Source organism: Brienomyrus brachyistius, unplaced genomic scaffold (assembly GCF_023856365.1).
Source record: "Brienomyrus brachyistius isolate T26 unplaced genomic scaffold, BBRACH_0.4 scaffold163, whole genome shotgun sequence".
NCBI lineage: Eukaryota > Metazoa > Chordata > Actinopteri > Osteoglossiformes > Mormyridae > Brienomyrus > Brienomyrus brachyistius.
In genome coordinates, this window is record NW_026042438.1 from 154,552 (window position 1) to 298,730 (window position 144,179).

The 144,179-nt window shown below is 48.1% G+C and overlaps 2 protein-coding genes, 1 long non-coding RNA gene and 1 other non-coding gene across 4 annotated transcripts in view; 2 read left to right on the forward strand and 2 right to left on the reverse strand.

Annotated features, from left to right (window-relative positions):
• Positions 1-47,426: 47,426 nt before the first annotated feature.
• Positions 47,427-116,023, reverse strand: LOC125728130 (intersectin-1-like). Its single transcript, XM_049005206.1, is given in 31 exon segments — positions 47,427-47,584; positions 48,144-48,317; positions 48,442-48,525; positions 49,231-49,313; positions 49,449-49,567; positions 49,820-50,032; positions 50,255-50,422; positions 58,940-59,038; positions 59,370-59,553; positions 59,928-60,034; positions 60,261-60,382; positions 64,186-64,377; positions 64,470-64,566; positions 64,764-64,885; positions 66,350-66,491; positions 67,172-67,292; positions 67,398-67,564; positions 67,931-68,055; positions 68,308-68,905; positions 68,907-69,129; positions 69,574-69,713; positions 69,977-70,116; positions 70,912-70,999; positions 71,342-71,482; positions 71,678-71,827; positions 72,493-72,755; positions 73,006-73,097; positions 73,919-74,056; positions 74,818-74,881; positions 80,497-80,517; positions 115,930-116,023. Coding segments are annotated over 31 exon segments (4,629 nt in total).
• LOC125728127 (uncharacterized) lies at positions 76,233-78,446 on the reverse strand. Its single transcript, XR_007388933.1, has 3 exons — positions 78,162-78,446; positions 78,007-78,025; positions 76,233-77,433 (listed from the first exon to the last, which is right to left on the reverse strand). It is a non-coding gene; the product is annotated as an uncharacterized LOC125728127 (long non-coding RNA).
• trnal-uaa (transfer RNA leucine (anticodon UAA)) lies at positions 106,693-106,775 on the forward strand. Its single transcript has one exon. It is a non-coding gene; the product is annotated as a tRNA-Leu (tRNA).
• A 14,364-nt stretch (positions 116,024-130,387) lies between the features above and the next one.
• LOC125728131 (intersectin-2-like) overlaps positions 130,388-144,179 on the forward strand; it is a gene marked incomplete at its 3' end in the record, with an annotated part of 16,360 nt that continues 2,568 nt past the window's right edge. The window contains exons 1-21 of the mRNA XM_049005207.1: positions 130,388-130,391; positions 130,799-130,862; positions 131,624-131,761; positions 132,583-132,674; positions 132,925-133,187; positions 133,857-134,006; positions 134,202-134,342; positions 134,685-134,720; positions 135,590-135,706; positions 135,970-136,109; positions 136,554-136,644; positions 136,775-137,375; positions 137,628-137,752; positions 138,119-138,285; positions 138,391-138,511; positions 139,192-139,326; positions 140,153-140,377; positions 140,505-140,550; positions 140,798-140,919; positions 141,117-141,213; positions 141,306-141,497. Of these exons, the coding sequence (XP_048861164.1) occupies positions 130,388-130,391; positions 130,799-130,862; positions 131,624-131,761; positions 132,583-132,674; positions 132,925-133,187; positions 133,857-134,006; positions 134,202-134,342; positions 134,685-134,720; positions 135,590-135,706; positions 135,970-136,109; positions 136,554-136,644; positions 136,775-137,375; positions 137,628-137,752; positions 138,119-138,285; positions 138,391-138,511; positions 139,192-139,326; positions 140,153-140,377; positions 140,505-140,550; positions 140,798-140,919; positions 141,117-141,213; positions 141,306-141,497 (3,067 nt within the window). The remainder of the gene's footprint in view (positions 130,392-130,798; positions 130,863-131,623; positions 131,762-132,582; positions 132,675-132,924; positions 133,188-133,856; positions 134,007-134,201; positions 134,343-134,684; positions 134,721-135,589; positions 135,707-135,969; positions 136,110-136,553; positions 136,645-136,774; positions 137,376-137,627; positions 137,753-138,118; positions 138,286-138,390; positions 138,512-139,191; positions 139,327-140,152; positions 140,378-140,504; positions 140,551-140,797; positions 140,920-141,116; positions 141,214-141,305; positions 141,498-144,179) is intronic.

Here is a 144,179-nt window from a genome sequence, read left to right on the forward strand (position 1 = left end):
CATCCAACAGTACATTTTTTAGTGTAGGTAAGTAGATGGATCGATAAAATTAAATAATTATTACAAATCACAAATAACTATTACAGTCATGGCCAAAAATATTGGCACTTGTGTCAAAAAACACACCCCTTCTCCTAGAAAATTGTTGCAATTGGATAAATGTTAAAATGTTTTCTCAAAATATAAAAAGAGATAATCTTCTGTTTTGCGTCTCATTACAAGCAAACTTGTTTTTTGTTTTTATGTCACTCTAGTATTTGATATCTAATTTTCAGTCTTCTGGCAATATAATCTGGTGAATGGGGAAAGACTTCCAGCAGGGGCTCCGGTTTCCTCCCACAGTCCAAAAGTGCGCAGGGTAGGTTAATTGGCAAATCTGAGTTGTGAGTGTTTGCGCCCTGCAGAGTGTTGACTCCTGCCCAGGGTTGGTTCCTGCCTACGCCTGTTGTTCCAAGGACAGGCTCCGGTCCCCCCCGCGACCTCAGTTTGGCTTGCTGTCTCCCCGCTTGGTTTTCTTTGGTTTACGTCTTCACTAGCCCCCTTGTTGCTTTGACTTGTGTGTAAGTTATGTATGTGTGATTGTATTGCTGCATAGGGAGTGACTGCTATTTTGTTTTGCAAGTGTGTGTTGGACTCTGTTTATTTGGTTAGGGAGTGAGGTGGAGTGTTTGTCTTTTGGTTTCCTTTTCTTTTGCACTTAGGTGAGATTAGCTGTGGGTCGCACTTGATAGTTGGGGATTTTGTTTGTTATTTTGGCTGTGGTCAGTCCCAAAGTCTTTTGCACTGGGTTATTTGTTCAGTGTCAGTATTATACATGGAAAAAAAATGAAAATACAAAAAATATCCCTTTGTCCACTGGTGTTCCCTTCTTGCCCTCACCCTGTTTGTCCCTTTATCCCATTCCCCTTTCCCGTGAATACTGTTACACTCCAACCCTAGACAGGATATCAAAACAGCATCTTACCTATCGTTTTAAAAGAGATGAGGGATATTAATCATTGACCTTTATCTTTGCTATTTCAGAAATCCGTATCTGCTACCTTGTGACTGGAAGTATACACTGTAAAAAAAAGGCAAAATTTGTCACAGTTTTAAACCATTTTACTACAGTATAATTATTTTTTTCCTCTTATGTTAAATGACAGAAAAGTTTTTATCAAAACTACATTGCATAACTGGCATCGTAGTACTGATTAGCACCGATTCAGGCATCCCGATGAACAAATATGAAATTCATTTAAACTGTGGTACCTTAAATCCGTCAAGTTACCCCGATAAGCCAGTAACCCTGATTCGTAGTACAGGCCACTGATCGGTGTAAACGTATTGTTTAAACGGCGCTGTTGCATTACCAGGGTGAGACGTTGACTTGTTGGTTAGCTATAAAAACAGACGTTAGTGCAACTCCACGTTAATGGTGCGGTCATCATGGCTTATAAATGCTTATTATCGTTCATCATTGTTTGTGTCAGTAACGATAACATAAACACGGGTAGGCACCAGGAGAACATCATTGGCTCTTGCATCGATTACTTTTCCCGTAACACCCTTTAGATTGTTTCCCTGAAGGGCAGCAAACCGACAATTTCGGTGTGATTGAGCTGATCACGTGTGCATGGGGAGGGAATGCGGACCACATGACCTTCCCGGCGAGCTCAGCGCATCCAGCATCGCTTCGCAAATACAATCAAAATGTTTTATCTTTATTCACACTTTCTATCTTTATTCATTATCTCTACGATCTCACTGCTGGACGAATGCCTGGCATTCAGAGCATTCTTTATTAGCCATTTGCCTTTGGATGCAGTTTATTTGCATGCCCCAAAGCTTCCAGGCATCAGTAATTGCTTCCCATGTTACTCCGGTCCTGGGGTCTTCTGTAACTGCCCTTTGGGATTACATATATTCAGCATATGCTTTTGTCCGAAGTGAGGAGAGTTTGGGGTCAGAGCACTTGGGTCTAAGGGACTTGCTCAAGGGCTTAACAATGTTACGATTACTCTGCCATGGGAGTTGAACCAACAACCAAACTGGCAGAGATGGCCAACCTGCTGAGCTCCACACCCGCTGACGATCTCCTTTTCCTGTCTGCTGCAGTCTCCATGGACCTGAGTCCAGAGAAGCACTCTGAACTTGAGGACATCCGGCTGAGGAAAGGAGCCCTTCTGCTGGAGATCCAGAGGCTATCACATTAACAATTACTGGTTGAAAAATGAATTGCTGTTAGTGTCTTAAATCATACTGCTGTAAAAGTAAAATTTACAAGAGAAATCAATATGCTTAGAATATGGGTTAAGATGGAAAATAATCCGTATTATTTGGGTTGTACAACTTTGTACTCCATAATTTTAATATTTTATCACGAAGCCTGAAGAGCAATATGAACTGTATCATGCTTTAAGTAAATTGTCTCATCCTTTATTTGTATTTAACTTCTACAGAACTTTGCAGGCTCATCTAGGATGGAGAATTTCTGCTGCTGAGCGCATTAGAAGAGATTCTCAGAGGGAGATACGAGTCCTAGGTGCCTGACAGAGTTAGGACCGACTCCAATAATTCTGCACTGTCTCCCAGATTAGAGGAAAAAAATGTATTTTACTGAAAATTTCATTTATGAAATTTTACCTTAGACTTGGTCAGCAGCCATGTGGATAAATTTCAGAACTACAGACGGTCTGTGGGTTGGGGGGGACAAGCAGGTTGGCCGGTGGGGGCACGCGGAATGCTCCTGGGGGTGTGGTGGGTGTGCTTATATGATTTACAGGAGCCGAGGCTAACAAAGGCACTAATCTGCACAAACAGCCTCCTGTACGAAGTTTTACATGAAAAGGGGCCATGGGCTTGTTGGCGCCATGTTTCTTAGCAGACTGACTAATACAGCCAACTGGACCGTCTACCTCTTCAAAAACATCAAAATGGGGTCAAAATGGCCCCATCTGTGTTAATTTGCATCATTAATTATGGCATAAATCAATACATTCCAGATGAATTTTAAGGTAATTTCAACAAAAGCCTGTAATATCATTTTCGACCACCATGTGACACCACAAGCCGTTGGAAAACCACTAAGATGTCAATATGAGATTTGGCAGAACTGAAAATATGATGTTAAATGTATCACAGTGCAATAGTTTTAAAAATAAATCAATGACTTTGCATGACAATTTTATGTGTTTTGTCAAATAAAAAACCTGAAGTATCTGAACAATTTTATGTGTTTTGCCAAATAAAAAACCTGAAGTATTTGAACTTGAACTGATACTGAGCAAAATATTACCTCTTACTTATATGAAGGTTCGCATTATCTATGATGTAGAATAAAAGACACAAGTAAACAATCCATTTCTTTGTTTTAAAGAAACAGATTAGCTAAGAAAACCAATTCCCACCCTGTGGAATCAATGTGCATCAGCTGTTTGTGGCCACTGCCCCGTGCACAATCTGCCACTGAAGATCCACCGTGTGCTTCTCAATGGGGGGCTTGTACAGGGACCTCCAACATCCCCGCGGGGAAGATCCAGGCCTCAACAAACCTGACCACCTAGAATCCGAAAATGTGCCCGAAAATGCAGCACTTTAACACAAGCCTGGTACAGACCTTTCTTAGACAAATCTCTAAGAGCCACCTGCTGAAGAGACACGAAAGAGAGCAGCAAACCCACCTCCTCCCGATGACCCTCTACAGCAGGAGGGAAAAATGGGGACTACTGCCTCCTCCCAACTCAAGCACATTCTTAGTTGCCTCTGGTAGCGTGCAGACAATGTCCTCCAAAGCTCTCTGAAGAAGTCTGGGGGAGGGGGAAACATTTCCGCATGTAGGGGGCCAGTGGCATTTAATTATTTACAGAAAATTCCATAGAGCCAATGTAGGAACCTGAGGTCAGTTTAACACAGGTCACTGTCCGTGGTGCTGAAACCTTTACTTGATGGGCTGGTCCCATCAAGCTGTAGACTCTGAGTCAGGCTACACAGGAACAACCACCATACAGCTTCCCGTGCTCACTCATCAGGAGTCCCTTAGCTGGGCTCAGTCGAAGTATCTCAGTGTATGGGGACACTCTCCCTTTCTGTAACAAAGCCTCCTAGCCTGTGATTCCAGATGGGTCAAGGCCTGACACAGCATATTCAACCCCCCCGCCTTTCCCCATTCATTACATATAACTATGGAAAAAAGTTAGAGACCATAGCACCAATTTTTGTTTCACTCAGTTCTCCTTTATGGGTATGGATCTGTGAATAATGTTTTTTTTTTCTTTTGCAAACTGCAGCCTGGTTCTTTCCTGCTTCTCATTAATGAAGGGCTTCTTCCTTGCTTTATGGGACTTCAGCCCTGCTTCTATGAGCCTGTTATGAACTGTCCTAGCAGTGCACCTCACACCTGCACTTAACGTTTCCACCAAGTACAGGTCACTTGAGGTCATGATTCATAAGGCACTGTCGGATAAGTGAACGGGCATCTCAAGCATTGGGAAGTCGTTTCCACCCTTTACCTGGCTGCTTTCTGGCCTTTCTCAGTGTCTCCCGTTTCACCATATAAGTACACTTGCGTACTTAGAACCTGGAAGCAACCTGACGCTCAGCGTACCTTTCTGCCAGCAAAACCAGCTTTAAACAAGCAGATTTTTTTTCCAGTATAGAGTGGTCTCAATTTAGACTTCCCATGTTAGAGCTGACAAAAGCAGCACCCTGACAAACCAGCAGCCTGACCCTGACAAAGCAGCAGCAGCCTGACACTGACAAAGCAGCAGCAGCCTGACACTGACAAAGCAGCAGCCTGACACTGACAAAGCAGCAGCCTGACACTGACAAACCAGCAGCCCCCTGACAAACCAGCAGCAGCCTGACCCTGACAAACCAGCAGCAGCCTGACCCTGACAAAGCAGCAGCAGCCTGACCCTGACAAAGCAGCAGCAGCCTGACACTGACAAAGCAGCAGCCTGACACTGACAAAGCAGCAGCCTGACACTGACAAAGCAGCAGCCTGACAAAGCAGCACCCTGACAAAGCAGCACCCTGACAAAGCAGCACCCTGACAAAGCAGCACCCTGACAAAGCAGCACCCTGACAGACAAGCAGCACCCTGACAGACAAAGCAGCAGCAGCCTGACACTGACAGACAAAGCAGCAGCAGCCTGACACTGACAGACAAAGCAGCAGCAGCCTGACACTGACAGACAAAGCAGCAGCAGCCTGACACTGACAGACAAAGCAGCAGCAGCCTGACACTGACAGACAAAGCAGCAGCAGCCTGACACTGACAGACAAAGCAGCAGCAGCCTGACACTGACAGACAAAGCAGCAGCAGCCTGACACTGACAGACAAAGCAGCAGCAGCCTGACACTGACAGACAAAGCAGCAGCAGCCTGACACTGACAGACAAAGCAGCAGCAGCCTGACACTGACAGACAAAGCAGCAGCAGCCTGACACTGACAGACAAAGCAGCAGCAGCCTGACACTGACAGACAAAGCAGCAGCAGCCTGACACTGACAGACAAAGCAGCAGCAGCCTGACACTGACAGACAAAGCAGCAGCAGCCTGACACTGACAGACAAAGCAGCAGCAGCCTGACACTGACAAAGCAGCAGCAGCCTGACACTGACAAAGCAGCAGCAGCCTGACACTGACAAAGCAGCAGCAGCCTGACACTGACAAACCAGCAGCAGCCTGACACTGACAAACCAGCAGCAGCCTGACAAACCAGCAGCAGCCTGACCCTGACAAACCAGCAGCAGCCTGACCCTGACAAACCAGCAGCAGCCTGACCCTGACAAACCAGCAGCAGCCTGACCCTGACAAACCAGCAGCAGCCTGACCCTGACAAACCAGCAGCAGCCTGACCCTGACAAACCAGCAGCAGCCTGACCCTGACAAACCAGCAGCAGCCTGACCCTGACAAACCAGCAGCAGCCTGACCCTGACAAACCAGCAGCAGCCTGACAAACCAGCAGCAGCCTGACAAACCAGCAGCAGCCTGACAAACCAGCAGCAGCCTGACAAACCAGCAGCAGCCTGACAAACCAGCAGCAGCCTGACAAACCAGCAGCAGCCTGACAAACCAGCAGCAGCCTGACAAACCAGCAGCAGCCTGACAAACCAGCAGCAGCCTGACAAAGCAGCAGCAGCCTGACAAAGCAGCAGCAGCCTGACAAAGCAGCAGCAGCCTGACAAAGCAGCAGCAGCCTGACAAAGCAGCAGCAGCCTGACAAAGCAGCAGCAGCCTGACAAAGCAGCAGCAGCCTGACAAAGCAGCAGCAGCCTGACAAAGCAGCAGCAGCCTGACAAAGCAGCAGCAGCCTGACAAAGCAGCAGCAGCCTGACAAAGCAGCAGCAGCCTGACAAAGCAGCAGCAGCCTGACAAAGCAGCAGCAGCCTGACAAAGCAGCAGCACCCTGACAAAGCAGCAGCCTGACAAAGCAGCAGCCTGACAAAGCAGCAGCCTGACAAAGCAGCAGCCTGACAAAGCAGCAGCCTGACAAAGCAGCAGCCTGACAAAGCAGCAGCCTGACAAAGCAGCAGCCTGACAAAGCAGCAGCCTGACAAAGCAGCAGCCTGACAAAGCAGCAGCCTGACAAAGCAGCAGCCTGACAAAGCAGCAGCAGCCTGACAAAGCAGCAGCAGCCTGACCCTGACAAACCAGCAGCAGCCTGACCCTGACAAACCAGCAGCAGCCTGACCCTGACAAACCAGCAGCAGCCTGACCCTGACAAACCAGCAGCAGCCTGACCCTGACAAACCAGCAGCAGCCTGACACTGACAAAGCAGCAGCAGCCTGACACTGACAAAGCAGCAGCAGCCTGACACTGACAAAGCAGCAGCAGCCTGACACTGACAAAGCAGCAGCAGCCTGACACTGACAAAGCAGCAGCAGCCTGACACTGACAAACCAGCATCAGCCTGACAAACCAGCATCAGCCTGACAAACCAGCATCAGCCTGACACTGACAAACCAGCATCAGCCTGACAAACCAGCAGCAGCCTGACAAACCAGCAGCAGCCTGACAAAGCAGCAGCAGCCTGACAAAGCAGCAGCAGCCTGACAAAGCAGCAGCAGCCTGACAAACCAGCAGCACCCTGACAAACCAGCAGCACCCTGACAAACCAGCAGCACCCTGACAAACCAGCAGCACCCTGACAAACCAGCAGCCTGACACTGACAAACCAGCAGCCTGACAAACCAGCAGCCTGACAAAGCAGCAGCCTGACAAAGCAGCAGCCTGACAAAGCAGCAGCCTGACACTGACAAACCAGCAGCCTGACAAAGCAGCAGCCTGACAAAGCAGCAGCCTGACAAAGCAGCAGCCTGACAAAGCAGCAGCCTGACAAACCAGCAGCAGCCTGACAAACCAGCAGCAGCCTGACAAACCAGCAGCAGCCTGACACTGACAAACCAGCAGCAGCCTGACACTGACAAACCAGCAGCAGCCTGACACTGACAAACCAGCAGCAGCCTGACACTGACAAACCAGCAGCAGCCTGACACTGACAAACCAGCAGCAGCCTGACACTGACAAACCAGCAGCAGCCTGACAAAGAAGCAGCCTGACAAAGAAGCAGCCTGACAAAGAAGCACCCTGACAAAGCAGCAGCAGCCTGACAAAGCAGCAGCAGCCTGACAAAGCAGCAGCAGCCTGACAAAGCAGCAGCAGCCTGACAAAGCAGCAGCAGCCTGACAAAGCAGCAGCAGCCTGACAAAGCAGCAGCAGCCTGACAAAGCAGCAGCAGCCTGACAAAGCAGCAGCAGCCTGACAAAGCAGCAGCAGCCTGACAAAGCAGCAGCAGCCTGACAAAGCAGCAGCAGCCTGACAAAGCAGCAGCAGCCTGACAAACCAGCAGCCTGACCCTGACAAACCAGCAGCCTGACCCTGACAAACCAGCAGCCTGACCCTGACAAACCAGCAGCCTGACCCTGACAAACCAGCAGCCTGACCCTGACAAACCAGCAGCCTGACCCTGACAAACCAGCAGCCTGACCCTGACAAACCAGCAGCCTGACCCTGACAAACCAGCAGCAGCCTGACAAACCAGCAGCAGCCTGACCCTGACAAACCAGCACCCTGACAAACCAGCAGCACCCTGACAAACCAGCAGCAGCCTGACAAACCAGCAGCAGCCTGACACTGACAAAGCAGCAGCCTGACAAACCAGCAGCAGCCTGACACTGACAAAGCAGCACCCTGACACTGACAAAGCAGCAGCACCCTGACAAACCAGCAGCAGCCTGACAAACCAGCAGCAGCCTGACAAACCAGCAGCAGCCTGACAAACCAGCAGCAGCCTGACAAACCAGCAGCAGCCTGACAAACCAGCAGCAGCCTGACAAACCAGCAGCAGCCTGACAAACCAGCAGCAGCCTGACAAACCAGCAGCAGCCTGACAAACCAGCAGCAGCCTGACAAACCAGCAGCCTGACAAACCAGCAGCAGCCTGACAAACCAGCAGCAGCCTGACAAACCAGCAGCAGCCTGACACTGACAAACCAGCAGCAGCCTGACACTGACAAACCAGCAGCAGCCTGACACTGACAAACCAGCAGCAGCCTGACACTGACAAAGCAGCAGCAGCCTGACACTGACAAAGCAGCAGCAGCCTGACACTGACAAAGCAGCAGCAGCCTGACACTGACAAAGCAGCAGCAGCCTGACACTGACAAAGCAGCAGCAGCCTGACACTGACAAAGCAGCAGCAGCCTGACACTGACAAAGCAGCAGCAGCCTGACACTGACAAAGCAGCAGCAGCCTGACACTGACAAAGCAGCAGCAGCCTGACACTGACAAAGCAGCAGCAGCCTGACACTGACAAAGCAGCAGCAGCCTGACACTGACAAAGCAGCAGCAGCCTGACACTGACAAAGCAGCAGCCTGACAAAGCAGCAGCCTGACAAAGCAGCAGCCTGACAAAGCAGCAGCCTGACAAAGCAGCAGCCTGACACTGACAAACCAGCAGCACGACACTGACAAACAAGCAGCACGACACTGACAAACAAGCAGCACCCTGACAAACAAGCAGCAGCCTGACAAACAAGCAGCAGCCTGACAAACAAGCAGCAGCCTGACAAACAAGCAGCAGCCTGACAAACCAGCAGCAGCCTGACAAACCAGCAGCAGCCTGACAAACCAGCAGCAGCCTGACAAACAAGCAGCAGCCTGACAAACCAGCAGCAGCCTGACAAACCAGCAGCAGCCTGACAAACCAGCAGCAGCCTGACACTGACAAACCAGCAGCAGCCTGACACTGACAAACCAGCAGCAGCCTGACAAACCAGCAGCAGCCTGACAAACCAGCAGCAGCCTGACAAACCAGCAGCAGCCTGACAAACCAGCAGCAGCCTGACAAACCAGCAGCAGCCTGACAAACCAGCAGCAGCCTGACAAACCAGCAGCAGCCTGACAAACCAGCAGCAGCCTGACAAACCAGCAGCAGCCTGACAAACCAGCAGCAGCCTGACAAACAAGCAGCACCCTGACAAACAAGCAGCACCCTGACAAACAAGCAGCAGCCTGACAAACCAGCAGCAGCCTGACAAACCAGCAGCAGCCTGACAAACCAGCAGCAGCCTGACAAACCAGCAGCAGCCTGACAAACCAGCAGCAGCCTGACAAACAAGCAGCACCCTGACAAACAAGCAGCACCCTGACAAACAAGCAGCACCCTGACAAAGCAGCAGCCTGACACTGACAAAGCAGCAGCCTGACACTGACAAAGCAGCAGCCTGACACTGACAAAGCAGCAGCCTGACAAAGCAGCAGCCTGACAAAGCAGCAGCCTGACAAAGCAGCACCCTGACAAAGCAGCACCCTGACAAAGCAGCAGCAGCCTGACACTGACAAAGCAGCAGCAGCCTGACACTGACAAAGCAGCAGCAGCCTGACACTGACAAAGCAGCAGCAGCCTGACACTGACAAACCAGCAGCCTGACCCTGACAAAGCAGCAGCAGCCTGACCCTGACAAAGCAGCAGCCTGACCCTGACAAACCAGCACCCTGACACTGACAAACCAGCAGCAGCCTGACCCTGACAAACCAGCAGCAGCCTGACACTGACAAACCAGCAGCAGCCTGACCCTGACAAACCAGCAGCAGCCTGACCCTGACAAACCAGCAGCCTGACCCTGACAAACCAGCAGCCTGACCCTGACAAACCAGCAGCAGCCTGACAAACCAGCAGCAGCCTGACAAACCAGCAGCAGCCTGACCCTGACAAAGCAGCAGCCTGACACTGACAAAGCAGCAGCCTGACACTGACAAAGCAGCAGCCTGACACTGACAAAGCAGCAGCCTGACACTGACAAAGCAGCAGCCTGACACTGACAAAGCAGCAGCCTGACACTGACAAAGCAGCAGCCTGACACTGACAAACCAGCAGCACGACACTGACAAACAAGCAGCACCCTGACACTGACAAAGCAGCAGCAGCCTGACAAAGCAGCAGCAGCCTGACAAAGCAGCAGCAGCCTGACAAAGCAGCAGCAGCCTGACAAAGCAGCAGCAGCCTGACAAAGCAGCAGCAGCCTGACAAAGCAGCAGCAGCCTGACAAAGCAGCACCCTGACAAAGCAGCAGCCTGACAAAGCAGCACCCTGACAAAGCAGCACCCTGACAAAGCAGCAGCACCCTGACAAAGCAGCAGCACCCTGACAAAGCAGCAGCCCCCTGACAAAGCAGCAGCCTGACAAAGCAGCAGCCTGACAAAGCAGCAGCAGCCTGACACTGACAAACCAGCAGCACCCTGACACTGACAAACCAGCAGCACCCTGACAAACCAGCAGCACCCTGACACTGACAAAGCAGCAGCCTGACCCTGACAAAGCAGCAGCCTGACCCTGACAAAGCAGCAGCCTGACACTGACAAACCAGCACCCTGACACTGACAAACCAGCAGCCTGACAAACCAGCAGCCTGACAAACCAGCAGCCTGACAAAGCAGCAGCCTGACAAAGCAGCAGCCTGACAAAGCAGCAGCCTGACAAAGCAGCAGCCTGACACTGACAAAGCAGCAGCCTGACACTGACAAAGCAGCAGCCTGACAAAGCAGCAGCCTGACAAAGCAGCAGCCTGACAAAGCAGCAGCCTGACAAAGCAGCAGCCTGACAAAGCAGCAGCCTGACAAAGCAGCAGCCTGACAAAGCAGCAGCCTGACAAAGCAGCAGCCTGACACTGACAAAGCAGCAGCCTGACACTGACAAACAAGCAGCACCCTGACACTGACAAACAAGCAGCACCCTGACAAACAAGCAGCACCCTGACAAAGCAGCAGCAGCCTGACACTGACAAAGCAGCAGCAGCCTGACACTGACAAACCAGCAGCAGCCTGACACTGACAAACCAGCAGCCTGACAAACCAGCAGCCTGACAAAGCAGCAGCCTGACAAAGCAGCAGCAGCCTGACAAAGCAGCAGCAGCCTGACAAAGCAGCAGCAGCCTGACACTGACAAACCAGCAGCAGCCTGACCCTGACAAACCAGCAGCAGCCTGACCCTGACAAACCAGCAGCCTGACCCTGACAAACCAGCAGCCTGACCCTGACAAACCAGCAGCCTGACCCTGACAAACCAGCAGCCTGACCCTGACAAACCAGCAGCAGCCTGACACTGACAAACCAGCAGCAGCCTGACCCTGACAAACCAGCAGCAGCCTGACACTGACAAACCAGCAGCAGCCTGACAAACCAGCAGCAGCCTGACAAAGCAGCAGCCTGACAAACCAGCAGCAGCCTGACAAAGCAGCAGCACCCTGACAAAGCAGCAGCACCCTGACAAAGCAGCAGCAGCCTGACAAAGCAGCAGCACCCTGACAAAGCAGCAGCACCCTGACAAAGCAGCAGCACCCTGACAAAGCAGCACCACCCTGACAAAGCAGCAGCCTGACCCTGACACAGCAGCAGCCTGACCCTGACACTGACAAAGCAGCAGCCTGACCCTGACACTGACAAAGCAGCAGCCTGACCCTGACACTGACAAAGCAGCAGCCTGACCCTGACAAACCAGCACCAGCCTGACAAACCAGCACCAGCCTGACAAACCAGCACCAGCCTGACAAACCAGCACCAGCCTGACAAACCAGCACCAGCCTGACAAACCAGCAGCAGCCTGACAAACCAGCAGCAGCCTGACACTGACAAACCAGCACCCTGACAAACAAGCAGCACCCTGACAAACCAGCAGCCTGACCCTGACAAACCAGCAGCCTGACCCTGACAAACCAGCAGCCTGACCCTGACAAACCAGCAGCCTGACCCTGACAAACCAGCAGCCTGACCAACCAGCAGCAGCCTGACAAACCAGCAGCAGCCTGACAAACCAGCAGCCTCAGCCTGACAAACCAGCAGCCTCAGCCTGACAAACCAGCAGCCTCAGCCTGACAAAGCAGCAGCCTCAGCCTGACAAAGCAGCAGCCTGACACTGACAAAGCAGCAGCCTGACACTGACAAAGCAGCAGCCTGACAAAGCAGCAGCCTGACAAAGCAGCAGCCTGACAAAGCAGCAGCCTGACAAAGCAGCAGCCTGACAAAGCAGCAGCCTGACAAAGCAGCAGCCTGACAAAGCAGCAGCCTGACAAAGCAGCAGCCTGACAAAGCAGCAGCCTGACAAAGCAGCAGCCTGACACTGACAAACAAGCAGCACCCTGACAAAGCAGCAGCAGCCTGACACTGACAAAGCAGCAGCAGCCTGACACTGACAAACCAGCAGCAGCCTGACACTGACAAACCAGCAGCAGCCTGACCCTGACAAACCAGCAGCAGCCTGACCCTGACAAACCAGCAGCAGCCTGACAAACCAGCAGCAGCCTGACAAACCAGCAGCAGCCTGACAAACCAGCAGCAGCCTGACAAACCAGCAGCAGCCTGACAAACCAGCAGCAGCCTGACAAACCAGCAGCAGCCTGACAAACCAGCAGCAGCCTGACAAACCAGCAGCAGCCTGACAAACCAGCAGCAGCCTGACAAACCAGCAGCAGCCTGACAAACCAGCAGCAGCCTGACAAACCAGCAGCAGCCTGACAAACCAGCAGCAGCCTGACACTGACAAACCAGCAGCAGCCTGACACTGACAAACCAGCAGCAGCCTGACACTGACAAACCAGCAGCAGCCTGACACTGACAAACCAGCAGCAGCCTGACACTGACAAACAAGCAGCACCCTGACACTGACAAACAAGCAGCAGCCTGACACTGACAAACCAGCAGCAGCCTGACACTGACAAACCAGCAGCAGCCTGACACTGACAAACCAGCAGCAGCCTGACACTGACAAACCAGCAGCAGCCTGACACTGACAAACCAGCAGCAGCCTGACACTGACAAACAAGCAGCACCCTGACAAACAAGCAGCACCCTGACAAACAAGCAGCAGCCTGACACTGACAAACCAGCAGCAGCCTGACACTGACAAACCAGCAGCAGCCTGACACTGACAAACCAGCAGCAGCCTGACACTGACAAACCAGCAGCAGCCTGACACTGACAAACCAGCAGCAGCCTGACACTGACAAACCAGCAGCCTGACACTGACAAACCAGCAGCCTGACACTGACAAACCAGCAGCCTGACACTGACAAACAAGCAGCACGACACTGACAAACAAGCAGCACGACACTGACAAACCAGCAGCAGCACGACACTGACAAACCAGCAGCAGCACGACACTGACAAAGCAGCAGCAGCACGACACTGACAAAGCAGCAGCAGCCTGACACTGACAAAGCAGCAGCAGCCTGACAAAGCAGCAGCAGCCTGACAAAGCAGCAGCAGCCTGACAAAGCAGCAGCAGCCTGACAAAGCAGCAGCAGCCTGACAAAGCAGCAGCAGCCTGACAAAGCAGCAGCACCCTGACAAAGCAGCAGCACCCTGACAAAGCAGCAGCACCCTGACAAAGCAGCAGCACCCTGACAAAGCAGCAGCACCCTGACAAAGCAGCAGCACCCTGACAAAGCAGCAGCACCCTGACACTGACAAAGCAGCAGCCTGACCCTGACAAAGCAGCACCCTGACCCTGACAAAGCAGCACCAGCCTGACAAACCAGCACCAGCCTGACAAACCAGCACCAGCCTGACAAACCAGCACCAGCCTGACAAACCAGCACCAGCCTGACAAACCAGCACCAGCCTGACAAACCAGCACCAGCCTGACAAACCAGCACCCGCCTGACAAACCAGCACCCGCCTGACAAACCAGCAGCAGCCTGACACTGACAAACCAGCAGCAGCCTGACACTGACAAACCAGCAGCAGCCTGACACTGACAAACCAGCAGCAGCCTGACACTGACAAACCAGCAGCAGCCTGACACTGACAAACCAGCAGCAGCCTGACACTGACAAACCAGCAGCAGCCTGACACTGACAAACCAGCAGCAGCCTGACACTGACAAACCAGCAGCAGCCTGACACTGACAAACCAGCAGCAGCCTGACACTGACAAACCAGCAGCAGCCTGACACTGACAAACCAGCAGCAGCCTGACACTGACAAACCAGCAGCAGCCTGACACTGACAAACCAGCAGCAGCCTGACACTGACAAACCAGCAGCAGCCTGACACTGACAAACCAGCAGCAGCCTGACACTGACAAACCAGCAGCAGCCTGACACTGACAAACCAGCAGCAGCCTGACACTGACAAACCAGCAGCAGCCTGACACTGACAAACCAGCAGCAGCCTGACACTGACAAACCAGCACCCGCCTGACCCTGACAAACCAGCAGCAGCCTGACAAACCAGCAGCACCCTGACAAACCAGCAGCACCCTGACAAACAAGCAGCACCCTGACAAACAAGCAGCACCCTGACAAACAAGCAGCAGCCTGACAAACCAGCAGCAGCCTGACAAACCAGCAGCAGCCTGACAAACAAGCAGCAGCCTGACAAACCAGCAGCCTGACCCTGACAAACCAGCAGCCTGACAAACCAGCAGCCTGACAAACCAGCAGCCTGACCCTGACAAACCAGCAGCCTGACAAACCAGCAGCAGCCTGACAAAGCAGCAGCAGCCTGACAAAGCAGCAGCAGCCTGACAAAGCAGCAGCCTGACCCTGACAAAGCAGCAGCCTGACCCTGACAAAGCAGCAGCCTGACAAACCAGCAGCAGCCTGACAAACCAGCAGCAGCCTGACAAACCAGCAGCAGCCTGACACTGACAAACCAGCAGCCTGACACAGACAAACCAGCAGCCTGACACAGACAAACCAGCAGCCTGACACAGACAAACCAGCAGCCTGACACTGACAAACCAGCAGCCTGACACTGACAAACAAGCAGCACGACACTGACAAACAAGCAGCACGACACTGACAAACAAGCAGCACGACACTGACAAACAAGCAGCAGCCTGACAAACCAGCAGCAGCCTGACACTGACAAAGCAGCACCACCCTGACACTGACAAAGCAGCACCACCCTGACACTGACAAAGCAGCACCACCCTGACACTGACAAAGCAGCACCACCCTGACACTGACAAAGCAGCACCACCCTGACACTGACAAAGCAGCACCACCCTGACAAAGCAGCAGCAGCCTGACACTGACAAAGCAGCAGCAGCCTGACACTGACAAAGCAGCAGCAGCCTGACAAAGCAGCAGCAGCCTGACAAAGCAGCAGCAGCCTGACAAAGCAGCAGCAGCCTGACAAACCAGCACCAGCCTGACAAACCAGCACCAGCCTGACAAACCAGCACCAGCCTGACAAACCAGCACCAGCCTGACAAACCAGCACCAGCCTGACAAACCAGCACCAGCCTGACAAACCAGCACCAGCCTGACAAACCAGCAGCAGCCTGACCCTGACAAACCAGCAGCAGCCTGACCCTGACAAACCAGCAGCAGCCTGACCCTGACAAACCAGCAGCAGCCTGACCCTGACAAACCAGCAGCAGCCTGACAAACCAGCAGCACCCTGACAAACCAGCAGCACCCTGACAAACCAGCAGCACCCTGACAAACCAGCAGCACCCTGACAAACCAGCAGCACCCTGACAAACCAGCAGCACCCTGACAAACCAGCAGCACCCTGACAAACCAGCAGCACCCTGACAAACCAGCAGCACCCTGACAAACCAGCAGCACCCTGACAAACAAGCAGCAGCCTGACAAACAAGCAGCAGCCTGACAAACCAGCAGCAGCCTGACAAACCAGCAGCAGCCTGACAAACCAGCAGCAGCCTGACAAACCAGCAGCAGCCTGACAAACCAGCAGCAGCCTGACAAACCAGCAGCAGCCTGACAAACCAGCAGCAGCCTGACAAACCAGCAGCAGCCTGACAAACCAGCAGCAGCCTGACAAACCAGCAGCAGCCTGACAAACCAGCAGCACCCTGACAAACCAGCAGCACCCTGACAAACCAGCAGCACCCTGACAAACCAGCAGCACCCTGACAAACAAGCAGCACCCTGACAAACAAGCAGCACCCTGACAAAGCAGCAGCAGCCTGACAAACCAGCAGCAGCCTGACACACCAGCAGCAGCCTGACACACCAGCAGCAGCCTGACACTGACAAACCAGCAGCAGCCTGACACTGACAAACCAGCAGCAGCCTGACACTGACAAACCAGCAGCAGCCTGACAAACCAGCAGCAGCCTGACAAACCAGCAGCAGCCTGACAAACCAGCAGCAGCCTGACAAACCAGCAGCACCCTGACAAACCAGCAGCACCCTGACAAACCAGCAGCACCCTGACAAACCAGCACCCTGACAAAGCAGCACCCTGACAAACCAGCAGCAGCCTGACACTGACAAACCAGCAGCAGCCTGACACTGACAAACCAGCAGCACCCTGACAAAGCAGCAGCCTGACACTGACAAAGCAGCAGCCTGACAAAGCAGCACCCTGACAAAGCAGCAGCACCCTGACAAAGCAGCAGCACCCTGACACTGACAAACCAGCAGCAGCCTGACACTGACAAAGCAGCAGCCTGACCCTGACAAAGCAGCAGCCTGACACTGACAAAGCAGCAGCCTGACCCTGACAAACCAGCACCCTGACAAAGCAGCAGCCTGACCCTGACAAACCAGCACCCTGACAAAGCAGCAGCCTGACACTGACAAAGCAGCAGCCTGACAAAGCAGCAGCCTGACAAACCAGCAGCAGCCTGACAAACCAGCAGCAGCCTGACAAACCAGCAGCACCCTGACAAACCAGCAGCACCCTGACAAACCAGCAGCACCCTGACAAACCAGCAGCACCCTGACAAACAAGCAGCAGCCTGACAAACAAGCAGCAGCCTGACAAACCAGCAGCAGCCTGACAAACCAGCAGCAGCCTGACAAACCAGCAGCAGCCTGACAAACCAGCAGCAGCCTGACAAACCAGCAGCAGCCTGACAAACCAGCAGCAGCCTGACAAACCAGCAGCAGCCTGACAAACCAGCAGCCTGACCCTGACAAACCAGCAGCCTGACAAACCAGCAGCCTGACCCTGACAAACCAGCAGCCTGACAAAGCAGCAGCCTGACAAAGCAGCAGCCTGACAAAGCAGCAGCCTGACAAAGCAGCAGCCTGACAAAGCAGCAGCCTGACCCTGACAAAGCAGCAGCCTGACAAAGCAGCAGCCTGACAAAGCAGCAGCCTGACAAAGCAGCAGCCTGACAAAGCAGCAGCCTGACAAAGCAGCAGCCTGACAAACCAGCAGCCTGACAAACCAGCAGCCTGACAAACCAGCAGCCTGACAAACCAGCAGCCTGACAAACCAGCAGCCTGACACTGACAAACCAGCAGCCTGACAAACCAGCACCCTGACAAACCAGCACCCTGACAAACCAGCAGCAGCCTGACACTGACAAAGCAGCAGCCTGACACTGACAAAGCAGCAGCCTGACACTGACAAAGCAGCAGCCTGACACTGACAAAGCAGCACCAGCCTGACACTGACAAAGCAGCACCAGCCTGACACTGACAAAGCAGCACCAGCCTGACACTGACAAAGCAGCACCAGCCTGACACTGACAAAGCAGCACCAGCCTGACACTGACAAAGCAGCACCAGCCTGACACTGACAAAGCAGCAGCACCCTGACACTGACAAAGCAGCAGCACCCTGACACTGACAAAGCAGCAGCACCCTGACAAAGCAGCAGCACCCTGACAAAGCAGCAGCACCCTGACAAAGCAGCAGCACCCTGACAAAGCAGCAGCACCCTGACAAAGCAGCAGCACCCTGACAAAGCAGCAGCACCCTGACAAACCAGCAGCACCCTGACAAACCAGCAGCACCCTGACAAACCAGCAGCACCCTGACAAACCAGCAGCACCCTGACAAACCAGCAGCACCCTGACAAACCAGCAGCACCCTGACAAACCAGCAGCACCCTGACAAACAAGCAGCACCCTGACAAACAAGCAGCACCCTGACAAACAAGCAGCACCCTGACAAACAAGCAGCACCCTGACAAACAAGCAGCAGCCTGACAAACCAGCAGCAGCCTGACAAACCAGCAGCCGCCTGACAAACCAGCAGCAGCCTGACACTGACAAACCAGCAGCAGCCTGACACTGACAAACCAGCAGCAGCCTGACAAACCAGCAGCAGCCTGACAAACCAGCAGCAGCCTGACAAACCAGCAGCAGCCTGACAAACCAGCAGCAGCCTGACAAACCAGCAGCAGCCTGACAAACCAGCAGCACCCTGACAAACAAGCAGCAGCCTGACAAACCAGCAGCAGCCTGACACTGACAAACCAGCAGCAGCCTGACACTGACAAACCAGCAGCAGCCTGACACTGACAAACCAGCAGCAGCCTGACACTGACAAACCAGCAGCCTGACAAACCAGCAGCACCCTGACAAACCAGCAGCACCCTGACAAACCAGCAGCACCCTGACAAACCAGCAGCACCCTGACAAACAAGCAGCACCCTGACAAACAAGCAGCAGCCTGACAAACCAGCAGCAGCCTGACACTGACAAACCAGCAGCAGCCTGACACTGACAAACCAGCAGCAGCCTGACACTGACAAACCAGCAGCAGCCTGACAAACCAGCAGCAGCCTGACAAACCAGCAGCAGCCTGACAAACCAGCAGCACCCTGACAAAGCAGCAGCACCCTGACAAACCAGCAGCAGCACCCTGACAAACCAGCAGCAGCACCCTGACAAACCAGCAGCAGCACCCTGACAAAGCAGCAGCAGCACCCTGACAAAGCAGCAGCACCCTGACAAACCAGCAGCAGCACCCTGACAAACCAGCAGCAGCACCCTGACAAAGCAGCAGCACCCTGACAAAGCAGCAGCACCCTGACAAAGCAGCAGCACCCTGACAAACCAGCAGCAGCCTGACAAACCAGCAGCAGCCTGACAAACCAGCAGCAGCCTGACACTGACAAACCAGCAGCAGCCTGACACTGACAAACCAGCAGCAGCCTGACACTGACAAACCAGCAGCAGCCTGACACTGACAAACCAGCAGCAGCCTGACACTGACAAACCAGCAGCAGCCTGACACTGACAAAGCAGCAGCCTGACACTGACAAACCAGCAGCCTGACAAACCAGCAGCCTGACACTGACAAACAAGCAGCACCCTGACACTGACAAACAAGCAGCACCCTGACAAACCAGCAGCACCCTGACAAACCAGCAGCAGCCTGAGAAACCAGCAGCAGCCTGACAAACCAGCAGCCTGACAAAGCAGCAGCACCCTGACAAACCAGCAGCACCCTGACAAAGCAGCAGCACCCTGACAAAGCAGCAGCAGCCTGACAAACCAGCAGCAGCCTGACAAACCAGCAGCCTGACACTGACAAACCAGCAGCAGCCTGACACTGACAAACCAGCAGCAGCCTGACCCTGACAAACCAGCAGCAGCCTGACCCTGACAAACCAGCAGCAGCCTGACCCTGACAAACCAGCAGCAGCCTGACCCTGACAAACCAGCAGCAGCCTGACCCTGACAAACCAGCAGCAGCCTGACAAACCAGCAGCAGCCTGACAAACCAGCAGCAGCCTGACAAACCAGCAGCAGCCTGACAAACCAGCAGCAGCCTGACAAACCAGCAGCAGCCTGACACTGACAAACCAGCAGCAGCCTGACAAACCAGCAGCAGCCTGACAAACCAGCAGCAGCCTGACAAACCAGCAGCAGCCTGACAAACCAGCAGCAGCCTGACAAAGCAGCAGCAGCCTGACAAAGCAGCAGCCTGACAAAGCAGCAGCCTGACAAAGCAGCAGCCTGACAAAGCAGCAGCCTGACAAAGCAGCAGCCTGACAAAGCAGCAGCCTGACAAACCAGCAGCCTGACAAAGCAGCAGCAGCCTGACAAACCAGCAGCAGCCTGACAAACCAGCAGCAGCCTGACAAACCAGCAGCAGCCTGACAAACCAGCAGCAGCCTGACACTGACAAAGCAGCAGCCTGACACTGACAAAGCAGCAGCCTGACACTGACAAAGCAGCAGCCTGACACTGACAAAGCAGCAGCCTGACACTGACAAAGCAGCAGCCTGACACTGACAAAGCAGCAGCACCCTGACACTGACAAAGCAGCAGCACCCTGACACTGACAAAGCAGCAGCACCCTGACACTGACAAAGCAGCAGCACCCTGACCCTGACAAACCAGCAGCCTGACCCTGACAAACCAGCAGCCTGACCCTGACAAACCAGCAGCCTGACCCTGACAAAGCAGCAGCCTGACCCTGACAAAGCAGCAGCCTGACCCTGACAAAGCACCACCCTGACAAACCAGCAGCACCACCCTGACAAACCAGCAGCACCACCCTGACAAACCAGCAGCACCACCCTGACAAACCAGCAGCAGCACCCTGACAAAGCAGCAGCAGCCTGACAAAGCAGCAGCAGCCTGACAAAGCAGCAGCAGCCTGACAAAGCAGCAGCAGCCTGACAAAGCAGCAGCAGCCTGACAAAGCAGCAGCAGCCTGACAAAGCAGCAGCAGCCTGACACTGACAAACCAGCAGCAGCCTGACCCTGACAAACCAGCAGCAGCCTGACCCTGACAAACCAGCAGCAGCCTGACCCTGACAAACCAGCAGCAGCCTGACAAACCAGCAGCAGCCTGACAAACCAGCAGCAGCCTGACACTGACAAACCAGCAGCAGCCTGACACTGACAAACCAGCAGCAGCCTGACAAACCAGCAGCAGCCTGACAAACCAGCAGCAGCCTGACAAAGCAGCAGCAGCCTGACAAAGCAGCAGCAGCCTGACAAAGCAGCAGCCTGACAAAGCAGCAGCCTGACCAAGCAGCAGCCTGACCCTGACAAAGCAGCAGCCTGACCCTGACAAAGCAGCAGCCTGACCCTGACAAAGCAGCAGCCTGACCCTGACAAAGCAGCAGCCTGACCCTGACAAAGCAGCAGCCTGACCCTGACAAAGCAGCAGCAGCCTGACAAAGCAGCAGCAGCCTGACAAAGCAGCAGCAGCCTGACAAAGCAGCAGCAGCCTGACAAAGCAGCAGCAGCCTGACAAAGCAGCACCAGCCTGACAAAGCAGCACCAGCCTGACAAAGCAGCACCAGCCTGACAAAGCAGCACCAGCCTGACAAAGCAGCACCCTGACAAAGCAGCACCCTGACAAAGCAGCACCCTGACAAAGCAGCACCCTGACAAAGCAGCAGCCTGACAAAGCAGCAGCCTGACCCTGACAAAGCAGCAGCACCCTGACAAAGCAGCAGCACCCTGACAAAGCAGCAGCACCCTGACAAAGCAGCAGCACCCTGACAAAGCAGCAGCACCCTGACACTGACAAAGCAGCAGCACCCTGACACTGACAAAGCAGCAGCACCCTGACACTGACAAAGCAGCAGCACCCTGACACTGACAAAGCAGCAGCACCTTGACACTGACAAAGCAGCAGCACCCTGACACTGACAAACCAGCAGCAGCCTGACCCTGACAAACCAGCAGCAGCCTGACCCTGACAAACCAGCACCAGCCTGACACTGACAAAGCAGCACCAGCCTGCCACTGACAAAGCAGCACCAGCCTGCCACTGACAAAGCAGCACCAGCCTGACACTGACAAAGCAGCACCAGCCTGACCCTGACAAAGCAGCAGCACCCTGACAAACCAGCAGCAGCCTGACAAAGCAGCAGCCTGACCCTGACAAAGCAGCAGCAGCCTGACAAACCAGCAGCAGCCTGACAAACCAGCAGCAGCCTGACACTGACAAACCAGCCTGACACTGACAAAGCAGCAGCCTGACACTGACAAAGCAGCAGCCTGACACTGACAAAGCAGCAGCCTGACACTGACAAAGCAGCAGCCTGACACTGACAAAGCAGCAGCCTGACACTGACAAAGCAGCAGCCTGACACTGACAAAGCAGCAGCCTGACACTGACAAAGCAGCAGCCTGACACTGACAAAGCAGCAGCCTGACACTGACAAAGCAGCAGCCTGACACTGACAAAGCAGCAGCCTGACACTGACAAACCAGCAGCACCCTGACAAACCAGCAGCACCCTGACAAACCAGCAGCACCCTGACAAACAAGCAGCACCCTGACAAACAAGCAGCACCCTGACAAACAAGCAGCACCCTGACAAACAAGCAGCAGCCTGACAAACCAGCAGCAGCCTGACAAACCAGCAGCAGCCTGACAAACCAGCAGCAGCCTGACAAACCAGCAGCAGCCTGACAAACCAGCAGCAGCCTGACAAACCAGCAGCACCCTGACAAACCAGCAGCACCCTGACAAACCAGCAGCACCCTGACAAACCAGCAGCACCCTGACAAACCAGCAGCACCCTGACAAACAAGCAGCACCCTGACAAACAAGCAGCACCCTGACAAACCAGCAGCAGCCTGACACTGACAAAGCAGCAGCAGCCTGACACTGACAAAGCAGCAGCCTGACCCTGACAAAGCAGCAGCCTGACCCTGACAAAGCAGCACCCTGACAAAGCAGCACCCTGACAAACCAGCAGCAGCCTGACACTGACAAAGCAGCAGCCTGACACTGACAAAGCAGCAGCCTGACCCTGACAAACCAGCAGCCTGACAAAGCAGCAGCCTGACCCTGACAAAGCAGCAGCCTGACAAAGCAGCAGCCTGACAAACCAGCAGCCTGACAAACCAGCAGCCTGACAAACCAGCAGCCTGACAAACCAGCAGCCTGACAAAGCAGCAGCAGCCTGACAAAGCAGCAGCACCCTGACAAAGCAGCAGCAGCCTGACAAACAAGCAGCAGCCTGACAAACAAGCAGCAGCCTGACAAACAAGCAGCAGCCTGACAAACAAGCAGCAGCCTGACAAACCAGCAGCAGCCTGACAAACCAGCAGCAGCCTGACAAACCAGCAGCAGCCTGACAAACCAGCAGCAGCCTGACAAACCAGCAGCCTGACCCTGACAAACCAGCAGCCTGACCCTGACAAACCAGCAGCCTGACCCTGACAAACCAGCAGCAGCCTGACCCTGACAAACCAGCAGCAGCCTGACCCTGACAAACCAGCAGCAGCCTGACCCTGACAAACCAGCAGCAGCCTGACCCTGACAAACCAGCAGCAGCCTGACCCTGACAAACCAGCAGCAGCCTGACCCTGACAAACCAGCAGCAGCCTGACCCTGACAAACCAGCAGCAGCCTGACCCTGACAAACCAGCAGCAGCCTGACCCTGACAAACCAGCAGCAGCCTGACCCTGACAAAGCAGCAGCACCCTGACAAACCAGCAGCAGCCTGACAAACCAGCAGCAGCCTGACAAACCAGCAGCAGCCTGACAAACCAGCAGCAGCCTGACAAACCAGCAGCAGCCTGACAAACCAGCAGCAGCCTGACAAACCAGCAGCAGCCTGACAAACAAGCAGCAGCCTGACAAACAAGCAGCAGCCTGACAAACCAGCAGCAGCCTGACAAACAAGCAGCAGCCTGACAAAGCAGCAGCCTGACAAAGCAGCAGCCTGACAAAGCAGCAGCCTGACAAAGCAGCAGCCTGACAAAGCAGCAGCCTGACAAAGCAGCAGCCTGACAAAGCAGCAGCCTGACAAAGCAGCACCCTGACAAAGCAGCACCCTGACAAAGCAGCAGCAGCCTGACACTGACAAACCAGCAGCAGCCTGACACTGACAAACCAGCAGCAGCCTGACACTGACAAACCAGCAGCAGCCTGACCCTGACAAACCAGCACCCTGACAAAGCAGCAGCCTGACCAAGCAGCAGCCTGACCAAGCAGCACCCTGACAAACCAGCAGCACCCTGACAAACCAGCAGCACCCTGACAAACCAGCAGCAGCCTGACAAAGCAGCAGCCTGACAAAGCAGCAGCCTGACAAAGCAGCAGCCTGACAAAGCAGCACCCTGACAAAGCAGCACCCTGACAAAGCAGCACCAGCCTGACACTGACAAAGCAGCACCAGCCTGACACTGACAAAGCAGCACCAGCCTGACACTGACAAAGCAGCAGCAGCCTGACAAACCAGCAGCAGCCTGACAAACCAGCAGCACCCTGACAAACCAGCAGCACCCTGACAAACCAGCAGCACCCTGACAAACCAGCAGCACCCTGACAAACCAGCAGCACCCTGACAAACCAGCAGCACCCTGACAAACCAGCAGCACCCTGACAAACAAGCAGCACCCTGACAAACAAGCAGCAGCCTGACAAACCAGCAGCAGCCTGACAAACCAGCAGCAGCCTGACAAACCAGCAGCAGCCTGACAAACCAGCAGCAGCCTGACAAACCAGCAGCAGCCTGACAAACCAGCAGCAGCCTGACAAACCAGCAGCAGCCTGACAAACCAGCAGCAGCCTGACAAACCAGCAGCAGCCTGACAAACCAGCAGCAGCCTGACACTGACAAACCAGCAGCCGCCTGACACTGACAAACCAGCAGCAGCCTGACACTGACAAACCAGCAGCAGCCTGACACTGACAAACCAGCAGCAGCCTGACAAACCAGCAGCAGCCTGACAAACCAGCAGCAGCCTGACAAACCAGCAGCACCCTGACAAACCAGCAGCACCCTGACAAACCAGCAGCACCCTGACAAACCAGCAGCACCCTGACAAACCAGCAGCACCCTGACAAACCAGCAGCACCCTGACAAACCAGCAGCACCCTGACAAACAAGCAGCACCCTGACAAACAAGCAGCACCCTGACAAACAAGCAGCACCCTGACAAACAAGCAGCACCCTGACAAACAAGCAGCACCCTGACAAACAAGCAGCAGCCTGACAAACAAGCAGCACCCTGACAAACAAGCAGCACCCTGACAAACAAGCAGCACCCTGACAAACAAGCAGCACCCTGACAAACAAGCAGCAGCCTGACAAACAAGCAGCAGCCTGACAAACAAGCAGCAGCCTGACAAACCAGCAGCAGCCTGACAAACCAGCAGCAGCCTGACAAACCAGCAGCAGCCTGACAAACCAGCAGCAGCCTGACAAACCAGCAGCACCCTGACAAACCAGCAGCACCCTGACAAACCAGCAGCACCCTGACAAACCAGCAGCACCCTGACAAACAAGCAGCACCCTGACAAACAAGCAGCACCCTGACACACCAGCAGCAGCCTGACACTGACAAACCAGCAGCAGCCTGACAAACCAGCAGCAGCCTGACAAACCAGCAGCAACCTGACAAACCAGCAGCAGCCTGACAAACCAGCAGCAGCCTGACACTGACAAAGCACCCTGACAAAGCAGCACCCTGACAAAGCAGCAGCAGCCTGACACTGACAAACCAGCAGCAGCCTGACACTGACAAAGCAGCAGCAGCCTGACACTGACAAAGCAGCAGCAGCCTGACACTGACAAACCAGCAGCACCCTGACAAACCAGCACCCTGACAAAGCAGCACCCTGACAAACCAGCACCCTGACAAAGCAGCAGCCTGACAAAGCAGCACCCTGACAAAGCAGCAGCCTGACCCTGACAAAGCAGCAGCCTGACACTGACAAAGCAGCAGCCTGACAAAGCAGCAGCAGCCTGACAAAGCAGCAGCAGCCTGACAAAGCAGCAGCAGCCTGACAAAGCAGCAGCAGCCTGACAAAGCAGCAGCAGCCTGACAAAGCAGCAGCAGCCTGACAAAGCAGCAGCAGCCTGACAAAGCAGCAGCAGCCTGACACTGACAAAGCAGCAGCAGCCTGACACTGACAAAGCAGCAGCAGCCTGACACTGACAAAGCAGCAGCAGCCTGACACTGACAAAGCAGCAGCAGCCTGACACTGACAAAGCAGCAGCCTGACACTGACAAAGCAGCAGCCTGACACTGACAAACCAGCAGCAGCCTGACACTGACAAACCAGCAGCAGCCTGACACTGACAAACCAGCAGCAGCCTGACACTGACAAACCAGCAGCAGCCTGACACTGACAAACCAGCAGCAGCCTGACACTGACAAACCAGCAGCAGCCTGACACTGACAAACCAGCAGCAGCCTGACACTGACAAACCAGCAGCAGCCTGACACTGACAAACCAGCAGCAGCCTGACACTGACAAACCAGCAGCAGCCTGACACTGACAAACCAGCAGCAGCCTGACACTGACAAACCAGCAGCAGCCTGACACTGACAAACCAGCAGCAGCCTGACACTGACAAACCAGCAGCAGCCTGACACTGACAAACCAGCAGCAGCCTGACACTGACAAACCAGCAGCAGCCTGACACTGACAAACCAGCAGCAGCCTGACACTGACAAACCAGCAGCAGCCTGACACTGACAAACCAGCAGCAGCCTGACACTGACAAACCAGCAGCAGCCTGACACTGACAAACCAGCAGCAGCCTGACACTGACAAACCAGCAGCAGCCTGACACTGACAAACCAGCAGCAGCCTGACACTGACAAACCAGCAGCAGCCTGACACTGACAAACCAGCAGCAGCCTGACACTGACAAACCAGCAGCAGCCTGACACTGACAAACCAGCAGCAGCCTGACACTGACAAACCAGCAGCAGCCTGACACTGACAAACCAGCAGCAGCCTGACACTGACAAACCAGCAGCAGCCTGACACTGACAAACCAGCAGCAGCCTGACACTGACAAACCAGCAGCAGCCTGACACTGACAAACCAGCAGCAGCCTGACACTGACAAACCAGCAGCAGCCTGACACTGACAAACCAGCAGCAGCCTGACACTGACAAAGCAGCAGCAGCCTGACACTGACAAAGCAGCAGCAGCCTGACACTGACAAAGCAGCAGCAGCCTGACACTGACAAAGCAGCAGCAGCCTGACACTGACAAAGCAGCAGCAGCCTGACACTGACAAAGCAGCAGCAGCCTGACACTGACAAAGCAGCAGCAGCCTGACACTGACAAAGCAGCAGCAGCCTGACACTGACAAAGCAGCAGCAGCCTGACACTGACAAAGCAGCAGCAGCCTGACACTGACAAAGCAGCAGCAGCCTGACACTGACAAAGCAGCAGCAGCCTGACACTGACAAAGCAGCAGCAGCCTGACACTGACAAAGCAGCAGCAGCCTGACACTGACAAAGCAGCAGCAGCCTGACACTGACAAAGCAGCAGCCTGACACTGACAAAGCAGCAGCCTGACACTGACAAAGCAGCAGCCTGACAAAGCAGCAGCAGCCTGACAAAGCAGCAGCAGCCTGACAAAGCAGCAGCAGCCTGACAAAGCACCAGCAGCCTGACAAACCAGCAGCCTGACAAACCAGCAGCCTGACAAACCAGCAGCCTGACAAACCAGCAGCCTGACAAAGCAGCAGCCTGACAAAGCAGCAGCCTGACACTGACAAAGCAGCAGCCTGACACTGACAAAGCAGCAGCCTGACACTGACAAAGCAGCAGCCTGACACTGACAAAGCAGCAGCCTGACAAAGCAGCAGCCTGACAAAGCAGCAGCCTGACAAAGCAGCAGCCTGACAAACAAGCAGCAGCCTGACAAACAAGCAGCAGCCTGACACTGACAAACAAGCAGCAGCCTGACACTGACAAACAAGCAGCAGCCTGACACTGACAAACAAGCAGCACCCTGACACTGACAAACAAGCAGCACCCTGACACTGACAAACAAGCAGCACCCTGACAAAGCAGCAGCAGCCTGACACTGACAAAGCAGCAGCAGCCTGACACTGACAAAGCAGCAGCAGCCTGACCCTGACAAAGCAGCACCAGCCTGACCCTGACAAAGCAGCACCAGCCTGACACTGACAAAGCAGCACCAGCCTGACACTGACAAAGCAGCACCAGCCTGACACTGACAAAGCAGCACCAGCCTGACACTGACAAAGCAGCACCAGCCTGACACTGACAAAGCAGCACCAGCCTGACACTGACAAAGCAGCACCAGCCTGACACTGACAAAGCAGCAGCAGCCTGACAAACCAGCAGCAGCCTGACAAACCAGCAGCAGCCTGACACACCAGCAGCAGCCTGACACACCAGCAGCAGCCTGACACACCAGCAGCAGCCTGACACTGACAAACCAGCAGCAGCCTGACAAACCAGCAGCAGCCTGACAAACCAGCAGCAGCCTGACAAACCAGCAGCAGCCTGACAAACCAGCAGCAGCCTGACAAACCAGCAGCAGCCTGACAAACCAGCAGCAGCCTGACAAACCAGCAGCAGCCTGACAAACCAGCAGCAGCCTGACAAACCAGCAGCAGCCTGACAAACCAGCAGCAGCCTGACAAACCAGCAGCAGCCTGACAAACCAGCAGCAGCCTGACACTGACAAACCAGCAGCAGCCTGACACTGACAAACCAGCAGCAGCCTGACACTGACAAACCAGCAGCAGCCTGACACTGACAAAGCAGCAGCAGCCTGACACTGACAAAGCAGCAGCCTGACAAAGCAGCAGCCTGACCCTGACAAAGCAGCAGCCTGACCCTGACAAAGCAGCAGCCTGACCCTGACAAAGCAGCAGCCTGACCCTGACAAAGCAGCAGCCTGACCCTGACAAAGCAGCAGCCTGACCCTGACAAAGCAGCAGCCTGACCCTGACAAAGCAGCAGCCTGACCCTGACAAAGCAGCAGCCTGACCCTGACAAAGCAGCAGCCAGACCCTGACAAAGCAGCAGCCTGACCCTGACAAAGCAGCAGCCTGACCCTGACAAAGCAGCAGCAGCCTGACACTGACAAACCAGCAGCCTGACACTGACAAACCAGCAGCCTGACCCTGACAAACCAGCAGCCTGACCCTGACAAACCAGCAGCCTGACCCTGACAAACCAGCAGCCTGACCCTGACAAACCAGCAGCAGCCTGACCCTGACAAACCAGCAGCAGCCTGACCCTGACAAACCAGCAGCAGCCTGACCCTGACAAACCAGCAGCAGCCTGACCCTGACAAACCAGCAGCAGCCTGACCCTGACAAACCAGCAGCAGCCTGACCCTGACAAACCAGCAGCAGCCTGACCCTGACAAACCAGCAGCAGCCTGACACTGACAAACCAGCAGCAGCCTGACACTGACAAACCAGCAGCAGCCTGACCCTGACAAACCAGCAGCAGCCTGACCCTGACAAACCAGCAGCAGCCTGACCCTGACAAACCAGCAGCAGCCTGACCCTGACAAACCAGCAGCAGCCTGACCCTGACAAACCAGCAGCAGCCTGACAAACCAGCAGCAGCCTGACAAACCAGCAGCACCCTGACAAACCAGCAGCACCCTGACAAACCAGCAGCACCCTGACAAACCAGCAGCAGCCTGACACTGACAGACAAACCAGCAGCAGCCTGACACTGACAGACAAACCAGCAGCAGCCTGACACTGACAGACAAACCAGCAGCAGCCTGACAAAGCAGCAGCAGCCTGACAAAGCAGCAGCACCCTGACAAACCAGCAGCCTGACAAAGCACCAGCAGCCTGACAAAGCAGCAGCCTGACACTGACAAAGCAGCAGCCTGACACTGACAAAGCAGCAGCCTGACACTGACAAAGCAGCAGCCTGACACTGACAAAGCAGCAGCACGACACTGACAAAGCAGCAGCACGACACTGACAAAGCAGCAGCACGACACTGACAAAGCAGCAGCACGACACTGACAAAGCAGCAGCACGACACTGACAAAGCAGCAGCACGACACTGACAAAGCAGCAGCACCCTGACAAAGCAGCAGCACCCTGACAAAGCAGCAGCACCCTGACAAAGCAGCAGCACCCTGACAAAGCAGCAGCACCCTGACAAAGCAGCAGCACCCTGACAAAGCAGCAGCACCCTGACAAAGCAGCAGCACCCTGACAAAGCAGCAGCAGCCTGACAAACCAGCAGCAGCCTGACAAACCAGCAGCAGCCTGACAAACCAGCAGCAGCCTGACAAACCAGCAGCAGCCTGACAAACCAGCAGCAGCCTGACAAACCAGCAGCAGCCTGACAAACCAGCAGCAGCCTGACAAAGCAGCAGCCTGACAAAGCAGCAGCCTGACAAAGCAGCAGCCTGACAAAGCAGCAGCCTGACAAAGCAGCAGCCTGACAAAGCAGCAGCAGCCTGACACTGACAAACAAGCAGCAGCCTGACACTGACAAACAAGCAGCACCCTGACAAACCAGCACCAGCCTGACAAAGCAGCAGCCTGACAAAGCAGCAGCCTGACAAAGCAGCAGCCTGACAAAGCAGCAGCCTGACAAAGCAGCAGCCTGACAAACAAGCAGCACGACACTGACAAACAAGCAGCACCCTGACACTGACAAACAAGCAGCACCCTGACACTGACAAACAAGCAGCACCCTGACACTGACAAACAAGCAGCACCCTGACAAAGACAAACAAGCAGCACCCTGACAAAGACAAACAAGCAGCACCCTGACAAAGCAGCAGCAGCCTGACACTGACAAAGCAGCAGCAGCCTGACACTGACAAAGCAGCAGCAGCCTGACACTGACAAAGCAGCAGCAGCCTGACACTGACAAACAAGCAGCACCCTGACACTGACAAACAAGCAGCACCCTGACACTGACAAACAAGCAGCACCCTGACAAACAAGCAGCACCCTGACAAAGCAGCCTGACCCTGACAAACCAGCAGCAGCCTGACCCTGACAAACCAGCAGCAGCCTGACCCTGACAAACCAGCAGCAGCCTGACCCTGACAAAGCAGCAGCAGCCTGACCCTGACAAAGCAGCAGCAGCCTGACCCTGACAAAGCAGCAGCAGCCTGACAAAGCAGCAGCAGCCTGACAAAGCAGCAGCAGCCTGACAAAGCAGCAGCAGCCTGACAAAGCAGCAGCAGCCTGACAAAGCAGCAGCAGCCTGACAAAGCAGCAGCAGCCTGACAAAGCAGCAGCAGCCTGACAAAGCAGCAGCAGCCTGACAAAGCAGCAGCAGCCTGACAAAGCAGCAGCAGCCTGACAAAGCAGCAGCAGCCTGACAAAGCAGCAGCAGCCTGACAAAGCAGCAGCAGCCTGACAAAGCAGCAGCAGCCTGACAAAGCAGCAGCAGCCTGACACTGACAAAGCAGCAGCAGCCTGACACTGACAAAGCAGCAGCAGCCTGACACTGACAAAGCAGCAGCAGCCTGACACTGACAAAGCAGCAGCAGCCTGACACTGACAAAGCAGCAGCAGCCTGACACTGACAAAGCAGCAGCAGCCTGACACTGACAAAGCAGCAGCAGCCTGACACTGACAAAGCAGCAGCAGCCTGACACTGACAAAGCAGCAGCAGCCTGACACTGACAAAGCAGCAGCAGCCTGACCCTGACAAAGCAGCAGCAGCCTGACCCTGACAAAGCAGCAGCAGCCTGACAAAGCAGCAGCAGCCTGACAAAGCAGCAGCAGCCTGACAAAGCAGCAGCAGCCTGACAAACCAGCAGCAGCCTGACACTGACAAACCAGCAGCAGCCTGACACTGACAAACCAGCAGCAGCCTGACACTGACAAACCAGCAGCAGCCTGACCCTGACAAACCAGCAGCAGCCTGACCCTGACAAACCAGCAGCAGCCTGACAAACCAGCAGCAGCCTGACAAAGCAGCAGCAGCCTGACAAAGCAGCAGCCTGACAAAGCAGCAGCAGCCTGACAAAGCAGCAGCAGCCTGACAAAGCAGCAGCACGACACTGACAAAGCAGCAGCACGACACTGACAAAGCAGCAGCACGACACTGACAAAGCAGCAGCACGACACTGACAAAGCAGCAGCACGACACTGACAAAGCAGCAGCACGACACTGACAAAGCAGCAGCACGACACTGACAAAGCAGCAGCACCCTGACAAAGCAGCAGCACCCTGACAAAGCAGCAGCACCCTGACAAAGCAGCAGCACCCTGACACTGACAAAGCAGCAGCACCCTGACACTGACAAAGCAGCAGCACCCTGACACTGACAAAGCAGCAGCACCCTGACACTGACAAAGCAGCAGCAGCCTGACACTGACAAACCAGCAGCAGCCTGACACTGACAAACCAGCAGCAGCCTGACACTGACAAACCAGCAGCACCCTGACAAACCAGCAGCACCCTGACAAACCAGCAGCAGCACCCTGACAAACCAGCAGCAGCACCCTGACAAACCAGCAGCAGCACCCTGACAAACCAGCAGCAGCACCCTGACAAACCAGCAGCAGCACCCTGACAAACCAGCAGCAGCACCCTGACAAACCAGCAGCAGCACCCTGACAAACCAGCAGCAGCACCCTGACAAACCAGCAGCAGCACCCTGACAAAGCAGCACCCTGACACTGACAAACAAGCAGCACCCTGACACTGACAAACAAGCAGCACCCTGACACTGACAAACAAGCAGCACCCTGACACTGACAAACAAGCAGCACCCTGACACTGACAAACAAGCAGCACCCTGACACTGACAAACAAGCAGCACCCTGACACTGACAAACCAGCACCCTGACACTGACAAACCAGCACCCTGACACTGACAAACCAGCAGCAGCCTGACAAACCAGCAGCAGCCTGACAAACCAGCAGCAGCCTGACAAACCAGCAGCAGCCTGACAAACCAGCAGCAGCCTGACAAACCAGCAGCAGCCTGACAAACCAGCAGCAGCCTGACAAAGCAGCAGCAGCCTGACAAAGCAGCAGCAGCCTGACAAAGCAGCAGCAGCCTGACAAACCAGCAGCAGCCTGACAAACCAGCAGCAGCCTGACAAACCAGCAGCAGCCTGACAAACCAGCAGCAGCCTGACAAACCAGCAGCAGCCTGACAAACCAGCAGCAGCCTGACAAACCAGCAGCAGCCTGACAAACCAGCAGCAGCCTGACAAACCAGCAGCAGCCTGACAAACCAGCAGCAGCCTGACAAACCAGCAGCAGCCTGACAAACCAGCAGCAGCCTGACAAACCAGCAGCAGCCTGACAAACCAGCAGCAGCCTGACAAACCAGCAGCAGCCTGACAAACCAGCAGCAGCCTGACAAACCAGCAGCCTGACAAAGCAGCAGCCTGACAAAGCAGCAGCACGACCCTGACAAAGCAGCAGCACGACCCTGACAAAGCAGCAGCACGACCCTGACAAAGCAGCAGCACGACCCTGACAAACCAGCAGCCTGACAAACCAGCAGCCTGACAAAGCAGCAGCCTGACAAAGCAGCAGCCTGACAAACCAGCAGCCTGACAAAGCAGCAGCCTGACAAAGCAGCAGCCTGACAAAGCAGCAGCCTGACAAAGCAGCAGCCTGACAAAGCAGCAGCCTGACAAAGCAGCAGCCTGACAAAGCAGCAGCCTGACAAAGCAGCACCCTGACAAAGCAGCAGCCTGACAAAGCAGCAGCCTGACAAAGCAGCAGCCTGACAAAGCAGCAGCAGCCTGACAAAGCAGCAGCAGCCTGACAAAGCAGCATCAGCCTGACAAACCAGCATCAGCCTGACAAACCAGCAGCAGCCTGACAAACCAGCAGCAGCCTGACAAACCAGCAGCAGCCTGACAAACCAGCAGCAGCCTGACAAACCAGCATCAGCCTGACAAACCAGCATCAGCCTGACAAACCAGCAGCAGCCTGACAAACCAGCAGCAGCCTGACAAACCAGCAGCAGCCTGACAAACCAGCAGCAGCCTGACACTGACAAACAAGCAGCAGCCTGACACTGACAAACCAGCAGCAGCCTGACACTGACAAACCAGCAGCAGCCTGACACTGACAAACCAGCAGCAGCCTGACACTGACAAACCAGCAGCAGCCTGACACTGACAAACCAGCAGCAGCCTGACACTGACAAACCAGCAGCAGCCTGACACTGACAAACCAGCAGCAGCCTGACAAAGCAGCAGCAGCCTGACAAAGCAGCAGCAGCCTGACCCTGACAAAGCAGCAGCAGCCTGACACTGACAAACCAGCAGCAGCCTGACACTGACAAACCAGCAGCAGCCTGACACTGACAAACCAGCAGCAGCCTGACCCTGACAAACCAGCAGCAGCCTGACCCTGACAAACCAGCAGCAGCCTGACCCTGACAAACCAGCAGCAGCCTGACAAACCAGCAGCCTGACAAACCAGCAGCCTGACAAACCAGCAGCAGCCTGACAAACCAGCAGCCTGACAAACCAGCAGCAGCCTGACACTGACAAACCAGCAGCAGCCTGACACTGACAAACCAGCAGCAGCCTGACACTGACAAACCAGCAGCAGCCTGACACTGACAAACCAGCAGCAGCCTGACACTGACAAACCAGCAGCAGCCTGACCCTGACAAAGCAGCAGCAGCCTGACAAAGCAGCAGCACCCTGACAAAGCAGCAGCACCCTGACAAACCAGCAGCACCCTGACAAACCAGCAGCACCCTGACAAACCAGCAGCACCCTGACAAACCAGCAGCACCCTGACAAACCAGCAGCACCCTGACAAACAAGCAGCACCCTGACAAACAAGCAGCACCCTGACAAACAAGCAGCACCCTGACAAACAAGCAGCAGCCTGACAAACCAGCAGCAGCCTGACACTGACAAACCAGCAGCAGCCTGACACTGACAAACCAGCAGCAGCCTGACACTGACAAAGCAGCAGCAGCCTGACACTGACAAAGCAGCAGCAGCCTGACACTGACAAAGCAGCAGCAGCCTGACACTGACAAAGCAGCAGCAGCCTGACACTGACAAAGCAGCAGCAGCCTGACACTGACAAAGCAGCAGCAGCCTGACACTGACAAAGCAGCAGCACGACACTGACAAACAAGCAGCACCCTGACAAACAAGCAGCACCCTGACAAACAAGCAGCACCCTGACAAACAAGCAGCAGCCTGACAAACCAGCAGCAGCCTGACAAACCAGCAGCAGCCTGACAAACAAGCAGCAGCCTGACAAACCAGCAGCAGCCTGACAAACCAGCAGCAGCCTGACAAACCAGCAGCAGCCTGACACTGACAAACCAGCAGCAGCCTGACACTGACAAACCAGCAGCAGCCTGACACTGACAAACCAGCAGCAGCCTGACACTGACAAACCAGCAGCAGCCTGACAAACCAGCAGCAGCCTGACAAACCAGCAGCAGCCTGACAAACCAGCAGCAGCCTGACAAACCAGCAGCAGCCTGACAAACCAGCAGCAGCCTGACAAACCAGCAGCAGCCTGACAAACCAGCAGCAGCCTGACAAACCAGCAGCAGCCTGACAAACCAGCAGCAGCCTGACAAACCAGCAGCAGCCTGACAAACCAGCAGCACCCTGACAAACCAGCAGCACCCTGACAAACAAGCAGCACCCTGACAAACAAGCAGCACCCTGACAAACAAGCAGCACCCTGACAAACAAGCAGCACCCTGACAAACAAGCAGCAGCCTGACAAACCAGCAGCAGCCTGACAAACCAGCAGCAGCCTGACAAACCAGCAGCAGCCTGACAAACCAGCAGCAGCCTGACAAACCAGCAGCAGCCTGACAAACCAGCAGCAGCCTGACAAACAAGCAGCACCCTGACAAACAAGCAGCACCCTGACAAACAAGCAGCACCCTGACAAACAAGCAGCACCCTGACAAAGCAGCAGCCTGACACTGACAAAGCAGCAGCCTGACACTGACAAAGCAGCAGCCTGACACTGACAAAGCAGCAGCCTGACAAAGCAGCAGCCTGACAAAGCAGCAGCCTGACAAAGCAGCACCCTGACAAAGCAGCAGCAGCCTGACACTGACAAAGCAGCAGCAGCCTGACACTGACAAAGCAGCAGCAGCCTGACACTGACAAAGCAGCAGCAGCCTGACAAACCAGCAGCACCCTGACACTGACAAAGCAGCAGCCTGACCCTGACAAAGCAGCAGCCTGACCCTGACAAACCAGCACCCTGACACTGACAAACCAGCAGCCTGACACTGACAAACCAGCAGCCTGACACTGACAAACCAGCAGCCTGACAAACAAGCAGCACCCTGACACTGACAAAGCAGCAGCAGCCTGACAAAGCAGCAGCAGCCTGACAAAGCAGCAGCAGCCTGACAAAGCAGCAGCAGCCTGACAAAGCAGCACCCTGACAAAGCAGCAGCCTGACAAAGCAGCACCCTGACAAAGCAGCAGCACCCTGACAAAGCAGCAGCACCCTGACAAAGCAGCAGCACCCTGACAAAGCAGCAGCCCCCTGACAAAGCAGCAGCCCCCTGACAAAGCAGCAGCCTGACAAAGCAGCAGCCTGACAAAGCAGCAGCAGCCTGACACTGACAAACCAGCAGCACCCTGACAAACCAGCAGCACCCTGACACTGACAAAGCAGCAGCCTGACCCTGACAAAGCAGCAGCCTGACACTGACAAACCAGCACCCTGACACTGACAAACCAGCAGCCTGACAAAGCAGCAGCCTGACAAAGCAGCAGCCTGACAAAGCAGCAGCCTGACACTGACAAAGCAGCAGCCTGACACTGACAAAGCAGCAGCCTGACACTGACAAAGCAGCAGCCTGACACTGACAAAGCAGCAGCCTGACAAAGCAGCAGCCTGACAAAGCAGCAGCCTGACAAAGCAGCAGCCTGACAAAGCAGCAGCCTGACAAAGCAGCAGCCTGACAAAGCAGCAGCCTGACAAAGCAGCAGCCTGACAAAGCAGCAGCAGCCTGACAAAGCAGCAGCAGCCTGACAAAGCAGCAGCAGCCTGACACTGACAAACCAGCAGCAGCCTGACACTGACAAACCAGCAGCAGCCTGACCCTGACAAACCAGCAGCCTGACCCTGACAAACCAGCAGCCTGACCCTGACAAACCAGCAGCCTGACCCTGACAAACCAGCAGCAGCCTGACCCTGACAAACCAGCAGCAGCCTGACCCTGACAAACCAGCAGCAGCCTGACCCTGACAAACCAGCAGCAGCCTGACACTGACAAACCAGCAGCAGCCTGACAAACCAGCAGCAGCCTGACAAACCAGCAGCAGCCTGACAAACCAGCAGCAGCCTGACAAACCAGCAGCAGCCTGACAAAGCAGCAGCACCCTGACAAAGCAGCAGCACCCTGACAAAGCAGCAGCCTGACCCTGACACTGACAAAGCAGCAGCCTGACCCTGACACTGACAAAGCAGCAGCCTGACCCTGACACTGACAAAGCAGCAGCCTGACCCTGACACTGACAAAGCAGCAGCCTGACCCTGACACTGACAAAGCAGCAGCCTGACCCTGACACTGACAAAGCAGCAGCCTGACCCTGACACTGACAAAGCAGCAGCCTGACCCTGACACTGACAAAGCAGCAGCCTGACCCTGACAAACCAGCACCAGCCTGACAAACCAGCAGCAGCCTGACAAACCAGCAGCAGCCTGACAAACCAGCAGCAGCCTGACAAACCAGCACCCGCCTGACAAACCAGCACCCGCCTGACAAACCAGCACCCGCCTGACAAACCAGCAGCAGCCTGACAAACCAGCAGCAGCCTGACAAACCAGCAGCAGCCTGACACTGACAAACCAGCAGCAGCCTGACACTGACAAACCAGCAGCAGCCTGACACTGACAAACCAGCAGCAGCCTGACACTGACAAACCAGCAGCAGCCTGACACTGACAAACCAGCAGCAGCCTGACACTGACAAACCAGCAGCAGCCTGACACTGACAAACCAGCAGCAGCCTGACACTGACAAACCAGCAGCAGCCTGACACTGACAAACCAGCAGCAGCCTGACACTGACAAACCAGCAGCAGCCTGACACTGACAAACCAGCAGCAGCCTGACCCTGACAAACCAGCAGCAGCCTGACAAACCAGCAGCAGCCTGACAAACCAGCAGCAGCCTGACAAACCAGCAGCAGCCTGACAAACCAGCAGCAGCCTGACAAACCAGCAGCAGCCTGACAAACCAGCAGCAGCCTGACAAACCAGCAGCCTCAGCCTGACAAACCAGCAGCCTCAGCCTGACAAACCAGCAGCCTCAGCCTGACAAACCAGCAGCCTCAGCCTGACAAAGCAGCAGCCTGACAAAGCAGCAGCCTGACAAAGCAGCAGCCTGACAAAGCAGCAGCCTGACAAAGCAGCAGCCTGACAAAGCAGCAGCCTGACAAAGCAGCAGCCTGACAAAGCAGCAGCCTGACACTGACAAAGCAGCAGCCTGACACTGACAAAGCAGCAGCCTGACACTGACAAAGCAGCAGCCTGACACTGACAAAGCAGCAGCCTGACACTGACAAAGCAGCAGCCTGACACTGACAAAGCAGCAGCCTGACAAAGCAGCAGCCTGACAAAGCAGCAGCCTGACAAAGCAGCAGCCTGACAAAGCAGCAGCCTGACAAAGCAGCAGCCTGACAAAGCAGCAGCCTGACAAAGCAGCAGCCTGACAAAGCAGCAGCCTGACAAAGCAGCAGCCTGACAAAGCAGCAGCCTGACAAAGCAGCAGCCTGACAAAGCAGCAGCCTGACAAAGCAGCAGCCTGACAAAGCAGCAGCCTGACAAAGCAGCAGCCTGACACTGACAAAGCAGCAGCCTGACACTGACAAAGCAGCAGCCTGACACTGACAAAGCAGCAGCCTGACACTGACAAAGCAGCAGCAGCCTGACACTGACAAACCAGCAGCAGCCTGACACTGACAAACCAGCAGCAGCCTGACACTGACAAACCAGCAGCAGCCTGACACTGACAAAGCAGCAGCAGCCTGACACTGACAAACCAGCAGCAGCCTGACAAACCAGCAGCAGCCTGACAAACCAGCAGCAGCCTGACAAACCAGCAGCAGCCTGACAAACCAGCAGCAGCCTGACCCTGACAAACCAGCAGCAGCCTGACCCTGACAAACCAGCAGCAGCCTGACCCTGACAAACCAGCAGCAGCCTGACACTGACAAACCAGCAGCAGCCTGACACTGACAAACCAGCAGCAGCCTGACACTGACAAACCAGCAGCAGCCTGACAAACCAGCAGCAGCCTGACAAACCAGCAGCAGCCTGACAAACCACCAGCAGCAGCCTGACAAACCACCAGCAGCAGCCTGACACTGACAAACCACCAGCAGCAGCCTGACACTGACAAACCACCAGCAGCAGCCTGACACTGACAAACCACCAGCAGCAGCCTGACACTGACAAACCACCAGCAGCAGCCTGACACTGACAAACCACCAGCAGCAGCCTGACACTGACAAACCACCAGCAGCAGCCTGACACTGACAAACCACCAGCAGCAGCCTGACACTGACAAACCACCAGCAGCAGCCTGACAAACCACCAGCAGCAGCCTGACAAACCACCAGCAGCAGCCTGACAAACCACCAGCAGCAGCCTGACAAACCACCAGCAGCAGCCTGACAAACCACCAGCAGCAGCCTGACAAACCACCAGCAGCAGCCTGACAAACCACCAGCAGCAGCCTGACAAACCACCAGCAGCACCCTGACAAACCACCAGCAGCACCCTGACAAACCACCAGCAGCACCCTGACAAACCACCAGCAGCACCCTGACAAACCACCAGCAGCACCCTGACAAACCACCAGCAGCACCCTGACAAACCACCAGCAGCACCCTGACAAACCACCAGCAGCACCCTGACAAACCACCAGCAGCACCCTGACAAACCACCAGCAGCACCCTGACAAACCACCAGCAGCACCCTGACAAACCACCAGCAGCACCCTGACAAACCACCAGCAGCACCCTGACAAACCACCAGCAGCACCCTGACAAACCACCAGCAGCACCCTGACAAACCACCAGCAGCACCCTGACAAACCACCAGCAGCACCCTGACAAACCACCAGCAGCACCCTGACAAACCACCAGCAGCACCCTGACAAACCACCAGCAGCACCCTGACAAACCACCAGCAGCACCCTGACAAACCACCAGCAGCACCCTGACAAACCACCAGCAGCACCCTGACAAACCACCAGCAGCACCCTGACAAACCAGCAGCACCCTGACAAACCAGCAGCACCCTGACAAACAAGCAGCACCCTGACAAACAAGCAGCACCCTGACAAACAAGCAGCACCCTGACAAACAAGCAGCACCCTGACAAACAAGCAGCAGCCTGACACACCAGCAGCAGCCTGACCCTGACAAACCAGCAGCAGCCTGACACTGACAAACCAGCAGCAGCCTGACACTGACAAACCAGCAGCAGCCTGACACTGACAAACCAGCAGCAGCCTGACACTGACAAACAAGCAGCAGCCTGACACTGACAAACAAGCAGCAGCCTGACACTGACAAACCAGCACCCGCCTGACCCTGACAAACCAGCACCCGCCTGACCCTGACAAACCAGCAGCAGCCTGACCCTGACAAACCAGCAGCAGCCTGACCCTGACAAACCAGCAGCAGCCTGACCCTGACAAACCAGCAGCAGCCTGACCCTGACAAACCAGCAGCAGCCTGACCCTGACAAACCAGCAGCAGCCTGACCCTGACAAACCAGCAGCAGCCTGACCCTGACAAACCAGCAGCAGCCTGACCCTGACAAACCAGCAGCAGCCTGACCCTGACAAACCAGCAGCAGCCTGACCCTGACAAACCAGCAGCAGCCTGACCCTGACAAACCAGCAGCAGCCTGACCCTGACAAACCAGCAGCAGCCTGACCCTGACAAACCAGCAGCAGCCTGACCCTGACAAACCAGCAGCAGCCTGACCCTGACAAACCAGCAGCAGCCTGACCCTGACAAACCAGCAGCAGCCTGACCCTGACAAACCAGCAGCAGCCTGACCCTGACAAACCAGCAGCAGCCTGACCCTGACAAACCAGCAGCAGCCTGACCCTGACAAACCAGCAGCAGCCTGACAAACCAGCAGCAGCCTGACAAACCAGCAGCAGCCTGACAAAGCAGCAGCCTGACAAAGCAGCAGCCTGACAAAGCAGCAGCCTGACAAAGCAGCAGCACCCTGACACTGACAAAGCAGCAGCACCCTGACACTGACAAAGCAGCAGCACCCTGACACTGACAAAGCAGCAGCACCCTGACACTGACAAAGCAGCAGCACCCTGACACTGACAAAGCAGCAGCACCCTGACACTGACAAAGCAGCAGCACCCTGACACTGACAAAGCAGCAGCACCCTGACACTGACAAAGCAGCAGCACCCTGACACTGACAAAGCAGCAGCACCCTGACACTGACAAAGCAGCAGCACCCTGACACTGACAAAGCAGCAGCAGCCTGACACTGACAAACCAGCAGCACCCTGACACTGACAAACAAGCAGCACCCTGACAAAGCAGCACCCTGACAAACCAGCAGCAGCCTGACCCTGACAAACCAGCAGCCGCCTGACCCTGACAAACCAGCACCCTGACAAACAAGCACCAGCCTGACAAAGCAGCAGCCTGACAAAGCAGCAGCCTGACAAAGCAGCAGCCTGACAAAGCAGCAGCCTGACAAAGCAGCAGCCTGACAAAGCAGCAGCCTGACAAACAAGCAGCACCCTGACACTGACAAACAAGCAGCACCCTGACACTGACAAACAAGCAGCACCCTGACACTGACAAACAAGCAGCACCCTGACACTGACAAACAAGCAGCACCCTGACAAACAAGCAGCAGCCTGACACTGACAAAGCAGCAGCAGCCTGACACTGACAAAGCAGCAGCAGCCTGACACTGACAAAGCAGCAGCAGCCTGACACTGACAAAGCAGCACCAGCCTGACACTGACAAAGCAGCACCAGCCTGACACTGACAAAGCAGCACCAGCCTGACAAAGCAGCAGCAGCCTGACACTGACAAAGCAGCAGCAGCCTGACACTGACAAACAAGCAGCACCCTGACACTGACAAACAAGCAGCACCCTGACAAACCAGCAGCAGCCTGACAAACCAGCAGCAGCCTGACAAACCAGCAGCAGCCTGACAAACCAGCAGCAGCCTGACAAACCAGCAGCAGCCTGACAAACCAGCAGCAGCCTGACAAACCAGCAGCAGCCTGACAAACCAGCAGCAGCCTGACCCTGACAAACCAGCAGCAGCCTGACCCTGACAAACCAGCAGCAGCCTGACCCTGACAAACCAGCAGCAGCCTGACCCTGACAAACCAGCAGCAGCCTGACCCTGACAAACCAGCAGCAGCCTGACCCTGACAAAGCAGCAGCAGCCTGACCCTGACAAAGCAGCAGCAGCCTGACCCTGACAAAGCAGCAGCAGCCTGACAAACCAGCAGCAGCCTGACAAACCAGCAGCAGCCTGACAAACCAGCAGCAGCCTGACAAACCAGCAGCAGCCTGACAAACCAGCAGCAGCCTGACAAACCAGCAGCAGCCTGACAAACCAGCAGCAGCCTGACAAACCAGCAGCAGCCTGACACTGACAGACAAAGCAGCAGCAGCCTGACACTGACAGACAAAGCAGCAGCAGCCTGACAAACCAGCAGCAGCCTGACAAACCAGCAGCAGCCTGACAAACCAGCAGCAGCCTGACAAACCAGCAGCAGCCTGACAAACCAGCAGCAGCCTGACACTGACAAACCAGCAGCAGCCTGACACTGACAAACCAGCAGCAGCCTGACCCTGACAAACCAGCAGCAGCCTGACCCTGACAAACCAGCAGCAGCCTGACCCTGACAAACCAGCAGCAGCCTGACCCTGACAAACCAGCAGCAGCCTGACCCTGACAAACCAGCAGCAGCCTGACAAACCAGCAGCAGCCTGACAAACCAGCAGCAGCCTGACAAAGCAGCAGCCTGACAAAGCAGCAGCCTGACAAAGCAGCAGCCTGACAAAGCAGCAGCACCCTGACACTGACAAAGCAGCAGCACCCTGACACTGACAAAGCAGCAGCACCCTGACACTGACAAAGCAGCAGCACCCTGACACTGACAAAGCAGCAGCACCCTGACACTGACAAAGCAGCAGCACCCTGACACTGACAAAGCAGCAGCACCCTGACACTGACAAAGCAGCAGCACCCTGACACTGACAAAGCAGCAGCACCCTGACACTGACAAAGCAGCAGCACCCTGACACTGACAAAGCAGCAGCACCCTGACACTGACAAAGCAGCAGCAGCCTGACACTGACAAACCAGCAGCACCCTGACACTGACAAACAAGCAGCACCCTGACAAAGCAGCACCCTGACAAACCAGCAGCAGCCTGACCCTGACAAACCAGCAGCCGCCTGACCCTGACAAACCAGCACCCTGACAAACAAGCACCAGCCTGACAAAGCAGCAGCCTGACAAAGCAGCAGCCTGACAAAGCAGCAGCCTGACAAAGCAGCAGCCTGACAAAGCAGCAGCCTGACAAAGCAGCAGCCTGACAAACAAGCAGCACCCTGACACTGACAAACAAGCAGCACCCTGACACTGACAAACAAGCAGCACCCTGACACTGACAAACAAGCAGCACCCTGACACTGACAAACAAGCAGCACCCTGACAAACAAGCAGCAGCCTGACACTGACAAAGCAGCAGCAGCCTGACACTGACAAAGCAGCAGCAGCCTGACACTGACAAAGCAGCAGCAGCCTGACACTGACAAAGCAGCACCAGCCTGACACTGACAAAGCAGCACCAGCCTGACACTGACAAAGCAGCACCAGCCTGACAAAGCAGCAGCAGCCTGACACTGACAAAGCAGCAGCAGCCTGACACTGACAAACAAGCAGCACCCTGACAAACCAGCAGCAGCCTGACAAACCAGCAGCAGCCTGACAAACCAGCAGCAGCCTGACAAACCAGCAGCAGCCTGACAAACCAGCAGCAGCCTGACAAACCAGCAGCAGCCTGACAAACCAGCAGCAGCCTGACAAACCAGCAGCAGCCTGACAAACCAGCAGCAGCCTGACCCTGACAAACCAGCAGCAGCCTGACCCTGACAAACCAGCAGCAGCCTGACCCTGACAAACCAGCAGCAGCCTGACCCTGACAAACCAGCAGCAGCCTGACCCTGACAAACCAGCAGCAGCCTGACCCTGACAAAGCAGCAGCAGCCTGACCCTGACAAAGCAGCAGCAGCCTGACCCTGACAAAGCAGCAGCAGCCTGACAAACCAGCAGCAGCCTGACAAACCAGCAGCAGCCTGACAAACCAGCAGCAGCCTGACAAACCAGCAGCAGCCTGACAAACCAGCAGCAGCCTGACAAACCAGCAGCAGCCTGACAAACCAGCAGCAGCCTGACAAACCAGCAGCAGCCTGACACTGACAGACAAAGCAGCAGCAGCCTGACACTGACAGACAAAGCAGCAGCAGCCTGACAAACCAGCAGCAGCCTGACAAACCAGCAGCAGCCTGACAAACCAGCAGCAGCCTGACAAACCAGCAGCAGCCTGACAAACCAGCAGCAGCCTGACACTGACAAACCAGCAGCAGCCTGACACTGACAAACCAGCAGCAGCCTGACACTGACAAACCAGCAGCAGCCTGACACTGACAAACCAGCAGCAGCCTGACAAAGCAGCAGCCTGACAAAGCAGCAGCCTGACAAAGCAGCAGCCTGACAAAGCAGCAGCCTGACAAAGCAGCAGCCTGACAAAGCAGCACCCTGACAAAGCAGCACCCTGACAAAGCAGCAGCCTGACACTGACAAAGCAGCACCCTGACACTGACAAAGCAGCACCCTGACAAACCAGCAGCAGCCTGACACTGACAAACCAGCAGCAGCCTGACACTGACAAACCAGCAGCAGCCTGACACTGACAGACAAACCAGCAGCAGCCTGACACTGACAGACAAACCAGCAGCAGCCTGACACTGACAGACAAACCAGCAGCAGCCTGACAAACCAGCAGCAGCCTGACAAACCAGCAGCAGCCTGACAAACCAGCAGCAGCCTGACAAACCAGCAGCAGCCTGACAAACCAGCAGCAGCCTGACAAACCAGCAGCAGCCTGACAAACCAGCAGCAGCCTGACAAACCAGCAGCAGCCTGACAAACCAGCAGCAGCCTGACAAACCAGCAGCAGCCTGACAAACCAGCAGCAGCCTGACAAAGCAGCAGCAGCCTGACAAAGCAGCAGCAGCCTGACAAACCAGCAGCAGCCTGACAAAGCAGCAGCAGCCTGACACTGACAAAGCAGCAGCAGCCTGACACTGACAAAGCAGCAGCAGCCTGACACTGACAAAGCAGCAGCAGCCTGACACTGACAAACCAGCAGCAGCCTGACACTGACAAACCAGCAGCAGCCTGACACTGACAAACCAGCAGCAGCCTGACACTGACAAACCAGCAGCAGCCTGACACTGACAAACCAGCAGCAGCCTGACACTGACAAACCAGCAGCAGCCTGACACTGACAAACCAGCAGCAGCCTGACACTGACAAACCAGCAGCAGCCTGACACTGACAAACCAGCAGCAGCCTGACCCTGACAAAGCAGCAGCAGCCTGACCCTGACAAAGCAGCAGCAGCCTGACCCTGACAAAGCAGCAGCAGCCTGACCCTGACAAAGCAGCAGCAGCCTGACCCTGACAAAGCAGCAGCAGCCTGACCCTGACAAACCAGCAGCAGCCTGACAAACCAGCAGCAGCCTGACAAACCAGCAGCAGCCTGACAAACCAGCAGCAGCCTGACAAACCAGCAGCAGCCTGACAAACCAGCAGCAGCCTGACAAACCAGCAGCAGCCTGACAAACCAGCAGCAGCCTGACAAACCAGCAGCAGCCTGACAAACCAGCAGCAGCCTGACAAACCAGCAGCAGCCTGACAAACCAGCAGCAGCCTGACAAACCAGCAGCAGCCTGACAAACCAGCAGCAGCCTGACAAACCAGCAGCAGCCTGACAAACCAGCAGCACCCTGACAAACCAGCAGCACCCTGACAAACCAGCAGCAGCCTGACAAACCAGCAGCAGCCTGACAAACCAGCAGCAGCCTGACAAACCAGCAGCAGCCTGACAAACCAGCAGCAGCCTGACAAACCAGCAGCAGCCTGACAAACCAGCAGCAGCCTGACAAACCAGCAGCAGCCTGACAAACCAGCAGCAGCCTGACAAACCAGCAGCAGCCTGACAAACCAGCAGCAGCCTGACAAACCAGCAGCAGCCTGACAAACCAGCAGCAGCCTGACAAACCAGCAGCAGCCTGACAAACCAGCAGCAGCCTGACAAACCAGCAGCAGCCTGACCCTGACAAACCAGCAGCCTGACCCTGACAAACCAGCAGCCTGACCCTGACAAACCAGCAGCCTGACCCTGACAAACCAGCAGCCTGACCCTGACAAACCAGCAGCCTGACCCTGACAAACCAGCAGCCTGACAAACCAGCAGCCTGACAAACCAGCAGCCTGACAAACCAGCACCCTGACAAACCACCAGCCTGACAAACCACCAGCCTGACAAACCAGCACCCTGACAAAGCAGCACCCTGACCCTGACCTGATGTGTGTCTTACATATAAGGTTCAGAATTACCTGTTTTAGTTTCCATTCATACCTTTATGAATTAAGATTTTCTGAGTGGAAATGTTAAAATCATATAACAATATTTTAACAGTGGAATGAATGCATAAGCAATTAAGGAACTGTTAGTTAAATCCACATGAAGCAACATAACGTCTTTAGTAGTAAAATGTGATGTATCTAGGAGTGACAATATGTTTCCAAACATTTGTATGTGCTGTGGTTTGCTGACACTAAATAATGTTAGGGGAAACAAAAAAACGACCTATTGACAGTTACAGGGTAGTGTGATTCTTGTAATAAACTTAGTTTTACCAAAGTCCTGTGTTAGTATTCAGTACAACATACACTGCATACATCCATCTTGCTTTCAGTGAGGGAAGATTTTTCTTTAAAAAAAAAAAAAAAATTTGTTCCTTGGTAAAGTTGGTTTGTCTCACAGGTACCGAATTTGTATAATTAAAATAAGATAAGATATTGACATAATATATTTTTGGTTTTATAAACAACTGACAGGAAAAACAAAAACCTGAGATATTACCATATCCAGTGGTAAACAATAATCAGTCCCAAAAGGGCTTTCCTATATTTTGCATTTGTGTCAAACGTCCACATTATCAGAAGTACTCAGGAGTCCAGACGGTCTCCAGCAGCACTGGCATACAGCTCTCAGCTCACAGACGCCACCTGGCGAGTGAACATGGCAGAACCCTGTCTGTGCTGGAGCCGGACTGCCCGTGGCATCAGCCTAGAACCTGCTCTGCTGATGCTTGCCGCTGGTTCCGGGGATCGGAATGAGCATCTCGTCAGGAAGCCTCAGCTCTGTCCGTTTGTCTTGGGAAGCGGGGTGGAGGCGGGGGCGGGGCGGGGGGCGTATGGCATGGCACCAATCCGCGTCGCCTCATTTGAGAGATTTTTGGTCGAACAGCTGCAGGTCCAGGCGCACCCACACCTCGCCTGTCGGCACCTCGTGCAGCAGCAGGCGCCTTGTCGCTGCTCCCTTGTTTTCCAGCTCCTTCTTGATGGTGGCCACAGGAACTTCAGTGCGGCCCAGGAAGTCTAACAATGATACAAGCAGCCATGATGAAAGCGGCCACCATCAAACGCTAGTAATAGAACACAGGCCATTGTGGCACAATGAAAGAAATTAAGCAATAGGGGGGGGAAAGAAATAAACGGTCAAACACAAAAGAAATTATCTAGTAGAAGGGTTGCAGTGAGACTGCAGAATATACCAGGGCATAAAGTAGAGAACGTAGTTCATCTGTATGTGTTCTTGGGCTGTAGGAGTAACCCGTACAAATACAAAGAGAATGTTCAAACTCACACACACAGAACCAGGGGGAGGATATGGAACCAGAACCCTGAAGCATGAAACCACAGTGATACCCCATGGAGAAACTTAAAATGACGTGTAATAAATAAATAAATTAAAAATAAATTAAAAGTTAAATTAAAAAAAAAAAAAAACAAGACGAAACTTCAAATATGACACCCAAATTTTTCTAAGGGAAATTTAACATCAGCACATTTAACATCAGAACTGTTCCCAAGACGAATTTCAGGAAGTGTCAACGTGTAAAAAGAGGAGAAATAAACATCTGAAGAAAGGACTAACCATCGGGAGAGAACTGGTCCCTCTTGAAGATGGTGACACATAGAACATCCTGGTACAGGTCCTTAATGAAGAACTGACAGTTGAAGTTCCACTTGGGGTTGATTGTGTCATTTATTGTCCGGGAGGTGAAACACTGTGCCCCCATGGTCACCTCGCAATATGGATTACTCTTTCCTGGAGGGTGTAGGCCATCAAAAAAAACCATTAAACCCAACCATCAAGCCATACATGAGGTACAAGGCATTAGGGGGTTAGCGGCTGGAGTTTCGGGAGATAGGACTTGACCTTTGACCCTCACCATTGGGCTTGCAGGGCTTGAGCTCTGTGGCCTCCAAAATAGTGACCAGCAGGCGGCCAATGCCACTGGTTTTCAGGGAACGAGCTGGAAATGCATACAGCAAGTGATGCATGAGTCGAAAGACCAAGGAACAATAAATAAGATTCATAATAAAGAAGTTAAGATGCAAGGAACTCCCAAGGAATTGGCAGAAATAAGATACAGCAACTGGAAAAAAAAACTGTAGTTAATGGGGCACTGCAGTCTATGATAGGGTTATCAAGGGTTCAGTAATGAAGGTCTGCATAAATAGACTGTACAGCAACCAAAAGGGAAAGTAGTAGGTTCTTAAACTGCAACGGATGTGTTCACTGGAAGGACAGGCTGTGTAAAAGAGGGAAACTCAAATTCAGGAAAAACCAGTGCTCAGCTACAAACTCAGACCAAGATTTTGTTTTTACAAACCAGTTGAGTAGCCTTTGACTGACTCTCTATGCTCAACTGGTTGGAAGAAACAAATTCTTGCTCATGGGGTTTGTAGGTTCTGGCTGTGAAACGTCCAACATGGACTAAAACATGGGGTCAGGGTTCTGAAACACTGAATAGGGTAATGAATATATACTGGTGACTTAGAGGATTTTATATTACAGATACATAAATATACACACACACACATACATATAACTAAATTAAATAGGAAAAGGACAAGCAATTTTGTAGACAGATGAATAAAACCATTACATAATCAAACTGGACTGAAGGGTTATGCTAAGACACTGAAAAGGATTAAATGCAAATAAAATAGTTCACCTTGGTAAGCTTTCTCTCGCTTCTTCTTCTCAGTCTCTATGAAATGTTCTGAAGCAGCTTTGATTTTCTGCGCCCAGGCAGTCCTGATTGATTAAATAAGAAGAAACACCTGATTTGTTACCAGAACAGGACACCGAGGGAGCCTCCTTGTGGACTGAAGCCACAGCTTCCTTGTTCAATTCTCCTTAGTCTCTTCTCTAACTCCCTTCCTTCCCCACTCATTGATGTTCTCTGTCCTGAGAGTATAAACACGGTCGATGTGGGAGATGTGGAAGATTGGCTCATCGCTAGACGGATCGGAGGGCATCTTCACCAGAACTTCATTTAGAAACACGGGCTGGTTGGATAGAAGACCAAAATCGGGTCATAGACTCGCATTAAATTGGAAGTACACACAGTAGAGAAAGCCCGTAAAAATGGGCTAAACATACAACTAAGGAAATGGCACCTCTTTCTAGAAAGTTCTACTCCGAATTGTATGGATATGAAAAGTTCATTTAAAACGCAATGTATGATTTTGTGCCGTAAATGTAACTGTCTGGTATTGCTAGCCCCCTCCATTACTCCCCAGCATGAAAAAGAGTCTCACGTTCTTGTACATCTTGAACTGCATGTTGCACTTGGGACTGAAGAGCTTATCCGTCCCTGATGAGGTGAACTGCTTCACTGCTTGGGTGAGCAGCAGGAAGTCATTGAAGAGGAAGGTGTATAACTCCTTGTTGCTCTTAGTTTTATAGACCTTGCCGCTGTGTAGCAGCTTTCGGGGACCCAGGCAGTTGGTCAAGGAGTTGAATATCAAGTTCTGTAGGGAAATGGAACAATTGGAAGTGTCCAGTAAACTGTAGGAAAGCTGCAAAAATCCAGACCCTAACTTGTAGTAGGATTAACTCTGTAGACGACTTTGTTAGAGGCTGTGCATGTAAACAAACATTTGTTAAGAACTTCAGGAGGGAATATTGTAGATTATATAAAACCCAGGCTATAGACAAGAGCTTCGTGATATAGTTGCATTAGATGTGCTCACCTCAGTGATGCCTTCACACTGGACATGGCTCTGAATCCACTCTAACCTGTCGGAGTTCTCCTTCTCCCGGACCCCCTCGTTGACCTGCAGACAGAGCTCCTCGGCCCTGTCCAGAGCCTCCCGCAAGTGTCCATGGTCCAAGTGATTCTCTGGAGTGTTCTCGAGAATCTGGGGAGCAGGAGATTTGGAAATAGGTCTGGGACCTGCCTAAGAATGAACTCTGTCTTTGGACAAGGACTGTGGAGTTCAGGGTAGAGTGAAGTTACTGGCGGTTTGATGTTAATCAGATCCATCCATCCATCCATCCATCCATAAATAAACTGGTGCAGCACGTTTTGTAACAGTTGACATCCAACATTTCACAATACCCATACTCACTGTTAGGTTGAAGAAACAGTTGTTAATCATTTCTGTATGATCAGCAATGAGTGTAAATATATATGTATACGTTATTTCTTATCTTCTAGCCACATACTCTTAGCTATTGTACTCTAAGTAGGTGGTTAACAGCTGCCTACTTAGATAAGAATCTCACTTCCCTCTCTTGCGCCCCCCATTGACTATAAATAAAGAAGCCAAGGGGAACCACCCTTTGTAACACATTCTGCTGTAGTTTGCATTGCAGAGAGTGTGGGTACCCTTGCAAGTAAAACTGTAACCTGTGTGTGTCTCGTAAATGTGGAGTTGGGGTGGAAACGCCGGGCGCTTTCCCCAACATAGAATTTGGTCCTTCGAGCCGGATCCGAGGAACCCCGAAGACGTCTCCAGTACGCCGAGAGAAGCGACACCGAAGTCTGTCGACAGCCACTCGAAGTCGGGTGCAAGAAAGACCTGTGATGTGAATTCGTCATCAGGCCGGTGGTTAGAACTGCGCTCGACGTCTGGTGATGTCTGAAGGACCTCGGTGACGGATCAGAGAGCACACTATACAGGTGAGAGATACGGCACCTAAGTGAGTAGGTGGCCAAGTGAGAGATACGGCACCTAAATAAGTAGGTGGCCAAGACATGCATGTGGTTGAGGTTAGCCGAAATTAACCGGGAGAGAAAGTAGGCGTTGTTGGAAATATATATATTGATGTATGTGGATGTGTTTTTATAGGTTTTAGATTAACCTACACGATCCACCCTAAAAGCAACAACATACTGGTGACTGAAGGATCAAGGACGGGTTTCATCCCTGAAAACTAACACCGCTGCTCTAATAGGGAGCAGTAGAAGGCCGTGTTAGTGTCCTCCTGAGGTCTCATGCCAGATACTTGCTTTTAGGATTTTTTATTTTTTGTAGTGTATCCATTAAAAGGTAACAATGGGGAAGAATCAAAGTAAACAAATGGAACTAGAGGGAGATGAGAAGTTTATGGAAGGATATAAGCCAGGATCAGGACAAATAAGTAGATGGAGGAAAAAACATGGGTTTGAAGGAAAACTCCACACTCCAGATATATATAAAAGCTCACAGACTTTTGTATAAAAGCTAAACTTAAAACTGGAGATGTTACAGACTACCAATAAGAAAGAAGGTAAAGACAGAAAAAAAGAATATGTTTTTTCTGATGCATGGTTGGAACAAAGTAAGTTAAGAGATGTACGTAGAAAACAGAGTATGCAACAATTACATGGAAGGATAGAGATAGTGTTTATGAGACGAGCAGATTATGGCAGAATAGCGCAATGTAAACAAAAAGATGGAGAGGAACCTGAGGATTTTATGGATAGAATGAGAGTTGTATTTAGAGGAAACTCAGGGATCCCATTTGATGAAGAGGCAGTAGGAGTGTACCAACAACAGCTAAAACGAGCTTTTGTCGCAGGCCTAAAGCCCGAATTGCGAAAATATCTTGACAAACATTGGGTACATCAGAATACTGGTTCAGTCCAACAAGCACTAGAATATGCCCAACACGCGCAGAGAGCGCAGAAACAGGAAAAGACAGACACAATATTCAGCGCCTCAGATGTAGTAGCGTTAGTGCAAATGAATCCTCCGGGGAGGGGAGGATTCAGAGGAAGGTCAAGAGGCCGAGGAAGGGGGAGAGGTGTTTTCAGAAACAATTACAGGAATTCGTCTCAGCAAGATAACATTTGCTGGACATGCAGGAAACCTGGACACTTAGCTAGGAATTGTAGAGTAGGGAAACAACCATATAACCCAAACTCCATTGAAAACAATGATCAATGACCCCCCTCGGAGGCCCCTGTTACCGACACCATCCGAGGCAAAACAGAGGTGATTTTAAGAAAGGAAACGGAGGTCACTTTACAAGACCTTTTAGATAAGGAAATAGATTTACAAGCAGTGTGTCAGTTATTAGCAGAAAGGCAGTGGGAAACCTTGCCAAGTCGGAAGTTAGTCATAAACGGCAAAGTATATGAATGTCTGTGTGACACTGGAGCATGTAGGACTGTCCTAACCTCCAGTCCTCCCGGAGTCACATATTCTTCATCAGTCATAAATATAAAAACGGCAGGAGGTCAGACAGACAGACATCAGTTAACAAACCCAGTTGCAGTAAAAGATAAGGAAACTGGACTTGAATGTCAAGCACAGGTGTTAATAAGCCCTTCTTGTCCTGTTAACTTGTTAGGTCGAGACCTTATGGTACAAATGGGCATTAGCGTGGTTGCCACAGCCACTGGCATGAAAGCAATCGTAAATGAGGAAGCTTATGTTGTGCAAGGAACCACAACACCACAATATTACTGGTCTCTGGACCTAGGGGGAACTGCACAGACACGAGAATTATTGCGGAAAACTAGAGAAAAGCAGTCCCCTAGACAGGCCCAGTTCATGCCTGACGATGCCTTACACGTCACTATGTGGTACAAAGACACCCTTGGACCAGATTATGTCTATGACAAAACGTTTCATGCCCTCCAAGACACTTGTATAATATATGTATGTTAACCCCACCACTGGGTTTTCAGCAGCCTCAGTCATTTTATCTAACAAGCAACAAGCTGTATTTAGAGAGAGAACACCACACGTATCTCTTTCAAAACCACCCCAGATGCAGTGGAGAGATGTAGAGATGTTCTTACGAGATTCTATGCACAGTTACAATGACTACCAACCCGTATCTGGCTCCTGTTGGAGCTATGATGAGAAACACAATGTGTGGCGGTTTCCTTTGGGATGGAGAGTTCAAACCACTCCCACCACACACTTAAAGGACCCAACCTGACAAATTTTTTCAACCCTGGAGGAGGGATCATGTCCAGATCTAGATCGCCTTCCAGAAGGGTTGTGGTCGTCCTCCCCCACTGATGTAGGGCTGGTAAAGGGATTCCCACCTTACAAAGTAACTGTGAAATCAGAACACCGTCCGGCAATACCCATTAAAACCTGAAGCAGAGAAAGGTATAGCCCCTGTAGTGCAAGACATGTTAGCATCAGGAATATTGCGAGAGGCTCCTGAAGCCACTTGCAACACTCCTATCTTTCCAGTCCAGAAGGGACATACAGGGAAATGGCGCATGGTGCAGGATTTAAGACCTGTTAATAACATAGTGCAACATGCAGCACCAGACGTGCCTAACCCACACTTATTGCTCAACTCATTGACTCCTGATAAAAGCTACTTCTCAGTAGTGGATCTTAGTAATGCATTTTTCTCAGTACCATTGCACCCTGATTCTCAACATTTATTTGGATTTACCTATAAAGGGAAAAAATATACATATACTAGACTCCCTCAGGGATTTTCTGAAAGCCCACATGTATATACCATGGCCCTTAGATACTCTATGAGTACCTGTGAAATACCATCACATAGTCAGGTATTACTATACGTGGATGATATCTTAATAGCAGCAGATTCAGAACAACATTGCAAAGAAACTACCCTAACTGTGCTTCAGCATTTATACAATACTGGACATAAAGCTTCTAAACAGAAGTTGCAGTACTGCAAAAAGACAGTTGTCTATTTAGGGCATAACCTTTCACAAAAAGGTCGCTCGCTGCTAGAGATAAGGAAACAAGCTATACAGGAAGCACCTAAACCACAGACTAAACAACAGATGCAATTATTGTAGAGAATGGTTACCAGATTATGCTTTTCTAGTTCAACCTTTGCAAAATTTAATATACGGGAAGGAGATGACTCTAAAGGACAAAATACAATGGACTGAGGACGGAGAAAATGCTTTTACAAATTTAAAAAGAATGTTGCAAACCAATGTGACCCTTGCTCTACCAGATTATCAACAACCATTCACCCTATGTGTAGATGCTAATCAAGGTTATATGAAAGCAGTATTAACACAGCCATTCGGAGCAAAAGAGAGACCGTTAGCATTCTATTCAAAACGATTAGATGCAGTAGCAGCTGGCTTTCCACAGTGTTTACAGGCCTGTGCAGCTGCTGCAGAAGCAGTAAAGGTATCAGCAGAATTGGTACTTTGTCACCCCCTCATACTTAAAGTTCCTCATTCTGTGTCTCTAATCTTGTTGCAGACACCGCTTCCATTCTTAACACATACAAGACATCTTACCTTAGTGTCACTTTTGCTCTCACAACGTAACATTGAACTTCAGCGGTGTGGCCTATTGAACCCTAGTACGCTTCTCCCTACCGCAGAGGATGGGGAGCCACATTCTTGCAAAGCAACAATAGAAGAACAAACAAAACCAAGAGCAGATATTCTGCAAACTTTTATACCAGGATCAGAAGTTGTTTATGTAGATGGCTCAGCATCAAAAAATGATATGGAAAAAAATAAAGTTGGGTATGCTGTAGTTACATCTACTGAAGTGTTAGAAGCCAATGCACTCCCTTCTACTTGTTCAGCACAAGCGGCTGAACTTTATGCTGTGATCAGGGCATGTGAACTGTTCAAGAACAAGTCACTTACTATCTACACTGATAGTCAATATGTGTTTGCAGCTGTCCATCACCATGCAAGAGTCTGGAAAAATAGAGGTTTTAGAACATCACAGGGCACATCTCTTACTCATACGAATTTGCTACTTAGATTATTAGACGTTGTGCATTTACCGACTCACTTTGCACTGTGCAAATGCAAAGCACACCAGACTGATGACTCTGCAGAAACCGCAGGAAATAGTTTTGCAGATAAAACCGCCAAAGAAGCGGCACTGAAACAACCTACCTTATCAGTGGCAGACATTCTTTTTATAGATAGCGATGTGCTATGTGATGCACAGATTCATGCTCCTAAAATAGAAGTACAAAGTTGGATCAAAAGAGGAGCAATACAACGAGAGAAAGTTTACTATATGAATGACAAGCCCATCCTACCAAAAAATTTATACAAAACAGCTGCTTTGGTGAGCCATGGAAATACTCATGTCTCAACAGGAGGGATGGTACATATCATACAACAATATTTCTATGCTATAAATTTTTCTGATTATGCAAAACAATTTTGTAGGACATGCTTAATTTGTTGTAAACACAATGCACAAGGAAACATCAGACCAAAACGTGGCCAGTTCCCCACAGCTGAGTATCCGTTTCAAGTTGTACATATGGATTTTATTGAATTATCTTGGTCACAAGGAAAGAAATACTGTCTAGTTATTATAGACACCTTTTCTAAGTGGGTAGAAATATACCCTGTAAAGCATTGTGATGCAATGACCGTTGCAAAATGTTTGGTAAGCCATTATTTCCCTACCTATGGCATACCTCATATTATAAGATCAGACAATGGGACTCATTTTGTAAATCAGACTATGTCCCTTTGCTCACAAGCATTAGGTTTTACGCTTAAGAATCATTGTGCGTATCACCCCCAGAGCGCAGGCTTAGTGGAAAGGACCAACGGCACTATTAAAACAAGGCTAAAAAAGACAATGGAAGAGACAAAAAGGCCGTGGCCAGAATGTTTGTCTCTAGTAAAATTATGGATGAGAATAACTCCCACTCCTGCAGGATTAACACCTTTTGAAATAGTGTATGGTAGACCATTTCCCCTAGCAACTGAAATGAATGACATAGAAAAAGCAGACCGAGAAAATACGCTGGCTGATTGGATGCGTAAACTACTAACATCACAACAAAAACATAGCCCCAGTAGTCTGCCGGTAAATTCTGTTTCTACTCAACAGGATAACTTGCAGCCGGGAGATTGGGTCCTGGTCAAGGTCCTGTTGCGGAAAGATTGGAGCACACCTCGGTGGGACGGTCCTTATCAAGTCCTCCTCACAACACCAACAGCAGTAAAGATCGCAGAACGACCTTCCTGGATACACAAAAGTCACTGTAAACCCATCAAGCCCTTATCAGAGGCCTCAGCAACAGAGTAGCAGTGGAAGTCCGCTACAAAGGCACAGTAACCAATAGGGTGCTGTTGTCTCAACCCGGTGAAGAAAACAACTGAGCTGCACTCTATTTAGGATGGCCCTGATAGGGTGGGGATGTGGTAAAGTGACTCTAGGGGTCATTCTTGTTGTAGGACTTGTATGGTTGTCCTGGCTCTCACCAGCTCCATTACAGCACCTACGGCGATGGACCCATGATGACTTCCATCTACGCCCGTTGCCCGCTGACCACTCACATCCATTTATGCAAAACTACTGGTACCGATATGTACATGATACTGTAACAGCGAAAAATGTGACAAATTGCTATGTTTGTTCAGTAATGCCCACTCATAGTGAAGGACCTACGGTGTATGGTAAAGCTATGAACATATCCCAAGCCAAGTGCGCTGCTTCTTTCGCAGGAATAGGATACCAGAGCCGTCTTTCCCTTATATTTTCGCTAGCAGGGGAAGATGTGAACATAACTATACCTGGGACTAATAGAATGACAGTGGTCCGAATTAAGTATCAGGAGGCTACAGGAAACTACCCAGATGACGTTGGGTTTCAAAATGGTACCTGTATACAGGATTTCTGGGTAGACTTCGCTGTTGCTAAAACTAATGTCTCACTTCCTTTTTCTGTCTTGATGGACCGAGACCCACTGACATATCAGCATGCCATTTGTTTTAAGCAAGATAATGGTACGCGATGGATAGGAGGAAACACCACGAACTGTAACCTAACATATGTAGACAGCATGTATGGATCTCCAATTTCGATGCTTCGCCCCAGTAATGGAACATATTGGGTGGACGGAGTAGCATGGTTGTGTGGACCTCGTGCATACTTTGTCTTACCACCGAACTGGTTTGGAGTGTGCGCTCTTATTTTTGTTTCAGATCACACCTTCCTGATAGCACAGGAAAGTAAAACTTTCTTCAGAAGCAGGAGAAGGCGTTCGATATCAATACAACCCCATGATAGTGTGTGGGGAACCGACGTGCCCGCTGAACATAAATTGTGGGGAACAGGCAGTAAAGTTATGCTGGCCCTGTTCCCTGGGCTAGGAATTGGAAAACTCATGCTACGCGTAGAAACTCTAAATTATAGACTAGGTCTATTTATGAATGATTCGATACTGATTAACCAAAAACAAAATGAACAATTAGACATAACCAGACAGATGGTAATCCAGAATCGTATGGCATTAGACCTACTGACAGCCGCACAAGGAGGAGTATGTGTCCTCCTGAACCAAACGTGCTGCACTTACATTCCTGACAATGTGCACTCACCCAATATGACATCTGCCTTAGACCGCCTCCGAAACTTACAAAAAGTGATGACCATGGACAGTCGACCGCAGTCCTCCTCATCCTGGTTAGACTGGTTTATTACAGGAACATGGTGGTCAATACTGATGAAAACATGCCTACCTCTTCTTTTGTTTTTCATTTTATTTTTCTGTTGTTTTATTACTGTTATACCATGTTTGAAAATGTTTATTAATCAAGCTCTTAATGCTGCTTTTCGGACACGCAGTACAATGTTTCTCTCCCTTACCCAAACTATAGAGACAGAGCCTGTTTCCAGCGATGGCGATGAAGAAGACATATAATTCATAATGACGGCCGAGCCGAAAGCACCCGTGCAGGGCTCGGACCTGAAGAAACGGAATTAAATGTTTTCCAGGATAATGACAATGTGGTCTAAATGAAGGTTGTACCTAAAGTGCTTTTGCAACTTCTACAATGTTGATGCTTCTGATCATACTGTCATGATAAACAGGAGGGACTGTTAGGTTGAAGAAACAGTTGTTAATCATTTCTGTATGATCAGCAATGAGTGTAAATATATATGTATACGTTATTTCTTATCTTCTAGCCACATACTCTTAGCTATTGTACTCTAAGTAGGTGGTTAACAGCTGCCTACTTAGATAAGAATCTCACTTCCCTCTCTTGCGCCCCCCATTGACTATAAATAAAGAAGCCAAGGGGAACCACCCTTTGTAACACATTCTGCTGTAGTTTGCATTGCAGAGAGTGTGGGTACCCTTGCAAGTAAAACTGTAACCTGTGTGTGTCTCGTAAATGTGGAGTTGGGGTGGAAACGCTGGGCGCTTTCCCCAACACTCACTCTTCTGCCTGAAGTTTTTGCATTTCATTGGTATTTAACTCCAGCAAAACAGCACATTCTTTCTTGTATTTGCTGACCATGATGATGGTCACAACCATTATCATTTGGTCCCCAAAGGAATTGACACGAACTGCATCTTTGGCAGGGCAAAGTCATACGTAGCAGCAACCCAAATTGAGCTAAATCCAAGGCAAATTGGATGAGGCTAATTCGTCATGCCTCCCACATCGCACACTGAAGGAGGGACCACGGGTGACAATGTGCAGGACTTACGTTCTTTATGATGAGTGGATAGCGGGTGATTCTCTGCATAGGCTTCAGCAGGAAGCTGGACAGTGGCATACCTTTACACCGGTGATCTGTAGCGATTTTCTGAGAGAGAGACACACACACACTTAGGAGTCAGAAACCCTAGCCTACGTCCTTATCTAAAGCACCACTCTAAATTTCAGTCTAGGTGCTTTAGAAGAGTTGAGTCCAGAGGTCTCATAGAACATAGTATTGGCCCGCAAGATATCTTTATTTTCTTCTGAAATGAATTACAAAGAACAGTTCAACATCCATTTAACCCGCTACCGCTTTTTCACTGAGGACATTTGGACGGCTGCAATTCTCCCGCTTACCGATCGCTCTGGAACAGCCTTTAACAATGAACTATCTACCCCTCCCATTTGTTCCAGGGCTGCTGCCCACCATTCCTCACCTTGAGGAAGTCCTTGAACTCGGGTTCCTTGTCAGTCTTTTGTTGCAGCAGGGCTGCACCGTTAAGCTGGCAGCTGCAGAAGCGGATGTAGGCCTGCATGTGCGAGAGCTCCGAGGCCAGGATGTCCCCAATCATCTGCACCGGCATCTTCTCGCCACCCGTTTTCTTCCTCACCCTCAGTGCCCTGCCATTCACAAACACAATCACCAAAACCGCAAAGGCCGCCAAGTCCAGTACCAAGCAATTTCTTCGTAAAAGTTCAGGTGAGTTTCAAAAACAGAATGCTGGCCAGTGCCATTCTCAACAAACATTCCAGTTTCCATGATCTTTAAGTGCAAAAACTGTGCAGCCTGTTTTGTTATTATCCATCGACTGCATAGATAATTCCTTTTCCTGGCACTTCTCTATTTCTGGGACTTCACTCTGCCTATGACATTTGCTGTTGTGGGACACGATACTCGCAGTTCGTATTCCTAGAGCAAGGTGGCAGCATCGGATCACGTTTCATTCCCAAGAATTTCAGCTACCAAGAAGAAACAAGCTTGTGGAAAGACACACTTGTGAAGTTTGGTGTTGGACATAATCAGGTCCTTCCAGTTGACGAAGATCATGGCCATTTCAACATCTGTCAGGCGTCCCGACTCAGACATGGGCTTGTAAAACACCTGGAGAAAAAAAAATGAGAGACGGGCAAAGTTGGAAAGGGTTAGTAAAGGTTAAGAGGGATAACAAAATGTTAGGGAAAATAAGTTAAACATGTTCTGGCACAAAAACCTACACTCAAAGCCCTATACATGAGATCCATGACAAGAATATAAAAACTCAAAACTGCAAATGCTTAAAGCAGACTGAAGTGCAAAGACCTCACGGGGGCCCCACTGCAGATCATACCTCCAGGACCAGCTGAAGGTCAGCCATGTATCGCTCCTCCGTCTCAATGAGCTCGTGGATGTAACCCTGTCGCTTCCTCTCCTGCGGACTCATGGTGTCCAGGCTGGTCAGGTCAGCACACCCTGCAGGGTCGGGGATGACGGGGGTGGGGGTGGGAGTGGGGGGGGGGGGCAGCCGCGGTCAGCAGCTGTCTTGCGTGGCCCCAAACATGTGGCTAAACCACTGGCTTGAGAAGCCGCTACCCGGAGCTGTCGCTAAGTCACTGCGCGAGAACAACCCTCCCGTCCGTCTTACCTTTTGCTGAAAATTCAGATGCGCGCAGACGCTGAAACTCCATTGGGTAACTTTCAATACGCCTTTTTGCATGAGCCTCATCCCCAAGCCTTAAAAACCGCAGCCAGGTTTCCTCTCTCGAACCCATTTTGCCTGGGACTGTAACCATCCTAGTGCTTAGCTTCTTGAATAACCTGGTCCTGGATATATATATATATTAGACGCTAATAACCAAACCTCACACCATCCTTGTGTAAGACAATGACTTGCCAAAAAAAAGCAGGTGCTTTTTAAGCAAATCCTTTATTTTCACGATAAATGTACATATGTATAATTTGAGGCACATTTTCAAAGTAACACAGCTTGGGAACTTTAACACAGACAAACTGACTTGACTACTGCCAATGCACTGTGGGTAAATTCCCAGTGGGGCCAAATGAAACCTCAAACTGCATAGACTGTTTAACAATTAATGCAAGGGATTCATTCAAAATGCATCTCTCTTGCCAGCAGCATAAACAGATTGCAAATTTGCATAAACAGAGCAAACCTTTAATTGCTTGCAAAATGTTTTCCAAGTAGAGGATATTTTTCAGCTGTTAAATACCTTATTCAGACATTTCTATGCCTTACTGCAAGTAATCACACATATTGTAGACTGAGCACACAATATCACAGTCATCCATTTTTTTTTCATTAAACTGCACTTTCATATAAAATAAAATAAGTCAATACAACTAAGAGTAAAATCTGGGCAAACCAGGTTACATTCAAAATGCTTGTAGTTTTACTACAAAGTGCCGCAGCAGTGATGATTTCTTGAACACTGAGGCACAGAGAGTTTCACCCTGATGTGAGAGCAAAAGACCACACTTTATAAACCACCAAATCTGCCATTTTTATCCTTAACCGAGTAATACGATTCTTTAGCATTTGTTCCAAGGACATTGTCAACACATGAATTTACCTCTGGCTAATAGTTACACTGGCATGGACCAAATAGTCAGCAGGCACCATGCAGAAGGATAATCTTCAGAGTCTAAACCTTAGTGACCAAAAAAAGAATTAGCCCATCTAACATCTGAATTTTATCAATAACCAAATAATCAATGGTATCTAACTGCAAGGCAGATTTTCATTTTAAGTTGCATGAAAAAGCAAAGTGTGAGGCTCAGTGGGCTAAAGCCTCGTTTTTCGCCCAGCCTCAGTACATCTGCGGGTCCTTCAGCAAGGCCCTTAACCCCCAGCTCCCTGGATGCTGCTATGGGTGGCTACCCTTTGCGGCCAGCTTGCTGTCACTTACAGAAAGCAAACTGGGGGTGGCGTAAAGAGAATTTCCCCATAGGGCTCAATAAAGTATCAATTATTATTAAATAAAGACATGTATCTTAGTTATAACTAGTTTTTAAACTTGTTAGAACCCAGAAACCGCAAAACATGTACTGTTAAACACCAGCAGGCCTTGTTTCGTTAAAGGTTATGCATATAATTACCTGAATTAACCACTCCATCTTGGTGGGGGGGGGGGGGGCATTTACATTGACGTTACCTCCCTAAGGTCACTTAAAGCAAAAAAAAATATATTCTAAAACATTTCCAGTATTATGGCAGATCAGCTGAAAACTCACAGCATCCTGGTCCAAACCCCCTCAGGCGGGAAAGCGGCAGACACTGCACCGGGGCACTAACAGGGCAAACCAAAGTCCACCAAAGCCCGCCGCGAGTGTTCGGAAAAAACAGCAAACAGTGAAGCAAGGACCCAGAACTTTGACCCTCGAATGGCTCACCGACCCCCACATAGGGAAAAGATGAAGGCTGCAACCAGTGTATGACTGCCTGCTTGAATACCCTTCCACTCCATACATTATAACAAATAACACCCTCAAAATACACAACTACATGTAAGGCAACAAAGGTTTCCCCTTAGTCTAGGTATGTATGACGAATATTCTACACACTATACCCATAGGCAAAACACAGTACTTAAAGAAGTACGTAAACAGCCAGTAATCGTTGAAGCTCATGTGTCGCCGTAGGCAAGCTACACCACCAGGGCCCCCTGTCTGCGACAAAGTGATATTGGCTGGCTAAGGCAGCGCCTCACCAAAAGATGGCACCCCAGGTGGCTGCCTATGTCACCTAATGGGTTGACCAGCACTGAGCACAGTACTATAGCTAAAGCCATGGGATTTCGTAGAGGGAGAGGATTAGGGTTAGGGTTAGGGTTAGCAGGGTTAGGGTTAGGGTTAGGGTTAGGTTTGCACTCATGGGGTTGGCAAAAAAAACCTACCAATGGAAAGCATGTGTCTGTGTACATGTGAATTCATACTGTGAACACACGCACACACACTTATGCAATTACCCAACGGTACGTAGCCCATAACTGAACTACAAGCTAAGCGTAAACGCACCGTTGCCTGCACAGATTATCCCAGATTTTCCATCTGCGCAGTAACATTCAGATATAACTGTCAGTGAGAGACGTTTTAACAAACAAACAAAAAAAAGTTAGGATACTCAATTGCACTTAGGGTAAAAAGCCATTTTTGAAAGAAAAATATGTTTTAAATAGTTAATGACTATGACTCTACATACCTTCACGCTCTCCCAAAAAGCTGTTTAAATGATATGCTTTATACTTTAAATATGGCATCAGCATCTATCACTGGCATTGTAATTGCTTTGCATCATAAGCAAGAACAATTTTAAAGACTAAAAACATGAATATAAAAATTACAGAGGGGGGCACTTGCTGTTGGACTGGTAGGTGTGTGGGACCTGCTTCAACACATGAGGAAAAAAATTTAAATAATAATAATAATAATAATATTAAAGCAGAAGTAAAAGAAAGTGAATTTGATGAGAAGGCAGGCCCTATCCAGCGAGGAAGCATTGACTGATATGGAGCACCTAAAGGGTATCTGAACAGCTCTGAGAAGCTGTGGAGGAAGAGGCAACGATGCCGTCCTACAAGAACAACACAGATAGAGGGAAAGATGGAGGGAAAGGTGGGGGGGAAAGAAGGGAAAGATGGCAGGAGAAGAGTGTAAGGAGGGTGGACGGATGGATGGAAGGAGAGGAGTGCTTCTCTGAAGCACAACTCTGAGAAGAAACCCAGTCCTAATAGGCGGATGGCAGAAGAGAGAGTATGCACGCCATGATGTGGAAACTCATCGACCCTCTCATCATGGTTTTTTATGAAGACATTTGCCAATACCAGGTAGTATCTTTCAAACTGCCCTACTTCACATCACCAGGCCTCCCATGAGGTCACCAATGAATCATTTCTTATCTGTGTTTAGGTTTCCCCTGCAGCACACAGCTACTGCAAACTCTCTCGATTCATCTTTGGACACAAACCATTTCTGTTCAGAAAGTCAGACCCAAGCAGGAAGCCAAACCGTAGCCTTGGTAGAGCTGCAGTCAGCAGGAGAACAGCCCTTTGAGAGACCCATACAATGCAGGTGGGCACTGTAACGTGGGTCAACTTTTACCCGAAGGTCACTTTCCACCTTAGATTTTGGAACTACCGCTCTCTCATTTATTGCCAACAGCATGAAACACTAGGCTGCAAACTTTGTATCTTAAGACATTTGCAACTATCAACAAGACAAACAAATATTACTTGGGGGGGGAAAAAAATTAAACTTACATTGTTGACTGGGATCGGACTCCGTGGTCATCTTGACGTAATTGGTGGGGAACAAGCCGACGACGCCATTCAGCTCCCCTTTCCACCAATCAGCATCGTCCTTGTTCAGCACATTGATCAGTTGACTTTTGGAGAAGCTCATCTCATCCTCGTTGCCCGCCTTGTAGTGATGTGTGGTGATGACCTGGCAAACTGAAGGAACAGCCAACATGTAGGAAAGGCTGTTACGGAAGATGCAGACGGAGATCATCGCAGATCTTGGCATGTGATGCTGTTGATCTTACTTGGAACTGGAGCTGGTGTGGACTTCCCACTGGTGGGGCCCAAGAGCTTGACGTGGGAGGCGGGGAACCATCCGTTCTGGCGTTTTTTACCCCTAGCCTGGACAGATACAAGACAAGAGGTTCCTCATCAGGACATACATGCCAACCTAATTTAGGACAAATGCATCTGACCTGAGAGAGACCCGCAACTCAACTTCAATGCCTCCTCCCAAAAACAGCCCAGGATTAGACCTCATTATGGGCGGCCTCCACATTTGATTAACGTCACTATCATGACAACACGGGTCCACAGACCTGCAGAACCCCTTGCCACCACCCAGATGGGTTCTTGCCCTGGATGAGGATAAGCTGTCCCGGGGCCAGGCTCAGCTGCTCCGCTCCGGTGGCCGTGTACGCAGTCGTCACTTGGGCAACCTCTGTCATACACATTCACAAATGAATGCGAACGCAAACAAGCACACGTGTTCAAGGTAGATAGAGCTTCGCAACAGTCGGCACTCGCAAAGACTATTGAACACAGCTGTGTTTCATCTGTATACAGGACACAGCCTAGCTGCAGATGCACCAGCATCAACGGAAAGGCAAAGATAAAGGTGTGTGGTGGCTGCCAGTGAATTTCTTGGCTCTTTACTGAGTGGTGACTGTGGGATCCCGCATCCTTACCTGGCTTTTTGCCGACTCCACCTGACTTTCCAGTGGTGCTATATGTCTGTAGACAGACACACATATTGGTAGAGGTCAGAGTAGCAAAAGTTAGCCTGTCATGATTTATTATTTATAGACAATAAACTCTGCAGTTTAAGTATCTCTGAGAAAAGTCGTTCATGACAATTTACTTCAGATTCCTTTGGCGTTACGTAGTTGGAGGGGAAGACTCCACTCCTGTCTCCGATGTACCCTTTCCACCAGTCCCCTTCTCTTTCCGTCACAACGACGGTGTCTCCTTCGTTGAAAGTGAGGTCTCCTGACTCTGGGCTTTCATAGGTATATAAGGCTACATACTCTGATTGGATGAGAGACAGAATGGCCAAATGATTTTTAACTGCCACAAAACCTGCCTTCTGATTAGACAGAAAATCAACGGTCAACAGCCAGTGACAAAATCCGGCTTTCTCCTTTTCGACAATGGCCTCTCACACCAGACCCTGTTTCAAGGTTACTTCTGACATGCTAGCAGCAATACCATTAATATCAAGATGATTAAAAGGTACGCAAGAGAAGTCAAGATGACAATATGGCCAAACAAAGTGAAGAGTAGTGACTGGCTAAAATGGAATGTTGGGTATCAAAGAAAGACACAATGTATGCAAAATGCGCTTCTGCTTAGCTTAATTTAACTTCTTTTCATTCAAATTCTTCCCTGGAAAAGAAACTTACCTTCTTGTAGAGTATTGTCAGGGTTATTGAACTCATCCACAGAAGAATATAGGGGTCTGGCAAAATAAAGTGAAAAAAAATGGATCGGCGATTCTGCTCATACGCATTTTTTAATAGAAAAAGAAAAAAATCCCTTACAAATTGATCTCGCTTATCTCAACCAATAATATAAGCACAAAAACATCACAATAGCATTCATAAGTGTTGAGTCAATCAGTCAAACCAAATTTACCATACTAAATCTAGCACATTTTCTCAAACATGTCACAAAGAAAAGGCAGGGATTATTTAAAATCACTCCTAGATGCCTGCCCCGAAAAATGCAAATCAAATACCACTTCAGTAATAAATACGTAGAAATATGGAATTAGAATAAGGAAATGGCTCAGTAAATGACCACCAGTCTCCAGGTAGCTGACAGGCTTTGGTCTGAGCAGAACCAGAACCCTTCTGGAACCTCCCGAGGAACCGCCAAGAGTGTCACTTACTCATTCCGGCTCAGCCCTGCACCCCATTCAGCTCCCCCAGCCACCAGTTTTCCTGCTGCTCCAGCACCGTGATGATGTCATCCTTGGAGAAGTTCAGGTGGTTGTCCGTCTTGGCCGTCCAGGAGCACAGCGCTTGCACCTGGAGGCCACTTGCCACCTGACAACGCAGAAAACATGTCTGTCAGCCGGGACACCACTCAGGAAACAAGATCTGATCTAGACGTACTTGAAACTACCTTAAAAATCCCCCCAAAAATGGACATTTTGATAAATGTTAACATGAAAGTTTACCAACTTATGAATATACCTAGAAAGTTAACACTCTCGTGCATACATGGTACATCTCAGTGTATTGTTATATATGTGCAAACACATGCACAAATATGACCAAAAAAACAACATATATACAAACTACACTATTAGCAAACATAGTTGACTTGTTTATGGCGATAAAATCATGCATTTGTGTTGGGGGCCCCTTGCTGGCCACAAAGTCACCACCTTGTGGAGGGGCCCCAAAGTGGCTTTTTAAATGGGTCCCCAGAAACAGCAAACCTGCTTCTGATTGTTATATATAAATAAAGAAAAAGCATAGTACAGAACAAAATACTGCAGTAACGTGCAAGACAGTCGCAGAAGCAGTTGAAGGCTTCTGAACAGACATGGTTCAGATGCAGCCATGCAAACAGGCCACAGACTCACTGGCACATAAATACGCATAGGCATGCAGTGGAAATACAGAAAAAGAACACGACCGATCGGGTGGGGCCAGTTCTGAATTCTCACTCGAGACAGTTACGGTATTCTTCAGGTAGGGGGCGCTCCCAGGATAACTACCTGTCCATACTCCATAGAGGCAGAGCCTGGAGGGTGGGTGGGAGTGAAGGCAGAGTTCTGCCCTGCCCCCCCAGGAGTGCTCTGTCCTGCTGGGAAGGTACTGGAATTAGCCTCCGCCTTGCTGAAGTAGGGACAGACCAGGAGAAAACGGTCAGTGAGACCCACATAAGCATTCAGATATGACACAGGACCAGTTTAGATGCTGGACACCAAGGGGCAACATTACCTTGCAGAGACTGAGGTAGATGCAGTTGTGGGCATCAGAGCCTGCTTGGTGCTGGCCGCAGATTCCGGTTGGCTGTGCTTCTCGACGTAGCTCTCAGGGAACCAGCCCATCTTGCCCTGGTAGCTGCCATACAGCCAGCCCTGCTCGCCTTCCGTCTTCTCGTCCACCTGCGGACTCAAGGCGATTGGTTAAGGGCTACCACATGACACACATGGGCGTACTATCCAAAACCAGGTCACGACTGGCCAGAAAACACCCTAAAACATATGAAAGGAGAAATGTGCCATTAATAAATTAAATATGTCTACATGTTTATTTATTTTGTCACAGGGGCACTTGTACCCCTCTGTCCTCCCCCCCCCAAAAAACTGCTCCTTGTTGCACTTTATGGTGAACAAAAGGATTCTAGATCTAACTGTAAAACACCCGAAAAGGATTCAGAAAAAAAGAGCTAATCAGGCACCAGGGCAATGATTCAGCACATTTAATTTATGGTACAAACAGATTAACATATGGGGGTGCACTCTGTATACCTCAATCAAGCTGTCCGTGTCAAAGGTGAGCTCGTCCGCGTTCCGTGCTGTGAAGGGGTACAGGGCTCTGTAGGTTGTCAGGGAGGCCGATTTCCTGTGTGTTGACTTGACGGGTCTCAAATTCCCTGCAACGACAGTGAGTCAGTCACCTCCTTGTGTGACTGTTCTTCAGAACGCTGTGTCACTAATGACGCACTGCAGCTATTGAACCAGCACACGACACCTCGGGTCTGCTGATGGGACACTTGCATTTGGAGGCTGATGAAGAAACTGTACAAACCCCACCGCTAATGGTAGCTTTACGTGTCTGAGATTGTGATTTGTCACTGCGTTTCCACACCTCCCGAAGGGGGCTGCATCGAGGCCATAATCCTTACCTTTTCGCTCCTCTAGGCCCCTGATCAGGGCCGACAGCTTCTCATGAATGTCTGTCTTGCCTAAATTGTGCTGCTGCTGCTGCTTTTGCTGCCGGGCCTCTTCCTCCCGCTGTCTGGCCACGGCCTCCTCCTCCTGTTGCTTTCTCCTCCTGTCCTCCTCTCGCCGTCTCTCCTCTTCCTGTCTCTTCTTCTCCTCTTCCAGCCTCCTCCGCTCCTCCTCCTGTCTCCTCCGCTCCTCTTCCTGTCTCCTCCGCTCCTCTTCCTGTCTCCTCCGCTCCTCTGCATCCCTGACAGCAGCTATCTGAGCCCGCTGACGTCTTCTCTCCTCCTCCTCCCTCTCCAGCTCCTGCTCCTCCTCCTTCTTCCTTCTGTTCTCTTCCTCTTGCCTCCTTCTCTCTTCCTCCTGCCTCCTCCTCTCTTCCTCAAATCTCTTTTTCTCTTCTTCCAGTCTTTTCCTCTCCAGCTCTAGCTTCCTTCTCTCTGCCTCCACCTTTCTCCGCTCCTCCTCTTGCCGCCTCCTCTCCTCTTCCTTCTGCCTCCTCTCCTCCTCCGCCCTTTTATGTTCCTCTCGCCGCCTCTCCTCCTCTATCCTCTTCTCCTCCTCCCTCTTCTGGGCTTCCTCCTGCCTCCTCCTCTCCAGCGGCCCGGCGGTTCCGCTCAGCCTGCTCCTGAGCGGCGCGCAGTTTGGCCCGGAGTTCACGCTCACGTTCTTCCTCCTCCTTCAGCTTGGCCTCCCGCTCCTCCTGGATCCTCCTCCGCCGCTCCTCCTCCTCCCGCTCCAACTTCACACGCCACTGCCGCTCTTTCTCCAGCTTGGCTTGCCTGTGAATGACATGATGCATCACATTGAAGCTGAATTTGGCCCAGCACCACATCATGGCCCTTCAATCACGTGATGCAGCTATATTTTCTTTAAACAAACCATCAAGGTCACGTCATCCATTCAAATTTAATGCTTTAACTGAACTTTGTCACACTGGGTCTGTAATTGACATTAAAATTGCTCTTAGCCATCTGACATGTTCTGACATTATGTAGGTGATGTGTTGACCCACTTAAAAATAGAAAAACAAACAAAAAATAAGTAAAAGGGAGCTCTGGATCCCCAAGGACCAGCTTGGGAAGCACAGTGTTAAAGTGATATTAAAAAGCGATTTAGGACAGGTCAGTCACCATTGCAGGGAAACCAAACCTGGCACCATGACAGCCAACAGAAATGCAAAAACGACAACAGAGCATGCAGGCCTTGCAGGAGGCCTAGCTCACCTGACCGCCTCCTCCTCCTCTCTCTTCCTCCTCTCCAACTCCAGTTCTCGCCTCCGCTGCAGGTCACATAGCTTGTCGGCCTTGACCTGCCGCAGTCTGTCCAGGACCTGCTGCTGCTTGGTCTGGCTTTCCCGGAGCTCCTGTGGGAAGGGACCGGGCCCGCACCACCATTAGCGCAGAGCACCAAGCCACACCGCCAACCACCACTCGCTATACAAGGTACAGACACCAGATCCAATTCAGAACACACGGGATTCTGGGCCATAGATTATGGATGTTTTGAGGCTTCACTTCTCCACTTTATTCTATTTACAAATGCTACTGGCCCCTGTACAGCACACTGGGCTAACTAGAGGCAAGCCACAACATTGATGCCTTTCTACCACCAGTAATGCCTCCTCACCTTGATGTCCACGTTGTACTGGTCCATCTCCGACAGTTTTGCCACGGTATCCTTCTCCAGCACATCCAGCTGCTCCTTGAGTTTCCGACAGACGATGTCCTTCTCAGTCACGCCCCTCTTTACGGAGGAAAGTGTCGGACCTGTATACAGAAACACTACCTCTAAGCAAGACCCTTCACCTGCAATTGCTTCATCCTGGGACTGACAATCTACATCTAAGCCCTGCAAGGAAGTCCTCCAACTTGCAGGGAAAACTGCAAGGGGGTTGGTGGCAGGGTTGGCACTCCAGCCACCGGAAAAAAATGTACACTGTTCCATTCCATTCGGACTAGTGTGATGCTGAGGTGTCACCCGCTGCACGACTACACTCAGGTTCTCATCCCTGAGGTGGTTCGTGTGGAGGGTGCAGCAACGCGCTGTATCAGCAGGGGGCCCTTACATTAACAACCCTAAGTGCACCTCAAGGTTATATGGTAAGTATTTTCTTGTTGACATGTGAGAGGGAGGGCTGTGACAGATAACCTGGCCCCCACAATCCCCCACTCCACCCAAACCCTACAGAGCCGAGATGAGTTGGTAGCCGACTTGTGCCCAGAACTTCTGGAAACTCCTGTACTGCTGGAAAAGCCTTCCAGGGGGGGTTACATCTGAAAGCTGGCTGAAAGAACGCCAAGATTCTGCATTGCTGTCATCGAAGCAAAACTGTCGACTGCCTCCAAGCCTTTTAGTCTAAGGTGAATAATGTAGCTAAAATATAAAGATGTATTACAAGTGGGTGCATCCAAACTTTTGTCTGGTAGTGTACACCTACATTTTAGAAGCACAAGAAGCATGTACCACCCATGTGCCACCATGACATTTAAGTACTTCAAGAATGACTGCAGGGGGGGGGGGGCGCCAGGTAACGCAGGGAGAAGCAGGGAGATCAGACTCACCAGACCTACTGTTCAGCCCCATGTTGCATAGGATCTCCTTGCATCTCTGCTGCTCCACAATCAGCTGAGAATGTTTCCTCTGCCCCTCCTGCACAAAAACAGGCCAAACTCCCTCAGAAAGCTGGAGAATCCTGAAATAAACCCTCCCTGGAAACTTCACCCTATCTATCTATTGCTTTTATAGTAAATTCCCCCCCAAAAAAACTGCACATTCTCCAGGAAAGGTGTGAAGAACAGTCTCTCCCTTGGTTGCCAAAATCTGAAGACTGCTAATCAGACAGGAGTGGCACAGCTGTTGTATAACGCACAGCAGACATAACGCCAGATCACATGGAAAAAGAACCGTGTTGAATCTATTTATCAGTGTTGCAGCTGGTGCTCGTCCCATAGCTGCTGGGATCTTGGACGGCAGCGGAGGAAGGCCGCAGACCTCAAGCTGCCGCTGCAGGGCGTTGACCTCCAGCAGGCAGCTGTCCTGCTTCTGACTGATCAGTTCCAGCTCTCCCTTCTGGATGCTCCTCTTGCTCTGGACGTCCCTGAGTCGGTCAGAGATCTGCTTGTGCTTGTCTCTCTGAAATTAAACAGTGGTCTTATGAGTCCTGAGGGCGGGAATATTGTCGCTGTGGACACAAGCATGTGTACCATTGACATCTGAAAGGAAAACGTGCGTCTCTGATAGTGCGATTTCAACAGCTGGCTGTTCCTCGTTCCTGAAGGGGAATGCAGTCGGTCGGGGCAAACAGGTGCAGGACGGCCTGGTCCTCACCACAGCCTCCAGCTCCAGCTCCAAGCTCCTCTTCTTGGCCTTAAGCTTGATGATGTCCTCTTGTTCTTGGTTCCTCTGATTCAGCAGCTCCTGTCGCCTCCTCCGCTCCCACTCCATCTTCCTCTGACGCTCCAGCTCCTGCTTAGCAGCCTGCAGGGACACACACATGATCACGACCAAACACACACACACACACACACACACACACACACACACACACACACACACACACACGCGCTAATCACAGGTCGCACACGTTCACACACAAGCTAAACCAATAACCAAATACATGCTGTCAAACCTTCCCAGCCATTCAGAGATGTACATAAACGGAGTTTCACCAGTAAACTAGTTTAATTAGTTATAATGCTGTATTTGCCCAACACAGGGTTACAATAATGAAGTTTTATTAACTTCCAGCCAATTATCACAGGGGGGCCTGGAGTCTATCCAGGACAGCACAGGGCACCAGGCTGGGGGGGTACACCCTGGACGGGATGTCAGCCCATCGCAGGGCACAAAACATGCACTTACACTAGAACCTCGCACTGCAGAGAATTTAAAGGCACCAGACCACCTAAGGGCATGTTTTTGGAGGAAGGCCACACAACACTGGGAGAACATGGAAACTCTCAAAGAGTGGAGGTGGGATTCCAACCCCCAGCTCTGAAAGGTATGAGGCAACAGTGCTGGTGAATCGCCAACAACATTAATTTGCTAAACCCAAATGTGATTGGCTGGGACTGGACCAATGACCAAAGAGCGACTGCCTAACCCCAAGTACAATGCTAGCATTCCATACTAGAAAGACTGACCTCCTTGCGTTCCAGCTCCTTTAAGCGCTCTTCCTCCTTCTGCCATTCCAGCTCGCGTTGCCTCTCCAGCCGCCGCTCCTGCTCCTGTTGCCGCCTCCTCTCCTGCTCCCGCGCCTCCTGCTCATGCCGCTCCTGCTCCTCCCGGGCCTTCTGGGCCCGCCTCTCTTGCTCGCGCCGCTCCTGCTCCTGTAAGACCTGCCGCCGCCTCTCCAGCTCAGCGTTTCCCCGCTGGAAGTTCTCCTTTAGCTTGTCCTCGAACGAAACTGCAAGGAGGGCCATGCACACGCACACGTGGTAACCATGGCAATAGGGGCAGTGACCTTTGACCTCCTGCAATTCAATGTGAATCAGGTGATTCTTTGTAAAGATACTAAGAACGGCACATCACTAATACACACTTGTGTCACCAAAAACATTCACTAGCTGAAGGTGCCTGTCTTTGTGTGTGTGTGTGTGTGTGTGTGTGTGTGTGTGTGTGTGTGTAAATCCGTCTGTCCGTTCTACTAATGCTACCATTACTCTTTGTCTTCTGGGGTGGTTCAACTTGAATTTCTTCAGGGACGATGGTGCGATTCAAAGGAAGCAATTCCCCCTGCTTCCCCGTTCTGCAAAATACAACATGCCTCCGTGTAGGTAGAAGGTGCTAGAACCTGAGACTCTGAGTCAGGCTACACAGGAACAACCACCATACAGCTTCCCGTGCTCACTCATCAGGAGTCCCTTAGCTGGGCTCAGTCGAAGTATCTCAGTGTATGGGGACACTCTCCCTTTCTGTAACAAAGCCTCCTAGCCTGTGATTCCAGATGGGTCAATGTCCAGCCTGACACAGCATATTCAACCCCCCCGCCTTTCCCCATTCATTACATATAACTATGGAAAAAAGTTAGAGACCATAGCACCAATTTTTGTTTCACTCAGTTCTCCTTTATGGGTATGGATCTGTGAATAATGTTTTTTTTTCTTTTGCAAACTGCAGCCTGGTTCTTTCCTGCTTCTCATTAATGAAGGGCTTCTTCCTTGCTTTATGGGACTTCAGCCCTGCTTCTATGAGCCTGTTATGAACTGTCCTAGCAGTGCACCTCACACCTGCACTTAACGTTTCCACCAAGTACAGGTCACTTGAGGTCATGATTCATGAGGCACTGTCGGATAAGTGAACGGGCATCTCAAGCATTGGGAAGTCGTTTCCACCCTTTACCTGGCTGCTTTCTGGCCTTTCTCAGTGTCTCCCGTTTCACCATATTCTTGTACACTTGCGTACTTAGAACCTGGAAGCAACCTGACGCTCAGCGTACCTTTCTGCCAGCAAAACCAGCTTTAAACAAGCAGATTTTTTTTCCAGTATAGAGTGGTCTCAATTTTTTTCCAGAGCTCTATTTACTGCTCTGCCGGGTTCACCGATTGGCCACCGGCGGCGGCTGTCTACCTGACGGAGGGGGGCACCAGGTCCCCGGGAAGCGTGAGGGGCAGCGGCTGTCCGGCCTTCGCCATGTCCACCAGGTGCATAGCCAGGATGAACTCCTCCCCTGTCAGCTGGCCGTCCTTGTCCACATCTGCCAGGTTCCTTGGGAGAACATGTGGGAAGGTCAGTAATCGAACCGGGTGCACAGATGGCGAAGACCAGCATAACTTCACCCAGACCATGAGGGGTCCAATTTAAAAACCAAACTAACCTACAAAAAAATGACAACTTACCCTGAGTTTTGTCCAACTGTAGGCTAATGCAAGTGTTCCAAGCATGTTTAAGGTATGCTAGGCTAGGCTATGAAGTTTGTTAGGTGAGCTGTAATAATAAAATGTATTCTCACCTAACAATATATTTTTTAGCAGTATTTTGAGAGACAGACATATAAAAAACAAAATGCCTTTAAATTTTTTTATTTTTTTTTAAAGCAGTGATTATTGCAGCACATTAAAAACCTGCGACACGCTTCCTATTAGTTGATTATCAGTAGGATCCCATGAGTCACAACTCAGAAGTACAGACCTCCTGCCTCGAGCCGTCGCACCAGCTGCCTGACGCGTGCTAACAGGAACAGACCACTTAAGAAAAGCAACCAGCCCTGGAAATATCATGATGGCTTCTGAAATCAGCGCAGGGTCAATTGGAGCAATTAGAGGTTGTTCAGGGGACCAGCAGAGAAATCACTGCCAATCCGGGGACTTGAACTGTCGACCTTGCGGTTACAGACATATGGTCCTCACCTGTGGAGCCACACACTGCCCGCATAGAGTGGATGCTGAAAGGATTGAGCTACGTAATTTAAGAGGGGCAAATAAACCAAGCGCACCACTGCGGCCGTGAAGAATTCAGTGGACACTCACCAAACAGTGGCTAGCTGAGTCTGAATGAGCTGGGATGAGGCCAGAACGTTCCTGACCTGCACACCTGCAAGGTAGAAAAATGGCGAGGGGAATATGAGCTTCAAGCTGAACGACCTGAAAACTGTGGGGGGGGGGGAGGGGGGGTTCCCACCAAGAAACCACCATTAACGTACAAAATGTTTCATAATCTAGCTCCCGTCGAACACAGCCTGCAATGTCACTTGTGAGCTGTGACTCATTTAATTACTGGAGTAATTAAATCAACAGCCGGAGCCCTGAGCCTTTTACCAGTGATGCAAAAGTCTGTAATTAATGTGAACTGCTTTCCTATTATTACGAACATGCCTGACGAATCCCTGAACAAGCTTATTACAAATAACATGCTGTGTTTAATTGTCATTAAAAGGTGCTAACTGGGTTCGCTGGGGAACCTGTCAAGTGCAGAGGTGGCATCTGAATAATCTACTCCTTACACATCTCTGTGAATTACTTACTGTTATGACTGCAACACCCACATTCAGATCATTAAAGGAAAAGCGTTTATGGCTGTTTAATGTCGTCGACACTAGAAACAAAGTTCCTCAGATCAGAGTTGAGTAGAATCAGGTGATGAAACTAGCGTCAAAATAGGCACTGTATAAAAAAGCTACAAGCATTTTAATTATTTCAAAAGTTAGCATGCTAGCCTGTTAGCATGTAAAATGCCTTGGCATGCTCAGATCAGGCTGAAAGGTTTGATCTAGGCGTATAGCAACACCCAGATTCAGAATATGGAGTAATCTCAAAACTTAGCATGTTAGCATATTAGCATCAAAACCAGATGTGTGGGCGTATCTCCGCCTAGGAATCTCGTAGAGACTAGAAACAAAGTTCCTCAGATTAGACATGATGAGAAAAGACATAAAACTAGCATCAAAATGTACAAAAAACTACAATCATGTTAACATATTAGCATCACAACCAGAAGTCGGCATCTCACCAGCCTAGGAATGCCCTAGAGATTAGAAACAAAGATCCTCAGATCCATCTTAATAAGTAGAGTAAAGACATAAAACTAGCATCAAAACAGGCAATGTACAAAAAACTACAATCATGCTAGCATATTAGCATCAAAACCAGAAGTCGGCATCTCACAGCCTAGGAATACCCTAGAGATTAGAAACAAAGTTACTCAGATCCGGCTTGATGAGTAGAATCGAGTGAAGAAATTAGCGTCAAAATAGGCAATGTACCGAAAAAAAAACTACAATCATGTTAGCATATTAGCAACAAAACCGGAAGTGGGCGTAACTCACCCTAGGAATGTCGTCGACACTAGAAACAAAGTTCCTCAGATCAGAGTTGATGAGTAGAGTAAAGACCACTTCCGGTTATCTCACTGCTGATTTCCTGGAGCTGCTAGATTCCCTCAACCTACAACAACAACATGTTGATGTCCCCACACATTCCAGGGGTCACACACTTGACTTGGTGTCAAGTGAGGCCAAGCACAGAGCCCTGTGGGACACCACAGGTGACGTTGTGGATGTGAGATTTTGCGCTGCTAAGGGTGACATGTTCGGTTCTGCCAGTTAGGTATGACGTGAACCAGTTATGAACAGTTCCTGAGAGTCCCATGGTGCATTGCAGGCGGTGAAAGAGGATGTTATGGTCTATTGTGTCAAAAGCAGCTGTCAGGTCAAGGAGGATGAGTATAGAAGGGGAACCAGTATCTGCAGTCATCAGAAGATCATTGGTGACCTTGACCAGGGCTGTTTCTGTGCTATGGCCAGGGCGGAAACCGGACTGAAATTTTTCAAACAGGTTATTCAGTTTGAGGTGATCATGAAGTTGTGCTGCAACTGTTTTTTTTCCAGAACTTTAGAGAGGCATGGAAGATTGGAGATGGGCCCATAGTTAGAGAGAACTTCAGAGTCCATGGTGGGTTTTTTCAATAGAGGTCTGATGACAGCAGTTTTTAAAGTAGAAGGAATATGGCCAGTCAGGAGGGATTGGTTTATGATCCTGGTGATGAGTGGAGAGACGGCAGAGATGTTGACCTTTAGCAGGGCTGAAGGGAAAGGGTCCAGGGAACTGGTAGATGGTTTCATTTTCCTGATGACGTTCTCCACCTCTTCCCGTGTGGTAGCAGAGAAGGAGCAAAGTGGCTGGACCTTCTCAGGTAGTAGGTCGACAGTTGGAGGAGGCAAGATATTCGTGATGGAGAGGTATGAACGGATATTATCAACATTTTGTCTGAAGAAATTGATGTGCATGTTGCACCTCTGCTGTTGCACTGCTGACAGGTTCAGAGGAGAGAAATTTAAGGTCCAGGGCCAGGGCATCTGCATTGATGGTCTTCAGATTTCTGAAATGGATCTGACGTTTTGGTTTGATATGGGGCGGAGAGAAAGGCCAGCTCCATTGACACTACTTTATGGTCCGAGATACCAAGATCATATACCTGTAGATTACTGATGGGGGCGAAGTTTGAAATGACCAAGTCAAGTGTGTGAACCCTGGAATGTGTGGGGACATCAACATGTTGTTGTAGGTTGAGGGAATCTAGCAGCTCCAGGAAATCAGCAGTGAGATAACCGGAAGTGGGCGTATCTCCGCCTAGGAATGTCGTCGACACTAGAAACAAAGTTCCTCAGATCAGAGTTGAGTAGAATCAGGTGATGAAACTAGCGTCAAAATAGGCACTGTATAAAAAAGCTACAAGCATTTTAATTATTTCAAAAGTTAGCATGCTAGCCTGTTAGCATGTAAAATGCCTTGGCATGCTCAGATCAGGCTGAAAGGTTTGATCTAGGCGTATAGCAACACCCAGATTCAGAATATGGAGTAATCTCAAAACTTAGCATGTTAGCATATTAGCATCAAAACCAGATGTGTGGGCGTATCTCCGCCTAGGAATCTCGTAGAGACTAGAAACAAAGTTCCTCAGATTAGACATGATGAGAAAAGACATAAAACTAGCATCAAAATGTACAAAAAACTACAATCATGTTAACATATTAGCATCACAACCAGAAGTCGGCATCTCACCAGCCTAGGAATGCCCTAGAGATTAGAAACAAAGATCCTCAGATCCATCTTAATAAGTAGAGTAAAGAAATAAAACTAGCGTCAAAACAGGCTATGTACAGAAAAAACTACAATCATGTTAGCATATTAGCATCAAAACCAGAAGTGGGCGTAACTCACCCTAGGAATGTCGTCGAGACTAGAAACAAAGTTCCTCAGATGAGAGTTGATGAGTAGAGTAAAGACATTAAACTAGCATCAAAACAGGCAATGCACAAAAAAACTACAATCATGCTAGCATATTAGCAACAAAACCGGAAGTGGGCGTAACTCACCCTAGGAATGTCGTCGACACTAGAAACAAAGTTCCTCAGATGAGAGTTGATGAGTAGAGTAAAGACATAAAACTAGCATCAAAACAGGCAATGTACAAAAAACTACAATCATGCTAGCATATTAGCATCAAAACCAGAAGTCGGCATCTCACAGCCTAGGAATACCCTAGAGATTAGAAACAAAGTTACTCAGATCCGGCTTGATGAGTAGAATCGAGTGAAGAAATTAGCGTCAAAATAGGCAATGTACCGAAAAAAAAACTACAATCATGTTAGCATATTAGCAACAAAACCGGAAGTGGGCGTAACTCACCCTAGGAATGTCGTCGACACTAGAAACAAAGTTCCTCAGATCAGAGTTGATGAGTAGAATCAGGTGATGAAACTAGCGTCAAAATAGGCAAAGTACAGAATGTAGCGTCCCCGGTTGAAATGATGGTCTCTCAAACTGATGGTTCACAATCCTTTATTTAACCTTGCCTTGTGAACTCACCGTAAGAGCTATAAAGTGTACAGAAAATAATCACCATTAGTAGCTCAGACAGCAAGTTACCTTTAACACCTTTCCTTATTCCAAAACATAAATGAATTCTTTCCTTTAAGTTCTAATATCCTTTTGTTAACGTTTTCTACATGGATTATCTTTTACACGTATATTCAATTAAACCATTTTAACAACATGTAACAGACTGGGCCACAGCCTGCGTAGTAGAGGTCTAGGCTGCCCAATCCTCCAAACGGAGAAGGTACAGCAGGATGTAGGTCCCTGTACCCTCACCAATCGCCTCCCTAGTCTGCTACATGCACTACGTGAGCAGATCGGCTAAGGCTCCAGCACTTCCCTATCAGCGTCACGGTGCCAACCTGGAGTGTAGTACTGTTGGGGATAGCGTGATGTTTAAGTACCCACACCGTACCCCCACCCCCCGACCGAAGTACCCAGCAGTAGCAGGTGAGACGCCCCTACTCCGGAGAGAGCCTAAATAATAGAAGCAGGGTAACCACTGTACACCAGGATAGGGTAAATTGAACACATAGGCAGTTTATTCTCTGTAAGATTACTAAATTATTAGATGGAAAGAACCAAAGCTCACATAAAACAAAGGACTGCAATTACCAAATTGAGTTTCACCAACCACCTGACTCCCCTCTATTAATGAAACCCCAGCCCCAGTCACCCTACTGAGCGCTCAGTGTCTAACGGTGGAGGCTTCAAGCAAGAACTCCCGTTTACCTCCGACGGGATATTTTTTACCCTTCATATAACACGTTCGTAGTAACCTTACAACAGGACACATTCATATTAAACATGCACAACAACCTCATAACAGAAATGAACCTTATTCATTTAGCACTTTATACCACCGGCACATTGTAATAATCCGTCCGATAACATCAACACTCCCATGCGAAAGTCTGTTCAGTACATTTACTTCCAAAAATGACCGCCAGAGAAATCAGGCATCCGGGCATGCAGTTAGAACATAGCGGGCCTGCCCTGCCAGGTGGTAGCGTGCGCAGAAAATGGGGTGTGCAGCAGCGATCTTTTAAAACTCCGCTTAGTGTCCGTCACGTTAGCAGAAGTCTTCTACTTCTTGGCCAAGTTGCTGATCACCCTGATGTACATTCGCCGAAATAAACTTTATTAAATATCACCTGCGTCGTCCTTGGTACTGGAGCTGATGAGTCGTCTCTGTATAGCAGGGAAGCTACCGCGATTCCTCCAAGCTCCGGTTCCCACTGCGCGGCACCGGGAGCAGCTCTCCTCTGTCGTTCTGGTAACACACAGCAATTTCCCTTCTCCGGAGCACCAACGTGGCTCGAACCTGCCTTCAGACTAATCTGGTCCTGTGTGACTACATTAAGGAATTCTCCCTACTTACTCTACATCACCCGAACGAACCAAAAAAAAACCTCCTTTCCCCCTCTCTCTCCCGCCAACTCCACTGCCCTGCTATACGCAGCCACGTTACGTCGTGACGCACCGTCACACTTGCTTTTAAACACCTTTGAATCACGAAATAAACTAAAGTAAATCATTATCAAATTGTCCGTGACCTTACATGACAAATAAAACAAAGCAGCTTGTAAATTATAACCCTTTAACACGCTTAATTTATCCGTGCTCTTTAGCACCTTGTAGTGAGCAAAAACGTAGTCCATTTTACTCGGCAAAACACCTTACAACAGAAATATTAAACATATATACATTTACAAATCAACCTTCAAAACCCACCTTGTTCCTCATCAACCAGGAGCTAAAACCATCACTGGTATTTAAGAAATTAACCAAAAAAGAATCGTAATATAACTATTCCTTTTTCACGGAACACACCTTGCTTCGACTTCCATGAAGTTTTCCCGCTACTGTGCGGTTTGCAACACTGGTTTACGGCAGCTTGTTGTTCTATGTTCCTTCAAAATAAAAGCCGTTCTTTCACAATAAAAGGCATCACTCGTCTTATACAGTTAAACAAGGAATAACATTTGTAACTAATAAATGGAATAAACGAAATATTAATACGGTCATTTAAACTCCCACCAAATCATTAGAGCTCAAATGGGAACCAAACGGAGTGATAATGATTTCCTAATGAAGAAATGACCTGTAACCGTTGACCTGTAAACATTACATTGTATGAAAACACAGTTTACATGACAGAATAAACCTTAAACTTCAGAATGTAATTAAACAGTCTCCAATAGCAAAACCAGTTTCTGCACTGGGCGTTCCACTACAGAAGGTTTACTGTAACATTGTCCTTTGTCCATCTTCCTTTCTCCAAAACGAAGCTTTACCTTTCTTACAAGTCCATCTTTGTCAGTTGTTGTGTCCATTACACGTGCTAATCTCCATTCATTGCGTGGCAAGTCATCCATTTTCTCCATCACAACATCTCCAACCTTCAAGTTTCTCCTTGGAGAGTGCCATTTCTGTCTTGTTGCGATGTTAGACAGATACTCCTTTTTCCAACGTGACCAAAACTGTTCTGATAAATACTGCACCTGCCGCCATCTTTTCCGTGCAAATGTGCGAAATGTGAATTTGCATTTTTACAGGGTGGTTCTGTAACACTCATTAATATTCATGAGAGAATATTACTGATTGGTCACTGAATGCCTTAAACCAGGGGAGCCCAAATCCAGTCCTGGAGGGCCAGAGTCCTGCACATTTTTGGGTTTCCCCTCATTTAACACACCTGATTCATCTCCTTGTGCTGAATTATTTATGGTGGAACAGGGAAAGAGCTGAGCTACACAGGGCACCGGCCCCCCAGGACTGGATTTGGACACCCCTGCTTTAGGTAGAAGAAACAGGCAGCACAAGTCGATGTTAACTGGCCAATGAGGTAGTGCCCCTCTCATAAATATTAATCAGCCAGCCAATCGTGTAGGGCTTCACTCATGAATATTAAAAAGTTCTCCTGATCCACGGTGCTAAAAGAAATTAGCGCCCAGGACACACTGGATGTGCATCATGTGCGGCGGAAAATATCAAATTTCATTTCGGCGCCCATGTTAACAGATTAGAGCGGCCGCGTGCGCGAGATGCGGGGCTCACGCCTCGCGGTAGCGGCGCCGTATCTAGAGTCACGCGCGTGGTAAGCGGTTCGCTATGGAAGCGTATTGCATTCATCTGGGAAAAAAATCAAGTCTGTTTTTTCGAATTAATAAAATAATAATCCCGTTTTTCTGAGCAATATTTTTCTGTTTAATGAGGTAATGAGAACCTTTCTGTTTTTCATGATGCACGTCTCACTGTGTAGTTTAATCCGCTTTTTTTGATGGTTTGTAGACGGTATTATCATTAGTTTGCCGGCTTTGCGCGGCACCTATTCCGCCCCGCTCCACACTGCAGCGTTTCTCCCGGATCGGAAATGCATTCAGACCGGCTTTGCTGTGACTAAAGACCATCTTTAGCAATCGCTGTAAATACTGAATCCTCATGGAGCGCAACTCCGGCGCCGGAAACAGCTTTTGTATCAGAATCCAGGTCCAAACTTTTATTAAATGTCACTTTAAATATGTAATAATATTACTTAAATATTCTGTTATTGATGGCCATTTTCATGCCGCACTCGCCGGAATTAGCAGTTAGAAGGAAAGACACTGACTTTAGTATTGATCTCTGGTGCCGTTTTGTGGTAAATATGCTTGTGATGAATATGTCTGATGAATATCGCTGCTTTGTAATTTTACTTCCCCGTAATTTCACTAATTAAGCTGTTAGTTTAGCTCGCTTCCCTCCGACATTTCCTGAGCTGTTTCATAAGCTTCAGTTCCCGCTTCGTTAGGGGAAGCTGTGCTGTTTTTATATCGTACAGAAACATAAAGTACAGGCGGCCTGGTGGGATTAATAATTCTTCCTCCTGCCTACAGACTCCTGCCAGCTGACGCTGGACCCCAACACAGCAAACAGACGCCTGTCTCTGTCAGGGGGGAACAGGAAGGTGACAGAGGGGGCAGAGCGGCAGCCATATCCTGATCATCCAGAGAGATTTGACAGCCGCCCCCAAGTTCTGTGCAGAGAGAGTCTGACTGGCCGCTGTTACTGGGAGGCTGAGTGGGATGGATATGAAGCCTGGATAGGAGTGACTTATAAAGGGATCAGGAGGAAAGGAGGGAGGGACTGTCTCCTTGGATACAATGACAAGTCATGGATTCTGTGCTGTTATACTGACAGTTACTCTGTCTGGCACAATAATAAAGAGACTCTCATACCCATACGGCCCTCAGGCTCCCGCAGAGTAGGAGTGTATCTGGACTGGGGGGCTGGTGCTCTGTCCTTCTACAGAGTCTTCTCTGATGGACTGACCCCCCTGCACAGATTCACCTCCTCATTCACTCAGTCCCTCTATCCAGGGTTTTGGGTTTATAGTGACTCCTCAGTGTCACTGTGACATGTTGCTGGTTCTCCTGGCAAAAAGGTGAAATCTCTGCTTTTTAACCTTTATAATCCTTTTCACTCTGAAAGTGTGTCATCTTCGCCATTTCAGAACCTCTGCTAAAATCATCCTAGTATTTGCAGCGACCGTCCAGTGCAGCCATGTATTTTTTGACTTGGCCACTAGCAGACCTCATACAGCTAGTCAATCTCGCACTGACTTTTTTAACCAATATATTTAATAATTTAATTGAGCTGTTGGTGAAATTTAGCAAAATCATGGAACGGCTGAGGTGCCCCTGAGGAGAAGTTTGGGAACTGATGTGGTGTTCATCTAGCCATCCAACTAGATATCAGTAACTTTTTAGAACACAGAAGAAATTATTACTAGTTTTTATTGTGTTACTCTTAATTTGCACACGTTCTAATGTTAAATTGTATTTTTTGTTCTAAGCCAAAGTACACTTGCTACCCAGATAAACAGCTTTAAACATTTCTTTGGACTGCCTAAGACTTTTGCACAGTACTGTATGTTTGACAAAAATAAATGCCTGTGTTCAGTGAGCTGATTAAACACGAAAAATATAGTATTATACATTTTCTCTCTGGCTAGAATATAACTAAATGTAATCCTGATTGGGGGGGGGGGCTTTCCCTCTCCCCTGTATATGTACATTTTATATATTTATGTGAAAAAATATTATGTGGTACCTTGGGCGGAGCTTAATTCTCCGCTTCTGACGTCATAAGAGGAAGTGGCTTATCCTTGATGCTGATTGGTCGAGGGTTTATGCCCATATATGGTATCAATACATGCTTATGCCACGTGTTGCAGATAGGGGGGTTTGGGAGATTAAACTTTAATAGAATAAAAATACATTACATGTATTTTATTAATGTGCTTTTTTAATTACGTTTTTAAGGTAAATAATAATAATAAAACATAGAACAGGATAATGGCAAGCTAGCGCATACACGTTCAGAGGGGGCGTCCGTCCGGCCCTGTGTTGTTAGTAAGCGCCGCGGCGTATTTTAAAAGAAAGCGCCCAAATGTTTTAAAAGAAGAAAGCACCAAGTGTGTTAAAGAAGAAAACCCTTAGTGTTATTTTAAAAGAAAAGCAGTGTGAATTTAAACAAACATGCCCGAAAGAAGCAGCAGAACAGCAAATTTAAACAAGCGAAAACAACAAACAAGCCCGTCGTTTTAAAAGAAGCGATCACTCATTACATTTAACCAACACGAAAGACTTTAGTTATATTTACCAGGTTTGAGAAAGCATGTAAGCGGCAAACTTTTAGAAGAAATAGGACGAAACGATCCTGGAGCTCCGACACATGCGACTGCCCTGTTTGAACAACGCGGGTCGGAATGGACGATCGCTAGTCCGGCGTTTGGCGCATGCGCACCCACGCCGACGCCCCTTTAAAAATGGCTACGCCGGCGGAGCGCCTGTTTTAGCAAATAAAACCCCTATAACCGTAATGATTTTAAGTAATGAAGCACATTTCTGTCAATGTGAATAATAAAGTAAAGCGCTCTGAGCATTTTCGATAGCAATAATCAGGAAATAACGCGGTTAATTCTTGTTTAAACGAATGCATGCTCTCACTCTCGTGTGGCGCACGCGCGTAGATCCACACAGCATTTCCTTTATTGAGCCAGCTCGTTGCGTGAAGCTGCTGTCAAATGGCTACCAGGGGAAATTGTTGTCGTGAGGCGAACCGTTGGCCTGGATTGTGAGAAGCATGCCGCCATTCTGGCAGAATGCACACCAATTCTATATTTTATATGCTTATTTGTAAATAGTGTAAAATAATCTATTTCTAATTTAAATAAAAGTCGATCTCTAACCCCCCCCCCCCCCGGATTGCTTAGCTACAATTAGCTAAATTTATCTACGTATGGTTAATCAAAAGGTATAACCAGAACTTGAAAAGATGTATGACAACACATGCTGATCTTTTATTTAAAATAAGCCTCTTTAACCTCATCGTTTTTAAGCAATGAAACTCTTTTCGGCTAATGTGTTATTTAAAATAAAACATCTTAAGCATCTCCACAACAACGCGTGGACATTAGTGGAGCTGGAAATTACAGCTTCTCGTACAAAAACCCAAACAACCCTATTCTATCAGGTTTTGGCTCCCCCCAATCAGCACTGGCCTCGGCCAAGGCCGCTGCTGAACTAACAACTCCCCCTGAAGGACAAGGCAGTGAGACTCTCTTGCATTCCTCTCCCCCGATCCCAAGGACTTACCGCTCCCTCCCCCCCATCCAACGCCTTCGCCGCTTCATACCCCCAGCGTGAACAGGCGGGTCTGTTGACCAGCGCCTACATGGCTGCAGGACCGGATGGCTGTCTGTCTCTGCTGGACTACCTCCACCACCCCTTTTCCCTCACCCGTTGCAAGTCGTGTCATTTTTATGTTGTAAGGTGTGACCATGTGCTTATGTTGCTGAGGTGTTTTTTTCGGTTCCCACAATGTCCTCCCCACTCCCCAATGTCCTCCTCTCTCCTCATGTTACTCTGTTTCTTTTCTTCTCTTCTCTCCTCCCCTGTCTCCCGGCCGGTCTACCCCCTACTGTGATGTTGTATATGTAAGGTCGGGCGATGGCCTGTTTTTCGCTGGTACTTGTGACTAGTGACATGGTATATTGCAACAGCAATAAAGGGTTTGAATCAAATCAAATCAAATCAAACAAGAATCAGGGAATAACGCTGGAGATCCTTGTTAAAATAACTCCATGTCGCGCTTGTGCGTGCAGCCACGATATCCACACACCACTGTCTTTTATTGAAAACAGGTGAGGCAAGTCGTTTTCGGAACTTTAAAGTGTATAAACTTTAAAGTATAAAACGTGTTATAAAGCACATAGCCAACATTAATTAATAAAGAATTTAAGCATAATAGCCCAGACGTACCACGGCCTATAAGCCGGCAGAAAGAGAGCTATCCTACGGCCTACAAGATAAAAGTATATGGCACCAAATTGGAATCAGTAGTCGTTAAAAGAATAAAATACATTATATGAATTTATCAATGCGACATTTTAAATACGTTTTAAGGGGTCATCGGACGCGTCGAGCTTTTCTAGCTAGAAAGGAAAGAGAGTCGGGCAGTTTTGAATGGTAAAAGCAGTAGTTGTGTATTGTTAACGGTTTATTTTTAACAAAATGTCCTATTTTATAACCGTAAAAACACAGCAATCCTGTTTTTAGGGGGGATTTATGCGTATTGCATGTCTAGACATGTCGATCAGCTAATGTCCGCGGCAGTGGGAAACGGGTCGTAAGCGCGAGAGCTTATGGAGCCGTGAGTGATACGCCTATGAGAAGGAAGCGTCAATTGACAAATTGACAAATTGTTGCAGAGTGCGTGTAACTTCTCGTTTAACCGCTGGTCCTGAGTGTGACAAGCAGACAGACAGCATTCACGCCCCGGCAGAATGCACATTACGTCTATTTGTTAATCAGTTTTATTCGTAAATAGTATAAAATAATATATGTCTAATGGAAATAAAAGTCGATGTCTAACACCACAGCTCTGGGACTCTAGCATAGCCCCGGGCGCCCCGCTGCGGGCCTGTGGGGCTGGATGAAGGATCTAACTTCAATTGCTTAATCAGCAGGGTAAAGTGCCGTAACTTAAACGGGGGTATGACAAATTAGTATAAAGTTTTAAGCCAATAAGATTTAATTAATAAAATAATTTAGTTGTATTTTGTTAGTTTTATTTTCAATAAAACACACCCAGCGCATTATTAATTTAATAGATGCAGGAACTAGTGAGCGGTATTTAGCTACGTACTTCAAAAACATTTTAAAAACTTTGTTAGACTAATACCTTAGTTATTTTAATAATTTAAGGGATAAAAACATTTGTTGTGTTTGTCAATGTGTTATTTTAAGTAAATGCGTTATTTTCCAACGCCAAAAGCCCTGTCATGTTTTAAGTGAGAAATGATATGGACTAGCAACTCTCTCTGGGGGGAGCAACCCCGGTTAGGTACTATTAAGCAGCATTTAGTGATACATGTTGTCATGTGTTGTGCGAGACGTATTAATAAATCTTATTCGTTTTGTATTTTAGATACAAGCTGGATCCAGTCACCAGCCAAACGGCCCGGCGCATCTTTGAGACGGCCACCAAGGACTTGAGTGACCAGAAGTCGTCCTTGGTGGCCGATTACCTCACGCATTCCACTGCAACGGCTGACAAGCACTACCGGATAAAAGTCATGGAATGTGGTGCTGGCCAATAAGCTGCTGAAGAAGCTGGCAGGTGACTCAAGGTAGGCATGTTTTCCGTTTGTCAACACACTTACCAACATCAAGACACAAAACCAAAGCCCTCACCACTGAACAATAACCGTAAAACTTTGTGTGTTTTTTTTTATCCCAGCGCTGACTCCGCAGAGGAAGGATCCAGCTGTTCTGCCCATGGCGCCGCACGGGATGCTGCCCTGGCGTCCAACCAGCAGATGGATCTCCAGGCAGCATTCCATCAGCTCCTTCGAATCCACCCCGTGACCCTGGATGGCGACATCCCAGACAAGACTGTAGGGACACAGGTCGGGCCAGTTTCAGCGACAGCTCTGAGTGCTGGCTGAAGGCCCAGATGAGGATGCGTGTCCAGCATGTCCTGAGTATTGTTTGTAGCACTAATTTTTAAAGCACTTTACTGATAAGCAATCCTATCTACATAGTCTTCCTAACAACAATTTGCTTTGTTCTTGACAGCACACTTTGGCAGACAGCAGCCCACCGAGTCCCGGGTCGACGCTTGGATCATATTGTTTTATAAATGTGAATGGCTGAAGTGTATTATATGAGAGTGCTGTAACTTTTTGGTTTGAAAAATAAGAAAAATTTGAATTACAAAATAAAATGTTCTTAGAAAGTAATTTCATGTAACCACTAGTCTTAAAATTAATTACATCCAACAGTACATTTTTTAGTGTAGGTAAGTAGATGGATCGATAAAATTAAATAATTATTACAAATCACAAATAACTATTACAGTCATGGCCAAAAATATTGGCACTTGTGTCAAAAAACACACCCCTTCTCCTAGAAAATTGTTGCAATTACAGATGCTTTGGCATTGTCATTAATTTCTCTTGTTGGCACTTGAAGAAAACAAAAAGAGGAAGAAGGAAAAACAGGAATCGGAGACATTCCACGCCAAAGGGCACCTGCCCTTCTCATATTGTCTCAAAAACCCAAAGCCAGTCAGAGTGGTCTGGGGGTGATTGTACACCCAAATAGGCCATTTGATCCATGTTGGTCTTAGTCTTTCTCATGATGGTGGGTAAATCTGGGGTGGCTCTTGTGGTTCTCATATGAGGTCTTTGGTGCACATTAAGTGAGGCAGATACAGGCCACCCATTGTGTACCTCTGTGCCATTTAAATGGGCTTGCAATCTGAAGAGGTGTGAGGTCACAGTGATTTAACACTGACCCACTTTTTCTTATGGCCTTGAGCCAGGTCATGACAATATCTTGTGCAGCACTAATGACGTAATGGCATCTGCTCATGTTATCTCATAACTTGAAGCTGTTTGTGCAGCACAACCCACACGGCACCAACAAGACATTGAGAACAATCCCAGCAGCCCTCGGCTCTCTTACCCAATGCTGTTATAAGGGGACCAAACTTCTTTAAATTTCGCTTCCACAGTGGCTTTTGAAAAAAATAAGCAAATCACGCAATGCTATTGAAATTATTAAAACATAGAGATTAACAGTCGGATATGTTTTGTGATTTTAAATGATGAAGTAATATATTGGATATAACATGAATGTATTTCTTATTTCTTTTTTTTTGGGTTTTCTGTGGTGAGAAATGAAAGCTACAGGCATGTAAATATTGCTTCCTGTAGTAACTTGTAAAATGTTCCTCATTGTTAACAATCACATTACATGTGAAGGTGTCAGTCAGTGGAAACGCATAGTGAGGCACGCTGGCCAACCATTGTATTCATTCAGGACCAGCCCATCAAGTAAAGGTTTCAGCACCACGGACAGTGACCTGTGTTAAACTGACCTCAGGTTCCTACATTGGCTCTATGGAATTTTCTGTAAATAATGAAATGCCACTGGCCCCCTACATGCGGAAATGTTTCCCCCTCCCCCAGACTTCTTCAGAGAGCTTTGGAGGACATTGTCTGCACGCTACCAGAGGCAACTAAGAATGTGCTTGAGTTGGGAGGAGGCAGTAGTCCCCATTTTTCCCTCCTGCTGTAGAGGGTCATCGGGAGGAGGTGGGTTTGCTGCTCTCTTTCGTGTCTCTTCAGCAGGTGGCTCTTAGAGATTTGTCTGAGAAAGGTCTGTTCCAGGTTTGTGTTAAAGTGCTGCATTTTCGGGCACTGAGTGGACTGGCAGATTCTAGGTGGTCAGGTTTGTTGAGGCCTGGATCTTCCCCGCAGGGATGTTGGAGGTCCCTGTACAAGCCCCCCATTGAGAAGCACACGGTGGATCTTCAGTGGCAGATTTATCTGATGCTTTGATCCCTGCGATGGGCTGGCCCCCCATCCTGGGTTGTTCCCTGCTTCGTGCCCATTGCATCCGGGATAGGCTCCGGACCCCCCGCGACCCAGTAGGATAAGTGGTTTGGAAAACGGATGGATGGATGGATGCAACAAATACCAGTTACCATGTTCAGAAGGTCAAGTGCACTCACCCTACCCTTTGTTGGCATTAAGTGGATAACATTTGCTGGGTGATACTGTATGACCGGGGGAGGCGTTTGATGATGGGCATCTACTTTGATAATGCTTGGGTAATAGTACCATGTTTTGTTATTTAATATAAATACTTGACTGAACCAGCTTATGTATTTGGTCTTTAAGAAGTTTTTACTGTTGTCTGGTGTGCTGTCATATAACCTGTCTGACAGAAAGCTGTTTCTCCTCTCAGCACTAGGCGAATGGAAAAAGCCGTGAGCTGGGCTGATGACGAGTACTGGGCAGCCTGGGATAAATGGGATGAGGTGATCGAATGGGGAGATGAAGGATCTTCACCTAAAACACCTTCCTCCAACCAGGCTGGCACCAGTAATGGAGACATGGATGCTGGGGCGGTGAAGGAATATTATCAGAATAAAAAGAAAAAGTCAGACTTTAATCAGAAGTCAGAATTCAAACATATGTATTTCTGAGTTGGAGTCAGTCTGATATTAATTGAAACCACAAACTATGTAACACTATGTAAATGATTCTCACTGACTGAGCAACATTGAAATAATTTCTATAATCATGTTTACTATAAAGAGAAATGTTTCTGTGCAACAGGTCAGCAAAAGAAATGGGTGTGCAGAGGCCTAACAGTGAGGATACGTAAATACGGATGACAGTGAACAACAAACCCCACTTCTGCCAACCATAGTTACCCCATCAGTTTGGAGGGAATCAGTGGCTGAGGGGATGAGGAGATCCACTGGGCGGGAGGACCCATTCTCTGTGGCTGAGTACGAGATCCACCACTGGTCCGGAGTGAGATACTGGTCACGAGAGGCAAAGAAGACAAATGAAAAATCCATTCTGGACCTTTGTAATGCCCTGCAGTCATTTACTCTCTCTTGGGGGGAAGGCTGACAGGATGTCCAACACCCAGAACCATATTTAAACCTTTAAAATTATAAAATAAGTTCAGTCTGATATTGTGTCAGCCAAATGGTGTCATCAATGTGCATCATAAATATAACACCTAGCTGATGGTGGACCTAAATTTTCCAAATAAACCAGGAATCATATGAATCATGTCAGTGCACTTTGTACTGAATTGCTTTGGTATAGTGATGTATGCAGGGTTTCATCTATTCCCTTACATAGTCATGTGTGACGTATTGCTGTAATGCAAATGTTTTTTTTTTTTTAAACTCCCCATTCATTTGTGTTCCTGCCACTCTATAGCTAAGTACAAACATTGAATGATAAAGGCATAGCGGAAACTCAATGAGCGCATTTGACCGAGATCCATGGATGGATGTCATCTTCTCCTGAACTGTGAGTGATAATGTCTCGGCCCCAAGATGCATTTTACCACAGATCCATTCATGTCACTTTTGCAGGCTTGCTTATAATTTTCTGAGCTTCCATTGTGAGTCAAGTGTCCTGGTCATAAGCTCAGGTCTGCCGGTTGCCCCACTGGCCAAATTCCCACGGCCCTGACTTTCTGAGCTGGATATCGTGGTTTTAAGTCCCATCTGGGGTGATTCTTTTTTTACTTTTCCCAGCTGCCTTCTGCTTTGTGATATAATAAATATTGCAATAAGTTTCATCTTCATTTTCAATTAATCAAACTGTATGAAAACTATATTTGCAGCAATTACAGCTTTGCAGTCCTTTGCCATTAGAGCTGTCCGTTTATGACAATATTAGGGGAAATTTCAATCCTGCTATTCCCAGAGGTGGGACTGGCTTGGTATTTTCTCTGACCTCATGGTGAAGCTGGTCTCACATGAGCTTGATAGGCTGGAGATGTGATGATTCTGTAGGCCAGTCAAGCAGGACAGTTCTCTGGATTCCTCATCTTTCACCAGTGTGCTTTGAATCAGCCTTGCTGCTTGATAGAAGTGCTGACCACAGGGAGTGGCATGAGTTGTAAAACAGAGCGGTAACCTTGCTGGTTCATTGCACCTTGTACTCTGTGTAAATCACCCACCTTACCAGCACCAAAGCAGTCCCATACCGTTTTACTCCCTCTGCCATGCTAGACAGAAGCATGGCAGCTATTCTTTGAAGTTGTGCTTCTAAGGCCAGCATACAAGTTGTATTTTCCCTGTTGCAAAAAACACTGGTAGAGATGGCACAACGAGGCACTGAAGGTTTGAGCCTTTTTAACCATTGTATTGAAAACTGGTTCACTACGCGAAGACAGTGCACATGAGTGACATTTCGTGGTGAAAGTACCACTCCTGATTATATATATATACATGTATGAATGCATTTGACTATGTGTGTGTGTGTGTGTGTGTGTGTGTGTGTGTGTGTGTGTGTGCGTGCAAACTGACAGACTGGGAAAATGAATTCAGAAGTTTTGTTTTGCTAAAAGTAAGTTCATTTTTAGAGAAAATTAGTCACAAACGAAAACAAAAGAAACTGATGGATTTTTCTCTCTTTCCTATCAAGTGAAACAATAATAAAAGCAGACTTAGTTATTGAATTTATATAAAGAATAACAAACTATCTGCCATTCTTTACGGTCACTTTTGCCAAGTTTAATGCCCTTTCTTGTCAATGACCATCATGAGCCTGCAAGGTTCTAACAGGTCGAGATGCTCTTCAGCCAAATGGCTGCTTCAATATTAGTTTAAATACTCATGGCCATAGGTGGAAATTAGTGGGAGAACATTTTAAACTGAACTTGAGAAAACACTTTTACACAGCGTGTAGTTAGAGTATGGAACAGTCTTCCTGTTCATGTAGTGCAAGCTAAAACCCTGGGTTCCTTTAAATCAGAGCTAGATAAGATTTAAAAAATTCTGAGCTATTAGTTAAGTTCTCCCCAAACGTGCTTGATGAGCTGAATGGCCTCCTCTCGTTTGTAAATTTCTTATGCTCTTATTATTTTTCAGTCCAAACTTGGTACCTATTTGGAATAATAGATATATTACCCACAGAAATCAGTCCCCGTACCATGAACGTTGGGTAGAGAAGAACATCTGGTCAGCTTTGCATCTATTGGACATCACAGGAAATGTTCTGTTTTTTGAAAACTTTTGTTTAAAACATAATACAGTTTATTAAAAAAGAGTTTGATATTGTTCTAAAATCTATTCCAGCTGCACATTTAATGTTGGTCAGGAACCTTTTAAACAATTCTCCCCTTCTCCTATTTCATAGCCTCCCTCCTCTCCAATACAATGGTATTATTTTATAAGTAGGGTAAATTCCTAAATGAAATTATTAGACATAATATTATTAGACGTTGCTTATGAACTATTTCGTCACCTTTCCAATAAAAATTCAAATCAACCAGTAAACACATTTGCACTAAATATATTTATTATCCAATACCCCCCAAAGTCAGAGTTACACTTTAAAGTATTCAATGCTATATATACCTGTAATTAATTTCTTCATGCTAAGTTTAACTTTGATAATAATACTTGCACCTTTTAAAATAATGACATAGAAACTTTGGACCACTTGTTCTTCTCTTGTTGCTTCTCAACAAGTACAAAATTTCATTTTTTGACTTCCTTTACTTGTAATGATATTATCTTTGGTGTTGTCCTAAATGATGATACGCTTTATCTTTTACTCAATAAAATTATATTGTTGGGAAAATCTATATTCATAAAACAAGTGTCATGCCCGGCTCGTCCACTCCTCCTGTGTGCCACGCCCCCTGATTACCCACGTGTTTTCTCCCGATTGTACCCAGCTGTGTCTAGTTAATTTGCTCAGTCCTGTGTATTTCAGTCCGTGTCTTACCTGAGTCCATTGTCTGTCATTGATGTTAGTTAGCGTTTCATGTCTCCTGCTCCCTGTTTATTTATTAAATCCCTGGTTTACCCTGACTTCCGCCTGTCCGCCTGCTTCCTGCCCGTTCGCCTCGCACGATCGCCGTTCCGTCCGGCTTTGAACATGACAACAAGATTCTTCAAAACTCCTCCAAACTTTTTTTTATCTTCAAAAAAGAACTTTCTCAGTTCTTCACAGCTTTGACGTTAATGAGGAAAAAAAGCTGCAGTGAAACTTTTGCAAAGGATAAGGGGCCAAACTTTTAGTCCGTAGTACGTGGCGATCGTCAGTCGAATTATGCACTGCTTTTTGGAGCTACAAACGTTCCTGTTAACTTTAGGGATAACAAAAGAATGATGTCATGAGATTCACTGTAATAAAATCACTTTCAAATATTAACGAAATGCAACAAATAAGACTTCTTTAATTCTTATACATGTAGTAAACTGACAGACTGAGAAAATGAATTCAGAAGTTTTGTCTTGCTAAAAGTAAATTCTTTTTTAGAGAAAATTAGTCACAAACGAAAACAAAAGAAACTGATGGATTTTTCTCTTTCTCGTATTAAGAGAAACAATAATAAAAGCAGACTTAGTTAGTTATTGAATTTATATAGAGAAAAACAATCTGCCATTCTTTACGGTCCCTTTTGCCAAGTTTAATGCCCTTTCTTGTCAATGACCATCATGAGCCTGGTATCAGTTCACACACACACACACACACACTCACTCACAACCTCCTAGATGCCGCTCTGAGAAGTGTAATGTTTGTGATCGTGGTTAATCTTATGCTACATTAAGGCCCCATAGTTAATGATGGGGATTAAATCAGGCGATGAAGACAGCCAGGTTACAATTTCATCACCTTCCAAGCTGGTTTTAAGGTGATGTCTTTTCTTTGTTTAAGAATTTTCTGTGCCTATTCTTGAAGTTTCAACTTGTGAGCCTTATGCATTGTATTAAGCTGATGTCTGTGTCAAAGTACGCATGAAAGAAAATTAGACTATTTTGCTGGCTTAGGTCCTACAGGCTTGTTGGCTCAGGGTGTCGTGCTCTTAACATCATGGCTGAGCTCTGCATGTCATATGCATGTTCTGCTGCTTGTTTCCTTGTGCCTGTGTGTGTCTGTGTCTGTCAGTGAGTCCTATGATGCACTGACCTTCTTAGCAGAATATTCCACTTCCTTACAGTATGTCCTATTGTGACTCCCCTATGATCCTGTACTGAATATATTATAAAATGCATGGACATAATCAAATGCTACATCTTCCTTAACTATTCATTTAACATTTTTTAAATGATTTATTTTTCCACTTTTACGTTTAGTGGTCACTCCATAAGAGCTGTCCTTTAACGTGCTGCGCAGTGTCCCTGGATGCTTTGCAGTCCACTGCAAGGCTTGGACTTGAGGAGTCAATTCATTATGAAATGACTCCCAGTCTGAGCTGTGAGCTAATGCAGAATAACCAGAAGCCAGGTAGTGACTCTTGGTTGCTGTAGTTGTTCTCTTCTGACCAGGGAGGTGTTCCACTAAGCAGGATTTCTCAGTTAGCGGAGTTAACTTAAGCTAGAAGTCATGATTGTTCAATAGGAATGCTCCTTACCTCTTACTGGACAATTATGAGTGAGCCAGTGTCTTGTTTAAAAAGAGAAAATCTGTATCCATCTTCTGAATTATTCTGAATTATTCTACTCCTAAACAAACAGTTATCCTCAGAGGCAGCATAACATCTTGGCAGCTGCTCAATGCAGCATTGAAAAGCACTACAGAGAGTAATGAGCTCACAGATGTAATGAGCACAGAGCACGCTGCTCTCAGCAGTTGAGGACATAAATTTTTCCCCACAGAATACTCTGCTTGTGTAGTGTTTGTACTTGGCCTGCTACTGAAGGGGCATAAGTGATAATTAAGTGACATGATAATAAAGTGCATTGCTGGGTGTTTCTTTGCCAATCTCGCATGAAACAGTACTGTGATGCAAGACAGGGAGCTCGCACTCCCTCATTCAGAGAAGGGCACAGAGTGCGGCTGTGGAAACCAGCGCATGTGCAAAAAGGGCATCAGAAATTCTCTGCACCCATCGAGACCCATCCTGGCTGACGGGAAAGCATGGCATGCTGCCCATTTGGCCTCAGTACCCAGTGGACTTCCCAAATTTCCAGCCCTGCCAAAGACTGGTCCTGAAGGAACAGTTGAGCTTGGAATGGCCTAAGGAACTGGAAGCTGTGCAGCCAGGGCACACAAACCATCATCGGCTCAAGGACTATGGAACTTCACAGAATTAAACAAAGAAATGAAATGCATGTTCTGACCGTGATTTTCTGGTTAGAAAGAGATACCTTAAAGGAAAAGATAGATTCAGTATAAAATATATAACAGTTGTTCGTAGATCCTCTTACTGTGGTCCTCAGTGAATGGAACATTTCTAATTGTAATTGATTTCTGTTGGAAGCAAAACAGGCAGTTCATAGTGAAAAGGTTGTGCAGTTACAGGAAGGCACAAGCACAATGTTTTTTGTTGAACTTACATTCTATTTTGTCTGGGGTGTAATGACCTTATAGGAAGAAATGTTACAGGTAAGGCGTGTCTTTAATAGAATACAGTGCTGCTGCAGGAAGTAAAGGGGGGATGTTGCGTTCAGTTAGTAATTGTTCTGTTTTCCATATTACTGTATGGAACCTAAAGAGGGTGCTGTAAGGCTGTTTGATTCGACTTCAATTCCTATTCCAAGAGTCAAGAATGGATAGTATATCCCAGGCAGCAGTTTTCCAGATTATCAACTTCAAAAACTAAAAAATATGATAGGAAAAAAGTCTTTGTAAAATTAAGAAGTATATAATACTATGAATGACAAGGGGTCTTAATACTTGCATTTCAACCAGTTCACATGTTCACACACCGCTTCATACTTCAATATAGTCAAGCTGAGAAGTAAGGGTTAGGGTTATAATTATCAATAAATAATGTACTTCCCTGTGAAACAATGATGCTGGATGTTTATTTGCATATCATGATATGGTGCAGCCTTTTAATAGGTTTCTGTTTTTCTGTTAATCCTTCATGGTGTTGAATAAGTCAGCAAGCATAAGTGTAAGGCTAGTGAGTGACTGGTGTTTTCGGGGGAGACTCCCTAGAGCTGGAGAGAAATACCTTAAGGCACGGGATGAAAAATCCCAAATCTTCCAGGAAAAATGTCAGCATTATATGTATTTGCCACACAGAACAGAACAAAAAATTCCTTAGGGAATCACACGCCTACCATAGTCACTTTAGTCCGTAGCGCCTGGCAGCCACCAAATCAAACATAGGAAAAGGTCCGGATTTATAGCGTTAGAATGTGGTAGAGACTAATATCCATAACGTACCATCCTAGAACACACTGTGCTCTAAAATTTAAGCCCAATTAAAATCTGAATATTAAATGAGGAAAATAATTTGATTTGTTCTTCTATCCCAAGTTGTGGTCTAAAAGCAATAAGACCACCATCCATTATACCTGCTTTGGGGAAAATGCACTCCTGTAGCCACTAGGGGAGCTCTCACCTCTTCTGGGCCCAGCTAAATAATTATGTTACGCATTCTAACAAGCTTTATTATCTGTGTCAATAAGCCCTGCTTTTACACTAACACTCCTGCTGAGAGGCTAATTTGATTACCAGTCTTGCCCTTGTCATTAGGAACACATGAGAATTTGCGCAGTGCTGTTTCACAGTGGATTCTCACTGGTTTTCCCCAAGACTGGTACGATACATTTTATTCAGTTTCATACCACAGGTATCCAGCTCTTGCAAGAGGGATCAATTGGTTTATACTAGTGCAAGGAAACTATTATTATGATGGTGGGTTATCAAACACAGTAGCTGGCTACCTCAGACATAAGACGCCCATTACGTACCTGTGTATCACCTATATGGGCTTGGAATCTGTATATAAATTGAAATAATTATTCATAGCCCAGATAGCATCATATTATTGTTTCAGCGTTGAAGTATAGTTAAATGCATTGAATTATGGTCAGTGTTAAATTATCAGCATTGAAACTGAATTGATTTTTGGTCATTTTTTCAATATTGAAAAAATAATGGTGGCGAAACCTTGATATAAAGTGACTTTTTCAACATTGAAAATAAGATGCTGAGTTAACATCAATATTATTGAAAATAAAAATGGAAAAATGAATTTATGGGGGGGCGGCATGGTGGTGCAGTGGTTAGCACTGTTGCCTCACACCTCTGGGACCCAGGTTCGAGTCTCCGCCTGGGTCACATGTGTGTGGAGTTTGCATGTTCTCCCCATGTCGTCGTGGGGTTTCCTCCGGGTACTCCGGTTTCCCCCCACAGTCCAAAAACATGCTGAGGCTAATTGGAGTTGCTAAATTGCCCATAGGTGTGCTTGTGTGAGTGAATGGTGTATGAGTGTGCCCTGCGATGGGCTGGCCCCCCATCCTGGGTTGTTCCCTGCCTCGTGCCCATTGCTTCCGGGATGGGCTCCGGACCCCCTGCGACCCAGTAGGATAAGCGGTTTGGAAAATGGATGGATGGATGTTACAGGTAAGGCGTGTGTCATGCCCGGCTCGTCCGCTCCTCGTGTGTGCCACGCCCCCTGATTACCCACATGTATTTCCCTGATCGTCTCCAGCTTTGTCTAGTTACTTTGATTAGTCCTGTGTATTAAGTCCTGGTCTCCCCGGTTTCCCTTGTCCGTCATTGATGTTTGTAGGTGTGCTATGTTTTCCAGTCCTCGTTTGCCCATTAAATCCCTGGTTTTGCCCCGACTTCACCTGTCTGCCTGCCCGCACGATCGCCGCTTCGCCCGACCGCGATCGTGACAGCGTGACTTTTATAGAAGACAGTGCTGCTGCAGGAAGAAGAATACATAAGTAAAGGGGGGATGTTGCGTTCAGTTAGTAATTGTTCTGTTTTCCATATTACTGTATGTCACAAGAGGGTGCTGTAAGGCTGTTTGATTCGACTTCAATTCCTATTCCAAGAGTCAAGAATGGATAGTTGATCCCAGGCAGCAGTTTTCCAGATTATCAACTTCAAAAACTAAAAAATATGATAGGAAAAAAGTCTTTGTAAAATTAAGAAGTATATAATACTATGAATGACAAGGGGTCTTAATACTTTTCATTTAATTTTATTAACTCAATCTTTTGCTGGCAAGTATACCTTTTAAATTATACACTTCATACAAAGCAAAAGGTTACGGCGGCTACTTCATTAATAGTATTTCTTATTGATACTTTACAATTCCGTTCTATTGCCCAACTCCCAAAGGATCATACATTTTTATTAAAACATAGTAGTCTATGGAAATGTCAATACTAATCATACATTTCAGTGACATAACTAAATAGACATATGTTGACACACAGACACAGATAAAAACAATTAAACTCCCTCTATGTGAAAATGACATGTGACACACGTCCTCAATGTTAAAATCCATGAGTGTAAAAAATGACCATCGTTGCTAATGTTATATCTCAGGTCTCAGATTACTTCTTTAAGTGTCAATTAAACTGAAAAAAAATCACAGAAAAAGGCAAGCTTATTTGCCGACATTTAGTAACCGACAAGCTGATTAAGGAGGACTAAACCTGTACCTGGCTTTCCTGTCAGCTCCTTGGGGATGGCTAATCTTCAAATTTTATTACAAATACTACAACTTTATTTTGTGCCTTGCTTAAAGTAAAATATCTCCAGACTACTAAATACCGCGTTAATGGTGACATTTTTAAACTGATTCGCTTCTTTCGCCTCACTCTCCTCTATGTGACGGGTGGGCGTGGTTGATCTAGCCGGCTCCCGATTGGCGGGTATTCGGTAGCTCCTGTGTCATGTGACTGGTAGTAGTGTAGGCAGCACCGCCATAGATTTGAAACCCTGTGTGCCTCCTTGGGCGATACGCGATGTTGGCATGGTAATTGTGAAATAGAGGATTCATAGATATGACTTAGTGAACCGACTATTTTCGAAACTGCAACAACATGAGGAATGTTAAAACTAGAAAACAGGGAACCACATTTCACAGGTAAAAAAATCTGCGGTACGGTCAAATAAGATACATAACATGTTTACTTGCCTGTGACACTGACGGGATACTAGCATTAGTTTTTGTTGAGAATACTATGAGCAATACTACATAAATTTGGGGGGGGGGCAGTAGTGGTGGGCTTGTTTATTTATTCTACATAATTGTAAGATATAAATGCGTTAATTAGTAAAGAAGTTATGGCTAAAAGATCTTTCCATCTACACCCTGACATGTTGCTTGTTTATGTCTAATTATCGCTCCAAGATGGTGGCGCTGCTGACTCGTTGTGGAAAAGCGAGATGAGGCATCTAGGCTTTCAAATTCATGAGCACCACCATGTACTTCGTTTAAATGGGAGGTTCACCCCAAAACTATAAAAAGATATTTTAGAGGGGCCTTAATGCTATCTATTCATCAAAGTTCTGCTGGGAGTTGTTCAGGTTTGGAAATATCAGCCGTAGAAATGTCGGGCTTCTATCGAAGTACACTACTCGTATCACTGCGCATTAGACACAAGCGCGAGCTGTGTGTGGAGTTGGGTAGAAGGAAATAGTTCGTATATTAAACTGCTCGCGACGAAGTCTGTGGATTTTCTTAACCTGTTCCTGATTTCTGGTAAGGGATATTGCTGTTGAATTTTTCAAATACGATGTTCTGGCGCTTTAAGTAGTGAAAGCAAAATTGAATCTTATTATATTGCTTATTCATTAATAAGTACCTATAACATGTATACTGCCCAATGTTTTGATTTAATAAATATTTAAAATTAATAAATATTTCAAAAATACTTCAATATTTAAAATGGTTCATGATTTTCAGGAGCGGTACAGTGGTTAGCATTTCTTTGGGTCCCAGGTTCGAGTCTCCGCATGGGTCACATGTGTGCGGAGTTTGCATGTTCTCCCCATGTCGTCATGAGGTTTCCTCTGGGTACTTTGGTTTCCCCCCACATTCCAAAGACATGCTGAGGCTAATTGGACTTGCTAAATTGCCCGTAGGAGAGCATGTGTGAGTGAATGGTGTGTGAGTGTGCCCTGCGATGGGCTGGCCCCCCATCCTGGGTTGATTGATGGATGATTTTCAGGTCACACTGCCCCCTCAGAGCCCACCAATCAGTGACTGTCTCATAGTGTGATGTAATACACAATGTCCGCACCACCCACTTTTCAGTGAGCAGTAAAAAGACACCAGCTTGTCTCAGCGGACAGCGGCTCTTATCAGATAAGGGGAAAAGGACGAGATATCAAAAGTAAAAATAAATATATCACATTTGGTTAACATCAAATGAAAACAGCCCTGCAATAATATATTGGATTCTAGGATATCACCTATCAAAAGGGTGAATCTATTCTAGCAGACCATAAAAATCCAATTATGAACAATTGGTGCTGAAAACCAGGATTGGCAGAATTCACATTACAGCGATTCCCCACTATATCGCGGATTTTCCTCCGACGCCTCACAATTCTCTGCGTATCCCGTACATTGTTTGTGGTCCGATTGTTTTCGTTTTGTTCTAAGCCCTACGATGGAAGACGTTGACCATTCAGGAGAAGGTAAAACTTCTGGGGTAAAACTTCTGTGCTTCGGGAAGGAAAGCGTTATGCGGACGGCGTTCGCCATTATGGTTTGAATGAATCAACAGTACGCTACATGAAGAAGGATGAAAAGAATGTGTAAGAGCCATATATGTTTTTATTTTTATATATTCCATTACATATATAGAGAGAAAGTTGTGTGTGTGTATACATATTAAAAATTATTATTTTATTATTATTATTATTATTATTATTATGTTACTCATATCCTTAGCCCGACATTTAACATAGCCCGATATATGTGTTTTAATGAGTTTACATATGTTTAAAGCATGTGGGAGGGGTATTTTAAGGCTTAAACTTAAAAAAAAAATTATATGATCCTTCTGTATCGTGGATTTTCACCTATCGCTGATGGGTCTGGAACGCATCTACTGCGATAGGCGGAGGATCAAATTTACCTTCATGTGGAGTCTTGGCTTTTCACAATGTTTCATTCCTGCTTATAGCTAAGGTTTTTTTTAGCCGTCGTCACTCTAAGGTTGCCCATTAATGGTTTGGAATTGGGAATGTAAAGCTGTTTTGTTAGCATGTCTGCCTTACAATTCCTTTACTGTAAGTCAAGGCCTGCTGGAACTCAATACTGCTTCATGGCGCTTGTATTTACTCTTTATTTTTTATTACATTATGTTTGAGACTAACCCCTTTATCTACCTCTTCCTCCTGTTGAGCTCCATACAGAACTAGTGGAGAAAAGGGGTGCTTGGAGGGGAGACGATATCTCTGGATGCCCACTTAAGAAATATCTACGTTACCTTCCAATACACCTTCCAAACTTAAGTGGATTGAACATGGGTGCTGTTGAATTAATAAAAAAAATGCACTGTATTAAAATTATTTTGTTTATATAACATAAAATTGAACTATAAACATGAAATTTAAACCTGTTTATATATTGACAAAATAATAATTCAGAATTTTGAACCCTCATTGAACAAAATTAAACCTAATATGGACAAATGGAAAGCATTGAAATTATCCTTATGGGGGGAAGGTTAATGTTACTAAAATGGTTGTGGTGCCTCAAGTTAATTATCTCTCTATGATGCTTCCATTTAATATTCCGGAAAGGATATTTGAACAGTACGAGAGTATAGTAAAAGATTTTTGTTGGGAAAGAATAAACCTAGGATTAAAATTACTTCGCCCAGAGACAAGGGAGGTCTAGGATTGCCAGATGTTAGATTATATAGCATGTCATTTGAAATAGCCAAACTCTACTATCACTGGAAGAATGTGAATTCTGATGTGGACTGGATAGCTATCGAGAGCAATTTGGCTTCACTATTTCAACCTCTGCACATTCTGTCACAATGGGGGGACAATATAAGAAACACAAACCCGATAATATCTTTTTCGAGAAATATATGGATCAAAATACATAAGAAGCTTAAAGTATCACATGACATGCAGCCATATTCCTCAATTTGGCACAATCCTCAAATACAAATAGTAAAAAGTATGGAAACAATGGCAACCCAAAGGGGTGAAAACTCTCTGGGATTTATTCGTAAATGGGATGTTTATGTCATAATCAGACTTAAAGAGTAAGTATGATGTAGGAGGAGGAGGGAGTTTTTGGAAGTTTTTGCAACTGAGGCATTGAGTCACGAGTGTTAAAATGCAGAAGATGAATGGTCAAGAATACTTTCTAGAGTGGGGAAATATTTTAGGGAAGTAAAAGCTAAATTTATTCAGTATAAAATTATACACAGATAGTACTGGACACTAGTTAGACTAAATAGAACTGGACTAATTAATACTGATCAGTGTTGGAATTTTAGAAGGCAGATGGGGGTTTATTTACACATGCTGTGGCAGTGCTCTCAGGTATATCCATTTTGGGGTAGAGTTCTTGGTCTCCTGGACAAATGGCTAGGCTTTACTTTACCCCGCAAACCCGACTCTCTCTGCTAGGAGATAGAGTGGAATTGCCAAAGGTGAATAATAAACAGTTTAAGGCTGTGATGGTGGGACTCAACTGCCATGAGGGTAATATTAAGGCATTTGAAATCCTCAACAATCCCCAATATAAAGGAATGGACCAATGAGATGATTAAGGCAGCTTCATATGAAAAAATGTTGGACAGACTAAATGGGAAACGAGGTATAATGAAAATGTGGGAATGTTTCTAGGGCCATGTTTTTGAAGGATAAATGGCTGGGAGGTTGAACTAGTGATTGGTCATATTGTTTTATAAATGTGAATGGCTGAAGTGTATTATATGAGAGTGCTGTAACTTTTTGGTTTGAAAAATAAGAAAAATTTGAATTACAAAATAAAATGTTCTTAGAAAGTAATTTCATGTAAGAGAGAGATGCAATACCGCTTTCGTCAAAATGACAGGTCGGGTCAAAGGTCACGTTCAAAAGTTCAGTGGGCGGAGCTTATGTTGTAGTGGGTTGAGCTTGGTTGTGTAACTGACGCAATAGCATGTGGATTTAATTATTTATTTAAATATTTTTTTTTGTCTTCTTCCCCGGGGGTTGGTTGTGTAACTGCTGCAATGGTATTTGTATTTAATTATTTATTTATTATTTTAAATGATTGTGGCTTAGGGGGCATGGGTTGGTTGTGTTAGTGATGCAATGGTATTTGGATTTAATTATTTATTATTTTAAATGCTTATTTTAAATGTTTATTATTTTAAAATGATATTGAGGAGAGTGCTTATGAGTGTGTATTATTTTAAAAATGATATTGATGAGAGTGCTTATGAGCGTGTGTTATTTGAATAAGTTATTATTATTATTATTTTGTGGGGCGCGGGCGGGAGTGAGCGTGGCTGGGTTACCTGATGGAGCGCGAGCGTACGGTGTGCGGTAGCGTGGTAAGGTCCCCGGGCTTCGGAGAATCAGCAAAGGACTTATTCACATACTGGTGCGGTAGCGCGGAAAGGTCCGCACGGCTTTGGATAATCCTCGGAGAGAGCGATGCGGGAGAGCTGAGAGGCGTGCTGCTGCGCGAGTCTGAGAGAAACTGTGAGAGACTGTGGGATAAAATGGTAAAGTTGGAGCAAAGAATGAGAGGAGGAGGTGCAGGGTCTATCGTCCAATAAAAACGCTCGGCGCTAGTTTTGACCGTGTGTTTTTTCCTCACGCGAGCGTTTGTATCACATCGGCGTATGGCGCCAATTTGTAAAGGTCATAAGTCGAGACATACATCGAGTCTGTCAATTTGTCCGCCAGTAAATTCTGCAGGGCCGTGCCACCTGGCCATCGAGGCGCCCCCCTACCCGGCCACGCGGGCCATACATCGAGTCTGACACTTTTGCCCTCCAGTAAATTCTGTTTAAAGTTTTGTTTTCACATACGTCCCAAATTACAGATAATTTTCTTACACAGGCACGAGTAGCATCATCAAGGCCGTACCACCTGGTCATACATCAAGTCTGACAATTTGCCCGCCAGTAAATTCTGTTTATAGTTTTGTTTGTCATACATGACCGTGCAGATATGGGGTGACAGAGACAATTAAATTGTATTACGTCGAGCGGGGGGCCTTTTCCTCCTCCTAGAGGCATCATCTTCATCCGTACCACGCCCCCACGAGCAGGCCGTGTAGAATATAGGGAGCTTCGCGCTGCAGGGCCAACTCTATCTTTTCAAAAAATACAGACATGTCTGGGACTTCCGAAATGAAAGATTCAACCTCACCTTCTAAGACTCAACAGGAGCAGGAGGCCATTATGCAGCCTCCGGGGGCTCCCAGGAAGATTCATACGGCACGTAGACGGGTACCTATGATGCGACCGTCGGAAGACCCGAGGGCTATCTGGGAGCTGCCCAACGGGAATAAACTGGTCTGCCTCTTTGACAACGTTGCGGAGGAACTGCGCGTCTTTCAGGTCACCGGAGACGGCCCAGACCCCCCGAAAGACGACCCGTATCTGGTGACTTTTTCCGAAACGGAATGGGGAAACTTGAAGACTGTCGTTACCCCGATGATGGAGGAGAGCACCGACCCCGACCTTGAGGTCGAGACTGGAAGAATGGAGATGCACTATAGAGATGCTCGTAAACAGCGTACCACCATTATGAAGTGGGACGTGACCGGGGAGCTGGACAAGAGAATGGTGAATATATGGCAGTGGCCTAAATGCGACTGTTTTGGCCTGAGAATACCGTTAGTGATTTGGATGCAGATGATTCAAGAAAAGTCTGGTTACTACCAAGCGATGTTTAAGGAGAGTCGGGGAGATGACAAAACCTACGCCGTAAGGACCCCCCTCACCCCCTCACCCACCGTCGCTATATAAAGTGGACTCTGTTACAACCCCTTTTCACAAACATCATGGCAGCAGCAGCAGCAGCAGCAAATTATAGCGACGGTGAAAGCGGGGACAATGAGGCTCCAGCAGCAACCCTGACCTCTGATCCCGGGGAGCTCCTTCCAACCCCCCCATCATCACCGGCCTCTGATCCTGGAGAGGACCCTCCGACGCCTGAGATCTGCACGCTTCTCTCCAGACCGGCTCTCTGCCGTGGGATGTTGGCTTGTATTAAGGCTATGATAGTGGGCCTTTTAACCTCAGTCATCAGGAAGCATCAAGAGAGAAACTGCTACGGTTGTGAAGTGGATCACCCCAGTCAGAGACAACACCCTTGTCTGTTTCCTCCAGGCAGAAATTACTTTTACATACACTTTGACTCTGTGTTGCGTGACCTCTGGACCGATCGGCTGACACCCGCCTTGACCCACGTTCTATCGACCCTGGGCATCCGAGCGGCCGCCGGCAGGTTGGAGGGGGCCGTGGAAGCTATCCTGTACGATCTGCGTGAGGCCCGCAACGGCATGGTGGAAATCACTCGACTGGAACAAGATCTGTTTGAACAGAACCCAGCGTTTAAGCAGATCCTGGAAGAAGAATTTCTGACTCGTTGGGAGGCCCGAGACTAAAACAAAAAGCATCTTGTGATGGGGAACGGTATCAGCAGACCCTTACGGCGGTTTATGTTAAATGTTTTTTTAGAAAAAGTTAGTCCACTATTGTTGCGTGCTATTGATAAAAGTGATTGTCGGGATGATTATGCTTGTTGCTGCTTTCATAGAGTGTTATTTGAGATTTCTCAAGTCGGAGAAAATTATCAGCGGGGGATGGATTTACTTACTCAACTGATGTCAGAGGGTGAAAGACATTCCCCCGAAAGTCTCATACGCGCTTGTCTATCTTGTATTCCTGACAATGAATTTGACTGTAATCACATTTTTGTATTTTACGCTTTAATAGTAGATGTAGTCACCTCTAAATTTCATGATAAGCAGCCTATCGATGTTAATCAGATGCTTTCTACTCTACATACATGTATCGTTGAAAAAGCCACTATATCCACTTTACTGCATGTGACATCGCTAATCTACCTCAACAACTGTCACGGCTGTAACTAAATGTATACCTGCATTTTGAAAATGTAACCTTCACAAATTGTATACCAGCTTTTTTAAAATATATCTTTCACTAATTGCAAAAATAAAAAAAAATTAAAACTTGAATACCGTTGTAATAGTCTTTGTAAAATAACGGGTAAAAATGCTGAGCAGGTTGGCCGAGTGGTTAAGGCGTTGGACTTAAGATCCAATGGACGTATGTCCGCGTGGGTTCGATCCCCACCCCAGCTAAACTCTTTTGTAAAATAATAATAATTAAAAAACAAACTACACAATATGGGTTAAATGTAGAAAAAACACACAAAATTTCACTGATGTTCACTCAGTCTCTTAACAACCCCCATCCACAGTCAGCTATAAAACGCCGCACCCCGCTCTCCCCCCACTCAGTGTGTGAAAAGCATGTCTGTTGCCAAGACTACAGCTCGCGTCTTGAGCAGTTCGTACTATGACCCCAGCCAACCGGGGTCATACGGAGGTGTCTCCAGACTGCAGAGAGCCGTGCAGCAAGATACGGGGAAAAAAGTGGCTGCTGATGACATCAGAGACTGGCTGTCTATGCAAGACAGTTATACTTTACATAAACCGGTTAAAAAGAATTTCCCCAGGAACAGAGTGTTTGTTCCGAGAGCCATGTATCAGTGGCAGGCCGATTTATGCGACATGCAAGGGCTGGCCAAATACAACGAGGGGTTAAAATACCTCCTTACGGTGATTGATGTTTTTTCTAAAAAAGCCTACGCGCGTGCTATAAGAAACAAGACTGGGGAAGCTGTAAAGGAGGCCTTTGATTCTATTTTAACCGAGGGGGGCGTCCCCCTCAAGCTACAGACGGATGCCGGTAAGGAGTTTTTAAATGGGACTTTTCAGAAACTTTTAAAAACTCATAAAATCACCCATTTCACTACGGCTAGTGAACTTAAAGCTTCCATCGTAGAGAGATTTAATCGAACGTTAAAAGAGAGGATGTACAGGTACTTTACGGCTAAAAACACCCGGCGATATGTGGACGTGTTGGACGATCTAATAAAGGGGTACAACCAGTCATTTCACAGCGCTATTAAAATGAAACCTGCCGAGGTCAGGCCCGATAATGCTCATCTAGTATTTGATAATCTATACGGTCCCCTGAAGAAAAAAAGCACACGGCCACGTTTTAAGTTTAACATAGGGGACACTGTGAGAGTCTCCAAGCACAGTCAGATATTTGACAAAAAGTACGAGCAGACATTTACGGACGAGTACTTTGTCATATGCGAACGTGTACCCAGATCCCCACCGGTATATAAATTGAGGGACGTGAGCGGTGAAATACTCGAGGGAACATTTTATGAAGCGGAGCTGCAGAAAGTCAAAATATCTCCGAGACGCGCGTTCAAGGTCGAGAAGGTTATAGGCTCAAAGACCGACAGAAAGGGGAAAAAGTGGATTTTAGTACATTGGCAGGGTTGGCCCTCGAGGTTCGATTCGTGGATACCGCGGTCGGACTTGATACAGGTTTAATTTTTTAAAAAAGAGAAAAAAAAGAAAAAAAAAGAAAATGGACGCCCGCCCCTCTTTTTACCTCACGCTACCGTCAAACTCTTGTCTCTCCATCTTCCCCGATAACCAGAGTTCGGATTACACCGTGATGCTCTCGCGACCTATAGAGCTACGGGGGCCTTACGAAGTAGCTCTGGCTGAAATCATGTATTGTTACACGTGGCGAAATGTTACACACCCGGATAATACTTTTGAATTGCGGGATACGGAGGCGGAGGCAAAGAGAGAGGCCGATCCTTTAGTGGACCTACCTTACCTTTTTCCTCGGAAAATTAAAGTGGGCTATTATGAATCTCTGAAACAGATTGTGACAGAAATCAACGCTACGTTAAAAAAATTAGGTACCGAAGTTTCCTTCTCATACAGCGAGATTACACGAAGGGTTAATATGACGGGAAACCATAAATACAAGATCCAATTTAAACCTACTCTGGCCTACATGCTGGGCTTTGAGCCGGGTCAGTGGTATAACCTAGGAGGAGGTAGCGGGTCGACCTCACCCTACCCGGGCGACATTCACGCGGGATTCTACAATATGTACGTCTACTGTAACATCGTGGAACCGCAGCACGTGGGGGAATTTGTAGTCCCGCTCCTCAGAACCGTTAAAATAGACGGTGCGTTCGGCGACGTAGTCACTTTGCCGTTCCACAAGCTGCAGTACGTACCGGTGAACAAGCAGAGCCTACAGAATTTGCATATCGAGATAAAGAACGATCAGAATACTCTGATTAATTTCTCCTACGGAAAAACGATCGTCAAGCTACACTTTCGCCCCGTTTAAAAAAAAAAGAAAACAATGGCTTACCACAATCCACAGAGATTTATTACGTATTACACCAGTCAGGCGGGACATGGGCTCCCCGGTTTTGCGGGGAGCCCCGTGATGTACGGGCGTGGGTTGGGGTCCATGCTCAGTAGGGCTTTTAGATTTGTTTTACCCTTTCTTAAGCGTGGGGTCGACATAGCGAAACCTCATTTGAAATCGGCGGTCAAAGGAATAGGTTCGGATCTCGCCAGCTCTGTAGTCAGCGGCCGTTTTACAAACACAGCTGACCCCAAGCAGGAAGGGTCGGGTCTGCTATTCCTGTCTCGGAGGAGGAGGGGGAGTAGAACGAGAGCCCTTCAGGAAAGTCGTAAAAAAAAAAAAAACCTGGCAGAGTCGTCAGGATTCCCAAGTCTCGACCAGCTAAGAGAAACAAGAAACCCCCCGGGGACATATTTTAAGAGAGAGAAAACGCAGCGTAAACAAGAATGGCTCTAGCTCACCGGCTCTCGGCTGAATGTACCAAATCTGAATTGGACCTGTTTGCGGCCCCTATGACGCAATTATCCATAGATCAGACCAATTATGTAGAAATCAACCCATTAAATTCCATTACCGATCAGGATGTTTTGGATTTCCTAATACCGGGGTCGGGCAATTTCTATGTGGACCTCAACTCTACACTGCTATATCTAAGGCTCAAGATCGTTAGGGCCGATGGAGCCCCCCTGCTTGACGCCGACCCCTGCGGTATTATACAGTACCCGCTAAACGGCATATTCTCCCAGCTGGATGTGAGTCTGAACGACGTCCTGATCAGTTCTTCGTCGGCCACGCACCCCTATAGGTCAGTCATAGAGACCCTGCTCAATTTTTCTACGGATACGCTAGAGAGTCAGTTTTCGGCAGGGCTCTGGTACAAAGACGTCGGGGGCGACTTGGATAGCGTGGACGTCTCAGCGCAGGGCCCCAACGTGGGGTTACAGAAGCGAGCCGCCTTCTGTAGAAACTCTCAGGAGTTTTCTCTGATGGGTCCTATACACGCCGATATTTTTTTCAGCGAACGAATGCTGTTAAACAACGTGGATATACGCTTAAAGTTTGTAAAGGCTAAAAGCGACTTTAGTCTCATGTGTAGAAATGACACCGATTACGAGCTGAAAATACTGAGGGCCAGCCTGTTTGTGAAAAAAGTGGAGGTCTCCCCGGCGGTGTCACTGGGTCACTCGGCCGCTCTCATGAAAGCAAACGCCCTGTACCCTATAAGCAGGGTAGTCGTTAAAAATTATACGCTGCCCGCACAATCGCGGGTTTGCCCGCAGGACAACCTCTTCCTGGGCAACTTACCGCGCTACATCGTTTTGGGGATCGTGGACCACGCCGCGTTCGTGGGCACGCGAAACAGAAAGCCGTTCAGGTTTCAGCATTGTGACCTGGAATTTCTGAGCCTCTCAGTCAACGGGCGACACATACCCAGCAAACCGTTCCAGCCCGATTTTAGAGCGAGGCAGTCGGTCAGAGAGTTTTACAACCTTTTCCTGGCTACAAACAGGCATTTAAAGGATTCGCCCTTATGCATCAACCGCGAGGATTTTGAAAACGGATACTCGCTATTTGCTCTCAATCTCTCCCGAGACGACGAGCTGGACGGCGGTGCCCTGTCACCCGCCATCAGCGGCACGTGCCGTCTGGATTTAAGGTTCAGAGCCCCACTACCTCGAACCATGAGTCTCATCGTCTACGCCTGCTTCGACAGCGTGATTGAAATAAACGCCAAGAGACAGGTTTTGGTGGACTTTTAATCATCATCATCATCATGAACACTCACCAGCTGGAATGCGTTTTACGGCCCCTGCTGGGGGATGCTTTTGGAGGCGTGTGGCCTAGCGATTTATTACCCACCCGCATAGAGACCAGGCCCGCTTTTCTGGTCGCAAACACGCATGACCAGAATAGAGAGGGTGAACACTGGATCGGGATAATTTTGGAGCCCCAAGAGGGTAAAGCCTCCTTCTTTGATTCTTACGGTTATCCCCCCGATTCCCCTTACTACCCAAAGAGTTTTATGAGCTTCTTGGGGAGGCACGCTACCGAAATAAGGTATAATACGCGTCAAGTTCAACATGACTTTTCTTCCACGTGCGGGGCCCACGTCGCCTTTTTCCTCTACCGGCGCTTCAAGGGACTTTCATTTCAAGAGACTATGATGTTGTACTCTGACGACTTGAGGAAAAACGACGCTCTAGTATCCGAGTTTATCAAGAAATATCACAAGTGTATTAGCCGTGTTAATGCCGATAAACTTTCAAAGCCGCAAAATGTATGTTCGTTAAAACTATTTAAAGATTGTTATGCTTGTTAGATTCATGTTGGGGAAAAAATAAAAACGTGACACCCTTTATTCAATAAATTTTACATTTTATTAACCGACGCGTTACAGGCGTTTTAATTCTTTTTCACACACGTATATAAAACACTTAATCGTTGTAATCTATCCACGGAGCATAAGGAGTACCCTTTAAAGGCCATAAACGATATTCTGGGGAGGAATCGCGCGCTGTGTGAGGGGTTCCCTCAAGCGGTGGTGGTGAGTCGTCAACAATACGTTTTCTACGTCTCCCGAGGTTCTGTTTCACAGGAGGGGAGGAGGGAGGCGGGGGATCCCTTCCGCCGTAATCTTTAAGATGACTTAGGGCTTTCCTGGCTTGGATGTTACCCACGCTCGTGAGGGGGATGTTTAATTCTGATATCACGTTTAAAAAGGGTTCCCAGCCTTTAGGATATCCGCCGGCGTGGGATTTAGGCTGCGATAAAGTTTTCATCAAATCTAAAATATGGGAACCTTTAATGGGTCTATCTCTGATGATGAGTTCACCCGACTGGGTCCAACGTACCGCCCCGTCGGAATCGAGCAGTTTATGCAAGATGTACCCCACGTTCTTTCTAGCCCTAGGCGCCACTTGCTGGATAACTTCCTGTACAGATTTGTCCCCAGTCGCGCCGCCGCCGTCAGGCTGTCTCCCCTCCTCCTCCTCCTCCGTTTTTTCTTTCCGCTCTGTAAGGACAATTTCTCGCCCCTGATTTTCCTCTTTTCGGGCTAGATTCAGATACCTCTGTAGCAATTGGTTGTATCTCTTCACTTTTTCATCCAGATGCATAGCCGGCTGATTTATTAAACCCTGCATCTGGTGTTCGAGTTCACCCAGGGCCGATTCCCCGATGGTATGCGGGGTCGCCCTCTGGGTCAGCGTACGCAGTTGCTGGGGGCTGAGCATAAACATTTTCTTGACTTGGCTCATGTTGCTGGAAAAGGCTAGTTAGCCGTCTTACCGGCAAACAGGCTTGTAACGAATGGCAGAGCCACTGATAAGAGCGGTAATAAGAATCCTCCTTTTTGAAGAATTGCCACGCGTTTCCTAGCGACGCTGTTTTTCTTACATGCGAAAAGTTTAATCAATCTTTTCTGTTTCTTGAGTTTGGTAAATTGAGCTACGGTTAAAGGTATGCGACCTCTTATGAGATTGAGACAGATTTCGGAGAGAGCCAAAATTATGTCGTTAGATGGGTCAGCCGTAAGAATCTTTTTACGTTTCACCCCCCTCGTCCTCTGTAAAACTTTAAGGGTCGGCAGGTGTTTCCTGAGATGTTCGGACATAGCTTAGTAGTGATAAATCAATGGCTCGCCGGTAGAAAGACGATGGGTAACGACCCCGGTAATAATCCGGTCCTGAGTCGGAACTCTTCTGGGCACGTGGCTCTCAAATCGACCAATAAATAGCCGTGCGCGGGCCCTGTGGCCTCATGGTAGGCATCTAGAAAAAACTTTTTCTGCCAAGGAAACATTTGCTGAGCTAAAACTTTGATTTGCATTCTGTCTCGCACATTCTTAAACAGACAATAATAAGTCGTATTTAGGGCTATAGTCCTGCTGTACTTGCCCTGGTGAAATACGTTCTGCACCAGGTAGATGACCGAGATTTGACGGTGATGTCTGAACCTCGTGAAAGCTTCTGCCACGAGTTTGTTTTCGGACGTGCTGTCCATCAAATCATCGATGATTATCAAGGAGCCTGAGGGGAAGCGCTCCTCATCCTCCCAGCTTTTGGGAAGCCCTTGTATAAATTCAATTTCGCTGATCCGATCGCGTAGTTCATCATAAAGCGGCTGATGGGAAGCGAAACACCACACAATTTTTTTAACGGGGCCCCCTATGAAACAGTGACTCTGATTTAAAAGCATTTCTTTAGTGAAATAGGTTTTCCCCGAAGAACTTGCCCCTGCGATTATAGCCGTAAACGGGAGTTCTAAACGGTGATCAAAGTCGACCTCTCTCACGCCGCTACCCATCATTTTGCAAAAAAAAAAAAAACACACTGACGAAACGGTAAATACTGCCCTAATCTTTTAAATCTTTCCGAGGACACACACACACACACACACACACACACACACGTGCAAACCACTGCTGGAGGGGTGTCAGCTTTCACAGACACAGAGTGCATGGGTAAGTTTTTAATAAAAACTCTTGTGATAAATGTACAAAACATTTCAGTACACAAGTTTGAAAATAAAAAACATCTTACTAGGAACATTTTAAAAACATCTTAAAACATCTTTCATTTTTAAAAACATCTTTGGAAAAAACTTTTCATTTTTAAAAACATCTTACTATGAACATTTTAAAAACATCATACTATGATCATTTTAAAAACATCTTTGTAAAAAACTTTTCATTTTTAAAAACATCTTACTAGGAACATTTCTCAGTTTAAAACATTTGTACATCTTACTTTGATTTTAAAAAACATCTTTGAAAAAAACTTTTCATTTTAAAACAAATGAACATCTTTGATTTTTAGAAAAAACTTTAAAAGCCCTTTTGCGATGCTGCTAGTTTTACATTTCAGTAACCAAAAGGCAGAGTTTCCCCGCTAGCCAGCAATCTGCGTTTGTCGTAGACGACCCTGACCTTTTTATCTAGAGGCCTATTAAACAGGCGAAAGCTTTTCATGTCGCGTTCGATTTTGTTGTACTGCGTCATTATAGCGGGGTTATTCCTACAACCTCCGATGTAGTTTTCAATCAATCCGATCATACTGTCAAAGTTTACCTTTTGACAGGTTTCGTAATTTAGAGTTATACCCTTACATTTCATTTGTGTTTTCCCGTTGTTGAGTCGGTAACAGTAACTTTTTGGTCCCAGCGCACCCCACGAAGCAATGTATTCGTCGGGGGCTAATTCGGACGTCAGCTCGCCCAGGTAATTGCCTAAGGTCGGGTCATATTCACCAGGCCTGCTTATGTACACGATGCTGTCGGTGTCGTGATACAGCACCCTCCGCCCCAATCTTTCCAGTTCTTTGTAAAGCGTCAACCGACCCCACGCGGTAGTTTGACACGCTATGAATATGTTAGTCTTTCCCGGCGGCACTTTGTAGGAAGACTTGAAACGCCAGCGGATGAGGGCGACCTCGTCGTTGACAAACGCGAAGCTGGAAATCTCGTACAGGTCCGAGCAGAAAAAATTAAAAAATTCCCCCGGGTCAGACACTATACATGTCTGGAGCATGTTGCTCCTCTGCGCCAGTTTACCCCACAGAGAGTTAAGCAGAAGTTTGGACACTTGCCGCTTCCCTTCATTAGACACTATCTGATCGGGCTCCAATTCGATCCCCTCACGCTCGAGATAGTTTTTTATGTACTCCCTGCGACCCACGTCATCGGTCGCGTCGTCGGGGTAGCCCGAAGCCTGCTGCTTCACTTTGAGAAAGGTTTTAATGTAATCTCTAAACAGGTCGCCGCTGGTCTGGGGAAAATGCCACACTTCGTGAATTTTAACGAGCGAGTACCCCCTGTCTAAAGCCAGATTTAGCTCCGCAGTTACCCACACGCCTATCAATGCCCGCTCTGCGTCGGAATGCCCGCACGCCCCCTCCTGTCTGTTCTCGATCGCGCACGTCCTGCACAGTGTAAACACCAGTTTCCCATTTGGCAGTCTGCTGGGTAGGACGGGGAAAAACAGCTCGCGCGGGGTGTTGACCGTGGCTTTGATCAGGCCAAAGTATTCATTCAGAGGCTTAAAATTCGAATGAATGATTTCCGGGTGCCCCACGGGGAATTCACATTTAGCCAGAGTGTACGGGTACAGCGACGTGAAATCCACGTAGCGGACGCGCTCTTGCCCCGTGACGTCGTAACGCAGGCGAATGGCCGACGTCCGACCCCCAAAAAGCGCTTCTCGCGGCCTTAGGGGCTCAGGGGGCTCAAAGTCTGACAGGAAACGCTGTACCTGTGGGTCGTGAGTTTTAGCGTGAGCCCATTCGTGTTCCCAGATGGATTCCACGTTCATATTAAACTCTTGGCGCAACGACTCGAGTTTTTCCCTTGTTTTAACGTACAGGGCACCGAAGCTCTCGCGGGTCAGGGGGCAGATATCGTGTTCGTTGTTGCAGGTAGGACAGCCGTGAAACTGACAGCCTAGAAACTCGAAAGCCCATTTCTCCCCCTCAATCTCGGCGTATCCGTCTAAGTGAAAGCGCCCCACACTCACTTCACCCCCGCGCAGCGCGTGTCGAATTTCGATGCCGCGCGCGCGCCCGATGAATTCCAGCCACTGGATGGACACGCTCGAATAACTTTTGTATTGCCTCCTGTAATCCCATACATCCGGGATCGCGATCGTATCTCTGGGCAGGAAATTTGTCCTGTAAACTAGCAACGCGGCCGAAGCGATGGTGGCCGCGGAGAAGGGATCGCAACCCGTGAGCGTTTTAAACTCCCGCAGGAAGCGCAAGCAGCCCTCTCTCAGAATCTCCACGTCGTTCTTACAGTAAGCGATCATCTCTTTGTGAAAATTAAAGGTCTGGTGCTTTACAGCGTCGTACCATTGATAAAACTTGTCGCGTTCTTTGGTGGACATTTGATCGGGCCCAAATTGATCGGGAGGGGGGTAGGGTCCCACGTAACTAAAGTTTTCCACGTCTGTGAAATGATGCGGAAAATAGCCTTTTCGCATCTGAGTCGAGCATCCCATCGCATCGGGGATTTTTCTCAACGGCATGCTTAGAAAGGAGTGACTGTCGATGTACCTCTGCTCAAACAGGCTGTCCAGGATGAGAATGATTTTATTCCCCTGCGATACCACACGCGGTTCCACGCCTTCCTTCACCATCGCGTTCAGTATGATGTAATTATCGAATGCCTTACCGTAGTGACTAATGAAACAGACGCCTCTATAACAGGGCGCCCTGAAATGTCTGAGAAACTGTAGCGCGCAGTTGGGCCCCTCGGCGGTCATTGTCTCGTTCTGATCGGAGATGGCGCAGACGTACACCGGGATATGGGTACCCGACCTCTGAGATGTTTCAAAGTCAAAAAACACATATTCGGTGGCCTTTTTACGCCCCTCACCCCTTTCGGCCCGTTCCCCTATGTTAGGCTTCTCGGGTGGATTTAGATAGCAGAGATGTGGGGTGGATATGTCTGACACGGCCGTGTGGAGTTTAGCGTCGCAGATATTACATTTTTCTGCTTTACACGAGTGCGGTTTTGGGTTCTCGGGAGTGAGGTAGTATCTGAGCCCGCAGGCTTTGCATTTTCTGAACTTGTCACAGGGGGTAGCGAGCTCCCCCCTAACTGGGCAGACCCTAGGCGTACGGTGGCGCTCAAAGCAGGTGTCATTTAAACATCTGAAATTACAACGCTCACATAGTATCGCCGGTGTGCTTTCACCTTCTCTGCAATTAGTCTGACAGACGCTACAAAATTTTTCGCATTGATGAGAGTGAGGCGAATCGTACCCTTTGAAACAGCTCGGGCAAACGTACCCCACGCCTAAGAAGCCCTTTACGCTTTTAATGCCGTAAAAATGCTGATTGTGTAAAAAGAAATACACCGCCCGTCTACCGTCGCTAGGCGTGGGTGTCTGGTAAATTTGGAGATTGTTTGAATAAGGTTGTTGATAATACACCACTGCTTTGCAATCAATGATTTTCTCGAAATTGATAATGTCATTCAAAGCGACTGCGTGATCGGGGGTGAATCCCGCTTTCTCCTGTAACTCCAGGCCGAGCTTTTCAGCCTCGGCGTCAGTAAAGTTTTCGTGCAGCAGATGCGCCAAGTTTATGGCGAAACACGCGTTGGTGTTGTTATTAATGATAAACATGTGTCTGGCTTTTTTAGAAATTATTTCTGAAGCTAACATGGTCTGTAGTTTACGTTTGTTCCCGCCGCCGCGTGGGATATTTATTACGTCTACGATTACTTCTAGGTTGGAATCGTTTAAAATCTCTTGATTAGACTGTACCAGGCGATCCAGCAGCTGCTGCAAGTCTGTCAGCTCCCCCACCCCATACCGTACAATTTGCGACAGCTCGTCGTTTAAAAAGTCAGCGCGCAGGGTGACCTGTATATAGGCTCCCCATACGGCGTAAGGAATCGCCTCATTCACAATATTTTGAAACCCCTCGATTACATTTTCATAGTACTCGCGGAAATTGCCTTCGTTTCTAGGTCGCGGGATATTTAGAATCCGCCTAATCTGTACGTTATTGAATCTGCGGCGATGAAGGACCCCGTCAGGCTGGGGATCCACGTCACCGACGGCACCGCCACCTTCCTGTTGAACATTTTCAAATTGTCCCAGCCCAAATTCATTTTCAATCTCCTCAGCATCGAGAAGAAATTCCACGTCTGACAAGGCCTCCCACAATTCAGAATCCGCGGGGGACCATGCGACCTCGTCGGTGGGGGGTAGCCCCGCTTCTGCTTCAGAACCCCTTTCATTTAACATGCTTGTTAATGTCTCTAAGGATGGGAGAAAACAGGGGTCCTGGGCCAGTGTTTCAGCAGACGCCGCTGGTGGCGAGTCGTGTTGAGCAGAGTAATCCGCATCATTTTCATTATTAGCATTGTTGATAATGGCTATTTCATTTAATAAGGCTTCGGGTATAGCCGCTGGGGGTGTTGCTCCGTCCATACCTGTTGATTCTCTCGCAGATTTTCTCTTGACCGGTCGGCGTAGTCTCTCTCTCTCTCTCGTACATAGAAAAAAAAAAAAAAGAGAATACCTATTATTAGAATGTTATTTTTTAATTGAATAGCATTTTTATAACAGGAATAAAAGAAATAATATACTTACCGGGTAAGGTCTCGATGAAACTTGTGGTTCTTTGGCTGGTACAAACTTTGGTAAGGAGGAAAAGGCCCCCCGCTCGACGTAATACAATTTAATTGTCTCTGTCACCCCATATCTGCACGGTCATGTATGACAAACAAAACTATAAACAGAATTTACTGGCGGGCAAATTGTCAGACTTGATGTATGACCAGGTGGTACGGCCTTGATGATGCTACTCGTGCCTGTGTAAGAAAATTATCTGTAATTTGGGACGTATGTGAAAACAAAACTTTAAACAGAATTTACTGGAGGGCAAAAGTGTCAGACTCGATGTATGGCCCGCGTGGCCGGGTAGGGGGGCGCCTCGATGGCCAGGTGGCACGGCCCTGCAGAATTTACTGGCGGACAAATTGACAGACTCGATGTATGTCTCGACTTATGACCTTTACAAATTGGCGCCATACGCCGATGTGATACAAACGCTCGCGTGAGGAAAAAACACACGGTCAAAACTAGCGCCGAGCGTTTTTATTGGACGATAGACCCTGCACCTCCTCCTCTCATTCTTTGCTCCAACTTTACCATTTTATCCCACAGTCTCTCACAGTTTCTCTCAGACTCGCGCAGCAGCACGCCTCTCAGCTCTCCCGCATCGCTCTCTCCGAGGATTATCCAAAGCCGTGCGGACCTTTCCGCGCTACCGCACCAGTATGTGAATAAGTCCTTTGCTGATTCTCCGAAGCCCGGGGACCTTACCACGCTACCGCACACCGTACGCTCGCGCTCCATCAGGTAACCCAGCCACGCTCACTCCCGCCCGCGCCCCACAAAATAATAATAATAATAACTTATTCAAATAACACACGCTCATAAGCACTCTCATCAATATCATTTTTAAAATAATACACACTCATAAGCACTCTCCTCAATATCATTTTAAAATAATAAACATTTAAAATAAGCATTTAAAATAATAAATAATTAAATCCAAATACCATTGCATCACTAACACAACCAACCCATGCCCCCTAAGCCACAATCATTTAAAATAATAAATAAATAATTAAATACAAATACCATTGCAGCAGTTACACAACCAACCCCCGGGGAAGAAGACAAAAAAAAATATTTAAATAAATAATTAAATCCACATGCTATTGCGTCAGTTACACAACCAAGCTCAACCCACTACAACATAAGCTCCGCCCACTGAACTTTTGAACGTGACCTTTGACCCGACCTGTCATTTTGACGAAAGCGGTATTGCATCTCTCTCTCATGTAACCACTAGTCTTAAAATTAATTACATCCAACAGTACATTTTTTAGTGTAGGTAAGTAGATGGATCGATAAAATTAAATAATTATTACAAATCACAAATAACTATTACAGTCATGGCCAAAAATATTGGCACTTGTGTCAAAAAACACACCCCTTCTCCTAGAAAATTGTTGCAATTACAGATGCTTTGCTATTGTCATATTAATTTCTCTTGTTGGCACTTGAAGAAAACAAAAAGAGGAAGAAGGAATAACAGGAATCGGAGACATTCCACGCAAAAGGGCACCTGTCCTTCTCATATTGTCTCAAAAACCCAAAGCCAGTCAGAGTGGTCTGGTGGTGGTTGTACACGCAAATAGGCCATTTGATCCATGCTGATCTTAGTCTTTCTCATGATGGTGGGTAAATCTGGGGTGGACATTGGTGCACATTAAGTGAAGCAGATACAGGCCACCCATTGTGTACCTCTGTGCCATTTAAATGGGCTTGCAATCTGAAGAGGTCTGAGGGCACAGTGATTTAACACTGGTCCACTTTTTCTTATGGCCTTGAGCCAGGTCATGACAATATCTTGTGTAGCACTAATGACGTAATGGCATCTGCTCATGTTATCTCATAACTTGAAGCTGTTTGTGCAGCACAACCCACACGGCACCAACAAGACATTGAGAACAATCCCAGCAGCCCTCGGCTCTCTTACCCAATGGGGACCAAACTTCTTTAAATTTCGCTTTCACAGTGGCTTTTGAAAAAAATAAGCAAATCACGCAATGCTATTGAAATTATTAAAACATAGAGATTAACAGTCAGATATGTTTTGTGATTTTAAATGATGAAGTAATATATTGGATATAACATGAATGTATTTCTTATTTCTTTTTTTTTGGGTTTTCTGTGGTGAGAAATGAAAGCTACAGGCATGTAAATATTGCTTCCTGTAGTAACTTGTAAAATGTTCCTCATTGTTAACAATCACATTACATGTGAAGGTGTCAGTCAGTGGAAACGCATAGTGAGGCACGCTGGCCAACCATTGTATTCATTCAGGACCAGCCCATCAAGTAAAGGTTTCAGCACCACGGACAGTGACCTGTGTTAAACTGACCTCAGGTTCCTACATTGGCTCTATGGAATTTTCTGTAAATAATGAAATGCCACTGGCCCCCTACATGCGGAAATGTTTCCCCCTCCCCCAGACTTCTTCAGAGAGCTTTGGAGGACATTGTCTGCACGCTACCAGAGGCAACTAAGAATGTGCTTGAGTTGGGAGGAGGCAGTAGTCCCCATTTTTCCCTCCTGCTGTAGAGGGTCATCGGGAGGAGGTGGGTTTGCTGCTCTCTTTCGTGTCTCCTCAGCAGGTGGCTCTTAGAGATTTGTCTGAGAAAGGTCTGTTCCAGGTTTGTGTTAAAGTGCTGCATTTTCGGGCACTGAGTGGACTGGCAGATTCTAGGTGGTCAGGTTTGTTGAGGCCTGGATCTTCCCCGCAGGGATGTTGGAGGTCCCTGTACAAGCCCCCCATTGAGAAGCACACGGTGGATCTTCAGTGGCAGATTGTACACGGGGCAGTGGCCACAAATATGCTTATTATCGTTCATCATTGTTTGTGTCAGTAACGATAACATAAACACGGGTAGGCACCAGGAGAACATCATTGGCTCTTGCATCGATTACTTTTCCCGTAACACCCTTTAGATTGTTTCCCTGAAGGGCAGCAAACCGACAATTTCGGTGTGATTGAGCTGATCACGTGTGCATGGGGAGGGAATGCGGACCACATGACCTTCCCGGCGAGCTCAGCGCATCCAGCATCGCTTCGCAAATACTGCGATTATTGCTATCGAAAATGCTCAGAGCGCTTTACTTTATTATTCACATTGACAGAAATGTGCTTCATTACTTAAAATCATTACGGTTATAGGGGTTTTATTTGCTAAAACAGGCGCTCCGCCGGCGTAGCCATTTTTAAAGGGGCGTCGGCGTGGGTGCGCATGCGCCAAACGCCGGACTAGCGATCGTCCATTCCGACCCGCGTTGTTCAAACAGGGCAGTCGCATGTGTCGGAGCTCCAGGATCGTTTCGTCCTATTTCTTCTAAAAGTTTGCCGCTTACATGCTTTCTCAAACCTGGTAAATATAACTAAAGTCTTTCGTGTTGGTTAAATGTAATGAGTGATCGCTTCTTTTAAAACGACGGGCTTGTTTGTTGTTTTCGCTTGTTTAAATTTGCTGTTCTGCTGCTTCTTTCGGGCATGTTTGTTTAAATTCACACTGCTTTTCTTTTAAAATAACACTAAGGGTTTTCTTCTTTAACACACTTGGTGCTTTCTTCTTTTAAAACATTTGGGCGCTTTCTTTTAAAATACGCCGCGGCGCTTACTAACAACACAGGGCCGGACGGACGCCCCCTCTGAACGTGTATGCGCTAGCTTGCCATTATCCTGTTCTATGTTTTATTATTATTATTTACCTTAAAAACGTAATTAAAAAAGCACATTAATAAAATACATGTAATGTATTTTTATTCTATTAAAGTTTAATCTCCCAAACCCCCCTATCTGCAACACGTGGCATAAGCATGTATTGATACCATATATGGGCATAAACCCTCGACCAATCAGCATCAAGGATAAGCCACTTCCTCTTATGACGTCAGAAGCGGAGAATTAAGCTCCGCCCAAGGTACCACATAATATTTTTTCACATAAATATATAAAATGTACATATACAGGGGAGAGGGAAAGCCCCCCCCCCCAATCAGGATTACATTTAGTTATATTCTAGCCAGAGAGAAAATGTATAATACTATATTTTTCGTGTTTAATCAGCTCACTGAACACAGGCATTTATTTTTGTCAAACATACAGTACTGTGCAAAAGTCTTAGGCAGTCCAAAGAAATGTTTAAAGCTGTTTATCTGGGTAGCAAGTGTACTTTGGCTTAGAACAAAAAATACAATTTAACATTAGAACGTGTGCAAATTAAGAGTAACACAATAAAAACTAGTAATAATTTCTTCTGTGTTCTAAAAAGTTACTGATATCTAGTTGGATGGCTAGATGAACACCACATCAGTTCCCAAACTTCTCCTCAGGGGCACCTCAGCCGTTCCATGATTTTGCTAAATTTCACCAACAGCTCAATTAAATTATTAAATATATTGGTTAAAAAAGTCAGTGCGAGATTGACTAGCTGTATGAGGTCTGCTAGTGGCCAAGTCAAAAAATACATGGCTGCACTGGACGGTCGCTGCAAATACTAGGATGATTTTAGCAGAGGTTCTGAAATGGCGAAGATGACACACTTTCAGAGTGAAAAGGATTATAAAGGTTAAAAAGCAGAGATTTCACCTTTTTGCCAGGAGAACCAGCAACATGTCACAGTGACACTGAGGAGTCACTATAAACCCAAAACCCTGGATAGAGGGACTGAGTGAATGAGGAGGTGAATCTGTGCAGGGGGGTCAGTCCATCAGAGAAGACTCTGTAGAAGGACAGAGCACCAGCCCCCCAGTCCAGATACACTCCTACTCTGCGGGAGCCTGAGGGCCGTATGGGTATGAGAGTCTCTTTATTATTGTGCCAGACAGAGTAACTGTCAGTATAACAGCACAGAATCCATGACTTGTCATTGTATCCAAGGAGACAGTCCCTCCCTCCTTTCCTCCTGATCCCTTTATAAGTCACTCCTATCCAGGCTTCATATCCATCCCACTCAGCCTCCCAGTAACAGCGGCCAGTCAGACTCTCTCTGCACAGAACTTGGGGGCGGCTGTCAAATCTCTCTGGATGATCAGGATATGGCTGCCGCTCTGCCCCCTCTGTCACCTTCCTGTTCCCCCCTGACAGAGACAGGCGTCTGTTTGCTGTGTTGGGGTCCAGCGTCAGCTGGCAGGAGTCTGTAGGCAGGAGGAAGAATTATTAATCCCATCAGGCCGCCTGTACTTTATGTTTCTGTACGATATAAAAACAGCACAGCTTCCCCTAACGAAGCGGGAACTGAAGCTTATGAAACAGCTCAGGAAATGTCGGAGGGAAGCGAGCTAAACTAACAGCTTAATTAGTGAAATTACGGGGAAGTAAAATTACAAAGCAGCGATATTCATCAGACATATTCATCACAAGCATATTTACCACAAAACGGCACCAGAGATCAATACTAAAGTCAGTGTCTTTCCTTCTAACTGCTAATTCCGGCGAGTGCGGCATGAAAATGGCCATCAATAACAGAATATTTAAGTAATATTATTACATATTTAAAGTGACATTTAATAAAAGTTTGGACCTGGATTCTGATACAAAAGCTGTTTCCGGCGCCGGAGTTGCGCTCCATGAGGATTCAGTATTTACAGCGATTGCTAAAGATGGTCTTTAGTCACAGCAAAGCCGGTCTGAATGCATTTCCGATCCGGGAGAAACGCTGCAGTGTGGAGCGGGGCGGAATAGGTGCCGCGCAAAGCCGGCAAACTAATGATAATACCGTCTACAAACCATCAAAAAAAGCGGATTAAACTACACAGTGAGACGTGCATCATGAAAAACAGAAAGGTTCTCATTACCTCATTAAACAGAAAAATATTGCTCAGAAAAACGGGATTATTATTTTATTAATTCGAAAAAACAGACTTGATTTTTTTCCCAGATGAATGCAATACGCTTCCATAGCGAACCGCTTACCACGCGCGTGACTCTAGATACGGCGCCGCTACCGCGAGGCGTGAGCCCCGCATCTCGCGCACGCGGCCGCTCTAATCTGTTAACATGGGCGCCGAAATGAAATTTGATATTTTCCGCCGCACATGATGCACATCCAGTGTGTCCTGGGCGCTAATTTCTTTTAGCACCGTGGATCAGGAGAACTTTTTAATATTCATGAGTGAAGCCCTACACGATTGGCTGGCTGATTAATATTTATGAGAGGGGCACTACCTCATTGGCCAGTTAACATCGACTTGTGCTGCCTGTTTCTTCTACCTAAAGCAGGGGTGTCCAAATCCAGTCCTGGGGGGCCGGTGCCCTGTGTAGCTCAGCTCTTTCCCTGTTCCACCATAAATAATTCAGCACAAGGAGATGAATCAGGTGTGTTAAATGAGGGGAAACCCAAAAATGTGCAGGACTCTGGCCCTCCAGGACTGGATTTGGGCTCCCCTGGTTTAAGGCATTCAGTGACCAATCAGTAATATTCTCTCATGAATATTAATGAGTGTTACAGAACCACCCTGTAAAAATGCAAATTCACATTTCGCACATTTGCACGGAAAAGATGGCGGCAGGTGCAGTATTTATCAGAACAGTTTTGGTCACGTTGGAAAAAGGAGTATCTGTCTAACATCGCAACAAGACAGAAATGGCACTCTCCAAGGAGAAACTTGAAGGTTGGAGATGTTGTGATGGAGAAAATGGATGACTTGCCACGCAATGAATGGAGATTAGCACGTGTAATGGACACAACAACTGACAAAGATGGACTTGTAAGAAAGGTAAAGCTTCGTTTTGGAGAAAGGAAGATGGACAAAGGACAATGTTACAGTAAACCTTCTGTAGTGGAACGCCCAGTGCAGAAACTGGTTTTGCTATTGGAGACTGTTTAATTACATTCTGAAGTTTAAGGTTTATTCTGTCATGTAAACTGTGTTTTCATACAATGTAATGTTTACAGGTCAACGGTTACAGGTCATTTCTTCATTAGGAAATCATTATCACTCCGTTTGGTTCCCATTTGAGCTCTAATGATTTGGTGGGAGTTTAAATGACCGTATTAATATTTCGTTTATTCCATTTATTAGTTACAAATGTTATTCCTTGTTTAACTGTATAAGACGAGTGATGCCTTTTATTGTGAAAGAACGGCTTTTATTTTGAAGGAACATAGAACAACAAGCTGCCGTAAACCAGTGTTGCAAACCGCACAGTAGCGGGAAAACTTCATGGAAGTCGAAGCAAGGTGTGTTCCGTGAAAAAGGAATAGTTATATTACGATTCTTTTTTGGTTAATTTCTTAAATACCAGTGATGGTTTTAGCTCCTGGTTGATGAGGAACAAGGTGGGTTTTGAAGGTTGATTTGTAAATGTATATATGTTTAATATTTCTGTTGTAAGGTGTTTTGCCGAGTAAAATGGACTACGTTTTTGCTCACTACAAGGTGCTAAAGAGCACGGATAAATTAAGCGTGTTAAAGGGTTATAATTTACAAGCTGCTTTGTTTTATTTGTCATGTAAGGTCACGGACAATTTGATAATGATTTACTTTAGTTTATTTCGTGATTCAAAGGTGTTTAAAAGCAAGTGTGACGGTGCGTCACGACGTAACGTGGCTGCGTATAGCAGGGCAGTGGAGTTGGCGGGAGAGAGAGGGGGAAAGGAGGTTTTTTTTTGGTTCGTTCGGGTGATGTAGAGTAAGTAGGGAGAATTCCTTAATGTAGTCACACAGGACCAGATTAGTCTGAAGGCAGGTTCGAGCCACGTTGGTGCTCCGGAGAAGGGAAATTGCTGTGTGTTACCAGAACGACAGAGGAGAGCTGCTCCCGGTGCCGCGCAGTGGGAACCGGAGCTTGGAGGAATCGCGGTAGCTTCCCTGCTATACAGAGACGACTCATCAGCTCCAGTACCAAGGACGACGCAGGTGATATTTAATAAAGTTTATTTCGGCGAATGTACATCAGGGTGATCAGCAACTTGGCCAAGAAGTAGAAGACTTCTGCTAACGTGACGGACACTAAGCGGAGTTTTAAAAGATCGCTGCTGCACACCCCATTTTCTGCGCACGCTACCACCTGGCAGGGCAGGCCCGCTATGTTCTAACTGCATGCCCGGATGCCTGATTTCTCTGGCGGTCATTTTTGGAAGTAAATGTACTGAACAGACTTTCGCATGGGAGTGTTGATGTTATCGGACGGATTATTACAATGTGCCGGTGGTATAAAGTGCTAAATGAATAAGGTTCATTTCTGTTATGAGGTTGTTGTGCATGTTTAATATGAATGTGTCCTGTTGTAAGGTTACTACGAACGTGTTATATGAAGGGTAAAAAATATCCCGTCGGAGGTAAACGGGAGTTCTTGCTTGAAGCCTCCACCGTTAGACACTGAGCGCTCAGTAGGGTGACTGGGGCTGGGGTTTCATTAATAGAGGGGAGTCAGGTGGTTGGTGAAACTCAATTTGGTAATTGCAGTCCTTTGTTTTATGTGAGCTTTGGTTCTTTCCATCTAATAATTTAGTAATCTTACAGAGAATAAACTGCCTATGTGTTCAATTTACCCTATCCTGGTGTACAGTGGTTACCCTGCTTCTATTATTTAGGCTCTCTCCGGAGTAGGGGCGTCTCACCTGCTACTGCTGGGTACTTCGGTCGGGGGGTGGGGGTACGGTGTGGGTACTTAAACATCACGCTATCCCCAACAGTACTACACTCCAGGTTGGCACCGTGACGCTGATAGGGAAGTGCTGGAGCCTTAGCCGATCTGCTCACGTAGTGCATGTAGCAGACTAGGGAGGCGATTGGTGAGGGTACAGGGACCTACATCCTGCTGTACCTTCTCCGTTTGGAGGATTGGGCAGCCTAGACCTCTACTACGCAGGCTGTGGCCCAGTCTGTTACATGTTGTTAAAATGGTTTAATTGAATATACGTGTAAAAGATAATCCATGTAGAAAACGTTAACAAAATTAGAACTTAAAGGAAAGAATTCATTTATGTTTTGGAATAAGGAAAGGTGTTAAAGGTAACTTGCTGTCTGAGCTACTAATGGTGATTATTTTCTGTACACTTTATAGCTCTTACGGTGAGTTCACAAGGCAAGGTTAAATAAAGGATTGTGAACCATCAGTTTGAGAGACCATCATTTCAACCGGGGACGCTACATTCTGTACTTTGCCTATTTTGACGCTAGTTTCATCACCTGATTCTACTCATCAACTCTGATCTGAGGAACTTTGTTTCTAGTGTCGACGACATTCCTAGGGTGAGTTACGCCCACTTCCGGTTTTGTTGCTAATATGCTAACATGATTGTAGTTTTTTTTTCGGTACATTGCCTATTTTGACGCTAATTTCTTCACTCGATTCTACTCATCAAGCCGGATCTGAGTAACTTTGTTTCTAATCTCTAGGGTATTCCTAGGCTGTGAGATGCCGACTTCTGGTTTTGATGCTAATATGCTAGCATGATTGTAGTTTTTTGTACATTGCCTGTTTTGATGCTAGTTTTATGTCTTTACTCTACTCATCAACTCTCATCTGAGGAACTTTGTTTCTAGTGTCGACGACATTCCTAGGGTGAGTTACGCCCACTTCCGGTTTTGTTGCTAATATGCTAGCATGATTGTAGTTTTTTTGTGCATTGCCTGTTTTGATGCTAGTTTAATGTCTTTACTCTACTCATCAACTCTCATCTGAGGAACTTTGTTTCTAGTCTCGACGACATTCCTAGGGTGAGTTACGCCCACTTCTGGTTTTGATGCTAATATGCTAACATGATTGTAGTTTTTTCTGTACATAGCCTGTTTTGACGCTAGTTTTATTTCTTTACTCTACTTATTAAGATGGATCTGAGGATCTTTGTTTCTAATCTCTAGGGCATTCCTAGGCTGGTGAGATGCCGACTTCTGGTTGTGATGCTAATATGTTAACATGATTGTAGTTTTTTGTACATTTTGATGCTAGTTTTATGTCTTTTCTCATCATGTCTAATCTGAGGAACTTTGTTTCTAGTCTCTACGAGATTCCTAGGCGGAGATACGCCCACACATCTGGTTTTGATGCTAATATGCTAACATGCTAAGTTTTGAGATTACTCCATATTCTGAATCTGGGTGTTGCTATACGCCTAGATCAAACCTTTCAGCCTGATCTGAGCATGCCAAGGCATTTTACATGCTAACAGGCTAGCATGCTAACTTTTGAAATAATTAAAATGCTTGTAGCTTTTTTATACAGTGCCTATTTTGACGCTAGTTTCATCACCTGATTCTACTCAACTCTGATCTGAGGAACTTTGTTTCTAGTGTCGACGACATTCCTAGGCGGAGATACGCCCACTTCCGGTTATCTCACTGCTGATTTCCTGGAGCTGCTAGATTCCCTCAACCTACAACAACATGTTGATGTCCCCACACATTCCAGGGTTCACACACTTGACTTGGTCATTTCAAACTTCGCCCCCATCAGTAATCTACAGGTATATGATCTTGGTATCTCGGACCATAAAGTAGTGTCAATGGAGCTGGCCTTTCTCTCCGCCCCATATCAAACCAAAACGTCAGATCCATTTCAGAAATCTGAAGACCATCAATGCAGATGCCCTGGCCCTGGACCTTAAATTTCTCTCCTCTGAACCTGTCAGCAGTGCAACAGCAGAGGTGCAACATGCACATCAATTTCTTCAGACAAAATGTTGATAATATCCGTTCATACCTCTCCATCACGAATATCTTGCCTCCTCCAACTGTCGACCTACTACCTGAGAAGGTCCAGCCACTTTGCTCCTTCTCTGCTACCACACGGGAAGAGGTGGAGAACGTCATCAGGAAAATGAAACCATCTACCAGTTCCCTGGACCCTTTCCCTTCAGCCCTGCTAAAGGTCAACATCTCTGCCGTCTCTCCACTCATCACCAGGATCATAAACCAATCCCTCCTGACTGGCCATATTCCTTCTACTTTAAAAACTGCTGTCATCAGACCTCTATTGAAAAAACCCACCATGGACTCTGAAGTTCTCTCTAACTATGGGCCCATCTCCAATCTTCCATGCCTCTCTAAAGTTCTGGAAAAAAAACAGTTGCAGCACAACTTCATGATCACCTCAAACTGAATAACCTGTTTGAAAAATTTCAGTCCGGTTTCCGCCCTGGCCATAGCACAGAAACAGCCCTGGTCAAGGTCACCAATGATCTTCTGATGACTGCAGATACTGGTTCCCCTTCTATACTCATCCTCCTTGACCTGACAGCTGCTTTTGACACAATAGACCATAACATCCTCTTTCACCGCCTGCAATGCACCATGGGACTCTCAGGAACTGTTCATAACTGGTTCACGTCATACCTAACTGGCAGAACCGAACATGTCACCCTTAGCAGCGCAAAATCTCACATCCACAACGTCACCTGTGGTGTCCCACAGGGCTCTGTGCTTGGCCTCACTTGACACCAAGTCAAGTGTGTGACCCCTGGAATGTGTGGGGACATCAACATGTTGTTGTTGTAGGTTGAGGGAATCTAGCAGCTCCAGGAAATCAGCAGTGAGATAACCGGAAGTGGTCTTTACTCTACTCATCAACTCTGATCTGAGGAACTTTGTTTCTAGTGTCGACGACATTCCTAGGGTGAGTTACGCCCACTTCCGGTTTTGTTGCTAATATGCTAACATGATTGTAGTTTTTTTTTCGGTACATTGCCTATTTTGACGCTAATTTCTTCACTCGATTCTACTCATCAAGCCGGATCTGAGTAACTTTGTTTCTAATCTCTAGGGTATTCCTAGGCTGTGAGATGCCGACTTCTGGTTTTGATGCTAATATGCTAGCATGATTGTAGTTTTTTGTACATTGCCTGTTTTGATGCTAGTTTTATGTCTTTACTCTACTTATTAAGATGGATCTGAGGATCTTTGTTTCTAATCTCTAGGGCATTCCTAGGCTGGTGAGATGCCGACTTCTGGTTGTGATGCTAATATGTTAACATGATTGTAGTTTTTTGTACATTTTGATGCTAGTTTTATGTCTTTTCTCATCATGTCTAATCTGAGGAACTTTGTTTCTAGTCTCTACGAGATTCCTAGGCGGAGATACGCCCACACATCTGGTTTTGATGCTAATATGCTAACATGCTAAGTTTTGAGATTACTCCATATTCTGAATCTGGGTGTTGCTATACGCCTAGATCAAACCTTTCAGCCTGATCTGAGCATGCCAAGGCATTTTACATGCTAACAGGCTAGCATGCTAACTTTTGAAATAATTAAAATGCTTGTAGCTTTTTTATACAGTGCCTATTTTGACGCTAGTTTCATCACCTGATTCTACTCAACTCTGATCTGAGGAACTTTGTTTCTAGTGTCGACGACATTAAACAGCCATAAACGCTTTTCCTTTAATGATCTGAATGTGGGTGTTGCAGTCATAACAGTAAGTAATTCACAGAGATGTGTAAGGAGTAGATTATTCAGATGCCACCTCTGCACTTGACAGGTTCCCCAGCGAACCCAGTTAGCACCTTTTAATGACAATTAAACACAGCATGTTATTTGTAATAAGCTTGTTCAGGGATTCGTCAGGCATGTTCGTAATAATAGGAAAGCAGTTCACATTAATTACAGACTTTTGCATCACTGGTAAAAGGCTCAGGGCTCCGGCTGTTGATTTAATTACTCCAGTAATTAAATGAGTCACAGCTCACAAGTGACATTGCAGGCTGTGTTCGACGGGAGCTAGATTATGAAACATTTTGTACGTTAATGGTGGTTTCTTGGTGGGAACCCCCCCTCCCCCCCCCACAGTTTTCAGGTCGTTCAGCTTGAAGCTCATATTCCCCTCGCCATTTTTCTACCTTGCAGGTGTGCAGGTCAGGAACGTTCTGGCCTCATCCCAGCTCATTCAGACTCAGCTAGCCACTGTTTGGTGAGTGTCCACTGAATTCTTCACGGCCGCAGTGGTGCGCTTGGTTTATTTGCCCCTCTTAAATTACGTAGCTCAATCCTTTCAGCATCCACTCTATGCGGGCAGTGTGTGGCTCCACAGGTGAGGACCATATGTCTGTAACCGCAAGGTCGACAGTTCAAGTCCCCGGATTGGCAGTGATTTCTCTGCTGGTCCCCTGAACAACCTCTAATTGCTCCAATTGACCCTGCGCTGATTTCAGAAGCCATCATGATATTTCCAGGGCTGGTTGCTTTTCTTAAGTGGTCTGTTCCTGTTAGCACGCGTCAGGCAGCTGGTGCGACGGCTCGAGGCAGGAGGTCTGTACTTCTGAGTTGTGACTCATGGGATCCTACTGATAATCAACTAATAGGAAGCGTGTCGCAGGTTTTTAATGTGCTGCAATAATCACTGCTTTAAAAAAAAATAAAAAAATTTAAAGGCATTTTGTTTTTTATATGTCTGTCTCTCAAAATACTGCTAAAAAATATATTGTTAGGTGAGAATACATTTTATTATTACAGCTCACCTAACAAACTTCATAGCCTAGCCTAGCATACCTTAAACATGCTTGGAACACTTGCATTAGCCTACAGTTGGACAAAACTCAGGGTAAGTTGTCATTTTTTTGTAGGTTAGTTTGGTTTTTAAATTGGACCCCTCATGGTCTGGGTGAAGTTATGCTGGTCTTCGCCATCTGTGCACCCGGTTCGATTACTGACCTTCCCACATGTTCTCCCAAGGAACCTGGCAGATGTGGACAAGGACGGCCAGCTGACAGGGGAGGAGTTCATCCTGGCTATGCACCTGGTGGACATGGCGAAGGCCGGACAGCCGCTGCCCCTCACGCTTCCCGGGGACCTGGTGCCCCCCTCCGTCAGGTAGACAGCCGCCGCCGGTGGCCAATCGGTGAACCCGGCAGAGCAGTAAATAGAGCTCTGGAAAAAAATTGAGACCACTCTATACTGGAAAAAAAATCTGCTTGTTTAAAGCTGGTTTTGCTGGCAGAAAGGTACGCTGAGCGTCAGGTTGCTTCCAGGTTCTAAGTACGCAAGTGTACAAGAATATGGTGAAACGGGAGACACTGAGAAAGGCCAGAAAGCAGCCAGGTAAAGGGTGGAAACGACTTCCCAATGCTTGAGATGCCCGTTCACTTATCCGACAGTGCCTCATGAATCATGACCTCAAGTGACCTGTACTTGGTGGAAACGTTAAGTGCAGGTGTGAGGTGCACTGCTAGGACAGTTCATAACAGGCTCATAGAAGCAGGGCTGAAGTCCCATAAAGCAAGGAAGAAGCCCTTCATTAATGAGAAGCAGGAAAGAACCAGGCTGCAGTTTGCAAAAGAAAAAAAAACATTATTCACAGATCCATACCCATAAAGGAGAACTGAGTGAAACAAAAATTGGTGCTATGGTCTCTAACTTTTTTCCATAGTTATATGTAATGAATGGGGAAAGGCGGGGGGGTTGAATATGCTGTGTCAGGCTGGACATTGACCCATCTGGAATCACAGGCTAGGAGGCTTTGTTACAGAAAGGGAGAGTGTCCCCATACACTGAGATACTTCGACTGAGCCCAGCTAAGGGACTCCTGATGAGTGAGCACGGGAAGCTGTATGGTGGTTGTTCCTGTGTAGCCTGACTCAGAGTCTCAGGTTCTAGCACCTTCTACCTACACGGAGGCATGTTGTATTTTGCAGAACGGGGAAGCAGGGGGAATTGCTTCCTTTGAATCGCACCATCGTCCCTGAAGAAATTCAAGTTGAACCACCCCAGAAGACAAAGAGTAATGGTAGCATTAGTAGAACGGACAGACGGATTTACACACACACACACACACACACACACACACACACACACACACAAAGACAGGCACCTTCAGCTAGTGAATGTTTTTGGTGACACAAGTGTGTATTAGTGATGTGCCGTTCTTAGTATCTTTACAAAGAATCACCTGATTCACATTGAATTGCAGGAGGTCAAAGGTCACTGCCCCTATTGCCATGGTTACCACGTGTGCGTGTGCATGGCCCTCCTTGCAGTTTCGTTCGAGGACAAGCTAAAGGAGAACTTCCAGCGGGGAAACGCTGAGCTGGAGAGGCGGCGGCAGGTCTTACAGGAGCAGGAGCGGCGCGAGCAAGAGAGGCGGGCCCAGAAGGCCCGGGAGGAGCAGGAGCGGCGTGAGCAGGAGGCGCGGGAGCAGGAGAGGAGGCGGCAACAGGAGCAGGAGCGGCGGCTGGAGAGGCAACGCGAGCTGGAATGGCAGAAGGAGGAAGAGCGCTTAAAGGAGCTGGAACGCAAGGAGGTCAGTCTTTCTAGTATGGAATGCTAGCATTGTACTTGGGGTTAGGCAGTCGCTCTTTGGTCATTGGTCCAGTCCCAGCCAATCACATTTGGGTTTAGCAAATTAATGTTGTTGGCGATTCACCAGCACTGTTGCCTCATACCTTTCAGAGCTGGGGGTTGGAATCCCACCTCCACTCTTTGAGAGTTTCCATGTTCTCCCAGTGTTGTGTGGCCTTCCTCCAAAAACATGCCCTTAGGTGGTCTGGTGCCTTTAAATTCTCTGCAGTGCGAGGTTCTAGTGTAAGTGCATGTTTTGTGCCCTGCGATGGGCTGACATCCCGTCCAGGGTGTACCCCCCCAGCCTGGTGCCCTGTGCTGTCCTGGATAGACTCCAGGCCCCCCTGTGATAATTGGCTGGAAGTTAATAAAACTTCATTATTGTAACCCTGTGTTGGGCAAATACAGCATTATAACTAATTAAACTAGTTTACTGGTGAAACTCCGTTTATGTACATCTCTGAATGGCTGGGAAGGTTTGACAGCATGTATTTGGTTATTGGTTTAGCTTGTGTGTGAACGTGTGCGACCTGTGATTAGCGCGTGTGTGTGTGTGTGTGTGTGTGTGTGTGTGTGTGTGTGTGTGTGTGTGTGTGTGTGTTTGGTCGTGATCATGTGTGTGTCCCTGCAGGCTGCTAAGCAGGAGCTGGAGCGTCAGAGGAAGATGGAGTGGGAGCGGAGGAGGCGACAGGAGCTGCTGAATCAGAGGAACCAAGAACAAGAGGACATCATCAAGCTTAAGGCCAAGAAGAGGAGCTTGGAGCTGGAGCTGGAGGCTGTGGTGAGGACCAGGCCGTCCTGCACCTGTTTGCCCCGACCGACTGCATTCCCCTTCAGGAACGAGGAACAGCCAGCTGTTGAAATCGCACTATCAGAGACGCACGTTTTCCTTTCAGATGTCAATGGTACACATGCTTGTGTCCACAGCGACAATATTCCCGCCCTCAGGACTCATAAGACCACTGTTTAATTTCAGAGAGACAAGCACAAGCAGATCTCTGACCGACTCAGGGACGTCCAGAGCAAGAGGAGCATCCAGAAGGGAGAGCTGGAACTGATCAGTCAGAAGCAGGACAGCTGCCTGCTGGAGGTCAACGCCCTGCAGCGGCAGCTTGAGGTCTGCGGCCTTCCTCCGCTGCCGTCCAAGATCCCAGCAGCTATGGGACGAGCACCAGCTGCAACACTGATAAATAGATTCAACACGGTTCTTTTTCCATGTGATCTGGCGTTATGTCTGCTGTGCGTTATACAACAGCTGTGCCACTCCTGTCTGATTAGCAGTCTTCAGATTTTGGCAACCAAGGGAGAGACTGTTCTTCACACCTTTCCTGGAGAATGTGCAGTTTTTTTGGGGGGGAATTTACTATAAAAGCAATAGATAGATAGGGTGAAGTTTCCAGGGAGGGTTTATTTCAGGATTCTCCAGCTTTCTGAGGGAGTTTGGCCTGTTTTTGTGCAGGAGGGGCAGAGGAAACATTCTCAGCTGATTGTGGAGCAGCAGAGATGCAAGGAGATCCTATGCAACATGGGGCTGAACAGTAGGTCTGGTGAGTCTGATCTCCCTGCTTCTCCCTGCGTTACCTGGCGCCCCCCCCCCCTGCAGTCATTCTTGAAGTACTTAAATGTCATGGTGGCACATGGGTGGTACATGCTTCTTGTGCTTCTAAAATGTAGGTGTACACTACCAGACAAAAGTTTGGATGCACCCACTTGTAATACATCTTTATATTTTAGCTACATTATTCACCTTAGACTAAAAGGCTTGGAGGCAGTCGACAGTTTTGCTTCGATGACAGCAATGCAGAATCTTGGCGTTCTTTCAGCCAGCTTTCAGATGTAACCCCCCCTGGAAGGCTTTTCCAGCAGTACAGGAGTTTCCAGAAGTTCTGGGCACAAGTCGGCTACCAACTCATCTCGGCTCTGTAGGGTTTGGGTGGAGTGGGGGATTGTGGGGGCCAGGTTATCTGTCACAGCCCTCCCTCTCACATGTCAACAAGAAAATACTTACCATATAACCTTGAGGTGCACTTAGGGTTGTTAATGTAAGGGCCCCCTGCTGATACAGCGCGTTGCTGCACCCTCCACACGAACCACCTCAGGGATGAGAACCTGAGTGTAGTCGTGCAGCGGGTGACACCTCAGCATCACACTAGTCCGAATGGAATGGAACAGTGTACATTTTTTTCCGGTGGCTGGAGTGCCAACCCTGCCACCAACCCCCTTGCAGTTTTCCCTGCAAGTTGGAGGACTTCCTTGCAGGGCTTAGATGTAGATTGTCAGTCCCAGGATGAAGCAATTGCAGGTGAAGGGTCTTGCTTAGAGGTAGTGTTTCTGTATACAGGTCCGACACTTTCCTCCGTAAAGAGGGGCGTGACTGAGAAGGACATCGTCTGTCGGAAACTCAAGGAGCAGCTGGATGTGCTGGAGAAGGATACCGTGGCAAAACTGTCGGAGATGGACCAGTACAACGTGGACATCAAGGTGAGGAGGCATTACTGGTGGTAGAAAGGCATCAATGTTGTGGCTTGCCTCTAGTTAGCCCAGTGTGCTGTACAGGGGCCAGTAGCATTTGTAAATAGAATAAAGTGGAGAAGTGAAGCCTCAAAACATCCATAATCTATGGCCCAGAATCCCGTGTGTTCTGAATTGGATCTGGTGTCTGTACCTTGTATAGCGAGTGGTGGTTGGCGGTGTGGCTTGGTGCTCTGCGCTAATGGTGGTGCGGGCCCGGTCCCTTCCCACAGGAGCTCCGGGAAAGCCAGACCAAGCAGCAGCAGGTCCTGGACAGACTGCGGCAGGTCAAGGCCGACAAGCTATGTGACCTGCAGCGGAGGCGAGAACTGGAGTTGGAGAGGAGGAAGAGAGAGGAGGAGGAGGCGGTCAGGTGAGCTAGGCCTCCTGCAAGGCCTGCATGCTCTGTTGTCGTTTTTGCATTTCTGTTGGCTGTCATGGTGCCAGGTTTGGTTTCCCTGCAATGGTGACTGACCTGTCCTAAATCGCTTTTTAATATCACTTTAACACTGTGCTTCCCAAGCTGGTCCTTGGGGATCCAGAGCTCCCTTTTACTTATTTTTTGTTTGTTTTTCTATTTTTAAGTGGGTCAACACATCACCTACATAATGTCAGAACATGTCAGATGGCTAAGAGCAATTTTAATGTCAATTACAGACCCAGTGTGACAAAGTTCAGTTAAAGCATTAAATTTGAATGGATGACGTGACCTTGATGGTTTGTTTAAAGAAAATATAGCTGCATCACGTGATTGAAGGGCCATGATGTGGTGCTGGGCCAAATTCAGCTTCAATGTGATGCATCATGTCATTCACAGGCAAGCCAAGCTGGAGAAAGAGCGGCAGTGGCGTGTGAAGTTGGAGCGGGAGGAGGAGGAGCGGCGGAGGAGGATCCAGGAGGAGCGGGAGGCCAAGCTGAAGGAGGAGGAAGAACGTGAGCGTGAACTCCGGGCCAAACTGCGCGCCGCTCAGGAGCAGGCTGAGCGGAACCGCCGGGCCGCTGGAGAGGAGGAGGCAGGAGGAAGCCCAGAAGAGGGAGGAGGAGAAGAGGATAGAGGAGGAGAGGCGGCGAGAGGAACATAAAAGGGCGGAGGAGGAGAGGAGGCAGAAGGAAGAGGAGAGGAGGCGGCAAGAGGAGGAGCGGAGAAAGGTGGAGGCAGAGAGAAGGAAGCTAGAGCTGGAGAGGAAAAGACTGGAAGAAGAGAAAAAGAGATTTGAGGAAGAGAGGAGGAGGCAGGAGGAAGAGAGAAGGAGGCAAGAGGAAGAGAACAGAAGGAAGAAGGAGGAGGAGCAGGAGCTGGAGAGGGAGGAGGAGGAGAGAAGACGTCAGCGGGCTCAGATAGCTGCTGTCAGGGATGCAGAGGAGCGGAGGAGACAGGAAGAGGAGCGGAGGAGACAGGAAGAGGAGCGGAGGAGACAGGAGGAGGAGCGGAGGAGGCTGGAAGAGGAGAAGAAGAGACAGGAAGAGGAGAGACGGCGAGAGGAGGACAGGAGGAGAAAGCAACAGGAGGAGGAGGCCGTGGCCAGACAGCGGGAGGAAGAGGCCCGGCAGCAAAAGCAGCAGCAGCAGCACAATTTAGGCAAGACAGACATTCATGAGAAGCTGTCGGCCCTGATCAGGGGCCTAGAGGAGCGAAAAGGTAAGGATTATGGCCTCGATGCAGCCCCCTTCGGGAGGTGTGGAAACGCAGTGACAAATCACAATCTCAGACACGTAAAGCTACCATTAGCGGTGGGGTTTGTACAGTTTCTTCATCAGCCTCCAAATGCAAGTGTCCCATCAGCAGACCCGAGGTGTCGTGTGCTGGTTCAATAGCTGCAGTGCGTCATTAGTGACACAGCGTTCTGAAGAACAGTCACACAAGGAGGTGACTGACTCACTGTCGTTGCAGGGAATTTGAGACCCGTCAAGTCAACACACAGGAAATCGGCCTCCCTGACAACCTACAGAGCCCTGTACCCCTTCACAGCACGGAACGCGGACGAGCTCACCTTTGACACGGACAGCTTGATTGAGGTATACAGAGTGCACCCCCATATGTTAATCTGTTTGTACCATAAATTAAATGTGCTGAATCATTGCCCTGGTGCCTGATTAGCTCTTTTTTTCTGAATCCTTTTCGGGTGTTTTACAGTTAGATCTAGAATCCTTTTGTTCACCATAAAGTGCAACAAGGAGCAGTTTTTTGGGGGGGGGAGGACAGAGGGGTACAAGTGCCCCTGTGACAAAATAAATAAACATGTAGACATATTTAATTTATTAATGGCACATTTCTCCTTTCATATGTTTTAGGGTGTTTTCTGGCCAGTCGTGACCTGGTTTTGGATAGTACGCCCATGTGTGTCATGTGGTAGCCCTTAACCAATCGCCTTGAGTCCGCAGGTGGACGAGAAGACGGAAGGCGAGCAGGGCTGGCTGTATGGCAGCTACCAGGGCAAGATGGGCTGGTTCCCTGAGAGCTACGTCGAGAAGCACAGCCAACCGGAATCTGCGGCCAGCACCAAGCAGGCTCTGATGCCCACAACTGCATCTACCTCAGTCTCTGCAAGGTAATGTTGCCCCTTGGTGTCCAGCATCTAAACTGGTCCTGTGTCATATCTGAATGCTTATGTGGGTCTCACTGACCGTTTTCTCCTGGTCTGTCCCTACTTCAGCAAGGCGGAGGCTAATTCCAGTACCTTCCCAGCAGGACAGAGCACTCCTGGGGGGGCAGGGCAGAACTCTGCCTTCACTCCCACCCACCCTCCAGGCTCTGCCTCTATGGAGTATGGACAGGTAGTTATCCTGGGAGCGCCCCCTACCTGAAGAATACCGTAACTGTCTCGAGTGAGAATTCAGAACTGGCCCCACCCGATCGGTCGTGTTCTTTTTCTGTATTTCCACTGCATGCCTATGCGTATTTATGTGCCAGTGAGTCTGTGGCCTGTTTGCATGGCTGCATCTGAACCATGTCTGTTCAGAAGCCTTCAACTGCTTCTGCGACTGTCTTGCACGTTACTGCAGTATTTTGTTCTGTACTATGCTTTTTCTTTATTTATATATAACAATCAGAAGCAGGTTTGCTGTTTCTGGGGACCCATTTAAAAAGCCACTTTGGGGCCCCTCCACAAGGTGGTGACTTTGTGGCCAGCAAGGGGCCCCCAACACAAATGCATGATTTTATCGCCATAAACAAGTCAACTATGTTTGCTAATAGTGTAGTTTGTATATATGTTGTTTTTTTGGTCATATTTGTGCATGTGTTTGCACATATATAACAATACACTGAGATGTACCATGTATGCACGAGAGTGTTAACTTTCTAGGTATATTCATAAGTTGGTAAACTTTCATGTTAACATTTATCAAAATGTCCATTTTTGGGGGGATTTTTAAGGTAGTTTCAAGTACGTCTAGATCAGATCTTGTTTCCTGAGTGGTGTCCCGGCTGACAGACATGTTTTCTGCGTTGTCAGGTGGCAAGTGGCCTCCAGGTGCAAGCGCTGTGCTCCTGGACGGCCAAGACGGACAACCACCTGAACTTCTCCAAGGATGACATCATCACGGTGCTGGAGCAGCAGGAAAACTGGTGGCTGGGGGAGCTGAATGGGGTGCAGGGCTGAGCCGGAATGAGTAAGTGACACTCTTGGCGGTTCCTCGGGAGGTTCCAGAAGGGTTCTGGTTCTGCTCAGACCAAAGCCTGTCAGCTACCTGGAGACTGGTGGTCATTTACTGAGCCATTTCCTTATTCTAATTCCATATTTCTACGTATTTATTACTGAAGTGGTATTTGATTTGCATTTTTCGGGGCAGGCATCTAGGAGTGATTTTAAATAATCCCTGCCTTTTCTTTGTGACATGTTTGAGAAAATGTGCTAGATTTAGTATGGTAAATTTGGTTTGACTGATTGACTCAACACTTATGAATGCTATTGTGATGTTTTTGTGCTTATATTATTGGTTGAGATAAGCGAGATCAATTTGTAAGGGATTTTTTTCTTTTTCTATTGAAAAATGCGTATGAGCAGAATCGCCGATCCATTTTTTTTCACTTTATTTTGCCAGACCCCTATATTCTTCTGTGGATGAGTTCAATAACCCTGACAATACTCTACAAGAAGGTAAGTTTCTTTTCCAGGGAAGAATTTGAATGAAAAGAAGTTAAATTAAGCTAAGCAGAAGCGCATTTTGCATACATTGTGTCTTTCTTTGATACCCAACATTCCATTTTAGCCAGTCACTACTCTTCACTTTGTTTGGCCATATTGTCATCTTGACTTCTCTTGCGTACCTTTTAATCATCTTGATATTAATGGTATTGCTGCTAGCATGTCAGAAGTAACCTTGAAACAGGGTCTGGTGTGAGAGGCCATTGTCGAAAAGGAGAAAGCCGGATTTTGTCACTGGCTGTTGACCGTTGATTTTCTGTCTAATCAGAAGGCAGGTTTTGTGGCAGTTAAAAATCATTTGGCCATTCTGTCTCTCATCCAATCAGAGTATGTAGCCTTATATACCTATGAAAGCCCAGAGTCAGGAGACCTCACTTTCAACGAAGGAGACACCGTCGTTGTGACGGAAAGAGAAGGGGACTGGTGGAAAGGGTACATCGGAGACAGGAGTGGAGTCTTCCCCTCCAACTACGTAACGCCAAAGGAATCTGAAGTAAATTGTCATGAACGACTTTTCTCAGAGATACTTAAACTGCAGAGTTTATTGTCTATAAATAATAAATCATGACAGGCTAACTTTTGCTACTCTGACCTCTACCAATATGTGTGTCTGTCTACAGACATATAGCACCACTGGAAAGTCAGGTGGAGTCGGCAAAAAGCCAGGTAAGGATGCGGGATCCCACAGTCACCACTCAGTAAAGAGCCAAGAAATTCACTGGCAGCCACCACACACCTTTATCTTTGCCTTTCCGTTGATGCTGGTGCATCTGCAGCTAGGCTGTGTCCTGTATACAGATGAAACACAGCTGTGTTCAATAGTCTTTGCGAGTGCCGACTGTTGCGAAGCTCTATCTACCTTGAACACGTGTGCTTGTTTGCGTTCGCATTCATTTGTGAATGTGTATGACAGAGGTTGCCCAAGTGACGACTGCGTACACGGCCACCGGAGCGGAGCAGCTGAGCCTGGCCCCGGGACAGCTTATCCTCATCCAGGGCAAGAACCCATCTGGGTGGTGGCAAGGGGTTCTGCAGGTCTGTGGACCCGTGTTGTCATGATAGTGACGTTAATCAAATGTGGAGGCCGCCCATAATGAGGTCTAATCCTGGGCTGTTTTTGGGAGGAGGCATTGAAGTTGAGTTGCGGGTCTCTCTCAGGTCAGATGCATTTGTCCTAAATTAGGTTGGCATGTATGTCCTGATGAGGAACCTCTTGTCTTGTATCTGTCCAGGCTAGGGGTAAAAAACGCCAGAACGGATGGTTCCCCGCCTCCCACGTCAAGCTCTTGGGCCCCACCAGTGGGAAGTCCACACCAGCTCCAGTTCCAAGTAAGATCAACAGCATCACATGCCAAGATCTGCGATGATCTCCGTCTGCATCTTCCGTAACAGCCTTTCCTACATGTTGGCTGTTCCTTCAGTTTGCCAGGTCATCACCACACATCACTACAAGGCGGGCAACGAGGATGAGATGAGCTTCTCCAAAAGTCAACTGATCAATGTGCTGAACAAGGACGATGCTGATTGGTGGAAAGGGGAGCTGAATGGCGTCGTCGGCTTGTTCCCCACCAATTACGTCAAGATGACCACGGAGTCCGATCCCAGTCAACAATGTAAGTTTAATTTTTTTCCCCCCCCAAGTAATATTTGTTTGTCTTGTTGATAGTTGCAAATGTCTTAAGATACAAAGTTTGCAGCCTAGTGTTTCATGCTGTTGGCAATAAATGAGAGAGCGGTAGTTCCAAAATCTAAGGTGGAAAGTGACCTTCGGGTAAAAGTTGACCCACGTTACAGTGCCCACCTGCATTGTATGGGTCTCTCAAAGGGCTGTTCTCCTGCTGACTGCAGCTCTACCAAGGCTACGGTTTGGCTTCCTGCTTGGGTCTGACTTTCTGAACAGAAATGGTTTGTGTCCAAAGATGAATCGAGAGAGTTTGCAGTAGCTGTGTGCTGCAGGGGAAACCTAAACACAGATAAGAAATGATTCATTGGTGACCTCATGGGAGGCCTGGTGATGTGAAGTAGGGCAGTTTGAAAGATACTACCTGGTATTGGCAAATGTCTTCATAAAAAACCATGATGAGAGGGTCGATGAGTTTCCACATCATGGCGTGCATACTCTCTCTTCTGCCATCCGCCTATTAGGACTGGGTTTCTTCTCAGAGTTGTGCTTCAGAGAAGCACTCCTCTCCTTCCATCCATCCGTCCACCCTCCTTACACTCTTCTCCTGCCATCTTTCCCTTCTTTCCCCCCCACCTTTCCCTCCATCTTTCCCTCTATCTGTGTTGTTCTTGTAGGACGGCATCGTTGCCTCTTCCTCCACAGCTTCTCAGAGCTGTTCAGATACCCTTTAGGTGCTCCATATCAGTCAATGCTTCCTCGCTGGATAGGGCCTGCCTTCTCATCAAATTCACTTTCTTTTACTTCTGCTTTAATATTATTATTATTATTATTATTTAAATTTTTTTCCTCATGTGTTGAAGCAGGTCCCACACACCTACCAGTCCAACAGCAAGTGCCCCCCTCTGTAATTTTTATATTCATGTTTTTAGTCTTTAAAATTGTTCTTGCTTATGATGCAAAGCAATTACAATGCCAGTGATAGATGCTGATGCCATATTTAAAGTATAAAGCATATCATTTAAACAGCTTTTTGGGAGAGCGTGAAGGTATGTAGAGTCATAGTCATTAACTATTTAAAACATATTTTTCTTTCAAAAATGGCTTTTTACCCTAAGTGCAATTGAGTATCCTAACTTTTTTTTGTTTGTTTGTTAAAACGTCTCTCACTGACAGTTATATCTGAATGTTACTGCGCAGATGGAAAATCTGGGATAATCTGTGCAGGCAACGGTGCGTTTACGCTTAGCTTGTAGTTCAGTTATGGGCTACGTACCGTTGGGTAATTGCATAAGTGTGTGTGCGTGTGTTCACAGTATGAATTCACATGTACACAGACACATGCTTTCCATTGGTAGGTTTTTTTTGCCAACCCCATGAGTGCAAACCTAACCCTAACCCTAACCCTAACCCTGCTAACCCTAACCCTAACCCTAACCCTAATCCTCTCCCTCTACGAAATCCCATGGCTTTAGCTATAGTACTGTGCTCAGTGCTGGTCAACCCATTAGGTGACATAGGCAGCCACCTGGGGTGCCATCTTTTGGTGAGGCGCTGCCTTAGCCAGCCAATATCACTTTGTCGCAGACAGGGGGCCCTGGTGGTGTAGCTTGCCTACGGCGACACATGAGCTTCAACGATTACTGGCTGTTTACGTACTTCTTTAAGTACTGTGTTTTGCCTATGGGTATAGTGTGTAGAATATTCGTCATACATACCTAGACTAAGGGGAAACCTTTGTTGCCTTACATGTAGTTGTGTATTTTGAGGGTGTTATTTGTTATAATGTATGGAGTGGAAGGGTATTCAAGCAGGCAGTCATACACTGGTTGCAGCCTTCATCTTTTCCCTATGTGGGGGTCGGTGAGCCATTCGAGGGTCAAAGTTCTGGGTCCTTGCTTCACTGTTTGCTGTTTTTTCCGAACACTCGCGGCGGGCTTTGGTGGACTTTGGTTTGCCCTGTTAGTGCCCCGGTGCAGTGTCTGCCGCTTTCCCGCCTGAGGGGGTTTGGACCAGGATGCTGTGAGTTTTCAGCTGATCTGCCATAATACTGGAAATGTTTTAGAATATATTTTTTTTTGCTTTAAGTGACCTTAGGGAGGTAACGTCAATGTAAATGCCCCCCCCCCCCCACCAAGATGGAGTGGTTAATTCAGGTAATTATATGCATAACCTTTAACGAAACAAGGCCTGCTGGTGTTTAACAGTACATGTTTTGCGGTTTCTGGGTTCTAACAAGTTTAAAAACTAGTTATAACTAAGATACATGTCTTTATTTAATAATAATTGATACTTTATTGAGCCCTATGGGGAAATTCTCTTTACGCCACCCCCAGTTTGCTTTCTGTAAGTGACAGCAAGCTGGCCGCAAAGGGTAGCCACCCATAGCAGCATCCAGGGAGCTGGGGGTTAAGGGCCTTGCTGAAGGACCCGCAGATGTACTGAGGCTGGGCGAAAAACGAGGCTTTAGCCCACTGAGCCTCACACTTTGCTTTTTCATGCAACTTAAAATGAAAATCTGCCTTGCAGTTAGATACCATTGATTATTTGGTTATTGATAAAATTCAGATGTTAGATGGGCTAATTCTTTTTTTGGTCACTAAGGTTTAGACTCTGAAGATTATCCTTCTGCATGGTGCCTGCTGACTATTTGGTCCATGCCAGTGTAACTATT